A 101055-nucleotide genomic window follows, 5' to 3' on the forward strand; every position below is an offset into this window, starting at 1 on the left:
ATGTAGATATGTGAGGAATATATGGTGTATGTGTGAGGTTTGTATGTAGATATGTGAGGAATATATGGTGTATGTGTGAGGTTTGTATGTAGATATGTGAGGAATATATGGTGTATGTGTGAGGTTTGTATGTAGATATGTGAGGAATATATGGTGTATGTGTGAGGTTTGTATGTAGATGTGTGCGGAATATATGGTGTATGTGTGAGGTTTGTATGTAGATGCTTGAGGAAAGAGCATTTTTTGATATATGATCTAGGGGGCGGCCTCATATTGTCAAAACTTTAGGCCTCGACTGTATGTAAAAAATAGGGTTGCTGCCGCCTTGTGGTCGGACATGTAATTTGTATAAAAACAAGTTCCTCCATCATGATTTAATGTGTTATAACGCTGGGTGCGTTACAATTCACTCTTCATTTCATCTCGAGCAACCTTAATTATCTTATTTACAATAAAAATCCATTTTTAGTGTAGTCAAATTAAATCAGTTAGGTATTCATGGCAATCGTATTAATATTTTATCATCTTATATAGTATGTTGTTTTAGACTCGGTTTAGCACAAGTGAAAGATGAAGGAGTGTAACGCAGCGCGTCATCGGAAGTAAAATGGCATCCAGCCCGCGTCGGTCCATCACGCCCTCCATCCCGCTCTCCCCTCCTCTCCTTCCCTCTGTTCATGCGCTTTACCGCAGTGCATCATCATCATCATCATCATCACCACCACCGTCACCGAGCCGCCAGACCCCGCCGGCTGTCCCGCTTTCCGTCGCCATTCGTTTAAAAAGCCGGGATGGAGCTGCAGCCTGCGTGATCGGGGGCGGACGGGAAGCGCCTGGAGGACGTTCGCGGTTCGGACGCGTTGGTCTGGCGATGTGAGGGCGACGAATGCACGGAGGCCGGAGGGAATTACGGGCGTTCTCTCGGGGTAAAACCGAATGAAAATGCATGTATATAAATATTAATATCCGGACCTAATCGCGTTTGAGGGCCTGAACTCGACCTGTCCGAACGGAGCCGCGAACGCGAGGCGTCGTGCTTCCACCTCCACCGTCTTTTCCCCTCCCCCACTTGAATTAATATAATTGGGGAAGAATCCCAGAAGGTCCCAGGATGCGATCTGGGAAGGCCATGCCTCCGGTACCTGTCCTCCTCATCCTCCTCCTCGTCTGTGCTGCGCACGGTGAGTAAACTGCTGCTTTTAATACTTATCATATCCACCTTTCTGTTGTTTCATTTGATCTGCTACCCGCTGACCATTTCTTTTAAACCGGACGTGTCCTTTGTCATCTTGGGGTCCCCTGTGGCCACCATGTCCTTTGAACACAGTCCCCCTGACGGACGCGGCGTGTTCAGAAGTGGACTCGGACACGGAGGCGGTGGCCGGCAAGGGCTTCACCATGAGATGCATCTCCTGCAAGCGGAGGCTGGAGGTGGAAGCCACCGCCACGGTGGACTGGCACTTCAGGGCCAGGGGCGAGCGGAACTTCGTGCACGTAAGTGGCGTCTTCGGTGTAACCTGCACGGAGGGTTTCGGGACGTGCCGCCCGGTGCTGACCAACTTTCTGGCCTTTGCTCCAACTGTCTTTTTTTTTTTAAACGTCAGGCACTTCAAAGATTATTGCAGATTTGACAGATTTATTGATAGTCTGGATTTCCGTAAAGCGCCATTCGTGCCACCGGGAATGTGGGGAGCACACAGGCAAAAAGCCTTAAAAAAATAGCACCAAATTTACAAAAAGTCAGCAGAATTGTGTTGAATTCGCGGATATACGAGTTATGCTCTGATGCGTTTATAGTGGACATTTTCTGTGGAAAACACCATTTTATCAAGAGTTTTTGGACACAGTTTCACGTGAAGGTTAGATGTTGCTGGAAGAACCTCCCAGCAACGCTTCCTTCCTTCCTTTCTGGTTATGTATAAAATGACAAGGTATATTAATACTTTCACTGAAAACGTTGGTGTTGCATTCTGCAAGGCATATTTTGCTTTACGTAAAACATAAAACCCGCAATAAAATGTGCAAACGATGACCAAAAAAAGTAGCTGAATCCCTTCCGCTGACGAAAGTACCGACCATGTCGTGACGGCCGCGCCTCCGAAACGTGCTGCTTAAGTACAGTTTTAAAATAGGAACGCGCTGACCGCACCTCATTAGAAAACTACCAGCGCGACAAACCCGCGCAAAAACCGTACGCTATTTTGAGGACGCAGGTGCGTGGCGAGAGAACGGGCGTCTAAATGCCTTAGATGATCAAAAATGTAAAAATGGCAGCATTTCTTTTTCACCCTCGGTTTTATCTACCTCGCCTGGCCGTTCGTTTCTTCCACTTTGGTCTATGTCGCCCTCAGATATACAATTATGACGGCGAAAACGAGTTAATCAAGGACGAGCGCTTCGAAGATCGGCTGGAGTGGAGCGGCAGCAAGAACACGCTGGACCTCCAGGACGCGTCGCTCCACATTAACAACGTCACCTTCAACGACAGCGGCATCTACCGCTGCCTCTTCAACCGCGTCCTCAGTTACGAATACTACGAGTACCAGACGGAAGCCAGCAAGCTGATCCACCTTAACGTGCTAGCTAAAGGTGAGTTTCCGCCGCCCTTGCGCGCGCCTATCCGCCGCCTTGCCCCGGCTGAGACGTGTTCCGCGTGTGTATATGTCCACGCAGCGACCAGGGGCACAGCCTCCATCGTGTCTGAAGTGATGATGTACGTGTCCATCATCGGCCTGCAGCTCTGGCTCCTGGTGGAGATGATCTACTGTTACCGGAAGATTTCGGCCGCTGGCGATGAGGCGCTGAGAGCGAGCGCGTAAGTAACTCCGCTTTCATGTGCACATATTTCAGGCTTCGCTGGAATCGGGGAATTTACCAGAAAAGGCATTTACCACACAAGGAGTGTCAGGGAATTTGTTCATTTGGGTGCAGAGTCAGGGAATAATCAGGACATTTTGTTAATAACATAGTGCAGTAGCCAAAATCGAATGTACCTTTACGTGCCTTCAGTGCTCTAAACCTCCCCTGCGCTGCAAAATCTTTGCAAAGTATGTGTCAACATACAGTACAGACCAAAAGCTTGGACACACCTTCTCATTCAATGTGTTTTCTTTATTCTCATGACCATTTACGTTGGTAGATTCTCACTGAAGGCATCAAAACTATGAATGAACACATGTGGAGTTATGTACGCAACAAAAAGTGGAGACCTGACCTCCACAGTCACCGGACCTGAACCCAATCCAGATGGTTTGGGGTGAGCTGGACCAACAAGTGCTAAACACCTCTGGGAACTCCTTCAAGACTGTTGGAGAAGCATTTCAGGTGACGACCTCTTGAAGCTCATGGAGAGAATGCCAAGAGTGTGCAAAGCAGTAATCAGAGCAAAGAAACTAGAATATAAAACATGTTTTCCGCTATTTCACCTTTTTTTTGTTAAATACATAACTCCACATGTGTTCATTCATAGTTTTGATGCCTTCAGTGAGAATCTACCAACGTAAATGGTCATGAAAATAAAGACAACACATTGAATGAGAAGGTGTGTCCAAACTTTTGGCCTATTCTGTATGTCTTTACACTTGCTTACTTACCAAACATGCCAGACAAGGTATTTGGCTTGAAAATTAAGAATTTAAGAACTGGCTGAAGTGATTTTTTGGTCAGGGAATGTCATGTTAAAGTCTGGGAATTTTAAGTCTGACTTAGAGTGGGAACCATTCTTTAATCAAATATCTTGTTCTTCCAGTCCTGGGCTACATATTACTATATAACCGTTCTTAGACATTGCAAGTGTGGTTGGACTGATATATCCAGCATATAGGATCATCAAAAACAAATTTTGGTTCATGCATAAAAAATATTTTAATATTAGGCTTCAACAGATTCACTAGAGGTGAAAGTCTAAATTCACCATTGAAGACACATAGAAGGTTCACCATTTTGCCCCTGTTTCTCCCTGGGAGAAGCTGGTTCAGATAAGTGACTTTGGATTTGGTGAATACACACATAATACCTGACAGGGTTTCCTTAAAAAGGAAACCCTGGATCCTTAAAAAGACTTAAGTTGGAGTTGAAAGGTCTTAAAAAGACTGCAGACCCAATAAATCAAAAGAAACAAGCCTTCGGTCTGTCAGTAACCTGCGGTCACTCCGGGTTTACTAAGCGCAGCGTGCGCATGAGTGGTAGTAGCCTAGTGGGTAACACACTCGCCTATGAACCAGAAGACCCAGGTTCAAATCCCACTTACTACCATCGTGTCCCTGAGCAAGACACTTAACCCTAAGTCACTCCAGGGGGGGGGACTGTCCCTGTAACTACGGATTGTAATTTGTAATTTGCAAATTCATTTGAATAATAAACTGGACTGGACTCATAAAACAAATGCTCTCTACAAAAAAGGGCAGAGCAGGCTGTACCTGCTGCGGAGGCTCAGGTCTTTTGGGGTACAGGGGCCGCTCCTAAAGACTTTTTATAACTCTGTAGTGGCATCAGCCATCTTTTACGGTGTGGTCTGATGGGGCAGCAGCATCTCCGCTGGGGACAGGAAGAGGCTGAACAGGCTGATCCGGAGTGACAGGAGAATGGTGGCTAAGCTGTCATCCCTGTTGGACAACATCTCCCACCCCATGCAGGAAACTCTGGCAGCACTGAGCAGCTCCTTCAGTGGCAGGCTACTGCACCCACGATGTGGGAAGGAGAGGTTCAGAAGGTCTTTTCTTCCAACCACTGTCAGACTCTATAACAAAGACCTCACAGTTGACCACACACACACACACTTCAGATACATCATGGTAATAACCAACTGTACAGGTTTACCCTTTGCATTTTACCCATTCTTTTACCCATTGCACATGTGTAGATCTCAATTGTACATTTGTAGAAATATACATATTTATTTTTTTGCTGCACTTTTATCTCTGTTTTTGCTGCTATTACTTCTGTTTCTATCCACTTTCTGCCGTAACAAATGCAATTTAAAGGTTGATCTTATCTTATCTTCTTATCTTAAATCTCTGTGGCCAGGTAATGCATTTTTAATTATTACCAGAGAGATGTGAAAATGGATACTGATGTGGTGAAATGAAGGCTAGCCTCTGGCGATTTATGTTGTAAACCTGCTCATTTCCCCGCACATTTCGTTTCCCTCTTAGTCTAGTGCTGAGAGCATGTGCAAAGAAAGCCGGGCTTTTATCAGCTGTACTTGTTGGGTCAGTCTACCTCACGTGAGTTCTACCTCACGTTTGTCAATGACCAATCGTGTGGCTAATTTAAGCCATTGCTCCTCCATTCATTTCTTTGATAATGTCTTAATTTGGGTTGTCCTGTACATGCCCTTTTATTTTGCTGTTAGATACTCAATTTAGATAGGCGAAAATGATTAATCAAGGACGAGCACATTTGTCCATCTCAAGGCAGCATGTGAGCTATCTTGTTATACACAGCATCTCGCCATAGTTTTAAAAAAATCTGTCAGATTTTTCTTTTGTATTTACATTCTATCATTTATTTAATAGCAACGTGTTTTGAATAAACTGTAGTATTTTAGTGTCCTTTAGTCAGTGGCTACTAATCAAGTGGCTACTAATAGTTTACTTTGGAGTACTATAATTGCCACCTACTGACCTTTCTTGGTATGGCTGTAGTATCTCAGTCTCAGTGTGTTATACAAGCAATAGGTTGGGCTGACAAGTGACTAGTTAAAAGCAGGGATGGATTACTGAACATGCACACCAGGCTCTTTTTTTATTTTTTTTTAGAATCAGAATCGCGTTTACTTTCCTAGTATGTGAGTGAACACATCCAAGGAATTTCATTCTGGCCAGTGGTGTCTCTCAAGTGGTATAAACAATATACAATATTTAAAAAATCCAAAAACAAAACATGTCTGATTGTTGTTACAGTTATTGCGACAAATTTCACCAGAATTTATCATTTAGGTGTCTACTTTAAAAAGAAATTCTCACAGGGGTGCATACCCATGGACCCCATTATAATAACCCCAGAGTCATTATATATCAGGCTGTTTATATATCTGGGCCCAGGGGCCAACAAGTACTGTGTTAAAAATGTTCAGGCTCAGGATTTATTTTACTCTCAGCCCTGAAAAAATTTGAAAAAAAAATGTTTGTGCCGATGCCCATGATGCCGCCTCCATGATGCCATCCTAGGCAACGGCCCCTGTCACCCATATCAAAAACCACCAGAAATGGCTCACAAATAACAAAAATATTGCAGTTGTCCATTATTGACTTTCAGCAGTACAGGTAACATTGACAAAGACTAAAAATAACAGAATAGTATATTTGTATATATTAATAATATATTAATAATATATAAAATGATTTAGTATTTTAGAAGAGTCTGCCGAGCAAAACTTTGGCCCTTGGACAAATGTGGTTGACGACCTCGATGAAAGGGCTTAAATTTGATGAAAGTGGCCTTAAGAAGGTCTTGGTGGTAGCCTAGTGGGTAACACACTCTCCTATGAACCAGAAGACCCAGGTTCAAATCCCACTTACTACCATCGTGTCTCTGAGCAAGACACTTAACCCTGAGTGTCTCCAGGGGGGGACTGTCCCTGTAACTACTGATTGTAAGTCGCTCTGGATAAGGGCGTCTGATAAGTGCTGTAAATGTAATGTCTTAAAAGTATTACATTTGGCTTCCTTACACCTGCCTGAAAAATACATAAAGATATCCGTTTCATTTTTATTCAGCTTCATATAACTAATTATAAAGCAGTTGTTCTTATCATGAACTTTGTTATCACATACTGGCAGGCACTCTGCTGTAGCATAGGATTCAGCTAAAAGCATTCTGACTAATGGAGCTAAAGCTCACATGTACGTCCATTTGTTCCCAAAACAAAGCTCCATAAATGTTTTTATGTATTCTTTTTTTTTGTTAAATTGGAGGACCAGTTTGACCTGTTATTGGACCCAAACAATTTTTTTATGCCACTACAGAATCGTAGAGAACACGTTTATGACTATTTCAATATTTTGTATAGCATTTGGATAATGTGCCAGATTGTACACTACATTTTCAAGATGCCATAATTGTGGTAAAAATGTTTAATTGAATGAAAGCTAACCATAATGCTTTTGGGACATCAGTTACACATCAGTTTTCAGCAAATACTGGATAAAAAATTAATTACAGAGCAACACTCCATTGGCGTCTTTCATGGCTGCCCAGTGCTCACCAAGGTGCCTTTTCCGGTGTAAATTTTGGAACCATTTTAAATGACCTTTTTAGTATGGCCAAGTTGCTGAGTGGACGTTGTAGTTTGACAGTAAATATTGTGAGGAGTGCTTCTTTAACTAAACTTAATTTCTATTCACAGGGCAGAGTATCTAGCAATAGCGTCGGAGAGCAAAGATAACTGTGCAGGAGTGCAAGTAGCGGAATAAAGCAGGTAGGTGTCCTGCCATCTCCACTGAATACATTTACATGAACACTTATGACACACACACTTTATGTCCAGTCATATCTAATGGCTCAAAGGACCACAATACACACAGTTGTCAGCAGTGTGTGTGGCCTCCACCTGCCTGTATGTCTTCCCTGCAACACCTGGCTGTGCTCCTGGTGAGGTGGTGGATGATCTCTTGAGAGATCTCCTCCCAGGTTTTTACTAAAGAAATGCCACCCCACACCATTACTGACCCACTGCCAAACCGGTCATGCCAGAGGATGTCATGAAGAGCTGTCATGTCCCCATATCTAGGAGTTGGAGACCGCGACAAAACAGCTTGAGCCCACTAACACTTATAAATGCCACGAAGAGAGGTTTAGCGCTCACTAAGGTCATTGGAGGTCATTGAGCAGGGCTCTAAAAGTATAGGAAATGAGAAGTGGTCTGTAGTTATTGCTAATTGCCACTGGTTGTCTATTCCATTTGTAAAATCTGAAAATGAAGTTGCTGATTTCAGTTGTGTTTTATTGGGTGACCACATTAAACGTTGACCGCAACATAGAGCGAACAATTCTGATTCAGAACCTGAAGCCAAACCTTGCTTTGCTCACTGCAGCTTCATCAGAATCACCCATCATATGATCTTGACGAGAGAGTGCACACCTCATAGACGTATGACCAATGTACCAGTAAAATCTGGTGTAGCCTAAAGATCATTTGCTTAATAATGTCTTTGGCCAGGCACCATCACTTGGAATACCGTTACCAAGAATGGAAGAGAGGAATATGGAATAGTAGACAGAATTCCAAAGAGTTTTACAGCCATAGCCATGAACAAGTGACCACCCATCATGGGATCTCCAGCCAATCAGCATTCACTGAAGCACGACAGCTGGTGTGGTGGAGCCGCATCAAAGACGTTCAGCCATTCTCAATCTCCCAAAAATGGTCCTCTCAGACAGAGCTGTCTGCTATCTTTTTTAAACCGCCTGGATTTTGCTTCTTGACTTTTGAAAAGAGAGAACAGCAGTCAACAACAGCAGACTAGAAGATCACAAGGTTACAAAGGTTATCAGCCAAATGATGACAGTATTAGTTGGATTGGGTATAGGTAACACGGTGGTGGTCCATGAAACCAATCATTAAGTTAAATTGTTGTCTGTAATATGTGTGTGCACCACATCCTCCGTCATCCTCTGTAATTTCATGTTTTGCTAAGACAAAAAAATGTCTTCAGGTATTTTAAGCTTACTACACCGACAGAGCTACTTGTAGTATCTGCAGTGCCAATGTTTTAAGGCGTGGCTGCAACAGTGCAAGGTGGAATACATCCAGGAAAATCATGCCGAGGAACACCAGGAGTTTGGGGTGTATAGATAAATTTGTGCCAATATTCAGTCGATAAGAACATTAATAATTAAATAATAAAATGTGTCATGAATTGTTTCAAATGGGAAATAAAAACATCATTATTTAATTCAACCTGTCATATCGAAATATTTCAAATGATGGGTCTGAATGTGCCCAAATTAAATTTATTATGAGAAATAATTAATTAATTCATTTTATTCCCTGTATTTTATCATTTATGTCTGGTTGACTGAATTAATGATGTTTTCATTTCCCACTTTAAATAATTAATGGCACATTTTGTTATTTTAATTATTGATATATTTATCTCCATATGTAAGTTGTCTTGGTATTGGTATCTGATCTGAGAGAGCTGGATTGGGGCATCTCTTGTGCGAAGCCAAACAAATAATGTATTAAACAAAGTAGAGGTTTTGTGGCCTGGAAATGAATGTATGACTAAGAATGTTGTAATAATTTATTCTAACAGCAGCATGTAACTGTAATGGTGCATTGCTGATTTGTGAAAGTGAAGTGAATGTCATTGTGAAACACTGCAGCACAGCACACAGCGACGCAACAAAATGTGTCCTCTGTATTTAACCATCACACACAAAAGGCCGTTTTAAGTACCTTCTACAAAATGCATTATGTTAATGAACTTAAAGCCCCACAAAAAAACGGATGCAGAAATTTGGCTGAATCAGCTCCCATGAAAGACAGGCCAATACCATAAAAAATATGCATTTATAACTGTTAGAAATAAAGTGTTTATGTCTGAGAAAGAATACCAGTTGCCTAAAAACCTCAGCATTTTGCAATTTACAGAATACCTGAGGTTGATTTTCTGTCTGAGCTAGAACACTGAAAGGTTCAGCACCCTGAAACGCTTCAAATAATTTGATCTTTTCATTGTCTTTACAGGTCCATCACTGTGCTCCCTCACCAACTGGATTTCTGTCTTCCTGCCTTTCTCTGTGATATAAACTTTGAATGCTTGACAAGACACATCACACAATCTGATTTTGCATGATATGAATGCATTAAGCATGATTAAAATCTCTTTTGAACCCGACTTTGATGATGAATGCGAAAGGGAGAATTGGTCATGTGCCGTTTTACTGTAATAACATTTGAAAGCAATGCGAGACAGCAACTTTTGATCCATAACATTTCAGCTTTAAAGGGTATATTTAGGTAAATAAGTGGCAATAAACTGTACTACGGATTGTGTAGCTTTTTTGGAAAAATACCATGCTAATATGCTACCATGCTCAAAACCACTGTATGTAAATGGAGCATTTAGTTACAAAAAAACAAAAGGATTGCTAATGTTTAGAATTATTGACAAAAGTCGAACAGTCTTATGCACATGTTTTCTGCATATATGGTTTGATTAGATCCAGATCTTTTATGATGTAATTATAAAATATATACGGAACTGTAACTGTGTACTTTGGAAATGTATGTTACTGGATTGATTGTAAGATACCCTCCATACATATAAAGCACTTTAGCACTTGGTTTCAGTAATATATGCATGCAGAACCACGCAGAATCACATTGCATATTCTTATATTTATTCGTTATTTGGTTCCGACAGCAACAGCAGGAGATATTTAATGTCTTCCAGAAACCCATCGGTATGTGGGGGTATTGCGCTGCTCTGGGGAAACCGCAGGATGGGAAATCTGCTTTATTGGGAGAGTTTTTTTTTTTTTTTTTTTTTTTTTTTTTTTTTGATGCTTCTGAGCCAAGCTACATACTGGTTCAGAATCTGCATTTCTCACCTCCATGCCAGTTCTGATTTATTCTGTCTTGTTGAATTCTAGAGAAGTCCTCTACCAAATCTCAGCAGTATTACATTTACAGCATTTTTGCTGTAAAATGTATTAAAGGATAAGCATCGATGAGAATGTGTTTCCTTGAAATTCTCAGATGGAGATATTGTCTTGATTCCCTGTGGTTTTTGGGGAGGAATATTTGGCTGTAACCTGTAATACAAATGCCCCTGTCGTATAATTACACGTTTAATAAATCAGTATTAAACAGTGTAATTCATCCTCAAGAGCTGGCATTGCTATTCATTAAAAATTGTTTCAAATATTGGAGTGTTGTGTTAAAAATGCATCGCATCCATGTGCACTGACATTAGTTGGCTCCCGGCTCCCGGTAGCTGCTCGCATTGAGTTCAAATCCTTGATGCTGCCTACAGGGCTGTAAATGGAACTGCGCCCTCCTACATCAACACAATACTACCTAGATACACTCCTGCACGCTCTCTCAGATCGGCAAACGAAAGGAGACTAAAAATTCCTTCTTCACGGGGTCTCCGATTCCAATCATCTCTGTTCTCCGTTGTTGTCCCTGGCTGGTGGAACAACCTGCCCTCCTCCACACGACTAGCCGAGACTATCACCACTTTTAAGAAGAAGGTGAAAACCCTCTTATTCCAAAAATATTACAGACAAATTTAACACATACACATGCATACACATTTAACAAACAAATACAAAATGTATAAATACATTATAATTTTTCTTAGTCTAGCACCCAACACTCTCCGAGCATGTTCTTCAATGACAAGTCTAAGCCTTATCAGGGCTCTTAGTTTGTATACTTGATATTCTATAGAAATCGAACGAGAATTGCTGGTGTCTTCCCATTGTAAGTCGCTTTGGATAAAAGCGTCTGCCAAATAAAGTAAAGTAAAGTAAAGTAAAGTAAAGTAGTTGTACAATTTCAACCCGTCTTAGATGGCGTTTATACCGGGGACCACCTCACCATTAGCTGAATGTGATACTTCAAAGTGTCATATTTAAATAAAATAATGAAAAAAATTAATTAATTAATAATGATAAATAATTTTTTTTTATTATTCTGGTCAAATTTGATACTTCAAAGTGTCATATTGAAATAAAATTATGAAAAAATTATTAACAATGAAAATAGATTAATTAATTATTTTTATTTTCAGTGATACTGGTGAAATGTGATAGTTCGACGGTAAAAAAAAAAATCCTCCAGATTACGGTAATAAACGTAGACTTTTTTTTTTTTTTTAATTGATGAACGTTAAACATTCCGATAGGGGGCGACAGACGCCTGCAGCGTGCGCATCTAGCGGAAGTGAAAAGGAGAGCGCTTCCGGTCAGCACGCCGGTTCAACGATGGCGGCAGGGCCCATTTCGGAGCGGAATCAAGGTACGCGTTTTAAAACGAGCGCGGTTTGGGGCGCAGAACTCGCGTGTGAATACCAACACGCGTGGTTCCCGCGGAGCGCGGCGCCCGGACTCCCCGCGTTCTCGCTCTTCTTCGCCGCGACCCTGCACCGGTGCGCTCGCTGTGCAGCGCCGGACGGGCCGCGTTCGCTGCTTTCCTCTTACTTTTTACACTGTACACTGTACTGGTGAGCAGCTTGGTGAGAGTTGACCGCCGCGTATTCAGGCATGGGGCCTGTTTTACCTGCTCGAGTAAAAGTTGCGTAATTAAATATAATACAATAAAAGGAGAGTAAGACTAGTAAAGCTAGTCAGATAAAAAGCAAGATATCTTGTTCAATGAGAACGTGAGACTTGGTTACGGTGGGTGGTGGATGTGTATTCTGCCAGATCGCGACCAGTGGAACAGTAGCGGGTTGCAGTGAACGTTCAGATGGTCGTGGGGGGTGTGGGTAGAAAGTCCTCCCGAGTCTCCCAGTCCCGGCCATGGTGCGTCGGAGTCTTTTGTCCTTTATTACCTCGATGGCCCGGATGTCAATGCAGAGATGGAAGAGGTGACCTGCAGCAGCCGTTCCGCCGCACGGATCCACAGCTGTGACCAGACCACGAACCTGAAGTCCCACTGATGTCGAGGGGCTTGTAGTCCGGTCACCGTCCCCCGCAGAAGTCCACCTCAAGCTCCTTGGTCCAGCTGACGTTCAGCTGGAGGTGGTTGTCATGACACCGCGATGCGAGTTATACTGGTTGCTGGTGCAGCGATCAGCACTCATTCGGAGGAGCAGTTGTGTAGTTTAAAGTACTCGTCTGTAAATAGTCATAATAGCAGTAAACTCTTCATGGTACCTTGTGTCTTGATTGGTGGGGTTTAATTTGGTGGTTGTGTTACGTGTCTTTCTCTGTATCTTGTTTATTTTAGATGCCACCGTGTACGTGGGCGGCCTGGACGAGAAGGTGTCCGAGCCGCTGTTGTGGGAGCTCTTTCTGCAAGCTGGGCCTGTGGTGAACACGCACATGCCCAAAGACCGGGTCACCGGGCAGCACCAGGGTAAGTTCGTCCCGTTCATCTGCGCTTACACTGTCAGTCTGTTGATGCGTCTCCCCAGTGGACATGGACTCTGTCCCCCGCACGCTGAACCAGCATGTCACAGATTTAAATATCTGTATTAATCAAAGTGCTGTTAATACAGAAATGATAGTTGTTGTTTTTTTTTGTATTTTCTCATGGATAACTACTGCAAGCGAGCTACACAGAGCAAGTTTTCCATTGTGAAACACTGCAGCACAGCACACGGTGACGCAACGAAATGTGTCCTATGCATTTAACCATCACCCTTGGTGAGCAGCGGGCAGCCAGGACAGGCGCCCGGGGAGCAGCGTGTGGGGACGGTACAGAAATGTAGATCTTTTATTTCACACATTTAAGACCGAGCAGTGTTAGGACTGTCCAGTCAGATGAATTGGAAGGGGCAGTGGTGGCCTAGCGGGTATGGAAACGGCCCCGTAATCGCAAGGTTGTCAGTTCGCCACACACCGCTCCACGGACGCCTTTCGTGCCTTTTCGCTACTCACCAAGGACTGTGTCACCTTGTGCTGCTCTGCTGTGCTTCACAATGACAGTCACTGCTAAATGATTGTGATTACATATGCCTACTACTGTATGCTGACCACAATGCCAGTGATGTCACAGGACTGTTTATTCCATGATCTTCAGTACTGCTGTCCATGTACATTCAAAATGTTTATGTAACTGAAGAGATGAATATAAACTTGTCAATCTTTTAATTTCTCTTTCTGCTACAAAATCAGATTCAGTCGAGAGTCATTTTCAGTTTTGGTTATGCTTGTTCCCTCTCCGTAAGGATATGGCTTTGTGGAGTTCCTCAGTGAGGAAGATGCCGACTACGCTATAAAGATCATGAACATGATAAAGCTTTACGGTAAACCCATTCGAGTCAACAAAGCTTCAGCTCACAACAAGAACCTCGACGTGGGCGCCAACATTTTCATCGGGAACCTGGATCCGGAGATTGACGAAAAGCTGCTGTATGACACGTTCAGCGCCTTTGGGGTCATTCTGCAGACGCCCAAGATCATGCGCGACCCAGACACTGGCAATTCCAAGGGCTACGCCTTCATCAACTTTGCCAGCTTCGATGCCTCGGACGCCGCCATCGAGGCCATGAACGGCCAGTACTTGTGCAACAGGCCAATCACGGTGTCCTACGCCTTCAAGAAGGACTCCAAAGGAGAGAGACACGGCTCCGCCGCCGAGCGCCTGCTGGCCGCTCAGAACCCCCTGTCCCAGGCCGACCGGCCGCACCAGCTGTTTGCCGACGCTCCGCCCCCTCCCTCGGCGGCTAGTGTCATGTCCTCACTTGGGGCTGGTATTCCAATGCCAGGTGAGTTAATTTTGAGACGCCCTTGTCCAGAGCAGTGACCGGGACAGTCTCCCAGGAGACACTTCTGGTTGATAGGCGAGGGTCTGATTTGGCATGTACGGTGTGAAGCATGGTTGTAAGAGTTAATACAAGTAGCGGCGGCTCCGTGCGATTTCAGGCATGCCACCGCCTGGCGCGTTCCCTCCTGTGCCTCCACCGGGATCCATGCCTCACGGGATGCCACCTGGCATGGCGATCCCACCCGCTCCCGGGGCTGCTGCGCAGGGGGCGGGGGCGGGGCACCTGGCGGGACACCCTCCTTTCCCTTCCGGCCTGCAGCCTCCAGGTATTCTTTCATTTTTTTTCTGCGTAGATTTTATACATTTAAACCTCTGCAGTGTCGTATGAATTAGTTGTGCATGTGCAACATTTTATGTGACAGGGATGCCACAGATGCCCATGATCCCTCCTGGACCACCAGGCATGGTTCCACCCCCACCTGGACCCCCGGGGGCTAACCAGCATCGTGCACCACCACCACCAGGGATGCCTCCTCACCCTATGGGCATGCCTCCCAGAGGACACTTCGGCCCTCCCATGGGTGAGTAGCCAGTGTTTTTCAATTATTCATCTACATTTGGTATCCAATCAGATTTTTTATATCATATTCAGGGTTTCTGTGGTAGTTTAAAAAAAAAAAAAGTGAACTTTCCAGGAGTTTATATTCCTGTTCCATGTAATATAATTCATTATCGTATTCTATCCCAGGACCACCCATGCACCCCGGTATGAGGGGACCCCCGCCAATGCCACCACCAGGCTATGGTGCCGGCACCCCTCCCCGGCCACCTCCTTTTGGGTTCCAGAGAGGTCCGCCAATGCCACCCCGTCCCCCAGCACCACCTAGGGGACCCATGAGGGGTCCAATGCCTCCTTAGATCTAGGGAGTTTGTTTTGTGAAGTATGTTTTAATTTTTTTTTTCTTTAACTTTTGTATGCCTACTGTCTTGACTTGAGATCTGGGTCCACAAGAAATAAACCTGTTTTTATAATTGGAGTTGTTCTGTTTTGCATGGTCTAGTAGGTTATAGGCAATATTTTACTACTAAAGGTAATAGTGCAACTTTGTGGAACAGTGAGCCCATGAAGTGCTTCTAGTTTCCCCCTAACCTTGTGTGAATTGTCTGCAACACTGATTTTCCTTTTTGAAATTCAAATGGGGGATTTGACATTAAAAACTGGTCAGATGTGTTGTGTGCAAGACCTGGCCAACATGATGGATGAGGTCAGGATTTTTTTTTTTTTTTTTATATAAGAAACAATATATAACGCGGATTCCAGTCATTTCCTTTGGAAAAACTATGCCTACAAACAAGATCCTCACACACTGTTGAATGTGAGAATAAAATGGGCTTTAGTACAGGCTGCATATTATGACACTGGTGTAAAAAAAATTATTTACTGCCTACCCTTTCAAGCCATTCAAAAACATGGACCAAAATCAATTTTGGGCAAAAGTATTCTTTATTAAAACATGACTATGGATGATTCTGAATACAGGGTATTTTGCACATTAATGAAGGGGGTTAACATGCCTTGACACCAGCGATTCAAAGACAAAACTAAAATACATTTCAGTCTTATAACGCTGAAACCAATAATTCATATTTTTTATTGTAATGGCTGAACTACGGTTCAGATATAGAAAAGAACATTTGAAAGGAAGTTACGTTTACTGCAGATGTCCCATCTACTCAGTACCAGTAGGTCTTACGAGCTCTTCTGTCTTCCCCAATACCCATTTTCTCCATGACTTCTTCCTCTAGCGTTTTCAAACTGGGCATGTATGTCTTTTTCAACGTGTCTTCAGGGGACGTATCTTTGGGGCCATCTGGCAGAGGTTCATGGGGGAAAAAGTTCATCAGACAAGATCAGATTAAAACGTACACCAAACATTAAACCATTCAATAGTTTAATTCCCTTGCATGTCATCAATCAGATGTTTCCTCCATAGGTGCTTTCTTGTAGAACGCCAATTACCAATAAAGCTTCTTTAGCTGAAAGTTATGGTTCATCTGGCTGCATATTTCCCCTCGCCTGACATCTTTCCAGGACGCACAAACACAGAGAATCTCGCCTCTTCTTCTACGAACTACAGCCACTGGAGAGCCATCTCACCCTTCCACTGCTGCGGGATGATGCCATCTCTGCGCGTCGGCTCCGGCTTGGGGATGATGCGGCCAGTCCGGACAGAAACGCGCACCTTCTCCCCCTCTTCTGTAAACTTCCAGTCCACAGCTGTAGGTTTCCTACAGCACATTCATTCAATTTAGCCATTTTACAACAAGACTTATTTTATCTACTGGGATTGATTTAAAATCCATTCATTAATAAATCAATTTGAACATTTTTACAAACATATAATGAACATACAGCATTTTTTTCGTTTTTCACTCAAGGTCGATGGCACTGCCTGACTATGAAACAAGCTATCAAGCAATATAGGAAACTCTGCCTACAGGACCAACCAAATCCTATTTAGATATTATAATCCTTTTTTTATTTTATTTTTTTTACACTTTTCATCATAAATTATAAAAAGACATTAAAAGAATCACTTTCTTAAAAATGCTCACCTGTCTGAGGGGTCAATTAGTGAAACACTCCGGAGCAGTAGAGGAGCCTCGCTGGCAATGTAGGTACCCCGGTAATCTCCGGATTTACCAATGTACCTGTGATGCTGTAGGTGAAATTCAATCGTTAATGTTTGAGGCACGAATCATTTTAACTTTCCAAGAGGCTTCCCTGAGGAGCAGGTTTCCACCCCACCTTAATGAAGTGATTATCATTGTGAAGCACAGCACATGGTGACACGACGGAATGTGTCCTCTGCATTTAACAATCACCCTTGGTGAGCAGTGGGCAGCCATGACAGGCGCCCGGGGAGCAGTGTGTGGGGACGGTGCTTTGCTCAGTGGCACCTTGGTGGATCAGGATTCGAACCGACAACCTTCTGATCACGGGTCCGTTTCCTTTCCTGTTATGCCACCACATTAGTGTCACCAGACTGCCTTGTAATGGATAAAATGGGTGGTCAGCAAAGGGGTACGATAAAAACGGTTCTAGGTGCTCCAGGACGATAACGGGCATAAAGATGAAGTGATGAACCGGTTGTTTAAGAGAAGAAATAAAAGATCATGACTTACTGTATTGAGACCTTCCACAATGAGCCAATTTCGATGCCTGAACACCTGGACAACTTTTCCCTGCTTTCCTTTATCCTTCCCGTCCAATATTTCCACCTGAAAAAGCGGTAAAGGGGCAGAATGAAGGTAATGTCTCACAGTGCAGACAAGTCTTTCCCTGATCAAAAAGCAGGATTTCCATGACCTCCCATATGTAAAAATGAGAAGAAAAGGCGTTTAAAGTGGTTAGAGGGGTTTTATGCAGCTCGGCACTTCAGCCAGTCCTTAAATTTGCCATTTTCAAGCCAAATACGTTGAAAAGTACACTTGGCTGGCATGTCTGGTTAAGACGTACATCGGCTTTGCAAAGATTCTGTGTCCTAGAATGTTGCACATTTTTACAACAGGAGTGATTTCGTGCAAAACTAAAACCCTGCTGAATTCCCGGATTGTTCCCTGTGTGGAACACTCGCCTATGAACCAGAGGACCCAGGTTCGAATCCCACTTACTACCATTGTGTCCCTGAGCAAGACACTTAACTCTGAGTGTCTCCGGGGGGGACTGTCCCTGTAACTACTGACTGTATGTCGCTCTGGATAAGGGCGTCTGGTAAAGGCTGTAAATGTAATTCCCAGATCGTTCCCTGAGTCCGTTTTACCGTGTCTCCCCGGAAGACCCGCCAATCGTCGTGAGCGACGGGCTCCACGAACACCTTCCTCCTCATCTTCCCCGGCGGGTTCAGCCTCCTCGCCGCCACGGTCCACGGTCTGCTGGTGCCGAACCGGACCGTCGCCGACAGCAACAGCTCGGAGAGCCTCATGGTTCTGCCGCCGTCTTATTTTAAGGCAGAAAAACGGCCCACTGTACTGACAAATGATGATTATTATTATTTTAAAGAAAATAATTATGTACAGGATTTGTTCGGGAGGTTCAGCGTTAGCAACCAGAATCGAGAGGTAAAAGAAAAGTTGATCAAACGGAACAGACCCGGCGTGGAACTCGCCGCGCTGGGCTATTTCTTATTTCAATGTCATGTGTTGTTCTTCTTCTTCTGTTAAAGCGCTGCGTACGCGGACGTTTCATCGCGTTATGCCGCCACCTGCAGAAACGGAGGTCAAACTGCGAATGGAAATTAATTTTAAGATTTTAAGATTTCTGTACACATTAGATTTACATCTAAAAGGTGCCGTTACTGTTTTTTTTAAATATAATTTAGTATACGGACCACATAAAAAATAAACATATTGGTATCATATAATTAAATATTACATAAAAAATATTATTTTGGACAAATATCAAGAAATTACCTCATTGGACAAATTGTATGTAATGTCAACCCCCTGCTCTTTAATCTCATAACAAGCACACAAAGTATTTCTGTTGTCATCATACGAATAAATATTTTATGCTAATTGCTTACAACTTATTATAACCCAAATTATTCAAAAGGATTACTGTAAAGCACATGTGTCAAACTGTGCCACGTCTCGCCTGATCACTTTGTATAGATTTTTTTTCACTATTCAATTCAATTCAAAGAACTTTATTCGTCCCCGAGGGGCAATTTAAAACAATTTATTAAACATTAAAATACAATAACATTCAACAACAGCAACAAAATATTATACAGTACTATACTATGGAGGGCAAATAAAATATAAAGAAATAAACAAATGATTCATACAATAAATATTTTAAAGTAAAGTGAAGTGATTGTCACATGTGATACACAGCAGCACAGCACACGGTGCACACAGTGAAATTTGTCCTCTGCATTTAACCCATCACCCTTGGTGAGCAGTGGGCAGCCATGACAGGTGGGGACGGTGCTTTGCTCAGTGGCACCTCAGTGGCACCTTGGCGGATCGGGATTCGAACCGGCAACCTTCTGATCAATACTTTAGCCTTTGAATTATCAAAACAAAATATTGAAAATGTGTATATTTCAGCCTCCTCTCTCCTTTATTGCCACTGAATCAACATTTATGAAAAGGAAATTTAGCTAATAGGTAAATTGCAGGCACTTCTGTCGTTCGGCCCGGCGATCCCATAATGCAGTGCGCACTTTGCTGACAAACTCAGCGCCGGCGCTCTTGTGACTTTGAAGCACGAAAAAAAGAATTTCGAGCTGCTTCACAACCCATTGGCCTACGACTGGGGAACTGCTCCTGTACAGATTCAGCAGCTGCACAAAGATCGCGTTCGGCAATTCGACGGAAGCGCTGCATTATGGGATCTGTAGTTTGTGTTGCTGGCGCGTCGTGCCGCCGGTCCATAATATGGGACGCGGGATGTCATTTTACATTAATGGCATTTGGCAGACGCCCTTATCCAGAGCGACTTATCAATAAAGTAATCAGCTCTGCTTCACTGGGAATCAAACAATGAATACAATCACGTTATTTCCCTCTGTTGTAGTTGTTCTTGTATAACTCCGAATGTAAGAACGTAAGCTAATGTAAGAATTCTCTAAAGACGCCCCTGCCTCGAGTCCTTCGATGGTTTCACCCCCACGCATGTCTGTCTTCTACTTCCGGCTCACGCGTAGCCAGAATGTTTATGTTTACGGCAGCTGAATTTTTCTCGAGTTATTTTTTTACGTGCGCGTAGAGGGTAAAATTGGTATTATGTGATCGCTAAACGTTGTCAGATCTTTCGACCGACCCTTTAAAAAAATACATATTTTCTTCTCGAGCTCGGTTCACCTCCAGATCAACTGTTGCTAACCAGCTGGCTAACCTGCTAGTTAAAAAAAAACCCGCGTTATAAACGTGTTTAAGCTGTCCGCCCGGGGGACCGGTGGCTCGTTAAAAACATGCTTTATGCTGCGTCGCTGACCTGAGACCAGGGAGGCCGCGGAGTCGCAGCTTTAACGATTTTGTCGCTTGCGTTAATTAGCTTCGACGTTAGCTTAGCGCCACTGGCAAATACCCTAACATAGGACGCTTTCTAACCATAAACCAGTTGGTTTTAATAAAAAGCCATCGTTGGCTGGACGTGTCAGTGCGGGGTGGTGCCGTGTGTGTGTATATATATATATATATATATATATTTCATATTCAGCTGCGGCGATGTCTTTGGTAGCCTATGGAAGTAGCGACGACAGTGATTCGGAGGACGCCTCCCTCACGCCTGCGCCACAAAACAAGCCCGGAGCGGGTCTCTTCGCGTCACTGCCGACGCCCAGGAACGCCGGCCGGGCCCCGGCTCCCGGACCGGCCAAGGCCCGGCGCGCAGGCGAGCCGGTGAAAATCTCCGTTCCCGAGATCCGCCAAGACGACGTGAGCAGCGCAGCGCAGCGCAGCGCGACCTCGACACGCTTCATGTCAAAATCGATGGCGTGCTTGTTCCCCACTCACTGACGCTGATCTTCCCGACAGGACGACTCGGACGATGGAGAGCCGGTGAGGAAGAGGGCGGCGTCTCAGGTAAAGCGGCTCTGTCGTTCCACCCGCGTCCCGGTTTTATAGCAGGGACGAGCGGTACAGAGACAAACGTTCTAGAACATTCTGTGTGCTAACTTACCGAACAAGTGTACATTTCAACACATCTGTCTTGAAAGTGACGTATTTAAGGACGAGGTTTTGTGTTTGAGTATGAAAGTGAAGTGATAGTCATTGTGAACAAGGACGCAAAACGTGTCCTCTGCTTTTAACCATAACCCTTGGTGAGCAGTGTGCAGCAGTGACAGGCGCCCGGGGACCAGTGTGTGGGGACGGTGCCTTGATCAAGGGGACCTCCGGTACTCAAACCAGCAACCTTCTGATTGTGGGTCCGTTTCCTTGCCCGCTAGGCCATAACTGCCCCAAGCTGCCGATATACAACAATAAAATGCAAACACAGTTTAAAAATATCTAACCACTTTAAACGCCCTTTTCTGCTCAGCACCCGAACGTTCCTGCTTTTTGGTCAGGGAAAGCCGTGGAAAAGTCAGGGACTTTAAATCAAATCCCGAACCACCAAGGTGCCACTGAGGTAAAACTGAGCAAAGCACCGTCCCCACACACTGCTCCCCGGGCGCCTGTCATGGCTGCCCACTGCTCACCAAGGGTGATGGATGAATACAGAGGACACATTTCGCTGTGTCACTGTGTGCTATGCTGCAGTGTTTCACAATGACAATCACTTCCATTTTTCCTTTTTTCACGCTTGATTACTGTATGATGTCCTCTGTTTCACCCTCCATTTGCAGCAAAGCGGGCTGTCCTCCTTGCTGCCTCAGCCCAAAAACCTTGTGGTGAAGGAGACCCAGCGTGCACTGGTGCCACACGCCCTGACCAAGCGCCCTGCCTCCGCCACCAGTGCGTCACCCTCTGCTATAAAAGCTGCCGCAAAATCTGCCGCGCTACACCTGGCCCGCCAGATGGCAGCTGAGGACGGGGGAAGCGATGACGAACTCCCTCCCGAGAATTACTTCTCTTTATCGGACGTCCCCCAACCTCCCCCTGTTGTCCCGGTGTTTGACCCATTACAGCCCCCGCCTCCTTCCCTCAGCCGAGAGAATGTCTCGCTGCATTTTGACTCTCAGACCGAAGGCAGTTTGGTTGACAGTTCGAACTATGAAGTTCAGCAACGGGACGGAAGCCAGTTGCAGTATCAGGACGCCTCTGAGGGACCAGTGGTTGAGCCCTCGAATGAGGTGACATTTAATATTAAATTGGTCATTTTTTTATCTCAAGCTAATAAGAAAGCAGTATCTAAGGTGTGTCTTGTCTTGCCAGGGCTTCTACAGTGATGGATTTTGCCCTGACCCTGACGTTGAGCCCACTCAGGCAGAGGAACAGGGGTCTTCTTCACTGTTCGATGATGAAGCAGTAAGGGCCACTGTTATTTCATATAACTTTGGAATTTTAGTTCTGGTGTGGACTAATTATGTATGAAAGTAAAACGTCTCATGTTTTAGATTCTTTAATGCACCGAACTTTTGCTGGGATGGTAACATCTCACTCTTTGCTTCTCTGAACCACCTTAAGTATGATTTTTGAGGCCATGACAGGCGAAGCACATGCTGAACTGATGTTTAATAGGGGTGTGTAGTGGCAAGGATCTCACGATACGGTGCATGTCATGAATCATGGGTCACGGTACGATTAAATCGCAATATATTGTGATACTGTACATATACATATCTAAATTGTTAATACTCTTGACTATCTGTATATTTGGAAAGGTTGGTTGCACTTGGCCAGGCAGATGCCTCTAGCTGAAGTTTAACCTATAGGGGGTGCTGCAATCATTTCGCATCTAATATTACGGAAACGGCATGCCCTGCAAACACGGGCACTTTATGATGCTTTTGTCAAAACACTGCGGCAATTTGTATGTGTGCTTTGCAGTTCAGGAGATTGCAAGGTAAAAGAAATCAAGGCAAAGAGGAGATCAAGTTCCTGGATATCAGGGGGGACGACCAGCTCAGCGGCACTCAGCAGTGGATGACCAAAAATATGACCGAAGAAAAGGAGCAACGCAAGTCGTTCAGCAAGGTGAACTTTCAGTTGTAATTTAAGGTTCCAGGTTCAAATCCCACCTACTACCATTGTGTCCCTGAGCAAGACACTTAACCCTGAGTGTCTCCAGGGGGGGACTGTCCCTGTAACTACTGACCATAATTCGCTCTGGATAAGGGCGTCTGGTAAATGCATACAAAAAAACAGTGGTTCTATTAAATTGTCCACTGCCAGTGCTTGGTAAGAAATGCATAGCATATAAAATAATTAGTCTGCTCCTGTGGACAATATGTTCAAATTTAGAAACAAAATAAATACCAATATTCTTAAGTTGAGATGTGCATTTATTTTATTTTTACTTAAACCTTTGAAATTCCTGCTCATTAGTTACATAGAAAAAGGGCACAATTAGTGAACCAATTCCAGGTGGAATTATTAAGGTTAAATGCGCAGATGTCTCTGCTTTTTTTCTGCAGGAAAATCTGCAGCATGATGCACTGGCATTTATTTGGGCAAGAGAACCTATATTACCAATTAATCAAGGTCCATTTAAGCATTTTTGCCTCTTTCCTGGACTTCTTCACGCTGCTTTATGAGGACATTGTCCATTGTTGAACAAATGTGGGCTGCTGGTGGTCTCATTAGCCTTGTAAATACGATTCCGTCGTAGCCACAATGGAATTCATTATTGTGTGACACAATAAGACCTTTTTATTATTTATTATCCTGATATGTATTGCATAAAGACAATCAACCAGTGGTTCCTTCCATTGTGTGTAACTGATATTTCTTTTTGTGTATAGAGAAAAGGTGGGCAGCCAACAGGCCAGCAACGGCGCAAACATCAAATCACATATCTCATTCACCAGGTGAGCACAATGACGTCCCTACTGTACTCCTTTCATGTCATTTCATTGCACTTTACATTTGCGATTACCTTGTACATGAGAGAACAAAATCATGATGCAGAATTAAAGTTTGGGTTAGCTAGGCAAATGTTTCGAAATGTCCTTTAAACTTAGTGGTCTGTTAATAGCAACACTAACCTGACCCAATTACTGTTCTCTCTGTATTTATGCTATTTAGAGCCAGATATTGCAAATCAGTTGTATAAAGATTAAGTGCACATCACAATATCAGTATAAACATTATAGGGTGGCAGTAGCCTACTGGGTAAGACACTCACCTATGAACCACAAAGTCCCAGGTTCAAAGCCCACTTAGTACCATTAACCCTGAGTATCTCCAGTGGGGACTGTCCCTGTAACTACTGATTGTAAGTCGCTCTGGATAAGGGCGTATTGTTAAACGCTGTAAATGTAAATGTATTATTATATTAGTGTGTATGTTGATTTCCAGATGCATTGGGACAGTATTGTGTTATGAGTAAGCTGGATAATCACAGTCGGTTCCCAATGTTAATGTTTGTCCGTAATATGCAATTACAGAAGGAAGCTGCAAGAACTTGATCTTATGTCCTAGTGATTCTGTAGCACTGTGTCATTATAGAGCAAACGACCCACTAAAGCAAATCTATATTTTATATTGAGGTTCAAAAATTCAGAAATGTTTATTAAATTAATAGCAAGCATATCACCATCCGGTGGATCGTTTACAAACCGAAGATGTGCCCTGTTGCCAGGAGTGGTCACCCTAGACAGATCAGTGAAAGGGTGCTCTGTGGAGTCTCCAAACAAACGACAATGAAGGCGTTTTTTTATTGTTGATGTTGTCATTTTCAAGCTTATTTCGGTGAGCAGGAATTATTGAACAATGACGGTCCTGTTTAATTTTTTAGGCTAAGGAGCGTGAACTGGAGCTGAAGAACAGTTGGGCTGAGAACAAGTTGACCCGTCGCCAAACGCAGGCCAAATATGGCTTCTAATAGGAGTCTTGGTACTTGTGTTGTGTTGAAGAGAATAGTACCCTTTTGTAGGTTAAATGGCTCAAAAATGATTAACTCCACTAAGTGGGGTTTAGGGTAGTCCTGCAGAGGCATGCACTACTTGTAAGTAACAAGTTTTAGGGTAGTTCTGTCCGTTTTTGAATTTAATGCATTGACCGTTTGAACCTAAATATGTATTTTATTCAACAATTATGTTAACTACTATCCACACATCATAAACATCTCATCATTTTTGTTTACTGTGAATAAATGACTTTTTTTTTTTTTTTTCCTGCATTCACCAAATTGGAAATAAAGGGCTGTCTGCCCATAGATGTTACATACAGTTGTATTTGTGTTTTGATTATTATTATTATTATTATTTGTAGTTTCTGCACTTCAGTTGCACAAAATAAATGCAACATTTTTTAAATGTTGATTGATATTGACATCTTTCTCGTCTATTGTGAGAAGATGTTCCTTCTCTGCTCTGTATCTCTTGTTTTAAGAAATGTGCCTCTCTTTAAAATTTTACTTCATATGAGCTTTTCTGAGATTTTAGTTAAATTTTTTCTTTCCAAACTTATTTATTTCTGTTTCACCATGTGCTATTTTGAGGGATGATGAAAGTGCACATTGAGTCTGTAATGAAACAATTACTGCAAAAGTCTTTCAGTATCGGTGAAAAGAGAGGACAGTTGACATCAAACGAACTACACGTAAATCTTGGCCCTATATGAAATAAGCAGTTCCCGTAGCCTTCCTGGCACCCACCCTCGCCTAACTATGACACCCATGGCCTGGTCATGGTGAGCACAAGTATTTCTAACATGTTATTAAGCTTCGATCCTCGCCCAGCAGTTTACATTTCAATTGTACCATTGCCTTAAAACATTTACCTGTTATACATCACCGAAATTCACGTTTCTTATTTCCTTGTGTTGGCCCACTCCTTTTTAAAACCTGGCTTCAGTTCAGATTTCAGAACAACTAAGAAATTGTCAGAGAACAGAGTCTCTATACGCAGGAACGACGTCCCTTCCCTGCCTCGTCCCTGACCCCCTGTCAGAGCTGTGAAGTTCCACTTGAAATCAACTTTAATAGTGATTGCACGATGACAAAAACATGATGAGCAACATGGAGGTGAGTGGTAGTGGCCTAGTGGGTAAGACACTCGCCTATGAACCAGAGAACCACAAAGTCCCAGGTTCAAACCTCACTTACTAGGACTATCAGGACACTTAACCCTGACTGTCTCCTGGGGGACTGACCCTATAGCTCTGTCAAAATGCTGTCATTATAATGTGACAAACTGTTATGCACTGTGAGTTTGAACTGTATTGTTTCACTGGGTAAGTGGGTAACACAGGAGACGCAGGTTCAAATCCCACTTATTACCATTGTGCCCCTGAGCAAGACACTTAACCCTAAGTTTCTTCGGGGGGGAACTGTCCCTGTAACTACTGATTGTAAGTCACTCTGGATAAGGGCTTCTGTGAAATGCTGTAAATGTAAATGGGTGGTAGTAGCCTAGTGGGTAACACACTCGCCTTGGTGACCAGTGGGCAGACATGAAAGGTGCAGAACTTCAACATAACATCAGTGTTTTGGCTTACCGCTGAGTCCGTTCTAAAAAATAAATTCCACAAATGCCAAAATAAGCACCTATATATCTGTATCCCATGTTTTTGTATAAGTAATACATAATTGTGTCGGATAACAAACAGTCTGGTAGCAGTTATCATAAGTAAATGTCATGATATTCATGCAATAATAAAAGACATGAACATCAAGCACAGAAGAGCCTTGCGATTGCTACCGAGGTCTACTTCATCCTCCGTGCAGTTGTTGCAGGAAGTAAAAGTGGAAATGATGCAAATAAGCAGGAAGTAGGCAAGAGAAGCCATGTTCAGAAGACCCGTTCATGTCCTTCAATATTTCATTCATGTTCAGGACAGTTTATGTTCAGAAGAACCCATTGAACTTTTGAGAAGGTCAGATTTTATTTTGTGGAATACCTGGTATTCCAGCCAATTTGAGTTTGAGACCCCTGATATGTAATGTGAGAGCTGTCAATCATCTTTTTTTATAAAACATTGTGAATGGGGTAACAGAAATAATTTCCTACCGACAACAAAGGTAGTTTTTCCTCTAATCACACAGGAATTTGTTTGCACACTCAACTCACTTGGTGTTCAAAAAGTCTACACAGTCGGACTTAGGACGTTGTGGGCCACGCAGAACTTTGGTATGAGGCGTTTGTGGTTCTCTGTTGTGTTGGTGCTGCAAATGCCTTGCATTTTCTGGCCCGTGTTGCTCATTCAGAAGCTCCTTTGCAAACCAGCTTTGCTATGTTGCAGTGCTCTTTTCTGTTTGACCTTGGGCTGAACCTGCAAGAACACCCCCTCTTGTACATTTGACATATCTATTTGTGAGCTTTCCTTCTCATTTTAAAATTATGAACGATTTGACCTTTTCTGGATATGAGCATAAAACTCTTTTCTGCTTGGTGAGTAGGACGCATTTTAAGAAATCAATGCCTGATCATTGTCAGGGTCACACCATGACATTGAATGTTGTAGTCTTGCCTGCTCACAAGTCTGCCACAATAAACAACTAAATCTATTGCTCTTTAACACCAAATTGAAACAATGTCATGCATATTGTCTTAACAATGCATATTGTTAAGCCCTGGGAAGTAGATATTTGCAGCATTGTGGGTTCCGCACCGCTATAGCTTATGGTGAGAGGATCTGCATACAATGTGGGTGTGCTGGTTATGGACCACATGCCTCTCATAAATTCAGGGCTCTGAGCCATGTCTCAGTCCCACACCCTTTTACCATGGTTGGCTTTGTTTTCACAGAACCGCCCCATTGGATGATATCGGCCAACAAAGCCTGATATATCTGGAGTATAAAGGTTCGAGCAGTGTGACCTGCCCACTCCGAATTCTTGCTCGGTGTCTTTGTGGATCTCGTGGGTGCTTTTCAATGAGCTGCTGCGGGATTTGTTCATGATTCTGTGCATGTGGCAGGTCCGCAACAAATTTTTTACATTCTTTATATTAATGTTAGAAAATAGTGTTTCAAGGCTCAATAAAGAATATTTGACTGATGTGGCCAATTTAGGTGCAGTTCAGTCTATGATTCAGATTATGACTACCTACATTCTGTAGCCAAGATAAATACTTCTGAAACTACCATGGACAAAACACTACACAAGTAGTCGAACAACAGTGGCATTATTCCTCAAATAATTCCTCTATATGAGAACAAAACAACTACACAAAACAAACAAGTGCAATTCAATCTATTTATTTATGAATAATGTATGAATTAATCATCACCATGCAAAAATTTTGTTTGCATGCACATGCAAATATACAAATGCAACAGTTTTTCTGCTGCTATTATGTTCATAATAAAAACACATTGAATAACGATAACAACCCATATAAAAAAACAATGTGCAGCGGGTGCCCTCACAAGATCTTCGCCACCATCTTATGTAAATGACAGCATTTCCAACTCTACAGATGTTGAGTATCAGGTGTTATACTTGCACAAAATGGCTAAAATGACCTACATCTAGTTAACCAATATTTTAATATGACCCCTGTGTAAGTCATATCAGAATGTAATAAATGGGAATCATCACAACAATGATTGCTTTGTGATGCACGCTTTGCGCTGTGACCGGGGCTTCACTCATAGACAGGCTGTTTTTTGTTTTTGAAGCTGATGCACATCGTGAACAATGGCTGGCCCTCATAGAGAGGACAGCAGTGACTGACTCTGAGGGTCACAGGCACTGGGGGCTCCAAGGCCGCCTGGAATAGGGCCACAGCCACTGACGCACCATGCTGTTACAGCCCATTGTGCTTTGAGGCTAAAGAGAGGTGGGGGTGGTGACATACCTTCAAAGACCACCCCGCCCTGGGCAATCCTAAGGCTGCCAGAGAGCACAGCAAGGCGTTAAGGTAGACTTAGAGCGGAGAACGTTCTCAGGGCACCCAGTCACTCCTGAAGATCTCTTGAACCCACCAAACCAACAAAACCCTCAAAATGGCCTCTACAAGCACCTCTGGTCAAAGTCCATTTGGGTTTGGCAGAAAGAAAAAGGCTCCTGGGCTCCTGGACCAAATTGGCAAATTCTTTGGAGTTGACAGGAGGAGGAGAGGCAAGGTGAGATTTGTACATTTTATAATGCTGCAGAGGATGCTTAAGCACATTCCCAGCTGCTTTCATGACATACATGTAATGCACAAGGTAATAAGATGCAAATGAATTCATATGCCTTCCTAATAAATGTAATTAGCTGGTATCAAATAGCATTAGAGATAATTGTTATCTGGTGCAGATTGTTATTATTATTTATTAATAATGTGTAATCTGTATGTATGAATACCAAGTATGAATACATATATTTTTGTAAATATAAAAATGTAAAAAGACAGAAGATTTTATTTTTCATTTTTGCTTTTAATCCATTCTCAGCTCTGTTGTCAGCAAAAACAAATAAATACACAATTTACCACAAATAATCTGTCCCCATAAACTTCACCATAAACTAACTAAATGAACTGTATGTAGTGTATTTTGTTAATTTGAAATGTGAAACATTGACGTTTGACAATTTAGAAATTCTCTCTTACACAATCACATACTTTGATGTACTGTTTAAAATATAATAAGGTTAAAAAAACAAGAGAGAAAAATAATAATACTAATCATGAAAATCAGCAAATAATATGAGCAAGCTGTCAATTTTTTCCTGCATTGAGTTCTAAAAGAAAAAGAAAAGGGAAAGAAAAATCAGCAGGTTTATTACAGCAAATATTGTGTTTTAAAAAAAAGTTTTTGCAAACACATTATTTGCATGCCATAATTTGTTTTCCATGCCAGTTTTACAGGTTTTAAAATTTGATTACGAAATTTCATGACTTGTGTGACTATAATATGTAAACATTTCTAAATGATTCTAATATAAAATTTTTGAAACATGAAACATCTCAACCACACACACTCCACATGAATTTACTTAGCCACACACTGTTCAGGACTGGATCTCCAAATGTAATTGGATGAGGCTTGTGGGGAGTCATGTATTTTGTGCATTGTATCTGTCCAAATAAAAATGACAAAAATAAAAAATATCAGATGTTAAGGTGGACAAACTGCTGGTTTAACTGCAAATGCCCTAAACTAGGGCAAACTAGTTTTACATCTACATTGGAATATATTTGGTGTGCAGCTATAACTAAGTCTATGCATAACAAATGTGGTGCTTTATCTCGACACATGCAGCTGTTGATTGTGCAGAGGCAACATGTAAGAAAGAATATAGAATAAAGCAATCTACTTAATTGTGGTTATGGCAATTTATATACCAGATGACCACTGATCGGACCACTAATTGTTGGACAATCTGAAAGTGGCAAACATCTGAGAATGTGAAGCAATCTGATGTGATTGTGAACTGGTCTTGAAAATTGGAGGACACTGGATGAGAATGTAATGGCCTGAGGTTTCTGGTGGCATGGATTTCTGGATAGATAATGAAAGAGATCTGTTTTGGCAATGCCGAAAAAAGATTAATGTGGAAAGAGAGATAAGTTCATATCAGTTGCACTGATATGATGAATCACAAAATAAAAATTCAAAGGACCAATCACTGGGCCTTGTGACAGTGACCTGATCTCTACATTTCTCTACCTGAGGTAAAAGTGTGAAAAATGTGAGAATTTCATTCATGAAGTATCTTCCCATCTGTTAAGAATGGACAAAAATTTTGCTCCTGGGAGAGATAGGCATCTGTTGAATCATGACTGTTGCAGATCAATCAGATTAGCCGGATGTTGTTTGATGAAGACGGTATTTTCCAAAGAGGCAATGACTTATTCAGGTGAAGAATGACCATCTGGAAAAAAAGAGTTTTGTTGAAAGGGATACAGATGAACCGATCCACTTCTTGTGATCCAGTAACATGAGTAGCTTGTGTATGAAAGCAAAGGAGTCAAGAGGGGTAGATAGAAAATTGGTTTATAGTTTGTGTCAAAGTAACTTGCCAACATTGCAATTTAAATAATGTATTCTGGGACATATTAACAAAGCTGTGATTTCATACATAATTGCATTATCGGTTTATTCTCAAGCATAAGAATGGATCGAATGGGTGTGGCTTTCTAGAGCTCAGTGTTTGGCATTTCAAAGCAGAGGAAATAAAAAAAGGCAGTAAGAGTATTTCAAGTGCCTTATTATTTAAAATAGATTTTCTTATAGGGATCTTTCAGAGGTCACTTATCATCCTCAGCCCAGAGACCTTTGCATTCCTCAACTCGTCGTCGTGGGGATGACAACTTGATAGTACATTTCTTCAGGAGCTTTGTGAGTGCCTTTAAAAGTTTTGATTAGGTTAAATACATTTATAAATACTATATATACAATAGTTTCACAGCCAAAAATTAAGGGCTAATAAAATTTGTTCCAACATCTGGATCATTTATTAAGATTATGAATTATCTGTCAGCTATAACTGTCAAGTACACCATTATGACTTTGACAATTTATGCCAACTTTCGCACACTGTTGAAATATGTTTTGTCCACAAGATACGTACCTGAAAGCAAATCGTCTTGTGAAAGCATACTTCGTTTTTTGTCCAGTGTATTGTATGAGAACTCCAAGATGATTTGCCCAACAAAAAAAAAATTTGTGCATAAGAAGAAAATATTTGCTGCTTCCTCCTGATCCCACAGTACAGTCCTGACCACAAGCTTCATCCAACCAAATGCTTAAAATACTAGGACACTAGGCCAAACATCTAAACAGTGTGCAAAGCTGGTATATACAGTCATGGCCAAAGGTTTTGAGAATGACACAAATACTGGTTTTCGCTGCTTCAGTGTTTTTAGATATTTTTGTCAGTTGTTTCTGTGGTGTATTAAAGTATAATTCGAAGGCTTTTATTGACAATTATATCAAGTTTATACAAAGAGTCAATATTTGCAGTGTTAGCCCTTTTTTTTCCAAGACTTCTGCAATTCGCCCCATCATGCTGTCTATCAACTTCTGGGCCAAATCCTGGCTCATGGCGACCCATTCCTTCTTAATCAGTGCTTGGAGTTTGTCAGAATTTGTGGGTTTTGTTTGGCAACCTGCCTGGATTGACCACAAGTTCTCAATTGGATTGTCAATGTTTTGTAACCTGTGCCAGTTAGGCACAGGCCATCATGCGGGAAATGGCATTGTTCTTCACCAAACTGTTCTTGGATTGTTGTGAGAAAAATATCTAAAACACAGAAGCAAACTTTCTGAAAAGCAGTATTTTTGTCATTGTCAAAACATTTGGCCATGGCTTTACAGTGCATCCGAAAAATATTCACGGTGAATCACTTTTTCACATTTTGTTACAGCCTTACAGCCTTTTTTCACATTATGTTACAGCCTTATTACAAAAATGATTAAATTAATTGAATTCTTCACACAACACCCCATAATGACAACATGAAAAATATCTGAAAAATAAAAAACATGAGAAATCACATGTACATAAGTATTCACTTATGTACAGGTGGAAAGGCACACACCTGTCTCTATAAGGTCCCACAACTGACGGTTCGTGTCAGGGCACAAACCAAGCATGAAGTCGAATAATCTTCTGTAGACCTCCGAGACAGGAATGTCTCCGGTCACCTAAACTGAGCGATTGGGGGAAAAGGGCCAATCAGGCCTGTATGGTAGAGTGGCCAGACAGAAACCAATCCTTAATAAAAGGCACATGGAGTTTGCCATGAAAAACAAAATTATGTGGTCTGATGAAGGCCGGGGGTCACGTTTGGAGGGAACCAGGAACTGCAGCATATGGTGGCTGTTTTCAGCTGCAGGAACTGGGAGACTAGGCAGGATTTAGGGAAAGATGACTGCAGCAATGTACAGACACATCCTGGATGAAAACCTGCTCCAGAGCACTCTTGAACTCAGACTGGGGCGAGGGTTCATCATTCAGCAGGACAACGACCCTAAGCACACATTGGGTGGCCCAGCCAGGGGTGGCCCAGCCAGAGCCCAGACCTGAATCTTAAAATGTCTGCACTGACGCTTCTCCTCCAACCTGCTGGAGCTTGAGAGGTTCTGCAAAGGGGAATGGGAGAAACTGGCCAAGGATAGGTGTGCCAAGCGTGTGGCATCATATTCAAAAAGACCTGAGTCTGTAATTGCTGCCAAAGGTGCATCGATTTGCCAAAACCTCAAGTGTACTTTTTTCACTTTGTTATTATGGGGTGTTGTGTATAGAATTCTGAAGAAATAGGGATGTGCTGTGAATACTTTCCGGATGCACTGTACAATGATTATTGCAGCAGAAGGTGTATAAATGTGTAGAAGTAAATTTCTTTTCTGACATGAATTATATTTTATTCATTTCTATTTTTATTTGGCATCAACCTTGCCTAAAATTTCCATTTTCAACTTTTAAAACCCCCACGGCCCCCGGCCCCTGCCCCAAGAAGACCACAGAAACAAACACCATCTTGGAAATCTGAGGTGATGCTTTTTGAGATAACCAGGCAATACAGCCAGAGTAGGATACATGTTCTAATTTTGTGTTCTTAACAACATGTTGCATTGTGGGAAGGACTGATATAAAGTTAACATAAATTTTTTTGTTATTCTAGGTGTCTTCTCCCCGTCCTAAGTCAAGGGTAAGTTGTATTTTCCTTACGGTCAATACAGACAGTACTATTTCTAGTACTGTCTTTTTAACCTTATCACTCAGATACTTACATTTTTTTTCTTAATAGATCATAAATTTTGAGGGACTGATGCAGTTTTTTTTAATAGTGAGACTTCTGACCATGCCAGTCTTAATTTAACATATAGGGCACTATTTTTCAACAAATGGCATAAGCTTTAATGACTATCAATTATGTAATAATAAATTATACTATTGTCAATGGGTGATCAATCAGCTATGCAACGGTTTCTAGCAAAGCAATGCTAAGCTAACTACTCTATACTAAACCTTAATTACCTTTATATTCATTACATTTTATATTGTGCAGAGAGAAATGACAATTAACAGAAACCTAAACTTTCCATTTCCTTTTTAAATGCAGTGTGTTGAAAAAGTATTCACACAAGTAAAAATCCCAATTAAGTTTTAGTATGTGGATGTGATGACAAATTGAAAAGTCATCATAAAGGCAACCTATGTATATAAAATAAGACAGGAACTGTACCAATTACCACTATGCTATAACATAATCAGTTTAATCTGCAAGAGAATGTCTTATGTGACCCCAAACATTTCTCAATTTCCCCTCACTTTCAGTGGGAGTCATTCACAGGATGACAAGAGTAGTATTTTTATGATCTAACTTCAATTTTTTCTATTTGCTTTTTTTGTCCAGTGGAGAGAACTCTTGGGCTTGGTAGGTTGCGTGCAATTGTACCAATTAGATGTCATCAGTCATGCTTTTGCTAATTCTTTTGTCTGTAATTGCATTTTCTTTGTCCTTAAGGGCATATTCTGAATAATATTTGAGTGTTTAAAATGTAACCAATTGTTCATAACAGAAAACATGGCATGCCCAAACTACTTTTTGAGTATTGTGTCTTTAAACTATTTAGTTCTTGTCTATTAATAGATGATCTGCCAAGGCTCAAAAACAATCAAATGTTCACTGTTCTATGAAGCATTTCAACCTATTGGGAGGACAATCTTACAACATGCAGTCATTTTAGTTTTAAATGTTTTACTACTGTTTATCCACTGATTTATCCTTTTTGTGAGAATATTTGTTGTCTGTGCCTGTTGTTCTATGTTAGTAATTGGTTAGTAACTGCATGCCTAAAACCTAGCATTAAGCATGGGTTGAGAACCAAAGGGATGACATTTCATCAAATTTGCATGAGAACCTAGACAAGAAATGACCTTATTTAGCCTTGAATTGGTGTTCTAAATGTGAAAATGTAAAATAAAAATTATGTGTCACGCAAATTGCCCTCCTGGTTCTCAGCCACTTGATAATCCATTTTATCTCCTGAGTGTCATGATTGATTGTTAGTTTTCCTGTTTTTTGTGTTGCTTACATTGACGCCCTTATCCAGAGCGACTTACAATCATTAGTTACAGCGTCATCCCCCTGAAGACACTCAGGGTTAAGTGTCTTGCTCAGGGACACAATGGTAGTAAGTAGGGTTTGAACCTGGGACACTGTGGCTAGGCTATGCTACTAGGCATCTACACTGTAAAAAGTGAACACTGGCTAAACAGGTTATTCAATATTTTTAGGTTTAGCCATTGTTCAGTTTTTACAGTGTACCGCCACATCTGATTGTTTCCTTCCTTGGAAATGTGCAGTCAGGAATTGGACAAATGCACATTTCCTTCGTTTAAAAGCAAGGAAACATTTGTGAAACCAATTTGTAACCGTGGGCAATACTTTCAAACTAGCACTATGCACTAAGCATGGAGCCTGTTCACTTGTGTAAGGTCAAATCATCCTCATAATTCCTCGAAAGAGAAAAAACAGGAGGAACTGCTTGGTAGGTATATGTAACTTGTATCTGTATTCTGTTGATGCGTTATTATATATTTCAGCAGGAAATTTCAGCATGATCTATGATTATGTTTTTATGAAGGAGATTGACAGCTCATATGCGCTACTTCCTCTATCAACACATCACAGGAACTTCACTAAAAAATCATATATATTTTTTAACAATTAATTTATGAAAATCCCGTAGACAGTACTGACCTTACGCAAGCGAGCAAGCCCCATGGGACTGTATGTCAAGAATGGACAACAGATTTCCATGTTAACATGCGGTTTTCAGGATTAACAGCAACACAGAGATATAAAATGCAGTTTATGCCCTTCAAATATTCATAACCCTGTTGTTTCTTCATATAGTAAGAGAGGAGAACTGTTTGTGAATTACAGCCATGCCTCCACTCATTTACACACACTGCCTCAACACTGATGAACGACTGTTTCCCCAGGGAGACTCAAAGTCTGCTGCACGTGAGACTGCCAGGTCACCTCGCAGACGATGCAAAGAACAGAACACCCTTTCACGAATTTTCAACCGGGTGAGGCTCATGATCTCTCCCATTTAGGACACAGACTGGCGGGCTCATCATTTATTTTCTCTCATTATTTTCATTCTCATCCTGAAGCATGGGCATGAATGTACGCTGCTTTTATGAGCCGTAGTTCTGCTCTGAACACTAGGGGCAGAGTTTATTGAAAAAAGCCAAACACAAAAAAAAAACCACACACACAAAACAAATTTGAAGTAACCTATAACACGTCAATGCAAAAAATTTAGATTTTTAAAAATAGATTTTTGGATTCTATAAAGCTCATGTCATATGCAAGATAAAACTTGTTTGGCCAAAAACATTCCAGGAGACCAATGCTGCAAACCTCCAACCAACTCTGAACAAGCAAAGAAAATTACTCGGTCTTGTTTTATTTCCAAAGATCCCTAAAGCGCTGTTGATAATGAAGGTTTGATCCTAGATACACGACACCATACCTGAATCTCATTTAAATATACGGATCTGCTGTCAATTGGACCGTATTTTTCACAGTTCAAAAACTGTTGTCTGCTGAAATGGAAATGGCTAAGGTAAAAAAAAAAAATCAGTTCAATATCAGTTGACATTTCGGATGTTACACTCATTACAGCACTTTTCAACCAAATATAGCAATTCTTATTTGGTTTTATTTCATCTACTTTTATGTAAGGTGTTAATTAAAGTTGTTTAAGCGGAAGGTTAGCTTTTTATATTTTTGTAATGCAACTATTGTCTCAGGGCTGTATTTCCTATCAGACTGATGGAAAATAAAAAATTAAACCGAGAATGATTTTTGAATCAAATCATGAGCTCAAGAATTGAAATCAAATTGAATTGTGAGGTTTTCTGGATCTTGCACCACTGTTGAACACAATTAGTTGTGTGGCCTCACACCTTCCAAGGATGTGAGCTCGTACCTCTGCTCGGGTCTTGTCTCTGCGGAGTTTGTGTGTTCTCCCCTAGAGCTGTAAATGTTGGCACGAGCCCAACTGTTCAGGTCAGAACTTTATTTCTATAATTTTAGTCGGGTGGGGTCAAGTTGGGTCCAGATCGCATGGTAAATGAATGGAAAGCAAAATCCTTTCCGTGTGTTTCGCTGCTTGTGAATTTGTTTTGTGGTGATTGGTAAAAGCGTTTCACATGTTGCAAAAACTTTTTTGGGGGGAATACACCTTCTTTATTAGACCTTCACATATGACAATCTCCAGAGGCTCCTGAGAAGTGAAATGAAACAGAATTTTGCATTTTATATATTGTATTTTAAATCAATGGCAGGGTATGTGCATACTGTGTTTATACATGCACAATAGAAATTTAAGCAAAGCTATCAGAATTCACTGCGATCCTATGTTTCATTTCATCAAGAATCTTCACTTTCTTTGTGTTGAACCCTACCTCAGATAAAGACAATACAATCATACTAACATTTTTTATTAATGTGCACAGACTGAGAGACCTAAATAATCCTCACCAATAATCCTCAGCTTCTTTTATTAGGCCATAATTCCACTGAAGAAGGACCCTGTATTATACTGCAGTACATATGGACATGCATACTAGTTTTCAGTGTTGATGCTTAAATACATATACAGCAATTGCAATTTGTTACTGCATAAAAGAATGAATATAGTGCTTTTTTAACAGGGAGAAGGACGATCTCGCTCACCCCCCAAACGCTGGAGTACAATTTTCTGAACACAGATGGAAACACATACAGAGAAGAAGAGTTGACTGGCTCTAAAAAGGATCTCTCAGAGATTGATAACAGACTAATATCTGAAACATTATATTTGTTAAACAGTCTTATGGTTTCATGCGCAATGTTAGTCTGAAAACCAAATGACAGCTTATTGTTCAGAGTTGGCACTGCTTTATACTTTATATAGTATTTGGAAATATTACTAGTATTTGGACACATGCATACATATTTTGTCGTTGAACCATACTTTTTTTATTATTGTATAAACATTTTACTTAGTAACAAGGACCAAATGTGAGAAAAGGGTTTCAGGGTTTCATTTTAGACGCATGCAGTGACCACTGTGAGATATAGAGCATACTACGCAACTACTGTTGGTTTCAACCTCATTATTTAAATATATTCAAATATATTCATTATTTAAGTATCTTCACACCTTTTTTTCTCCCATTAAAATATTATTAAAACTAGCACAAGATATTATTTTACATTAGTTTATCCTGTAGTTCTCACATATCTAAAAAAAATCTCTCTGCCACTGTTTTAGTTTTCATGATATGGATTTTAGATTGTAAGTGCTTATGTAATCTATGGTTGGCATAACTCTAGACAGCAAAAGGCTGCATTAAATATTTATTATTAGTGATATAACAGCAACTTTTTATGTTAATTCAATAAGTTATTTATATTACTATTTTACTCACTTAAGTGTGATGTAAATTATTAGCCCTTTTAATGTACAATTTAGAGTTTAGATTACAACTTTATATTTTGCTGATATACAACAATTTCCTCAATAAACCAAAAAAATACAATTGATAACAGAGGCTCCTATGTCATTTGAATATTACATATTGTCTACATGTTGACTCGGTTCAGGGCAGTGGAATTTTTGTAAGTCAGTTTTGACCTGATTGTATTTCTGTAAGGTGGTAGCATAGCATTATGGGCTACATTTGGATACGCTATGCAACTGCTGTAGGATGGAGATCCAGTTTTGAATGGGGTCCAATAATATAAGACTATTGAGTGTTGAACTGAAAAAATTTATTTGAATCAGTTAAATCAACCCAAATTAGAGTATGGCTAGTTATTCTGCTATAAAACACTGTCATATTATACAAATCATTGTAAAAATACCTGTAAAAATGAAAAACATTTGCCTAAGGATTATAAAGATGTCTGACTGGTAAAGAGGCATGTCATCAAATTTGAACTGTCATTGTCATTTGCTCTGTCTTCTTTCTCTCTGTTACTTTGATAGTTTTTTCCCGACAGCTGTAACTAGAGTTTCCGGATGTAGCCCTGGACATGGGGAAAAGAGATGAAATGGAAATGAAACAAAAGAGATGAGAAGATATTGGAATGGAGAGTCTGAACATGTTTATTACTGTAAATCGTTTATTGGTGCTTGAAGTTATTTTTTATAATAAGTATTTGTTTTGTGTCACAAAATGAACCTTTTACACTAAAAACCTAATGTCTGACTTAAATAAAAGAAAATAAAAGATTTACGCTGTTGTATAATTTATTGTTTACATTTCTTTTGCAACATTTGTGGGTGATGAATTTAGTTTAGTAAATTAGTAATTTATTTTCTACATTTCTTTCTACATCCTACTAGTGAAGTGGATATTTTTATGTATGCTATTAATGGGTGTATTACTTTAAGTAAAAATAACAGTGTTTTGAGTACTTACAAAATGTAACATGAATTGAAACAATTGTTTTGATTTCTGAAAACGTTTCACCATAGCTCAGCACAATTCTACTGTGCAGCTCTCTTACTGATATTACTGCTCATCCAAGAACAAAATCAACAACGTTTAAGATATTGAGTCCTATTTTCAAAGCGATATAATAGTGGTAGTAGCCTAGTGGGTAACACACTCGCCTATTGTTCAATACAAAAATGTATAAATACATTCTAATTTTTCTTCGTCTAGCACCTAACAATCTCCGAGCATGCTCTTCACTGACAAGTCTGAGCCTTATCAGGGCTCTTAGTTTGTAAACTCAATATTCTATAGAAATCGAACAAGAATTGCTGGTGTCTTCCTCTTGTAAGTCGCTTTGGATAAAAGCGTCTGCTTAATACAGTAAAGTAATGAAGTCCCAGGTTCAAATCCCATTTACTACCATTGTGTCCCTGAGCAAGAATGTCTTCAGGAAATAAATAGAGAAAGCTCTGCTTGCTAGTTATCTGCATCACTGTGTGGTTTGGAGCCTGCAATGCGTCCTGCCAAAAAACTCTCCAACGCATAGTCAGAGCAGCTGAGAGAATCATCGGTGTCCCTCTCCCCTCCCTCCAAGACATCTACAGTACACGCCTCACCAAGAAAGCCCTCGGCATAGCAGCTGATCCCACCCACCCAATGCAAACCTTCTTCAGCCTGCTGCCATCAGGGAGGAGACTGCGGAGTCTCCAGGCCAGGACCAGCAGACTGAAGGACAGCTTCACCCATCAGGCGGTCAGGAAACTCAACTCCCTCCCGGCTCTGCCCCCACTCCCCTCACTCCCCTCTTCTGCTCCACAAACTTTCTGAACTCTAAATCACACAAACTGACCATGCACCAGTCACTCTGTGCAGCTCTGGTCTGCCATCTACCTCACTTTCACTTCGTCACTTTAAACTTAAAACTCTGTTGCACTATTGGTTTTTGCACTCTCCTGATGTTGCACTCTCCACCATGTGCCCTTATTTGTATATGGTGTTTTTAAAATTGTATATTGTGCCTTTCTTTTTAAATTGTATTTATACTCTGTATTCGTTACTGTTTTTGTATTTAATGTTACTTGTATGGGTCAGAGAGTAACGTAATTTCAATTCTCTGCATGTCCTGTACATGTGGCAGAATTGACAATAAAGTTGACTTGACTTGACTTGACTTGACTTGACTTGACTTGACAAGACACTTAACCCTGAGTTGCTCCAGGGGGGGGACTGTCCCTGTAACTACTGATTGTAAGTCGCTCTGGATAAGGGCGCCTGGTAAATGCTGTAAATGTAATAGTACTCAAAGTATAATGTAGACACTTGTATATGTGTCACATGAAGAATGTCTTCAGGAAATAAATAGAGAAAGGTCTGCTTGCTAGTTATCTGTAGCTTATATTTAATGATGGTTACAATTAATGATGGTTTTATGAGAAGAGCCCATTGTGACGGTTTACAAATTTCATGCTCATTCTTCCTAGATTATTTAACCACCCTCTTGTCAATAAGTCAATCATACAAAGTATGCATCTACTTAAGAGAAATGTATTCTATATATATTTTCCCACAGTTCAAACCTACCCAACCTGGCAACATGGAGGATAAGATCATGCCACTTCCATTCTCATGTATTTATTGCAGTTTGCAGTCTTTGCTCATAATGCCAGTGCTGTCTACAGTGCTGTCAATGGACATCAGACACACAGTCCCTGTTATAGTCACCACTATCAAACCAAACATGCAGCCATGTACAGAAACAACAAAAGACCATAGGGTCTTGGTATCCAAAACTGTTTTTTTCTTTCTCAGACAACACAGGAGGTGAATCTCCCGCTTATTTAGTTCAATAGACACAAACAGCACAGGTCAGGCGTGGGACTCCAGTTAGCACAAAGAATTCAAATCAATCTTGTCTATCCATCTGTGGTTTTCTCTGTGTACAAAGATCACATAAGCAAATCTGCCTTCAACTTCCAACTTCCTTCATTCTAAATATGTTTGCTCATCTTTATCAGTAGGCAAATGGAAATTTTCATAAATATTTTCCTTCAAGTCAGTGATAAGCTTTGGAAGGAATTTGTGGACAGATGGTATTAAGCTAACAAACTGTTGATGCTGATTCATAACACATGGTCCAATGGATCCACTGAGTAATGTCAGGTGAATTTGGAAATGTGTACATTTGACAACCTTTGTATATATATTTTATTAAAATAGTATTTCACCATAGATCTATATCTTAAATGTACACAAACGGGCCACTGGTCAGCATTGCTCAATATCACTGCAATACAATAAACAGACATCACTGACATGACATCTCTGCTTCTCCTCACATTCTTATAGTTTGCTTATAGTTTAGCACCGGGGTGGTAGTAGCCTAGTGGGTAACACTTAACCCTGAGTTGCTCCAGGGGGGGACTGTCCCCGTAACTGCTGATTGTAAGTCGCTCTGGACAAGGGCGTCTGGTTAATGCTGTTTAAAAAGTCCTTTTGCGACTCCCTGCCACTAGTGGGCGCTATTGAGACATATAGATCCACCTGTGCCTCCCCATTATCTTCTCCAGACTCACCTGTGTCTTATTTGGCCTTCACCCTTAATATAGTGCCTTGGTTTTCATAGTCCTTTCTCCACGTCATCCTTAGTGTATGTGAAGATGCCGAATTCTAAAGGTACTGTTAAAAAATTGCAGTTTTAAAGATTTTATTTAAAATGAAGATAATTAATTGTACCTATCTGATGTTAAATTAAATAACATCACATCTTCTTCTTGTCCATTTTTAATATTACTTAGAGGAATTTACTTTTGACTAAATAAATGAGCAAAATTCATGACAATAGACACAAATGAAGTGTAGTGTTATATATGTGTGTCCTTGGGTACTTGTATTCGTAACTTGCTTTAACCAAACTGCCAGTTGGGTTTCAAGTGCAAGAGGACATTTATTAACTTGAAAATAACAAATAGCAGTGAAAACCAGGAAAAGAGACCTCAGTATACACTCAAAACATACAAAGAGATCTTTTATCCTAGGAAGGAAGAAAAGGGGAGACAGAACATGGCTCCAATAGGCAGTAGCTCATATACAAAATTGATAAATCTGTCATCCAAAATGCAACATTTATCAGTGTATCAGATCAGATGAAAAATGCTGTTGAGTTTTGCCACATGAAATGAAATTGCAAAACCAACTGCAGTAGAGAGTAGGAGAGGACAGGTTCATGAATTAATGAACTCTGTGGACTCTGTGGGAGAGTTCTGGTTGAAGGTGTCTGACTATTTTGCATCAGAGGAGTTGGCAGAAAGGAGTTGGCAGAAAGGCATGGGTTTCATATGAAATATTTTTTTGCAATGAAAAATATTTATATCTGGTTAACTTCAATTGGTAGTACAAGTTTGTACTGAGTATTCACTGGGAGTATTTCCTCTAGGCTCATCTGCACAACTGGGTCTAGGTCAGTTCAATCTGACCTAGAAAGGAACTTCTGTTTTTGTTATTTTAATACATCATGGAATACGTTTCCATAAGTAAATGCTTAACGTCAATGTACAGTAAACAATATGTGCTAAAATATAGTCATCTTGTCCAAACATAACTGTGCCAGTTCACAGTGAAAGTTCATGAATGAAAGTTCAGTTAATTCTAAATAGTTATCATTTTTAATGTAAAATGTACACCCATTGGCCCAACAATGGAATCCATTTTGGCAGTGAAGTTTGGAGATATTATTGACTCCATTATTTATGTATTCAACTCTTGTTATATTACCTAGAAATACAGAGGCATGGCACAATAGAAGTTACAGATTACAAATTAACAGTTTCTCATTTACAGTATTAACACTGATAGATTTCTATTGCAGTTAGATGGAAATATTGTATGTAAAAATGGTACCAATGTTAGAGAAAAACCAAAAATTAAAACCCTTAACCCAGTCAGGGTTAAGTGTCTTGCTCAGGGACACAATGCTAGTAAGTGGGGTTTGAACCTGGGTCTTTTGGTTCATAGGCGAATCTGTTACCCGCTAGGCTACTACCACCTTCCTGATATCAGAAAATGTAGTGCCCCCCCACAAGACTCTCCCTTTTCTGCATTTCAGGCCATTGGTTGTCATTTTGACCTCCTGGTGATTTTTCTTGTTTGTGAGATGGGTGCACAATTTGGAGATAGCGTGGGGACTAAATTAACACATGATAAGTGATGACCAGGAATTTCAGTACCAATTTTAACTTGTTCAAGTTTGTGTTTCCCTTTTAAAAATAACTAAATGAATACCTAAAAAAAATCTACCCGATACTGGTTCAGATGAAGAAACTTCATGACACATTTAAAATTGAAATGAGGTGTGGGGCCTGAGGGGTTTCTGATTGTGTTGTGGCTACAGATTCCAGATCCCATTTGCGACATAGGAAACCGAAGCCTCTCTTCATTGGCATTTCCTTTCCGTAAGTTGTCCAGATTCTTTCTGTGCACCTCAGAAGACTGTTGCTGGTGGTAGTAGCCTAGAGGGTAACACTATGAACCAGAAGACCCAGGTTCAAATCCCACTTACTACCATTGTGTCCCTGAGCGAGACACTTAACCCTGGGTGTCTCCAGGGTGGGGGCTGTCTCTGTAACTACTGATTGTAATTCGCTCTGGATAAGGGCGTCTGATAAATGCTGTAAATGTAAATGTCCCTGCAGAATCTGCAGCGTTTTTTGCAAATGAGTGAAAATATGGTAGATGTGGGTAGTGCATAATTAAATCCACCAGAAGAACAGTCTGTCTTTTGGATGCTAACATACGGTTATGTTGAAACGCCTGGAATGTTGTTTTCTTTTTTTTTTTTTTTTTTTCACCTTCACAGTCATGCCGCACCTCTGTTTGGATATGGTCACGTGATTCTCTGGCCACACCCATGCTGGACAGTTTGCACAGGAAGGCAGCCAGTCAGATCAGTCAGTGACTCAGTGGTATCTGCCACTACGCAGGCTGTTTGATGATTAACCCACCGTGGACAAGTGTGAATCGGAGCTGACGCAGGGTCCGTCCCTGAAAGGGATTCCGAATCTGCTCTCATTGCCATTCAGACCACCGAGGCAGCCAGCACAGGCGAGGAGGTTCTTCAGTTCTTCTGGCAGCGTTCAGGACACCTGGGATGTCTACCGGATGAACTTCTGGATTCCAGGGATTGCACAATTCTGAAAGAGTGTTTCCTTTGACCTATTATGGTGTTCAAAAGTTCTGTTGTAGAATTCCCCATCCTCCCATTTCAGGCCATTTTGGATTTACTTGTACAAGAGATAGAAAGGAGGAGGTAACCCATTACCCGTTGGTTTTATTGACATGGATCAGGGGAAAGAAGAATCAGAAGAAAAAAACTGGCAAGATCTGGAACCAAGTCATGGAGTGAAAGTATTCCTTACAGTGTTATACAGCCTCATCCTTTTGCTGGGAATTGTGGGTAACAGCATAACCATCAGGGTGACTCAGATGTTGCAGCGAAATGGCTACCTCCAGAAGAACGTTACGGACCACATGGTGAGCCTGGCATGTTCAGATCTGCTGGTTCTGCTGATCGGCATGCCTGTGGAGCTCTACAGTGCCACTTGGTTCCCCTTCTCATCCGCTTCAGGTGACATCTCCTGTAAGATCTACAACTTCCTGTTTGAGGCCTGCAGCTACGCCACACTTCTCAACGTGGCCACGCTCAGCTTTGAACGCTACATGGCCATCTGCCATCCTTTTCGCTACAAATCTCTGTCCAGCAAACGCACAGTTCATCTCATTCTCTTTGCATGGCTGACCTCGGTGCTGGTGGCCCTGCCTTTGCTCGTTGCCACTGGAACCGAGGGCCATGTCGTAGAGAAGGGCGGACTTCCAGACCAGAACCTTACCTTCTGCACCAACCTTGTGGAGCACTGGACCATGTACAGGTCCAGCATCTTTGTGGCTTTTATAGTGTACATTGTGGTGCTGGCTGTTGTAGCTTTCATGTGCAGGAACATGATAATGGTGTTGCAAAAAAGTAACGTTGCAAAGACTGAGAGTGACAAGGTCAAAACGGCAAGAAAGCAGACCATCATCTTTATCGGTATGTATACCTATTCCTCTTTTATAAGCATTGCCAACATTTGACTGCTAGTGTGTTTCAGAAAATGAATTGAAAATGTTAAAGCATCAACCCATCAGCTCGATGACCGTATTCCATTATTGACCGTATAAACGGACATGGGTGGATGTAAACAAAGACAGCGTTCGCTGTCGTGATTCTCAGAAGCTTGGTGAAGACATTCAAATGATATCAGCTAATGATATAACTAATTTTTATTCATAACCATTGTCTAAATGTAAATTGCATTATTTTGTCTTATTCAAGTTACAAATTCTTTTTTTTTTGTGTGTGTGTATTGCTCTTTTGGTTCACATTAGTTTATGTGTTTCTTTTTTCAATGAATTGGACTTCACTCGCTGAACCTTGCCATAAAGTAGCTTTGTCCCTGATGTGCAAGGGTCCACAAACTATGCTCTGAGGCTGGCCCTACAATAATGTTATCCTTTAGGTTGTTACCTTTATGGCCCAATATTGCTTGCGAAATTCAGTTTGCTTAGCAAAATGCACTCTCTGCTAAGCAAATGGCAAATAATGTTATGTTCCAGAAACAAATTTTTTGTGCAAAATTTATGTTACAGGTAGGAACAGTTTCATTTTAGCAAAACACAGCAGTCAACTTTCAGAGAGAAGCTGGGTTTCATCAGAACCATACAAATTGCTTTTATCATCTAAGTCAAATCAATGAAAGCTCTTTCCTTTTATAAGTGCTCCTTTCAATCTCCATGGCAGATAAAGGCAAAGTCCGAAAAAAATGGGTAGCTTGTGTTCATTACAAAGGTTTGGGTTTGAATGAAAGACTATACTGTACTGAGCAATAAAATATCACATTCATGAACATTCCGTTCATCATCATTTTGAACATTATGAAAGTGAAGTGATTGTCACATGTGATACACAGCAGCACAGCACACGGTGCACACAGTGGAATTTGTCCTCTGCATTTAACCCATGAGTGAGCAGTGTGTGGGGACGGTGCTTTGCTCAGTTGCACCTCAGTGGCACCTTGGTGGATCAGGATTCGAACTGGCAACCTTCTGATTACGGGGCCGCTTCCTCAACCACTAGGCCACCACTGCCCCATTATGTTCACACTAACAGTTCAGTTCATGTACATTTTTCAGTAATTAACAGTTACAATGCATATCATTAACTATGTCAATCCCCCACAACTGAAGCAATTTGTTCATCACAACAGAAAAACCTAAAGTCTTTCGTCACATGAATTAAGTACATGGTATAAAAAGCATGTCGCCTAGCCCTTTTCAATAAGGTGCCATTCGTCTGTGCTGCCTACTTAGACCCTTTGTTCTCTCTTTATCACAACCTGACAGGACTGATAGTTGGAGCTCTTGTCACCTGCTGGATCCCCAACCAGGTGCGCCGCCTCATGACAGCCGCCGTGCCCAAATCGGCATGGGACCTCAGCTATTTGAAGAGCTACATAACCCTTCACCCGGTGGCTGACACGTTCTTCTACCTGAGCTCAGTCATTAACCCTTTCCTGTACAACCTGTCCTCACGCCAGTTCCGACAGGCCTTTGTTCAGGTTCTACAGTGCAACCACAAAATGGAGCATGCCAACAGGAGAACGCTGGCCAAGAGCAAAGATCCAAAGTCCTTCGCCAGTTCTGCCCGTTCTCTGCGTCCCCTTTTGTCAAAGACTGGTAATTCTTTACATGGAGGTCAAGCACGGGATTTAAATGTCATCATGCTACAGAGCGATGGTAACACAGAGCCAGGTGCAGCAGGGCAGAAGACCAAACCATCAGAGACAGAGATATGAACAGAAGAGCCAAAAAAATGAACTTTATTTCTGAATTTACATTCTCTCTGTGTGCAGTCCATTAAAAAATTAACTGAACAGTTGATGAACATATCTCACTTTCACCCAAATTCTGGTTTTCATGCCTGAATTTTTAATGTGCACGCAACAAATAAACATGAGTCCATTTGTTTAAAAGTATGTTTATTAATCATATTATGACTCAGTATTTACAAAAAAACAGACATACAAGTAATTGCACTGTACCCAGATACTCATTTATTTATTACAAATAGTCACTACATTAATAAAATGTAGTTACTGAAACAAGAGGAGATTCTTATGGTGCTTTTGAGGGTATTATTGTTAATTCAAAAAATTCATTGTACTTTATGATGGACAAAGAAAGAAATTTGCAATGTTTTAAAAATGGCTTCTGCTGTTGTGAGGCCACAGAATGGTGTGTAACATAGTGCATTTGACTAGAAGAGAAGTGAAAAATAGTAACAAGAAGAGTAATATAAAAAAGTATATTTAAAAAAAAAATATCAGTATGCCAAGCCTGTTCCAAACCGCACCAAAGTCTTGACTGAAAAGCATTTTTAGAAACACCACTTTCAATGTCACTAAAATCACTGTAAAGGTCACACTGCGTACCTTTCTGACTCACCCGGACAACTGTTCTCATCCGAAAGAACGGGACAGGACTCTCAGAACACAGAAAAAAAACAAGTTTTTGTACATTGATCAGACCAAATCATGCAAAAAAAAAAAAAAAGCATATTTTCCCGTTCCCCTGTGGCCTGCAGTGTCATTGGCTGTACCTTGTCGTTGACTTAAACAGATATTTTGCATGCTAGATATTTGTTCGCAGCCTGCAACGAGTCAGCCATGTCAGACCTGGATCAACCTGAAGCTGGATTTTTATCTGCGACATCAAATTCAGCTAAAATGCGCACGTTCTGAATTACTCATGCAAAAAAAAAAAAATAGCCTTTCTCATTAATAGATGATCCCCTCTGGTTCCAATAGCATATAGTTCTTCAGTGCCTGTGGAATTGGTAGTTTGGGGAGGAGGATGTGGCAATGCTTTCCAAACTGCTTCCTCAACACAGACCTACACAGATGCTGTAGACTTCGTGGTCTGTGCTCCAGTGCAAACAGAGACTCGTAAAATAACTGGTGCTTCTAAGGAAAGACCATATCATAAATTAGGGCTTGTGACAATGTGTGTGTGTGCATATTCAATGAAGCATGAAAAGGTCAGGAACACACCTGGAATATTTCTTCGGGAATTGCCCGTTCCCACTTGTAAGTAACGGGTACCATGGAGTATGAGTTGAACATGATCTCCACACTTTTAGGTGCTGCTGCACAAGCCACTAACACCTGCAGACAGACACAGACACAAATACTGTATTGATGGACAGACAGCTATGTATTAGGCCAAAAAGAAAATAAAATGTTGGGTCTGAAAATGGTATCTGGCAACAAACACGCAACAAAACACCTACTTTGTGTGTGTTGCTATAACTGCTATAACCCGCCTTGTTGGTAATGCACCTGCACTTCTGTTCTGTACGGTCGGGCGTTGCAAAAAGCATTTCACTGCACGTCCTATTCTTTTATGACAGTGAATGTGACAAATGAAATCTGAATCTGAGATGCTGTCAACTATCAACATGAGCTTCTGATTTTAAACAGAAATAACAACACCAAAAGAGTAGTTAGTATATGTCCTTTAACATTCAGAACATACATTTAATGTAAATTTGTGTAAATCCTGAGAAAATACTTGGCATGCCATTAGCAAACAGGCCACACAGGCTTGAAAACAGGGCTAATGGTCTTCAGTGGTACTTCGGCCATTTGTCATTTTCTGCAAATAATAGTTTAGTCAGAAAATGTAAATTCAGATGGATGTTACAAAATTAGATTGAGGAGGTCAAGAAATTGGGAGAAATTTGTGGGAACATTGGAAGTAAGTGTGTTGGTGGATATCCCACCTTCATCAAAGCCTGAGGCCAGACCTGGATGGAGCCCCAGTTGAGCAGCATCTGGACCACACGGTGCGGCTGGCGCTCCTGGCGCACCACAGCACTCTGAAGAACGTTGGACAGTGGGGAACAGCCGTTGTAGTCCAGCACGTTTATCACCGCGCCGCGCTCCAGGAGTAGCTTCACCAAGTCGTGCTGCACATTGCGGGCGGCCTTGTGAAGGGGGCTACGCTGTTCTCGGTCGACCACGTTTACATCAGCGCCATAGTCCAGTAGGAGGGTGCACAACTTCAGGAATCCTTCCTGCTGGTCGTCGTCGTCCTTATCTTGAGCTTCATTGCAGGCCGCCCCCAAAGGCGTCTCCCCGTTGCAGCTTTGGCAGTTGACTTGTGCACCGTAACGCAGGTAGAGCTGGGCATGTTGAAACAGGCCATGCTTAGCGGCGACATGAAGGGGCGTTTCCTCCTCCTCCTCCTCGCTGTGCAGATTGACTTTGGCGCCATAACGCATTAGAGCATTGGCACATCTGTGGTAAAAGAAATAACTATTATTGTATAGAGTGGCTAATAGTCAGGTTTACTGTTAACTAGCTAACTTACAACTTAGGCGTGAACCCCGCCAACACACTGGCCCCTATAATTATACCTTCAATTCCTTCCTCCAGTTCCCTTGCATGAATTTATTTCCTTGGTCTCCTCTGCTAACCCTTTATCCTTTACCTCAACATTTATCCTTGACCCACTACCTGCTAAATGCATTGAGGAGCTAATACCTGATTCATTATGTTCCTCAACATAATGAAATCTTTCCTTGCCTTTAATTATTTCCCTTTATCCCTTAACTGCTGTCTTTAAACCACTACTCAAGAAACCAAATCTTAATCCTGCAATCTTATCAAAACTCCAGATCCATTTCTAACTTCCGATTTATATCTAAAATGCTTCCCTGATATGTTCAGTCAGGCTTTAGACAAAACCACAGCAGAAAAACTGCTACTGACCTGCAGAAACAGTACTAAACAACCTCCACAGAGACTGATCTGATCTCAAGACTATGGCTCTCGTTACTTGTGCTCCTAGAACAAAAGTGACTAGAAAATGCAGTTACTATGTGGGTCTGCCATCTCCTGGTTCAGATCCAACTTCTCCGACTGCTTTCATTTTCTCCAATTAAGCAATGATTACTTAGCAAAAACCGGAGTGAAGAGTCCCACAGAGTTCAGTTCTTGGCCCTATTGTTTATGCTGGTGCTAAGAACTGTACTGAAGTCAGCCCACAGTCCAGACTTGTTTAGTCATGGTTTGAATATGTATATATATATATTCTTTGGCTGTAAAACAGTGTTAACACAGCTGAATTCTATTCATTAATGTTGTTACTGCCTTTTCTCCATCCTTGTTCATCTGAGTCATGATCCGGACCGGCAGGGGTTACTCCGGATCCGGGGTCCGGACCGGAGTTTCATGTTCGTCTCGTGTAATGTTCCCTGGTGTAGTGTTCACCTGGTGTATATTTATATAATTGTATAAAGCTATCCTGTTCGTGTCTGTTCACCGTCGGGTCATTGTGGTGTAGATGTTCCCCTGTCTTGTGAAGTCTGTATTAAACCCCTGTCCTGTGATCGTGCGAATGCGTCCTCCTTCATGCCATGTCCAGCCCACCCGTGACAATCTGGGTACCAGTGCTTGTCATCAGATCCTTCTTCCTAGTTTGAAAGCTTAAAGATAAACGAATGTGTTTGACTGGGAAATTTGCTCAAAAGTAGTATACTGACAAAAATGTATGATTTCTCCTACTAGCTGGTTAGTCCAGTAGTCTAAATTATTAGAAGGTAAGTGTGAATGGAGGCTCAGCAATTATGTTCATTTATCTAACTCCGATTTAATAAATGGGAATAGACCAGAAGAAAGAAAAAAAATGACTATTGAGAAAAAGAAAGTTATATACATATATAACTACATCCACTGTCTTGACATCAGTTAACTTTTACATTACATGTTGTGTAAAGTCTATGTGATAATGCTGTAATTAGTTTTTTTTTTTACGATTCTCACAATGTATTACTCGACGGAGTACAGTCTGGGGGTTGTTCTTTATTTTCCCCCTCCTCTTTCTGACCCCCCCCCCCCCCCCCCAATCAATCAATTAATCAATTTAAGTGTGCGGATGTGTGTAGAGAACTGACAAACAGACAACCATTTATTTAAACAATTATATTAATAGAAATGACATTATTCATATTCAATCATATTAAAGGTCAACCCTTCTATTACCACATTAAATCGATTGCAGAAATATTGCACAATTTTGTGTTGCAGTGACCAGAGCACTGACCGTATTGAATGCGGCGTCTTGCACAAGTGCAGGGCTGAGAAGCCGTCTTCAGTCAGCTGGTTGGGGTTGGCGCCATGCTGCAGCAGGAGCTCGGTGCAGTCAGCGTTGCTGTTGATGCAAGCCTCATGCAGCGCTGCTCGGCCACCAGCAGTTAGGTTGGGGTGCGCGCCGTGCTGCAGCAGGTAGTGCAGGCAGTCGGTGTAGCCCTGAGCTGCGGCGATGCACAGCGGGCTGGTCAGCTCTCGCTTGTACTCCAGCGTCCATAGCCCTATAGAACCGAAATAAAAGAACACCAGGGGTTTGTAGCCTAGTGGGAAACAAGCATGACTGTCCACCAGCCAACATGTACATTTACAGGTTCAAATGCTGTGAGGACACCATTTCACATTCGTCTCATTCTCTCAATGGGTGTGGTTTTCCAACAGGGCTTATTGGCTTTTAATTCAGCCATGTTAATGATAATCTTAATGATTGTGAAGTGTGAATGATTCATGAAGGAGCTGATGCAGGTGGTCTAGCCAGTGTATTCCAGCCAAATTCAAATTTTCTTTGTCAGGTACACAGTCATACACGGTATGATATGCAGTGAAATGCTTTAGCGACTGCTATAGAACACAATATTGGAAATATTGCAAGTATACAGTGAACCAATATGCAAATATTGCAAACATAACCAAATATTACACTTTTATGTTTTTAACATAAATTATGTGTAACAGGTAGGGTGAAGGTGTGCAAATGAGTAAAGTGAATGTAAAGAAAAAAAAGGCAGCCAAGACTGTCTTCCCAATTATCAGCTTACCATCTCACAATAGACTATAAATAATGGTCATAAATGATAACATAACGATAAGCGGCATAAAACTAATTTTTGTTCAAACATAAAGGGAAGGGTGATGCTAAAACCTGAACTGCAGTCAGCTAGCAGGCTAGACCTGTTTAGTGATTGTTTATTACTAAGAAAATGTTTAGAATATTTAATGTGATTAAATCAAAGTAAATTAAAGTAAAATAGTCAAATAAATTGGGTAAGTTAAGGTATGAATTATAGTGTCATGTGGATATCAGTCCAATATATAACTGTGGCATAATTCAGGTTAATAATATTCTTCATACGAGCAGCATTCAGAAACTGTAAGACGCCACAATTTGCACGGAACATGTCCGACCAGTTTTAAGCAACGAGTATTTATGCAAAAACATGTTCTACAATGCAGGTGTGCTGCTGGGTTAACACGGGTGTTTGGGAGAATAATAAGATAAAAAGATGGGAAGAAAATGGAGGGATAGGGGCTACAGTGTAGTATTTGGCTCATTTATATTAGAATTAGTGAATAACAATTCTGAATGAATGTTTGCGAAGGAGATTCAAAGGATATGGTGAAGCCTTTCCATCGTGCACAATACCTGGCTTCACCTGATTGTACTACAGGACTTTGTGTCTGCTTCACAACTTTGCTTAATGAAGTCAAGCCATTAACTTCCCTCAGACTGTGTCAGTCCCTTGATAAATCCCACCACTGGTACTAATCATTTGAATGCGTATCTGACAAATATAATCAAATAATATTTGTCTCATGGGAGTATAAACCAGGCTTGAGAAAGAGCACTGAGGAATCCTGTGGTGTGTGGCAATCTGTTGAAAGATGGTTTACATGAAAGCTGTCAAGACAGAACTCGGGATTCAAAGAAACAAACTGTGTTGGGTTTAACTCCATGCAGCCCACGAGAAGCAGACAGTGTTAACCCTGCAACAGCTGATGTAGGAAAGCGTCCTGCAGCGCGAAGGGAGAGGTCCTGCTGCCAACAGTATCTGTCTGGAATGTCCTGGCAATGTCTGAGTCTCCCAAAGCTGCAGCGATAGCTGCAGAGATTAAGAGTAAGCTTGCTCTTACACTGCTATGGAAAAACAAGACAAACAAGGCAGGGCACTTTTTACATTCTGTGCTGTTAGAAGGCAGGAGGCAATTTTGAAGGTATGATATGAGCATCATCTTTAAGATCATTTAAATTCTGAATTGAGAGTTAAAAATGTATGCATAATTTGGTGTCTGTGTGTTGCGGTTTATTGTGAAATACAATGAATAGTAACTCCAAAAGTATTTGATTAATACATATTATTATAATTTTGATTATTACATATTACACATATATGTAGTTTCCATTATGATGTCCATTAAAAAGTATATGACTTTTTAATATATATATGTATATAACTATTTATATTCTTAATATGAATGTTAATCTCTACTGATTACCACCCACTAAGAATACTACAGTAAATATACAGCAAGTGAGCATATTATCTGCAGTACGCTGAAGATATTAACAATAATACCTAATATTTAACACAGCTGCGGGTGCAGATTAACAATATTTGCTCTAAATGAAGCTCCAGAACCAAGGCTTTAACAGAGCTTTTTCAGTACTATTATTGCGTATTGAACCTAAAATCTCTTAAATCTCTTAAACAATGATCTTTTAATGTGGGTTAACATAGACTAACCCAGTCTTTCCTAACCCTGGTCCTAGTGGACCTTCTGCCGAAAAGTTTTTCTTGTTATGGTTCACAACCTACCACACTCATTATTAGGCCATTAAGAAACATCTGATCCTTATTAAGGTGGACTTGGAGTGAAGACTTTTTGGCAGATGTTCCACCAGGATCAAAGGTGGGGAAACACTAGACTATCCAAAACAACAAAGAACTGACCAGCACTGGAGACAAGGCAGGAGCTCCTAATGGCAGCAAGATAATCATATATACATAAGGGCAATCAGGCAGACAAGCCAAGGGTAGGGCGTGGCCTGGTAGTGTTTCAAATGCAAGCCATTTACAACATTTCTCATGTTTTTGTTCGGTGAAGCCATTGGCACCATTTACGTAAAATAAGGAATTCAGACTAAGATGTGCATATTTACTTGTGATGGCAAACCAAAGCCAAATTCTAAACTATGACGTACTATGCCATGCTTAACTAGACTAGACTGAACAAGACCACACCACGCACACTTTACCATTCTATACTGCTTATTATTCTGTATATGGTGTATATGTTATATTACATACATATTGTGTTTGAACAGCATAGAAATCGGTTAATCGGATTTACATAAGGCACATTGCTACTTTCAACCTTTATTGAGAGCAGCTTTACCTGACGGACCAAAAGTGGTTTCTGGGCTGGCTTGCCACTCCAGCTCTTCACGGCTCACGTTATAAAAGACATCAACGTCCACATAGTTCTTTCGAAGGATCCTACGAAGCGCTGAGGCATCCCCTGCCACTACTGCCTGATAGAGGTGCAGAGAGGTCTTGTAGCTGCGACCCTCTGGGATGACCTGCCAGCCATCCAGCTGCACAGTGGAGCACAGGCTCTGCAGTCGCAGTGTCCTCAGCATCTCCCCTTGGCCGCCAAATGGCCACAGAGTTCAGGGGAATATGAATATATATATATACATATATACATGCGCAGTTTGTCCCACGTTTCCCTCTGAGAGCTCAGTTCTGTATTGTTTGTACCTATTAATAGCTTGATGAGTTAACATGAGTTAACCTAGACTCGCTGGCTTTATATTTAGGTAACATGTTTAAAAGAATGCCAACAAGAATCTGTCCTAATCGGAGATCAAGCAGGCTCTGCAGCAGTCAGTTGGTATTCACATGAGCACTCAAAACCACTCAATACAGTTCATTTTAAAATAGAATATGAAACAAATCCTTGAAATATCCTATAATACTACTGCAAATATCAATAATAAGAACAGAGTGCTTTCAAAATAATATTTTTAAGGAAAAAGCTATATTAAAACCTGCTCATTATATGCTTATTTTTAAAGTTAATTACTGGGACAGGACTATTTGTTAAATAATTTGAGTGATATATTCCAAAAGGAGAATATATATATATATATTTACCTGGTTTTAACCCATTTCTACCACATTGGCCTACTGAGGGTTAATTGTTGTGAAACTCAAGCCCATTGTGATAAAGTTATTTTTGGATTGCATTGGCATTTATAGAATCTCACCATCAGCTTTGGTTTGGAACCCGTTTTTTTGGTCAGAGACTGAGGAGACAATCTGGCCGTCTAGTGCAGTATTAACATGAATAAAGAATATGCTTTAGTTTTTTTTCTACAACAATCTAAATTTGTAATAGTTTTTTAATAGTTTAATAGTTTCCAAATGCCTGCAGAGATAACGTCAAGGTTGCAAATTTCTGCACAGACGACCTTGTGTTAGAAACAATGCTTCCACCCAGCAGTTAACACATCACAGCAATTCTGCCATTTCAAATTCCAAATTTCCACCCCTACAAAGCCCGGTCTGACGCCTGGTCTGAACTTGAACCCACCACGCTTCTCTGCGGTCCAGCGAAGCTCATCACTCTGAAACTCAAGGATCTGGTTCAGCCCCAGCTTGCAGGAGAAGCCATCTTGCAGGTCTTTCCAGTGTTGCGTAAGCAGGTCTTCCAGGGCCGGGGGGCAAAGAAAGTCTTTCCCCGGCTGCTTGATCCTGGCCTTCTCGTTCTCAGCGGTCTGCCTGCCTCTGCCCTGGCCCGTGTAACATGTGACCTGCTGAAACTGGGGGACTGATCCGCAGCTGAACATGGTTGACGCTATTGTCACCGCCTGAACCCTAAACTCTGCGTGTGAGTGTGTATGTCTCTCTGTTTCCCTTGCTGTCCCCGCTTTACCTGCTGGCCTATTTATACCCGCTGTGTTGCTTTTACACATTAATCGTTTATGTATTTATAGTGAAATGGAATGGGATTTCAGGAGGGCACATCAGAAAAGTCTGGCGCGTGACAGTGATTCTTCCACCTAGGTGACATACCTCTGAGGACACATGGAGGTTGGTGCTGTAAAACACATCAGATGTGGCATAAAGCGGGAATGAATCTGGGGTGATATCATGTAAACACTGAGACGTAAATAGCCCACAATGGAGCAGCTGTACGTGGCAATAAATAAACATGCCTGACCACACAGACGCCCTAGATGCTTCCATTAAATCCCAAAAGATAGCTGTCATGCTGTTGTGCGAGGACTCTCTTAATGGCACGCAAAGGTCGGGATGAAAAGGGAAAGGGCACCTCTGTGTAATGCAGCCAATGCACCAAAAAAAACCCCGAACAAATCAACATATTATTAAACCAATACGCGACTCAAATGAAATTAAAAAAATGAAATAACTTACCCCCAAACATGATTGATGTTAAATCAGTGACATGCAGAAGCACTTGCAGTCATGAAACAGGTTTATAATTATGGATGTTTATGAATAATGTATTTCGAATGAAAGTCTAACATTTCAAAAACAGGCAAATAACTGCCCTCAAACAGGTCAAATCATGATTGTAATCATTAAACATGATTCATGTATATAATGACATAATTACATAATTAAGCAAAATTAAGAAAATGCCATGATTTTGTTAATTATGTTCATTTTGTGTTAATTAAATAATTAATCAATCAGAGACTATTTAGGTCACTTGGTATAAAGTAGACTTCAGTCCACAATTAATATTAATATTAACAGTAAAATATATGAACTATTATTATGCTTTATTTTACTAGAAGTCCATTACTGACATCTAGAGGCAGGGGCTGGAATTGTCACAATGACAATCAGAAAAATACAAACCGAAAAATAATACAAATTCCTTTACATTGGAGTGATTCTCGGGATGGAGGATGGGTGTTGATACTGGAGTGCAAAATTAACACCGATGGGAGATGGACAAGAAAAGCATGAAGCCCTGTATATGTTTACCTGGTTAAATTCAGTATGATTTCGACAACATGTTTGACAAAAAAATATGTTAATAGATAATTATTCATATGTTTTATGTTTCTGTGTGTGTGTATACGTGATGGTGGGGGGGGGGGGGGGTATCTGTATACGTTTAAGAATACAATTGTCATGAAAACTTCCATCATTGTTTCCTTAATTCCAAACATTTGACTGGTACTCAAATTGAGTACTGACCCCTCCCTTTCCAGGAGCGACTTCCATCTGGATTCCTGTTTGCCTGGATGTTTGTGTTACCGTAGCAACGTGGCCATATAAAAGTGTTCCCTAACCAGGCATGAAGGGCTCCACACGTATTAAAAGATGTAGAAAATGCACAGGCTACTGACCTGTACTGCACTCTAGAGGGATGGTGGGTAGCACACTCGCCTGTGAACCGGAAGACCCAGGTTCAAACCCCACTTACCACCATCCCTGAGCAAGACACTTAACCCTGAGTGTCTCCAGGGAGACTGTCCTGTAACTACTGATTGCAAGCTGCTCTGGATAAGGACGTCTGATAAATGCTGTAAATGTAAATGTAAATGGATGCCGCACGGGGAACTTTAACCAATCTTGACTCATCTTGACTCACCCACCAGGACAGCAGGGGGGAGCTGAACAGCCGGGTCTTTCATCCAGTCGTCGTTGTCCATTTCGATGGCGGCGTTGGGCTCCCCCAGTGCCAGGCTCCTGAGAATGGCTCCCAGTTTTTCACGGTCTCCTCCTGCCACAGCCTCTTTCAGCCGTCGAACCAGGTTGGACTGAAGCGGATAGTCTGGTCTAACATCGCTGCACATTCTTAGTTCACCGTTACTTTCGGGATATTTCTTGCCGTTATTGAAGTTGTCGGTTAAAGACCCGAAGGCTCTGACCAAGATTTTTTCTGTCGTTGTTGACCGGGAGATGGATCTTAATATAGAGCAGGGCAGCGTGAACCCAAATTCTTAAAATAGATCTGATTGCAGATTTGCTTTAGTTCTTCATTCATAACACAATCTGTTCCAAGAAGGCATTCCAAATTCACACAACAGTGTTGTTAAAATGCACAATGCAAATCCCAACCCAGAGAAAAGGAAAAAAGTCAAGGTTCATGTGCGAGACCAAACTGGATCTTGGAAAATGTGATGCAGCTGGTTGTGTCAGGGGGAGCTTAATCTCTCCCAGAGCAGAGCCAGAATTCACGGTCGAGGAAGTGACCTCATGTCTTCGTGTTTCGTGTTTCCAGAAGGGCTTTTAAAGACGATTATATAGACAACATGCAAATGTGAGGTGGTTCAAATAGTTCTTTCTGTCTTGTCTAACACAAATCACACGCATCGCTGCTTTTTGTTTCAACTTTCAACTTTTTTTCAACTTGAAAGTTAAACCTTTACACTATAATAAATCATACAAGTAACCATATTTACATTTTTTACTTTTACAGCATTTACCGAACGCCCTTATCCAGAGCGACTTTAATCAGTAGTTACAGGGACAGTCCCCCCTCCCTGGAGCAACTTAGGTTTAAGTGGGGTTTGAACCTGTGTTACCCACTAGGCTACTGCCACCCTTATTTAGTTTTTTTGCATGTATTTATGAGGAGACATCTTTCATGTCCCTTTGCACTGTGGTGGTGTCCCGTATTGTGGTGGTGGTGTCCCAGCAATGTCCTCTGTCCTACTGCACAGTCTCATCTTTTACGTGGTAAAATAAAAATGCCTGTATGAACGTGCAAAATCAACAACAACTTTTTCAACGACAATAATAAATAACGGCAAAACTTCCACTGATAATGACAATAATAATGACGACTAATATTCTTATTAATGTAACAAACAACAATAAGACATAAATATGATAAGTTGTTGTGTTTATATACAGATCACTTGTAATTATACAAGATCTGTGTAATTATAAGTCATGCAAATATGTGAAGGGCTCCATATTTTTAGTATCTGCATCACCTGAGACAGTTGAGGAAGTTTGGGGGACTTTCTACACTGGTGCTGTGCAGAGCACTCCAACACAGAACATCACATCTTGGTGTGGGACTAGCCACGTTCTCGACCGGAAAGCCCACCAGAGAGTGATCTGCTCATGCGGGACCTTTACACCAGGAGGTGTTGGACTGAAGCTAGCCGGATGGTAAAGGACCTTGTCACATCCCAGTAACTGTCTGTTTCAGCTTCTGCACTCATGCAGAAGGTTTCGGACCATCATGGTTAAAAAAAAAAAAGGAGTTTTTATCCTCAGGGCATTCCACTCCTCAATGAGAACATGCCACCCTCCATTTCGTAATTTTCTGTTTGCACCTCATCTGCTACTTGCAAAGTTCAGCACCAGGTGTAAGTTCACCTGCTATAATGGTGTGCACAATACACATAATCACAAACCTGTTTTTATTTACTTATTATACATTTTTATTTTGAATTTTTAGATGTGTAAGCTTCTTTTGGATACAATATGATATATAAACAGTACAGGCCAAAGGTTTGGACACACCTTCTCATTCAATGTGTTTTCTTTATTTCATGACCATTTACGTAGGTAGATTCTCACTGAAGGCATCAAAACTATGAATGAACACATGTGGAGTTATGCACTTAACAAAAAAAGGTGAAATAACTGAAAACATGTTTTATATTCTAGTTTCTTTGCTCTGATTACTGCATTCTCTCGATGAGCTTCATGAGGTCGTCACCTGAAATGCTTCTCCAACAGTCTTGAATGAGTTCCCAGAGGTGTTTAGCACTTGTTGGCCCCTTTGCCTTCACTCTGCGGTCCAGCTCACCCCAAACTATCTCGGTTGGGTTCAGGTCCGGTGATCATTCATAGTTTTGATGCCTTCAGTGAGAATCTACCCATGTAAATGGTCATGAAAATAAAGACATTGAATGAGAAGTTGTGTCCAAACGTTTGGCCTGTACTGTATATATACACACAGACACACATTATTTCTTTCCCTTAAGATACAGTCTGTATAGGTGCGGTTCGGGATACTTTTCACTGCATGTTACAAGTGTACATCACGTGTCAAATAAAAACTTTACTTATATAAAGACAAATACTGTAGTTTTTATCTTCGCGCTATAGCACTCCAGCACAGCAGGGGGCGCCAGGCGCCTCCAAGTGTCTGAGCGTAACCCACGACTACGTACACGGCTGCGGCGAGTCGACGCTGTAAACTGTGAACATGCCATCAGTGGTAATGACGGCAGAAAACTTTGATAAACTACTGGAACAGTGCGAGACGCAGGAGTTGGAGGTAGGCGGCGGCCGCAGCGCGCCTGTTTGTAGTGTAGTGAGTGGGCTGGGGGCGGGCCCTGCTAAACCGCTGTTGTTTGCTAACGTTAGCATGTAGCGCCGTTGATGCGCAGGTGTGTGTGTGTGTGTGTGTGTGTGAGAGAGAGAGACTTGAACGCTCTTATTTTGCCATTTTGCGCGGCTGTGAATGTGCCGATCGTAAAATCGGCTCGTTAATTAGTTGTAATGTCACATGGGCATTGCAGAAATTACATTTACAGCATTTGTCAGACGCCCTTACCCAGAGCGATTTACAATCAGTAGTTACAGGGACAGTCCTCCCTGGAGCAGTTTAGGGTTAAGTGTCTTGCTCAGGGACACAATGGCAGTAAGTGGGATTTGAACCTGGGTCTTCTGGTTCATAGGCGAGTGTGTTACCCGCTAGGCTGCTACCACCCATGACAGAACGGGTTCTCTGTTCAAAATGAACGGCGATTGGTGTGGAGATGGAGGGTTAGCAGGAGTTTATGAGTGAAGATGAAGAAATCAGACCATCAGTGGCATTTATTAATAAATCCTCAAGATCAAGGTCATTTTCTTAAGCCATAGAATAGAAAGTCTTTCTTGTCATTTCACGGTTGTACACTGGCACACTGAATATGCAACCAAGAAACTACTCCACACTTTCTGAAGTCAATTATTATATATCAATAACAGAAATAAGTTATTGATGTATATATGATATATGAAACATTTAACTAAAGTCTGCAAAAGATGCTGATATGCTGCTGAATTATATTGGAAATAAGCTCTGTGTTCTGACATCTCAGCATTCCAATTCCTAAAATGTCAATGACTTGACTGTGTGTGATGAACTGGGCGTTGATGTAAGGACGCCGTGCCCGATGATGGACTGATTTGTCTTTGCTGTCGTTGATATTCAGGCTCCGGGTGGAATTGCGACCCCGCAAGTGTATTCTCAGCTGCTTGCCCTATATCTGCTTCATAATGACATGTGAGTCTAAACAAGCTCTTCGTATTACTGAGTGAACGATCAGTGTTGTGTTCTAACGTGTCCCACTGTCTGTGCAGGAACAATGCCAGATATCTTTGGAAACGGATACCCCAGGCTATTAAAACAGTAGGTTGATTGTAATAAGTAAATGGTGCAGCACCATTTGTAAGTTATTAAATATTGATCAACTCAGTGTATGTAATCAGTGAGCATGAATACAATCACGTACTCATGCTTTTATTTTTCCCAACGTGTCAACAGGCAAACCCAGAACTTGCAGCTGTTTGGACCGTGGGTCAGCACATTTGGCAGAGAGACTTCCCAGGCATTTACAGCGCCATCACAGCTCATCAGTGGTCTGAAAATATCCTGCCAATCATGGACGCACTGCAAGGTACGTTTCAAGAAATGGTCTCGGAATCATTGGTTTTCATTCAAATTTTATTTATTATATTTAGTTGTATAGTTGTCCACAGTGACCTGTCAGACTGGACAGTCTCACCTGAGTTTCGTGGCATTATTATATGTTGCGGATAATAACTGTACTGAGAATTTAACATTACTCAAAGTAATCTATAGTATAGTCATGTGCAATATAAGAACAATAACAATGACACATAACAATGCAAAAATTTGACAATTTCTTTAGCATATAGGCTTTTGATGTCAGGCTCTGTCAAAACAAGAATATAATATCGGGTGAAAGAATTCTATATAAAATATTATGGGAAAAACACCAAATAATGTTTACCACTGGTGCAACAGTAAAAAGCGCTGGCAGAGGCACGCTGTTTACCAGGAACGTTGGTGACAGGCTGTTCTCGTGCCTCGTCATGTGGATTCTGTTTATCGCTCCTCCAGCCTCTCAGAATACCCCCCCGATGGACAGCGGGCAGCGGCGTCCTGCCCTGTGAGTGTCGCGGCACATGCGCGACACGGCTGCAGAAGTGGCGAATGGGGCGGGGCGTGCTTTCCAAAAAGAGGCCTGGAAGACGAGCCGAGAGGAATGTGCGCCTTGATTGGTCAGTGTGACGGGGCGTCACTGGACCCAAGGGTGGTGCTATAAAGATCACGGACACTCTGGCCGCAGAAGAGCAGCAGCCATTGGAGTAGAGGGCGAACGAGCACACTGGTTAATTTTATTAGCCATTTTGCTAATGTCTTGTCGCTAATTGCGAGTCTGCTTTTAAACCAATCGATTAATCGAGCCCGATTAATCGAACTTAATTAAGTTCGAAGTTCTAGTTTGTTCGGTTTGCTGACATGGAGATTCAACGGACAGGCTCATTAGTGGGAAGTCCAAACTCCATGGAGAGTCTGGAGAAGCAGCTGAGCTGTCCCATCTGCCTGGACATGTTCACCAAGCCCGTGGTCATCCTGCCCTGCCAGCACAACCTCTGCCGCAGCTGCGCCAGCGACCTCTACGACTCGCGCAACCCATACCGCTTCTCGGGGGGCGTCTTCCGATGCCCCACCTGCCGCTTCGAGGTCGTGCTGGACCGCCACGGCGTCCACGGCCTGCAGCGCAACCTCTTGGTGGAGAACATCATCGACATCTACAAGCAACAGCAGGAGGGCGGTGGCGGCGAGAGGAGCGGCATCCAGGAGACCCCGGCAGTGTCCGCGGGCAGCAAGGAGGTGATGTGTACCGAGCACGAAGACGAGAAGATCAACATCTACTGCGTCACCTGCCAGGTGCCCACGTGCTCCATGTGCAAGGTCTTCGGCCAGCATAAAGACTGCGAGGTGTCGCCGCTCGCCAGCGTCTACCAGGCCCAGAAGGCGGAGCTGAGCAACGCCATCGACACCCTGGTGGCCGGCAACGGGCGCCTGCAGGCCCTGCTGAACCAGATGGAGGAGGCGTGCACCGCGGTCCAGGACAACGCCCAGCGCGCCAAGCAGAGCCTCGCCGAGCGCTTCGACGGCCTCTACGCTATCCTAGAGGACCGAAAAGCGGCCCTCCTGGACCGGATCAGCAAGGAGCAGGACGAGAAGGTGGTGGCCCTTCGGGGCCTGGCGCGGCGTTACGGCGACCGGCTCCAGGCCAGCTCCGAGCTGACGGACTCTGCCGTCCAGGCCCTGGAGCAGATCGGGGCCGCCGAGTTCCTCCAGACGTCCAAGGGCCTCATCGCACAGACGAAAGACGCCGCCAAGGGGTCGCTGGCCGAGGAGCGTCCCGAGCCGGGGTTCGAGCGGATGGACCACTTCGCGCTGAGCACCGAGCACGCCGAGGCTCTGTTAGGCAAGATGGACTTTGGCGTGGCTGATGAAGAGTTCGAAGATGCCGAGGGGGAGGAGTGAAGTCAGAAGTTTTCAGTAGAACTCGTTCAAGGTCAACCAGGCGGAATCGAACTGTTGAATGTGGGAGGAAGAGCCTTTTTGTACTTTTTTTATTCCCTCCGGTGCTTCGGAACGTGTGTACTGGACTGGAACTGTATAAATATTGGGTACCGTTGGGGCACGAGCGTAGTTTTTTCTCTCTCTAGGACGGCGAGCCCTCGTGTACTTATTTATTTCAGTTAAATGGGGCACAATTGCTCAAGGCCTCGACTAGATAGTCACATGACTTTTGTTTTTTGCAAACAGAAATCAACTTAATCTAGACGCTGTGTCACCATTTCAGTTTTGATGACTTTGATTATTATGATAAATGAGAACTTTCTTATAGGGTTCACTTACATGGACATGAACATGACTTGTTAATTGCTGCTTGCTCATTAAAACATTTCCACGTCCGGTTTTAACGCAGCCTGTGGTTGTTGTTTAGTAAACGGGGTGGGGGGGGGGGGGGGGGGGGGGGGGGGGGAACGGCACGGCGAGGAGCTCAGAATAGAAACGGGCTGTGAATGTCTGCCGGGGAGTCCAGTTTCCGCCTCCCTCCCCCCACGTGCCTCGCGCAGCAGCCAAAAGAAGGCCTGCATGTGGGACTCGTCTTTTTTACCCTCTCGCTTACCTCGACTCATGCCTAAACAATCTTAAAGAATGTTCCTGTAGAGCCCTTTGGAGTGACCTTCTTTCCGTGGCAGGCTGTTTAAATTCTTCTAGTCCCAAGCAAGGCAAGAAGAACTGACACCAACCGAATTCGCACCCACCGGAACCAAAATAGCTTCCGAAGGAACGTGATCACATGCATACACAGAAGCTGAGCAATATTAGACAATTGCAGAATTCGTGAATTATGTGTTATGTGAGTAGTGCATTTTAAATTCCGCTTTATTCCGCCCGGTTTTCACCGCTACACGTGAAGTTGTAGCAACCAAGCGAGTTTTTGTCAACACTCGCTGTCTCCATGTTGTTCACTGCAGGAGTCTTGGGTCATTAGAACAGTCAGCAGATGCAGACAGCGCGTCTGTCTAACATATGGGGGGTGGGGGGGCAGCAGATGGTAAAAATCGAGACAAACGTAAACGGGTAGACGGCTAATTATGACACGTCACTGTCCTTGTATTTTTGCGGGCATATTTAGGCCTTTGGAGCAAAGGTGAAGGCGGGTAAGTTCAGGTCTATGAAGGCTGATCATGCCCAGCATGGAGACGGTCTCTTCAAAGCTCTGGTCGTTTTGAAATGATCCGTGTCGGGAAGAATGTCAGTTGGCTTTTTTTGTTTAATGACATGTCTAATTAACTTTAGGAAACGTTCTGAAATATAATATTACAGAGACTTGTGCGTACAAGGCGTCAACCGAGGCCCTTAAAATGTGTGGTGTTTTTATGTGTGCGCGTGTTACAGAATCCACCCGTAGGAGAGCCTACGGCCTGGTGGCGCAGGCCTACACATCGATTATGGCGGACGACTTTGCCGCCTTTGTGGGGTATCCTGTGGAAGAAGCAGTGAAGGGTGAGTCCAATTTCCTTCCCACTCCCCACCCAGTGAAGCAGTAAAGCAGCAATCCATAAAAAATGCAATAAATCTGAATCTTTAAAATATTTGCGTGTGCAGCTGTGTTTATTTTGCATTTGTAGACCGAATTCTGCAAATTTGTGTTCAGTTCTGAATCATTAAAAAGCACATTTTGGACTTATGGATAATTATATACTCTAGCAATGTTCATTATGCTATTGTATATAGGACTGTAAATAAGTACAGTATGTTGCAAATACTATACACTGCTAAATGAAATCTTAAGACTGTTTGAGTTGAAGATTTCATTAAATTGAACCTCTCCGTTTTTTTAGTCTTCTGCACCTCCGGCCAGCGTGAGATCTTAATATTGCCTTCAGGATTGTATATTTCTGTAAATGGTTTACTTTGTACACACGCATATAAATGATATGGGGGGAAAAAATCTAAAAGTTCTAAAAGTTATATGTAAAAAGAAGACGACGACACATGATCAGCATGGAATGTATTTGTCATTTGTTTTACATCATCCTCTTGGAGCAGGGAGTGTTTTTCTGGTTTCAGTCGTGAGATTGAGGGTTTCAGTGGAAAATCAGCACTGCAGAGGTCCAAAAATATGTCTGTCTTTGTTTATCGGGAGGGTTGACAACTTGTGGAAGGCCGCAACCCCTGCATAGCTCCGAAGGTTTTCTTGGTAAACACCGTATTTCAGACCTTCAGCTAATTAGCTTCTCTTCAGCGGAATGTGTCAAACGACGCGCTAAAAAAACTGTTGCGGCGTTCCTCTCCGCTTTTCATATGTTTTTCCCATGTTTTTGTCCTTGCCAAGCTCTCCAGTCACTCAAACACTTTTTTATTTTTTCTTCCCTCTCTCTCTCCCCCCACCTTCTTCCCCTTCTCTATAGGCGTGGTTGGCCAGGGCTGGCAGGCAGACCCCAACACCAGGATGGTGATGCCACAAAAGCCAGGTAGGGGGCGCTGTTGCACCACTCACCCACCCCGTCATTGCTCGCCTCCAAGCTGCCCTTTCTTGTACATCCTGCCCCTCCGTGTTTCGTAACGCTCACATGGAAACAGTTGTCCGCAGCTGTGAAGGATAACCCCCCCCCCTCCCCGCCCGACACCCCCAGATGGGCTCGGCGCTGTCCTCTCCGCTGCTGCCCCTTCATTCTTGCGTGCTCTGCTTTCCCTCTCTTGCACTCGTTCATCTAACCCACTGCTCATATGAGTTCCAAATGTGCGACCGTGCACGCACCCCCACAAACACGCAGGGAGAGAGACCCACAAAATGTTGTCTCACACGGTCCCGTCCACTGTGCAGCCTTCCCAGAATGTGACCAAAATACTTTTTTTTTATATATTATGGTTTAAATCTTTAGAACTTTTATTGTCCTTGATGAACTTGAGTGTGCTGTGTGGTGGTCTGTTCCTCATCATCCCTGCAGATTACAGCCATCTGTAGCACTCGTGAGCATGAGAACTCCTGACTTCATCATCTCTGTCCTGTCCCGTTTTTACCGAGTAACAGCAGTGTAAACGTATCGATTTCTGGCCAAACCAGATGAATAAATTATCGATTTTGTTTCAGGGTGGTTATTAGATCTTTAAGTTTGGTCTCTGTTCGTCAGAAAAGATTCCCACTAATTTAGATTTTTCTCTCATCTTTAGATCCACCTCCTGTCTCGCTGGTTCCAAATGAACAGCAGCTGGCCAGACTCACTGACTACGTGGCTTTCCTTGAGAACTGATGACCCCCCCTTTCCCATCCATCCATCCATCCATCCATCCCCTTGGCCCCGTCTGCCTCTGTGAGGACAACGCTGCAGTTCTCTTTCCCATCAGGCTCAGATGGACTGCTCTCCCCCCCACCACCTCCTATCTACACAGCTTGCGCGTCCATCTGTGCAGGCGCTCGGCCCAGAACCCCCCCCCCGCCCGCCACACACACCTACACAGCAATCAGCTACAAAAGTTGTAAAATATTGGACCGATAAATACAGTCACAGAAGAGGTGATGAAAGGTGAGTCCCTCTGTCCAAACACAATTTGCACCTTCTGCATATTGGAGTCTGTGTTATGGATTATTATTTACATCAGCGCCCTGGCCACCATCTCATCATTTACACAAGTCATTGTACAGCGTAAACTCTGGGACGTTTTCTCTTATTCAACAGTAGATTTGTCTGGACGTGTAATATTTGCAATAAAGTCTTAACAAATGAATGTGCTGTTTGTGATTTTTTTTTTTTTTTTTTTTTTTTTTTTTTTTTTTTTTTATAACTATGCTGCAGTTATTGATGATGAAAGTCATATTTCCTTTGGAACAGGTGCTGCTTACCTTGCTGAGCTGGTTGAGGTTTAATATTCCTTAAACCGGCAGAAGTATTATACTACTGTTTTAGAACACCTTTATAGTGGGAACCAGCAGGGTGGAAAAAAAAGAATGAATGATAAAAATGAAAGATATTTCTAGTAGAAATTTTTTTCATTGCATTGGGGTGAATTTGGGCTTTTTTTTTTTTTTTTTTGTATTTTAATCAAATTAAACCAGCTACCACACAATACCTGATGTGGACTATAATAGCCTGGTCGAGTAATTGATGGTTCTCAAGCCCAGGGATGATTTTGAAGGAGGACGGAGGGGAATTAAAATAATAAATTCTCCCAGCTGAGTGGGTGGTATACAGTACACAACAGATGACGAGCATCTCCACCCATCATTACATGTCTCTCTCTCTCTCTCTCTCTTGTTTTCCCCCCTTCTTTCTTCAATTATAAAGGACTGTTCTCGTTTGATCCGTGTGGCGCATGCTAACAATTAGACGTTACCAGTGGCAAGCGTAGCAGAAGCAGAGTTCTGCTAGTCTCCTCCCTGACTGCCACCTTTGTCCTGTAGAGATGTTCTCTCCGGCTGTCTATATGTGAAGATCCTTTTTCACTTTTAAATTTGGAGGTGTCATGCACGTGGACACTTTATTATTTGGACACTTATTTTTAATGAATTAAACTACTAAAATTATTATTTAGACCTTTTTGTAATGGAAGGCGCTTCACAGTTCAATGCAAACAATCATCACAAGAGCTATATTGTATTTTGTACAATAATTCTTTTTTTTTTTTTTTTTTTCTGCATTCATGTCTGTGTTGGAGGAGCTGCTTTTAACTTCATAGTACATGCGCACAGTGACAATAAAAAGGCGTTCTATTCTACTCATTCTGTTCTATATGGCTGGAAGAGCAACAAAAGGTCAGACAATTATGATGATAACTCGGGGGGGGGTGGGGAGCATTTGAACATATTTTCCCATGAAGTAAAACAGAGATGAAAGCTCCGGGCCTCTGTTTACACTGTGTTTACTGCTCCAAGTCTGCAGATCTTTATACAAGGACGGCTGATTTACTTTGTGGAACAGTTTCTTTTTTTGTGTGTTGGCAGGGAATCTACAATAGTGGGTGATAGGAGCTGGGAGGTAGGAAAGAAATTTTACTGTGTACCATGGCAGGAATAATAATAGGTTTGACCATAGTAACACATTCAATCCAATACTTACGGCACTGTTGAAAAGTTAAGGGTCATTTTGAAATGTCCTTGTTTTTCCCATGCGGGAAGAAAACATGGAAAGGGTTTGAATGGTGATGTTTCAAATAACAATGTACAGTCGTGGCCAAAAGTTTTGAAAACGAGGCAAATACTTGTTAAGTTTGCTTGTTTGCCATAATCAGAAGGTTGCCGGTTCGAATCCCGATCTGCCAAGGTGCCACTGAGCAAAAGCACCGTCCCCACACACTGCTCCCCGGGCGCCTGTCAAAAAAAAAAAAAAAAGTGGAAGTGATTGTCACACGTGATACACAGCAGCACAGTGCACAGTGCACACAGTGAAATTTGTCCTCTGCATTTAACCCATCACCCTGAGTGAGCAGTGGGCAGCCATGACAGGCGCCCGGGGAGCAGTGTGTGGGGACGGTGCTTTGCTCAGCGGCACCTCAGTGACACCTTGGCGGATCGGCATTCGAACCGGCAATCTTCTGATTACGGGGCCGTTTCCTTAACCACTAGGCCACCACTGCCCCACGTCCTGTGTCCCAGGATATGTTCCAGCAGCCTCAAATCAGGACAAAGTGGTTATGAAAGTGAAAGAAAGTGAAGTGATTGACATGGCTGCCCACTGCTCACCAAGGGTGATGGGTTAAATGCAGAGTACAAATTTCACTGTGAGCACCGTGTGCTGTGCTGCTGTGTATCACAAGTGACAATCACTTCACTTTCTTTCACTTTCATAACTACTTTGTCCTGTTACTCAGATTTGAGGCTGCTGGAGCATATCCTGGGACACAGGACGTGGGGTGGAGACTCTCTCAGGGCGGGGCCCCAGCACCCAGTACTCATGCCAAAACTAAGTAAAAAGGCCACTCAGTTTTTGCATGATATAGTTACTCTTTTGAATAAAATGAAATATTATTGTCAAAGAACTGCTCCTTTTTTTGCCTGTACGTGACGTGGTAGTAAAACCCTCCTTGGAAGCATGTCTGTGAGATGTCTTGCCAACAGTTATTAAAGATCTGTGGATTCATTTAGAGAAAGGCCTTGTTTGACCTCATAGGTCAATAGCTTCTTGTTAACCAACAGTCCTCAAAAAACGTTAATGTTCGTTTCACTTCTCTTATTCTTAATCTTATTTCCTTATGCCACAGCCAGTCATATACAATTATGACACACATATTACTTGCATTGAAGTGCATGCATCCAGTGCAAGGTTGCCGTTACTTCCAGCTCACTCTAATTTCACCCTCTGTTTGGGTGGCCCTGGGACTAGATATATAAAGCTGTCAGTCCGGCAGGAGCGCAGGGCAAAATAGTGGGATCCATGTGCTACAATCTACATGTCACAAGAAGTGACTGAACATGCAACACGTAACACACACCTCCTTTCTCAAAATGAGAGTTTGAAAATGTGAAGTAAATGATTGTGTAAATACATCTTATAATGTAAAGCCTGGTGGAAGGGAATTGTCCGTCTGAGGCAGTCGTCTGCATCTGGAACACTTCATAGGTCATGCAGCCATCTGGGGGAAATCTTTGAATTGTGGTCAGTGATACAGCACCTTCGCACATCTGGTGAGCATCTGCTCTTCTGTGAGAAGCCTTTTAATAATAGCATGTAGGCAGCCAGTTCAGATGGATGAAATTACAATGCTCTCTTTCACCAATCTTAATCTTATCCTGTAATGACACTGCTTTTTTTCTTATTTTTATTTTATATAATGAATTGTGAAAGCTAATGTGATGCCTTTCAATTAAAAAATGACAGGCCAAGATCCTGGTTATAGGAACATAGGCATGCCTTGATGAGATTCATTTTTGTTTATTGCAAAAATTATCCCCAAAATCTTGTAAACTAAACCAACTTGTCCACCCAGGCCCAAATTATTATTGAATTATAATTAAATGAAACTGGGCTGACTTCAGCATGAATTAAGGATAAATAAAAAAAAAACACCCAAAAGAACATCAAACATGATTCTGGACATTGCTCCCGTTTATTTTGGAGCAGCTGAGTGGAGTTTGGGTACTTCCAGTATTTAAAAAATGGGATTTTTTTGCTTATTTCATTCATTTGAAATGTTATTTATTTAGCTTTAAAAAGTATTTCTGTTTACATGGACTTGAAGTATCCCTTTCTGCACTTCCCATGGGTAAACTGGGCCAAATTATTAGCGAAAAAGAGTTCTGGGTCCAAATCAGTTGTTTTTGGGCACGATTGCTGTTTGGGGCAGTCCAGTTCAATGCAGCGACTGTTTTGAGAGCCCCCACTTCCCTCGCATAATCGTTCACATTCAGCATTTCTGTACTTCATGTACAAATGTTTCCAGTTGTTGGCGCGTAAATGTGCACTGCAGGAGACAGCCCATTAAAAGAACGAAAAAAACAGACTATGCCTCCAGTCTTGGACAAGCAGAGTTTGATGTTACAGGCATGCTGTAATGCTGTAGGATACTCAGTAAAGCAACTTGCAACCCTGAGACACTTGAAATGGAGATTGAGGGGGCTGACAGAGTAAAAAAAGACAAAATGTGTTATTCATAGCACGTGAGATGATCAACACAGCTTCACCGACGTAAAATACATTTCAGCATCAGTCAAGTAAAGTGGTGCTAGCATTTCAAACCCATCCTAATCAAACAAATATCTGCATACAAACCTTCCGCGGCCGATGATAACATTTTTCCATGCGGCTCGGACGGGGGCTGTGAAAGATGGGTTGAAAACGGGAAAGTTTAGGATAGATTAAGTCTGGGCTTCACGTATAAATCAGGAAGGATTTGGATGGTCCAAAGGAACTTCTTGTGCTGGCTGGACGACAGATGGTGTGGAGCTGCGCGCCATCTTTTGAAGTTTTATAATTAACCACTGCAAGATGGCGCCGTATAACATTGTTTTGATTTGAACAATATGCCGTCTCCTGCTTTGAAATTTTGCCCCAAATAAATACGGAAAATAAATGCTGCTTGTCGTATTATTTTGACAGAAAAGCCATACTGCGCTGTCAGAGGTCGCAGCTGTGTAGTTCAGAGTCAGATTTGACCCAGCTGGCTTATTTTCTTTATGAATCCGTTTATTGTATCACTGATTCGGGGATTCACTAATTAATATTTTCATAAACATCTTTAAGACAGGAACATTTGCTGCCAAGACGACCCCTTTTTTTTTAACCAGAACCCAATTGGCTATTGAGCAAATGTGCACGCTCTGAAATAAGCCGATTTACTATGTTGTGTTAACATGGAGATCAGAAACATTTTATTGTCTGAGAAATGAGAAATAAAAAAAAAAAGATGAACATTTTTAATGCTACTGTTGCTTTTAAATGAAATGCTTTCAGCGTCAGGGAAGGTGAGGTGAGGAGCATCAAATTTCAGCTTTCATGCCAAACTCCCATTGGAGTAGAATAATGTGTAAGGTGTGAGTTGTGCTTGTGCCTGCTTGGATGGATTAAACTTAATATAAGAGGCAACATTTAGGCTCTTGGTTTTATCTACTTCTGTGTGTAGCGCCTTGTTTTGTGCAATTTCTATGGGCCCTATTGTAACAGTGAACTGTATATTGTGTGTATTTTATTCATTTAATCAAAATCACTCATGATCTGTGCTGATCTGATCTAATTAATCAGGCAAATTAAAACTTCCAATCAAAATGTACAAACTGTCAGAATAAAGGAACAACAGACAAACTGACTGTCATCTGCATAGTGCAGATTCTAGGACAGAAGTAACTATGGCACTTTTACCGTAATAAATAATGTGTGGGCCATCCAATGAACATCTGCAAATTAAATCTTGTAATGCTCCTTTATAATTTGATTAATAGTATCAAAGTTCTTTTGTAGTCATGCGGTATAAAAAAGAAGCATGTGTTTTGTTTCAGGACTTTCTCTTCATGAGACTCCATTGTTCACCACTTGGCCTGCATCATGCCTTCGAAGGACAGAGGCAAAAAAAAACTCACCCAAACTACACAACAGCTGCCTTTGCTTTCTGGTGCCAGCTTTGCAGCGCAGTGGAAACTATGGCTAATTAACGCTCACAAAATACGCTTAATTGCAGAAAATTACGTGGAAGGACTTCTTTGTGAGCATTTAGCTTTAGGATGATTTCTGATAAATATCAATATGCTTGTACTTAAATATATTCATACTAGATAATGTCAAATTAAAAATACTAGTACATGTTATTTATCTTTTCATAATATAGTTAATATAGTACCTCTTTTGGGCTGTCATGCCAGGGGTTTGGTGAAAGACAAAGACGCAGAAACCGGACATTGTGGACAAAGGGATTTTACTCCAAATATAACAGAAATGGCACGAGGGCCAAAAACAAGAAGTAAGGAGCAAGCAAGAACTAACCTGCAGGCGTGTGCCAATGGCCATGAGATGGGCTTCAAAATATGTGTATTTGTTACAAAACGTGTATTGAATTCACTGTATTCGCTGTTCAGTTGGGTCATACACAACATACAAAAAATATATATATATATATACACACACACACACAAAATTCACACAAAATTATAATAAGAGATGAGTGTGAAGCAGAAATTCCAATGAAAAGAAACATCTTAATAAAGAGGTTTTAGAATAAATATTTTTACTCATTAGATTTTGTATAATTTGAATAAACAGTAGATAGACCAGAAGTTAATGGAATGCTTCCTCTGGTTTCATGACTCTTTGCTGAATGTCTAAATAACGACGAGCCATGCAGGGTCTAAGAAAAGCTAAGTGCAGAAAAACCCAGTCTGTTTCTAAATGTTTCTAAAGTCGCTGTTTTAAAATGTCTAACCTGCTAGCATTTATTGGGTGTAAAAAATCTGTCTTCACAAGGGTCAAAGATGTCCTCCTTGCAGTGTGCTCCCCTGGAGAAATTTCAGATCCCAACGCGGAAGTGATGCTGCAGAATGTAATTGTAAAATGGCTATGAGGAATTTCCTTATGATGAATATAGAAGAAAAAATAGTAGAAAAATAACTAAACTAAGATTATATATTGGCACACCTCCTAAATGTGTACAGAGGAACAGTCCTTGGTTAATTTTTCTCATTTTTTGTTTTGACTTCTCATACTTGTATTGATCTCGTTCTCCCAATCAGTGATAAGACTATTTTACATATCTTTTGTGTAATCAATTAGTACATAGTATATACATATATCCAATTTTCTGTGTATGGATACCTGAAAAGTGTTAAACGTGAAGGAGCCAGAGAATGCTGGGCTGACAGGATGGGAGGAGACAACAGATAAATGCTGAGTGTTTTCCATTTGGACTCAGAGCACAGATAAATAACCCTCTTTATGGTGAAGCCTTCTCAATGTGAAATCCATTACTGGGCTGTGCTTTTACGGTTTTTGCAAAGAGCCAAAAACACCAAACCGTTGAGTCATCGTTTTAGTCGCCTAACGTAGATGTTTTGAGATTCCCATCTTGTTCTTATTGCGATAATAGTTAACAGAAACACATACATTCCACCAGTAGAAAAAAAATGCTGGTAAAAAGCTCAGGACATTATGACATTTAGGAGTCATAACAGTAACTGCAACATTACATCTCAATAGCCGCCTTTAAATGTCTTCTTTTCCATGTTATTTTTCTAATGGTAACTCTGGAAGAATACACTCGTCCAGTTACGGTCATGGACATGGCTGAATTTGGCTGCGAGATGTTTTCGGTGGCCTGGCTTCTAAGCATAGGCCGTAGTCCAGTAGAGTTGAGGTCATTCCAAAAGCTCAATGTTAGCGTTCTTCATCCATCCCACAGCCAGTTTTAGTTTGTGTTTGAGCTCACCAAACTATCTTCTGTTGAGGTGATGTTGAAGAAACTGGAGGATTCCTGTCTTGTTCCTGTACATCAAAACCAATTTCCTCTCAGCTGAGAGTGAGTGGCGGGAGGAGACGTACGGAGGACGCCAGGTTTTTCATCGTGTGAACTGTTTAATATTAAGAAATATCTCTCACCAAATGAACATCACAGCGGAGAAAGTAGAGAGGATAAATAGAGAGAGGAGATCTCAGGTTTTCTACCAGTAGGCTAGGTTAAGATGACTAAGGCTTTTATGACTTTACACTACGGACAGAATCACAATCCACTGAAGGGAATTTATAATCTAATCTAAATCTTTGTTGCTTGGTTTTTAAGCATTCTATTTATTGTGAGCACAGCATAGACAGATTTTTGTATTTAAACTTGTCTATAAATTAATTCAGTTTTATTGCAAGAGAAATTTGGCTACTCTTGGTTTGCATGAATTTGCAGTTTTTGTGCGTTTTTTCTTCTCTCCATCCAAAGGCAAGTGAATTGGTGACTCTGAATCGTAGTGTGTGAGTGAGAAGTGTGTGTATGGCCTCGTCCTGAATAAGTCTCACCCTGTGCCCAATGTCCCAGGATGGACTCTGGCAACTGCAACCATGAGTAGGACCAAGTGGTTATGGAAATTGAGTTGGGTGTCTCAGATATAAGTGAAATTAATAGGTACGTTAACCCTATACTCCATAAATAGGAAATCAGGATAGATTGCAACTAAAGCAAATTAAATGTCAATAGTTATGAATCCATCTGCATAGCATGATAATAGATAATATTCCCAAACATTATTATTAATGGCAAAAAGGAAATAAATTGGAAATGTGTTACCTCATTGCAACAAATGCTAACATCTAATTCAGTCTCTTACTCAATCAGTGAAGGCTGCTGAAACGAGATTAAAGCATTTGAACTAGTACACATGGGAAGGGGAAGAATTGGCCGTTAAATAAACATTCTTGACCAGGACTTTTGCTGAGCCAAGGCCATCAATTTTTCCTACCTCCTCATCACTGCGTCTCGTCACTGTTTCATAAACAGATTGAAAAATTGCAACAATTCAGCAGTATATACATGGTCCTAACGTAAATATTATATTCATGCAGGATTGTTTACTGTTGCTAAATATGGAACCCGGGTCCAAGGCAGCTACATTTTTATGGACATTGGTTTTGAGATGGATTATGTTTGCCCACTGAACATTTTTTTAATAATACGAAACACTTAATTAATCCTGTCTCTTCCACACACCATTGTTTTTCCAATTTAATCCTACTAAACACCTCCCTAAAAATTTTATACTAGGTCAATAATCTCAGGGCCAAGCATGAACAGAAGGCCATTTAGTCTTGGGTGGGGTATCTCTTGGGAGAGTTCACTTCCAGCAAAATAAACCATGGTCAGCATAAAGTACACTCACAAAAAGTACACTCACCTGAATAACCCTCCATTCAGGGCTCATATCTTAACAATTATTGTCATTGTTGTTTGATGTGCAATTATTGCCTTCGACAACCTATGCGTCACATGAAATGCAAAGTTACTATGAAGTGACCTGTCATCTTTATTTTATTTGATTAGACAGATATAATTGTGTGACTTCTGCATAGAACAACAGAATTTGATGTCATTGTCAGTCATTGCGTGGTGCAAGAATGTTCCTTTTATTTCAGGAAGGTTTTCTGAACGTTCTAGGAACATAATTTTTTTCTGTAATATGGTTCATTAAATGTTTGTGGTAAAATAAACAGTTTGCAAAAAAAATATTTAAAAATACATGGAGGCTGCACAGTGAGGTGGTGGAATGTGCCATGACCTCACACCTCCAAGGTCGTGAATTTGACTCTATAGTATGTGTGAGTGGATTATGTGTGTGTGTGACCTACGGTAGGCTATGACCCCCTTAACTTTTGAATTTAGCTGCACGACATTTCAAAGTCAGCTTACTTTTTACTGCACCACATAAGGTTTCTTTTTGTCATGGCCTGACTTCAGAGGGGTGCCCCGATCCGGCATTCTGAGTTTTGAGTTGTCATGTGTATACTTTGTTGGGTCGTTGTATGCAAATGGTTGTGTTATGGCCTGTATTTCGTGCTTTTGTTTCAGGTCGAGGGTGGTAGTAGCGGGTAGTGGGTAACACATTCGCCTATGAACCAGAAGACCCAGGTTCAAATCCCACTTACTACCATTGTGTCCCTGAGCAAGACACTTAACCCTAAGTTGCTCCTGGGGGGACTGTCCCTGTAACTACTGACTGTAAGTCGCTCTGGATAAGGGCGTCTGATAAATGCTGTAAATGTAAATGTAAGTAAAATTCCCTGTCTTGTGAGTAGTCTTGCAAATGCCTCCTTGCTTCTCTGTCCTGTTACTGATGCTGCCATTTCGATTTTTTTAGTTTAGAGTTTGTATGTGGTAACATACATGCGTTACTAATCTTCTGAAGACCCAGACACCTCAATAATGCATCTATGTTGCATTCTATGTCAACATGTTGTTCACAGCTTTTTTTCCCCCTAAGAATTCTATACACAACACCCCATAATGACAATGTGAAAAACTTGAGGTTTGGGCAAATGTATTACAAGTAAAAAAAAAAGAGAAATCCCATTGCTCAATACTTTGTTAACGCACCTTTGGCAACAATTACAGCCTCAAGTCTTTGTGAATATGATGCCACAAGCTTGGCATGCCCGTGGCCAGTTATGCCCATTCCTCTTTGCAACACCTCTCAAGCTCCAGCAGGTTGGATGGGAAGCTTCGGTGCAGCCATTTTAAGATATCTGCAGAGATGTTCAATCGGATTCAAGTCTGGGCTCTAACTGGGCCACTCAATGAAATTCACAGAGTCGTCCTGAAGCCACTCCTTTGATATCTTGGCTGTGTGTTTAGGGTCGTTGTCCAGTCTGAGTTCAAGAGCGCTCTGGAGCAGGTTTTCATCCAGGATGTGTCTGTCTATGGCTGCAGTCATCTTTCCCTAAATCCTGCCTAGTCTCCCACTTCCTTCAGCTGGATAACATCCCCACACCGTGATGCTGCTAACACCACGCCTCCCTGTAGGAATTGGCCTGGTGATGAGCGGCGCCAAGTTTCTTCTAAATGTGACACCTGGCATTCATACCAGAGAGGTCAATGTTTCTCTCATCAGACCAGAGAATTTTGTTTTTCATGGCCTGAGAGTCTTTCAGGTGCTTTTTTGGCAAACTCAATGCCGTGTGCCTTTTACCAAAAGCTTTCTTCTGGCCACTCTACCATACAGGCCTGATTAGTGGATTGCTGCATAGATGATTGTCTTTCTAGAAGGTTCTCTTCTGTCCACAGAGGACCTCTGGAGCGCTGACAGAGTGACCATTGGGTTCTTGGTCACCTCCCTGACTAAAGCATTTCTCTCTTGATTGCTCAGTGTAGATGATGGGCCAGCTCTAGGAGGAGTCCTGGTGATTTTGAACTTAATCCACTTATGGATGATGGAGGACACATTTCATTGTTTCACTGTGTGCTGTGCTGCAGACGGCATCCCGGGGCGCGTACTTAGAGCATGTGCAGAGCAGCTCGCTGGCGTATTCACGGACATTTTTAACATGTCTCTCGCCCAAGCAGCTGTTCCAACATGCCTCAAATCCACCTCCATTGTACCAGTGCCGAAACATTCTAGTCCAACATGCCTGAATGACTACCGCCCTGTAGCACTCACACCCATAATCATGAAGTGCTTCGAGCGGTTAGTCCTGGCACATCTGAGGGACTTCCTCCCACCAACTCTGGACCCACACCAGTTTGCGTACCGTAGCAATAGGAGCACAGAGGATGCAGTCTCCATAGCGCTGCACTCTGTACTCACACACCTGGACAAGCAAAACACATATGCACGGATGCTGTTTGTTGATTTCAGCTCAGCATTTAACACTGTCATCCCCTCTAAGCTAATCTCTAAACTTAGAGCCCTGGACATCAACACCTCACTTTGCAACTGGATTATGGACTTTCTGACCAGCAGACCACAGCATGTAAGGTCAGGCCACATCCGCTCCACTACTGTCACGCTCAACACTGGTGTACCACAGGGCTGTGTGCTGAGCCCCTTCCTCTACTCCCTCTTCACCCATGACTGCCGACCTATGTATGGATCAAACTCCGTTATTAAGTTTGCAGATGACACCACGGTGATAGGTCTCATCGACAACAACGATGAGACTGCCTACAGGGAGGAGGTCCAGCATCTGGCCACTTGGTGCACAGAAAATAACCTTCTTTTAAACACCACCAAGACCAAGGAGCTCATTGTGGACTTCAGGAGGGAGAGAAGAGGCTCGCATGATCCCATCCACATCAATGGGATGACTGTGCAGCCTGTTACATCCTTCAAGTTCCTGGGGACCCACATCTCAGAGGACCTGTCCTGGAGCATTAACACCTCCAGCCTGGTCAAGAAGGCTCACCAGCGCCTCTTCTTCTTGAGAACATTAAAAAAGAACCAGCTACCCACTACCATCCTGTTGAACTTTTACCGCTCTACAATAGAGAGCATCCTTACCAGCTGTCTCACAGTGTGGTATGGAAGCTGCACTGTTGCTGAGCGTAAGGCGATGCAGCGGGTGGTGAAAACTGCCCAGCGCATCACAGGGACTCCACTTCCATCCATTGAGGAAATCCAGAGGAAGCACTGTCTGCGTCGAGCTCGCAGTATTCTTAAGGACTCCTCCCACCCGGCCCACGAACTGTTCTCTCTCCTGCCTTCAGGCAGACGGTTCAGGCTACCACGGACAAGAACCAGCAGACTTAGGAACAGCTTTTTTCCCAGAGCTGTTTCCTTGCTGAACTCCTCTGCCCCCCCCCATTCACTCTTGATAATCACTGCACTGCACATATCACTTTGTACTGCACATATCACTTTGTACTGCACATATCACTTTGTACTGCACATATCACCTTATGTATAGCACATATCACTTTATGTATATATATATAACTTAACTTATTTGAACTGTATCCTGCACTTGCTGCTTATTGCACTTCTGGTTAGACCTAAACTACATTTCGTTGCCCTGTACTTGTACATGTGTAATGACAATAAAGTTGAATCTAATCTAATCTAATCAAAATGACAATCACTTCACTTTTACTTGGACTTTCAAAGCAGCGGACATTTGTCTGTGACCTTCCCCAGATTTGTGCCTGGAGACAATACTGTATAGGTCTACAGATAATTCCTTTGACTTCATGCATGGTTTGTGCTCTGAACTGTTAGCTGTGGGACGTGATATAGCTAGGGGTTTGCCTTTCCAATCTACTGATTTTTTCCACTGGTGGACTCCAATTAAGCTGCAGAAACATCTCATGGACAATCTGGGGAAACAAGAGGCACCTGAGCTCAATTTTGAGCTTCATAGCAAATGCTGTGAATACTTATATACATGTGCTTTGTCAGTTTTCTTATTTTTAATAAATTAAACCATTTTCATGTTGTCATTATGGGGTGTTGCACGTGGAATTCTCAAGAAAAAAATGCATTTAAATCCATTTTGGAATAAGGCTGTAACATAACAAAAATGTGGAAAATTGAGCACCCCACATATTCACTGCAACAGGATATGAAAGATATCCCCACTGTTTCACCCATCTGCCCATCATGCCGTCACCTATATCCTGCTTCAGCTCACATGAGTGACATTTGCCAGCACCTGTCTCCTCCAATCAGCACCATCCTGCATCAACATAATATATAAGAGCTTGCTTCCAAACACATTGTCAGAATGTCAATTTGAGTGATGTTGTGGCTTTTGCTTTTCATAATCAATCATTTTAATTTGAAAAGCTTGCACTTGTGTCCTTTGTCTCCTCAGTGTGAAGAAAGAATCAGCCTTATGATGAACCCATTAAGTTTCCATGATCTGTATCTGATCACCGTCGCGATCACTAGAAGCCTGACTGGTCTTTCCTGTGGCGCAGTTGGCAGAACAAGTCACTGCGCTGCAACATGTAGGCACGTCCCCAACAACGTTATGGCTGACACTCCTTCCATCATCCTAAGGTTTCCCTGCAAGCACAACTTCCTAGAACCTGGAGGAGACAGGAGGGCAGGTTCAAGACCCGAGACCCAAGGAGGGAACCAGCGTGAGACCCAAGGAGGACTTCTGTGTTCCAAAGCTCCCCTGGTCACTCCCAGTCTGTGGAGAAGGACCACGACAACATCAGGGCTTGTTCTGTAGGGGGTTCTTTCATTCAACCGTCACTGTGTTGGTTTGCCTTCAATGATTTATAATAATTTTAATGAATGTCAGATATTTACAGTATGGCATTTAGCAGACAATATGTGGGGTCTGAAACTGTGACCACATATGGTATAGCTACTTTATCTCAAACACATAGCTTGCATACTTCCACCAGTTCTGTCAGTGACAGGGCACAGAAACACATACTATCTTTACTAATGAGAAAAAAAAAATCCATGTGTAATAAATAACGCGAGAAAAGTTGTGATTTCTGTCCAATGTGACCTTGAGAGAACTTTCAGGGAACTTTTGTCATTGTTGACAGTGTTGACCTTTGTATTTCTCTTCATTAAAATGTCAACTCAAGAACATTGAAGAGCTTTTAAGGAACTCTCGGTCCACCGTATCCTAAAATTTGGAATAACATAAATGTGCGATCCAAATGAGCTGCAAGATTCCGTGTTTAAAGTATGCTGGCAACTCTATAGTCAAACCCTTTTATTCCATCCGTTAAACAGTGTCAGCTTTCCAAAACATAAAGACATTCTTTCCATCGTCACTCAATCTGGAAGTGGAGAAATTAGGACCATGTGCACCTGCAGTAACTGGGCTCCTTCTCACGTTTGACTTTAATTAGGCTAGTGTAATATATATATATATATATATATATATATATATACACACACACACACACACACACACACACACACACACACACACACACCAGCCCGATTTCCAGGGAAGTTTTTAGGGTATATCCATGTCAGGGAGTGTCAAAGAATTTAGTTTGGTTTTTGCAGTACACAGTGACCTCTGCTTGCCTTGGCCTGTCAATCCTATAGATGACAGTAAAGTTCAAAACTGATGAAGCATAGACAATACTAGAAATAAACAGAACTAGAACAAATCATAATCCATATTAATAGAAAGTTATTACTAACGAGAATAATATGTTACTGTTGCCAATTTGCATACGTTAAGGAGAAGTCAGCATTTGTCCTTGTCGCAGGTCAGCTTTCTCTGCATGCTCTTCAAGTTAACAGTTTCTTTCAAAAGGTTCACAAACTGAGGTACCACCAGCCAGCACCTTAAAAGGACATTCCCCTCCAAATGAGTCACCGCGACCCCTGTGGCAATGTAAATTCACTGAGGCCAGAGATGATGACTGAAATCTTATACCAACGTGACAAAACGAATGACAAAGCAACAAAACATCAGTCTTTTTTTTATGTTGAAGTTTTATTCCATAATCCCATTTTCCCTAAAAATACAAAGGAGAGACAAACTCCCAAAACAGCTAGACAAGTACATTCCATTATCCAAAACCCGAACGTGAAGTGTTTGGGGCAGTGGTTCCAGAAGTGCATTTATATAAAGACTATAAATTTGTTATGAGCACAGTCAGATTACGGTGTCTGAGCATAGGTGAGTGTTTTGACTGTAGAAAACTTGAACTACAATCAAGCTTGTTGTCTGAATATCTCCATTTTACTTCATGAGTTGAAACTGTTAGGACAGGGAAAAAAAATTGTTCTCTTTGACCAAGATATTCACATAAAAACAATGACTGTCAGTGTCCTGCAATTTTACATTTTGACAGTGGATGTCAAAAAATAACTACAAAAACAAAAGTACAAAAAAAAACAACAACACATAATTACAATTATGTAGCACCAGTACAAAACCATGCAGCAATGACTATGGCTTTTAACTCTGGAAAAAATCATTTCAAGAATTCTTTGGCAGCATCCAGTGCAGGCTCCTTTACTTTGGCAGAGCGTCTTGTTTTTCAGAGCTTCTTGTTTGTTGCATTTTTTTAGGAAGCTCTTCATATTGTAGGCTGAGGGAGAAATGGTTCCTTCATCTTATGTTCTCACTGCTGCAATGACTCCTTGGTGCTCGATTGGTGCTGCTGCTAAAGGGGAGGAGTTACATTTTAGATTATTTTAGTGCTATCAGAGTACATGAAAAAAAAAAAAGATAAATATAACAGAAATATATTTGAGTTTATGTGATATATAAGAGTAAATGTTTATATGACTATATGAGAACTATAGACATTTATCGCATAACTGCATATGGCTGCACACTACATATTTCTTTATGTGTTGATTTAAATAGTTACATTTGGACCCTTGTTAATTATTGACTTTATTAACTTTATTATTGCTTATTAACTTCCTTTTCTTTCCACATATCTTCCAAATGAAAACCTGTGTTTTTGCCAACAGCACAGTCATTTATTTATTTAGCGACAGTTCCGCTGAAAAACTGGTTGTGTGCTAAGTTCCCACTGTCCGGGATATGAGATGAACATGTAATACTCAAATGCTCGCAACAGTGTAAACTGCAAACTGAGGTGTGAAACCGTTTACACCTACCTGGTTTTCCACAGGCCTTCTCACACTCCTCTTGTGTATTAAAGCGGTTCAGGTTTCCGCCGCAGCCTCCATACCAGAAGCGTGTGCAGGTCTTGCTGAGGGCATCATGGTACCACTTTAGCACAAACTTGGCACATGTGCCCTCCTCCTTGGGCATCTTACAGATGTCTGATGTGGAAACCACTGTAAAACCAAGAGAACAAGACCGCCACAAAATAATGTTAACATATGTTATGGGGCGGTAGTAGCTATCTATAAACCAGCCGGAGACAGTCCCCAGGGGGACTGTCCATGTCACTACTGATTGTAAGTCGCTCTGGATAAGGGTGTCTGATAAATGTTGTAAATGTAAATGTAATATAAATAATATGTGAAAGGGCTCGTTCATCTGTTTGCTTGCGTGACTTGCAACACAAGCATATGACATAAGCCTGTGTGTTTCACTGCCAGGGATTTTCATTCCTCCAAATCTCATTAAAGACACCTTCGGGGCAGAAAAGAAAGAGCTCATTGTTTCTAAAGAAAACACAATTTATCATGCCATCTGAGCACTGAATGGCATTTCGGAGAACTTGTCATTCAAGGCAGTTTTTGGTTGTTAAATAAAGCAATTCAGCTACACAATATATATAAAATATTTTTTTTTTCCTGATCACAAAAAAAAGTGTGACCACTTCTGTATGACTATCCAACAATAATAAAATGGGAATTAAATAATATTGTCTTAAATATTATATGTCTTAAAGTTATTATGGCCACTCGTTTCTCTTCAGTTAGTTGATTGGTTCTTGCCATAATGTGAATTTTAACAGTTGGGCTGTTGGCTGTGTTTCATATATTACTATGTGTTAGGAGTTAACTAAAGTGTACTTGCTTTTTGTGGTACTTACTAGAGTCCAGGGGATCTTGCGTGTCCGCTGTCCTCATAAACCTACCAGGAACAGGGCCAGGTTCAGAACGCACTGCATCTGCATTCGTGTCAGGCTCTGTGGAATTCAGCAGACATTTTTATAGTGGCTAACATTTGACAAATCAAACAATTGCCTCCATCAGAAACCCCAGATTAACAGGAAACAATAAGACAAGCATGGGTTTTTTTATATTTGCTTCTCATCATTTCCTTAAAAGAAGCAAATAGAGCATCTGTCATCCACATCTTCTAACTGTGGAAGGAAATCCGCAGAGTGCTTGGAGAAACCCCACAGAAAACAGGAAGAACATGGAAACTCCACCCACATGGCATTCAGACTGAGTATGCATGAAGTGCATGGAAAGAGGTACTTTCCTTTTTTTTTTAGATTGCATGCAATGTTGATTGCTGTTAGAGCTGACAGGACCTCAGGAACACCACATGAAAGATATTCCACAGACCACATATGCTCGCCTTACAGCCAGAAAGGCCAGAGTTTATTAATGTTTACAAAAAGCTGTGGTCAGACCATATTGTGACACATAATTTGCTGTTAGTCACTGGCCCGCTTCTGCGGCCCCTGTCACCACCACCGTGTCGCCACTGTCCTGTTTGTCATGGTTTGGCCTTCAGTAAGCTAGAACTCATGATCAGAGTAACTTTTTCAAATATAAAAAAAAAAGATATTAATTTGCAGCATCTTTGAAGTTTACAACCCATAAAACATAGGCTTTGTTACATAACATTTTTATATTATCACATTTTTAGTAGTTTTATTTGAGGGATTTTTCCTCCAAAGTCATGTTGTACCCCACTCCCCAGACAGGAAGGATCTTCCTGATTGGCTGAAAGTGGATGATCTCAATGACTAACTATGCACTTTTTTTCCACTGCAAGAAAAAGAGGAGAAAACTGTTCCATAAACCCAGAGGACTATTATAGTCTTTAGCTCCCCTTCCCTGGGAAGTGATCACAAACATATGGCACAAATTCTGGCTAATTTAACACAATAAGTCATGTTATTGTTCATTAAATTCATCAAATTAATTAAACAAGAGGCAAATAAGAAGTATTTATATTCCTGCTGTAGTTCTTGCTCCCTGTTAGTCCTGCACTACAATTATTACTATTGTGATTATCAGAAGTAAAGCAACATGGTATTTAGCAAAATCTACTGATCACAAAATTGTTTTCAATTTTTTTCAACAGATCATGAAATATTTCAGGAAGCGATATTTCATGAAATGTAATCAGAAAATAATCAGAGCGCATTTTGCATGTAAGAAAACCCACTAATGCATAAAAACTGCAGCTCACCAATTTTAGGTTTGTTAAGAGGGGCTGTAGATACAACAGCATTTAGTGGAACACCCACTGAAATCTTTGGTTCTGCCACATCTGCACAAATAGAGACAAATCAGTCATAAGCAAAGAATATTAGGCACAAAACACACACAATATGATGCAAACCTGTAAGTCACATCATGTTTAAATTAAAAACTGCCATGCAACAATAAAAATATGGAACCAGTGAACATAATGTCATTAAAATGTTATAATTCCACTAACCCATCTTTGCTTTTATGACAGGGGATGTAGATACTACAGCAGTTAGTGGAACAGCAACTGAAATCTTTGGTTGTGACACTTCTGTGACATAAAAAACAATGAGTAAACCATCAATTATTTGCTGCATTTAAACAGTTTTCTCTAGAATTCATTTTGAAGAAAAATTGAAGGAAAAATATTGTTACACACCCATCTTTGCTTGGATGACAGGTGATGTAGACACAATAGCAGATAAAGGAACAGCAGCTGGCATCTTGGGTTCTGACACATCTGTATGAATGGAAAAAAAGAGTAATGGACGTTGATTACATCATCAACCTAGTCAACAAGCCAAATGTGAAGTGGGACTCGTTTATATACGTGTTATAAACAGTATATTTAGGGCCACGTGAAGTAAAAGAGGAAGCAGAGATGGTCAACTCACCAATCTCAGGTTTGCTGAGAGGGGGGGTAGAAACACTTCCTGAGCGTAAAAGTCCTGCTGAAATATGTGGTTCTGCAACTTCTGCAAAAAAAAAAAATAATTATAACATCTTTGTACACATTGCTCCCACAATTTAATCTAATATTAGTTTGTTGTTATTCTTGTAAGATTGAATCTATGAACATCTTGAGGAAGCATTTTAAAGAAGAAAGGTCAAGGCTGAAATATGGCTGAAATATATATTTTATAATTAATTATTTGAACTCTGAAACAACATAAAAAATGTATATGCATACAGGGAGTGCAGAATTATTAGGCAAATGAGTATTTTGTCCACATCATCCTCTTCATGCATGTTGTCTTACTCCAAGCTGTATAGGCTCGAAAGCCTACTACCAATTAATGATGTGCATCTCTGTAATGAGAAGGGGTGTGGTCTAATTACATCAACACCCTATATCAGGTGTGCATAATTATTAGGCAACTTCCTTTCCTTTGGCAAAATGGGTCAAAAGAAGGACTTGACAGGCTCAGAAAAGTCAAAAATAGTGAGATATCTTGCAGAGGGGTGCAGAACTCTTAAAATTGCGTGATCATCGAACAATCAAGCGTTTCATTCAAAATAGTCAACAGGGTCGCAAGAAGCGTGTGGAAAAACCAAGGCGCAAAATAACTGCCCATGAACTGAGAAAAGTCAAGCGTGCAGCTGCCAAGATGCCACTTGCAACCAGTTTGGCCATATTTCAGAGCTGCAACATCACTGGAGTGCCCAAAAGCACAAGGTGTGCAATACTCAGAGACATGGCCAAGGTAAGAAAGGCTGAAAGACGACCACCACTGAACAAGACACACAAGCTGAAACGTCAAGACTGGGCCAAGAAATATCTCAAGACTGATTTTTCTAAGATTTTATGGACTGATGAAATGAGAGTGAGTCTTGATGGACCAGATGGATGGGCCCGTGGCTGGATTGGTAAAAGGGCAGACAGCTCCAGTCCGACTCAGACGGCAGCAAGGTGGAGGTGGAGTACTGGTTTGGGCTGGTATCATCAAAGATGAGCTTGTGGGGCCTTTTCGGGTTGAGGATGGAGTCAAGCTCAACTCCCAGTCCTACTACCAGTTTCTGGAAGACACCTTCTTCAAGCAGTGGTACAGGAAGAAAGTCAGCATCCTTCAAGAAAAACATGATTTTCATGCAGGACAATGCTCCATCACATGCGTCCAAGTACTCCACAGCGTGGCTGGCAAGAAAGGGTATAAAAGAAGAAAAACTAATGACATGGCCTCCTTGTTCACCTGATCTGAACCCCATTGAGAACCTGTGGTCCATCAAATCTGAGATTTACAAGGAGGGAAAACAGTACACCTCTCTGAACAGTGTCTGGGAGGCTGTGGTCGCTGCTGCACGCAATGTTGATGGTGAACAGATCAAAACACTGACAGAATCCATGGATGGCAGGCTTTTGAGTGTCCTTGCAAAGAAAGGTGGCTATATTGGTCGCTGATTTGTTTTTGTTTTGTTTTTGAATGTCAGAAATGTATATTTGTGAATGTGGAGATGTTATATTGGTTTCACTGGTAAAAATAAATAATTGAAATGGGTATATATTTGTTTTTTGTTAAGTTGCCTAATAATTATGCACAGTAATAGTCACCTGCACACACAGATATCCCCCTAAAATTGCTAAAAATAAAAACAAACTAAAAAACTACTTCCAAAAACATTCAGCTTTGATATTAAAGAGTTTTTTGGGTTCATTGAGAACATGGTTGTTGTTCAATAATAAAATTATTCCTCAAAAATTCAACTTGCCTAATAATTCTGCACTCCCTGTATGTTTATATTAAATTGAATTAATATATAATTTTTAATTAATAATTTTAACAGTTGTCAATAATGAAATAACATCAGAATATTCCAAATGATTTACAAATGAGAAGTAACGTGATCATACATTGATCACTGATTCAGCCAACTGTTTCTTATACTTACTAGTAGTGAAGATGCCTTTGTGTGTGCCAGTAACCTGGCCACCTTGGGTACGAGATGTAACCACCACATGGTATGTCTGGTTGGCATCCAGGATGTCCAAGCTGATGTGGTTTTCCGTTATGGTTCGACGAAGAACTAGGCGATGGTCCTTCAAGTGTGTCACAATAACCTCAAAAAGTGTGGTTTCCTCAGGTTCCAGATTAGACCAGCGTAGAGTCAAGCTGTTTGATGTAACATTAGCCACATGCAGCTCCTCTGCATCTACTTCTGAAAACACATATCATTAATTAAGGTTTATTCATACAGCACTATGGAATTCTGCAGGATACTGGCATTTCTCTCATGCCCAATACCTGTATGTTTTCTCTCATGGTGTCTGGAGCGGTGTTTCCTGTTGACGTAGCAGATTGTGAGACATGAATTAAGTTTTGAACATGGCGTGCTGGCCAACATCCGAAACAATGCGAATGCCTGGATTGCAAACATTGTTGATTTTCCCCTGAAGTCTCTGTAGCCTCATGTTAAATCATCACGGTCTCGAACCACATACCACGACGTCCAGATGTTCAGTGTATGAGGTTCAGCATGGTCCCTTCTGACCAAAATGTTTTATTTCATCTTAAATTTTACTGACAAATTCTCGTGTGAGTTTTTGTGCTATATAATTTATGCATATGTGAGTGCTTAGTGCAGTCATTCCTTTGAAATATTGCAGATTAACAGTTGATATATGTAAAGAATAAAGGCGTTGGAAATGAATGGGAATGAATGCACTTACACATGTGTGGTAGGCATTTTAAGGGGCTCTTCATTCTGGTACCAGTGGCAATTTTTGGAGATCTCAGGGGACATGTAGAAGGCGTTGTCAACTGCACAGATGCAAAATCAGACACGTTTTCAAATCTGACACCACCAAATCCAAAGTCAATGGACTTTCACGACGGAACCAACAAGCAACTGATTAATAGAAACCAATGAATCGTTGTATTACTAGCAATGCTGACAATTCTCAAATTTACAATATAAAAATTGTGCAAACCCCTGTTAAAAATTATTTCCAAAATGTTCCCACCTTCTTCAGATCTGTTATATCAACCGTACGACAGTATATTACGCTAATGCAGAGATCATTAATAAGATCATTTTCAGCATTTGAGGTATTTGAAGAATTTCACTCACAGCTGAGATATTTTGGCAGCAAACGTGCGAAGGTCTGAATGTAATCATCATAGAAGCCTGCGTTCTTGTCCACCCTCTTGAAGAAGATGTCTGATGGTTCGCTTACCACGCGGGCTAAGACTCGGGCATCGCCAGCTCCAACCTGGTCACCCACGCCTAAAACCACCAAGAAGTACCCCTTGCACTTGGCCTCAGTAGCGGCCCGCACCAACCTCTCCTCATCAGCCTCCACAGGACCCGTCACTAAGAGGACCAGCACTTTTAGGCGGCGGGGGTGAGGTGCTGTCTCAAACACATGCTCCACGGTGCCCTCCAGTGCTGCAGCCAGGTCACGCCCACCCTCTAGCTGCTGCATCTTATCCACGAGGAAGGCACGGACGTCGGCGGCAGACCTATGCTCTGTCAAACCAAAGGCAATCTGGATGGGAAGGCCACTTCGGTTGTTGACAAACTCATACGGAGCCTGCTGGACCACCGCCACTCGTGCATGATGGAGGGTCATGGCAGGGTTTGGTGACAGCTCTAGGTGTTCCACCATGTGTGCCATGTAGTGCTTCATCTCAGTGAAGACTGAGGGCCACGTGCTCTCCGAGCTGTCCATCAAAAAGGCCATGTCGATATCCAAGTCTGTAGTGGAGGATCTCTTATCCCTGTCACCCCTTGGTGGTTCGGATTCAGTGTCACAAGCCTGGTCTGGTGCACAGAAGTCTGAATTGGAAACAAGACAGAGATGTTTATTTACGATATAAGAAAAGAAACCAAAACCAGACAATTCACATGTTAATTCATTTTTATGACACTATTCTTCACTGCTGTCAGCTGATCATGTTGCAACAAGACATTCTGACTTATATCCCCAAGAGCGATGTTTCGCAAGCCACCTTCAGAAGATACAAGAGCTGCTTCCTTCCACACATATTGAGATGGATTTTTTCAACTTGTGGTCTGTCAGGTATCAGCAACATTGATATAATCAACACATTTGACACCAACACCCATGCGATCTGCTTCGATAGACAGCGTTATTAAATACCAGAAGAGCTGCCATCTTACCGTAGCAGATGTAGCAGCTCATGATCTTTCCAAGGAAGGATCTGTACTCTGAACTTCCTGAAGACTGAACAACCACCACCTTGGCCAGGACGGTGTTATTAACCTAACACAAAATGTGAAATAAGAGAATGACATTTCACATGAAAATGAAAAAATATAAATAATGATACATTGAGAAAATCAGTAATCACAACCAATTGTATTTATGGGGAAATGTTCTTTATTGTGTTTTGTCAGTTTCCCGTGGTACCAGGGGGGTGGTGAGGCCTTCAAGATAACTGCCTTACCTGCAGGGCCCGGGTAAGCTGTGGGTCATCGCGGCTCAGCAACAGCACAGTGGAAATGCCGGAGTCGTAGAGGCGCAGTGCAGCAGCACTGAAAGCTGGCGTCACTCTAATATTGCCGCTGACGAAGAACACAGCCACCTTTCGTACCAGGAATCCGCTTCGCACCCGCTTGAAGGTGTTTTGGGCCAGAAAGTTCATTGCGGTCTCCAGGCTTTTTGGCTTGCGCGTTTGGAGCAACTGCAGACCCTCGATGCGTTCCAGGAGTGCTCTCTTCCTCAGGGCGTCGGGCGAAACGCACCCTCAGTGGTCACCTCATTGCTGTACAGTGTCAGGGCCACGCGAGCCCCACGGGGACAATTGCTCTCGGCGATAGTGATGTTCTCCACCAGGCTGCGCACGGTGCTTCGCATGTTGTCGAAATCTTGCCTTGTCACGCCCTGAGATGCGTCCATCACAACGCAAGCTCTGTAGGATAAAGTGGGCATTCCTGGGTACCTGAAACCATGGATAAAATAATACATATGCAATTAACGATCATAAAACTTGTTGATATTAATATGTTCTATTAATGGTCTTAAACACTTACCATAGCAGCAGGCTGTGGAAAAAAAAAATAATAATTACATTATTCAACAATATAAATATAAATAATACAATATATAATATAATATGGAAATTCTGATTATTCATTTCTCTAATGTCTCAATATTCCAGTGCTTCATACTCACGGCAGTTATCCCGTATTTTCTTGACCAGGTCACATTGCTGCGGGGGATGAGAGTTTTTTTTTATCTTCAGTCTGCATTTGTTCAGTGCGTTGCTGGATAATAAATAGTGTTTGACCTTACCACCACTCCAGGTCCTCTGGGTCCTGTCTGTCCCTGTGTTAAATTAATTTGAGAAAATCTCAGTCTAACTGTAAACACTGGTAGAGGGAAGGACTGCGGTGGGAAGTTTGTGAAGGGAAACAGTTTAGTCTAAGAACTTCCTCTTCCATATAAAGTGTAAGAAACTGGATACAGAAGGTTTACAAGATTATTACACTTTGGGTCTCTAACTAGTCCTAGAGGAAATTAAATATTTAATATGGCGGGGTACGTGTATTTATTAGCACCCAGTACATTTCACAGCGCAACATTTTTTGAAAATCACAATCAAATCGAATGTAAATGTGATCTTGGGCTGTCAAGATTTCATATTCATTATTTGACAGCCAAACTCATATTCATTATTTGACAGCCAAACTCCTATTTTACACATTTGTTATCTAGTGACAATATATTGTTGATGTTAATGTGAAGAAAAAAAGACTTTGCTTGTACTATTCAACCTATATTTCACATTATTAATACCATTGTAATGAATCATTTAAAAGTATTTAAACTGAAATGAATAAGATAGAGGAACTCACATAAGGTCCAGGGAATCCAATCTCTCCTTTCTGACCTGGCCCACCGGCACCTCCTGCAACACCCTAAAACACATGACCAGTCTGTAAGATGGAGACCTAAAGATGATTACCTAAATACATGAAATCAATTTCAATATTAAAGGGCCTTACCCGCTGTCCACGGTTTCCTCTGCGACCTGGTCCACCCTTGGTTCCTGGCTCACCAGCAGATCCCTTTGTGAAAATTGAAAATGTGGGTTTACATGTCGTGACACTACCACTTTTTAATCCATGAAATACTTCTAAGGTGAAAAGAATTTCATGGCAAGCAAGACACCACAAAGCTGCAAGCTGCACAATATTTCTTTATAACCAGTGTGCATATGTACCTTTGGTCCTGGAAATCCTGGAAAACCTTCATCCCCCTTTAACAAAATTGTATTTGATTTAAAAGAAATAGTCATAATGCAAATAAATAATTTAATGTCTTAATTTGATTTATTTACCTTTCTTCCTTTAGGTCCAAGTATACCAAAACCATCACGACCATCTTCACCCTGCAAGAAAAGATTGGGAAATTTAATAGGGTCTGAGAAATGTGATTAAACAAATAAATTTAATATGTCATGAAAAGATGTAACATCATAAATCTGTTGCAGTGTCCAAGTCATTTGAGAGTTTTCATTACACTTTTCCAGTGACAGTCATGTGCATTCCTCTGAATCACTTTCTCTGAAACACTTACTGGTTCTCCTCGAGGCCCCAGGGGTCCAGGAGCCCCTTTAGGTCCTGTCTCCCCAGGTTCACCCTAGACAAGAGAGAGGGAGCGGTTCAATGTAAAGCATGTGGCACCATGGCATGTATTATACTTCTATATAGTACACTTGGGCTGCACAGCATTATATACTATCACATAACATGACATAACACAACAATTGCTCTGAAAAGTGCTCATTTTCATTCATACAGCTGTCCTGTACTAGTACTGTCCTGTTATGAGCTTCAATGAAATACTGCATGTCAAAACGTTGTGGCACTGCCTCCACTAATCCTTTCACAATAGAGAAGAATGTTGTTCTAAGTAGGGCCATTCAAAATGTGATCTCATCAGCCAATTTTACTTGTCTGGTGCACATATCCGAAACAGTCTTCATTATAAAAACACCACATTTGTGACATTTGACAAGTATGACACGCAACATGATGAAGAAAACAAGCAGAATGTGAAAAAAAACATGTGAAGAATACCCCTTATTTATTCATAGCAATACATACCTTACGTCCAATGGCTCCTCTTCTGCCCTTCTCTCCAGGAGACCCCAGACCTCCCCCTGTACCCTTAAATGAGTAATAAGAAAAGCAATCAGAACAAATTCAACTTAATGTGTTCAATTCTGACTGAATGTCATTTCATGGACCACATTTGTTAAATTGGTATGTTGGTTTACATTCATTTTAAAATCCAAGTTACCAGTATGGTGAAAGCTGCTCATCTAGTAATCAATTATTTCACACTTTTATTATATTTTATATTTACGGAGGAAAAAGACAAGATGTCACAGAAGATATCTTGAAGTGGTTCTTTGTGTTCTCCAAGCCATTCCATAGACTTTTCCATCCATAGACTTTGATTACATGAAATGTGTTTTGAGAGACTACAAAAACTTTCTGGTATGTGATTTCCACTTTTATAAAGCCCTTTTCTGAACACAACTCTCAATAATTATTACCAACATTTAAACATTTTCATATTACTGACCAACATGGACCTTAATAAACTCAGACAAGAACTTTACCCTGGGTCCAGGATTACCATCCTCTCCTCTGGTCCCAGGGGTCCCAGATGGTCCAGCAGAACCCTGCAAAATATACATATAGGTTAATCTTCCAATAAATTACATTGGTTACGTATGTATTAATGTACTAAATGTGTGATAACCTGCTCTGCACACAGTGAGAATGGAGAATAAAAAAAGTCTACAAGCCAAGCCAACGGTGGTAGTAGCCTAGTGGCTAACACGCTCATCTATGAACCTAGAGGCCACAAAGTCACCACTTACCCTGAGCAAGACACTTACGTGTCTCTATGGAGGACTGTCTCTGTCACTACTGTCCCTGTAAGTTGCTATGGATAGGGGGTGTCTGCTAAATACCATAAATGTAATTGTAAGTTGGTAACTAAATTTAATTTCAGATATTCAGTGGGAAATAGTGTGCATATTTTGTTTTTAAAAATATATACATTTTCATGCAAAAGAGCATGTTCAATCCAATTGATTTCAACTCAGTTCAATTAAAAGCTACAAAAAATATTACACAAGGGTATTGCATATTGCAATACCCTGTGCATACAACTTGCATACAACTGAAATTAGGATAGAAATAATGGAAGTGAATAGCACAGCAAAAAGCACCATGGTATGATTGCCTTTATTCTGATTCATTTATCACTTACTCGGGAACCTCCAACACCAGCTTCACCCGGTAGCCCATCAGTTCCAGGCCTTCCAGGAGCTCCTAGAAAATCAAAACTATGAGCAGTTGTATGAAGCAAATGTCTTTTCTCCTAGACAAACATTTCACTCAAAGAGCTGTACAGATATTTCTGAGGAAGAAGTCAACACAATAGTCATGGTTGTTGCTCAAAAGAAGATTTGTGTTTGGCAGTGAGCCGCAATTTTACATCTGTTGTATTTGTTTTAGGCTGCAGAAACACAATTTGACTGAACTGTTGTCTGTTGTGAGACAACATATTTCTGGAAATTCATTACTTGTCACAGATTTGGAGCATGTTCATTTCCTCTGCATCTTGTCATGATGTCACATGACCATTTTTTTTAAAAACATGCTGGAATGGTCCTGTAACAAAAATTGAAATTTCCATTTCTATCACTGGATAGAAAACATTAATATTTACAGCTTGTCCAGGCGCCCCCCTTCTTCCATCCGGACCCTAATGGGAAATGGGTGAAACAATGCATAATTATTAATAAAAATTTATATGAGAATAATAATAATATTAATGCAACTGGAGCAGTTTCAGTGCTTACCCTTCTTCCTGGTTCACCTGCACCCCCTATTTTGCCATCCTCTCCTTGCTCCCCCTTGAAAACATTAAAAGTTATTCTTGGGATAAAGGATTTAAGTCATATTTTGAGGAAATACATAAAAATAAAAAGAAAATCATACTGGTGTCCAGCATCTCCTGCATCACCCTTTGGTCCTGCGCTGAGCATTGTCCTTTCCTGTAGTTCCCTGAAGGAAAAAAATATAAAATTAGACTATTAGTAAAATCATGTGAATAATTTCATTCTTTTGGAAACAGCACATTTTGAATATGTGATCATGAACATCCTAACATATACTCACAGGATCGCCTCGGATGCCAGTTTGTCCAATGTCTCCTGCTTGGCCTTTTGCACCTTTGGGACCCTGGAGATCAAATGAATGAATGGAGGAGTCAATCAACAACCCAATCAATTAGTTCATTAATTAATGACAACACTCACCCTTCTCCCAGGATTGCCTTGTTCTCCAGATGGGCCTGCCACTCCACTTATGCCCTGTATATAAAATGAAAAACATTAAATAAAAAAAACCCTTTGCTCTTAGGTCTATATTTATTTAGTGTACATCTAAATAAGGAATTATTACCTCTTCACCATTAATTCCATCCAGCCCAATCTCTCCAGATTCTCCCTGTTTCAAGGAAATAAAACTTGACAATCAGTATAAATATACAACAGAAAAAATTCTTTAATCAGACAGAATAATCGATGAATACATGAATAAGCAAAACACCAAAAAACCCTTGCCTTTTCTCCAGAGTATCCTCGAGAACCCTAAAAAGTTAAGCAAAAAAAAAAATTAAGACTACTTTTCACTCCTTATCTGCTGATAACTTTGAATGCTTCAGAAAAAAAAAAGCCAATATTTATTCTATTTGTTGGATTTAAACACTTACTTTAACACCCCTCTGTCCAGGGCAACCCTGGAAACCCTGTGTTCCGTTCACTCCTGGGGGACCTCGTTCACCCTTTAATTAGTAGGTAGCAAGATGTAAATAATAGGCATTGCACATCTTTCCCATAATATTTTTTAAAGCGTTCAAATCAAACTATAGGACTCACTGGTCCTCCCTCATCACCAGGATGCCCGCTGTAGCCTTGACCACCTGGAACACCCTGTACAAACAAATTCAACTAGTTAGTTTCAATGTCCACTACATTTCTGGCAATGGCAGTATAAGCAGTAGGATAAGGAATGGCCTAGTAACCTTAGATCCAGGGAGTCCAACAGAACCTCGATCGCCTCGCTGACCAACGCACTTGCAAGGTACTGAGCAGCACTCCCTTTCAGCAATGTTGTCCTTTAAAGTATGACACAATAAAACATGAGTCTGGCAGCTAGGCAAATTGGCATGTTAACTATATGAGACTGCTTCACTCACCAGTTCCTCCAGGAGTTCGTAGTCCAGATCCAAGAGGTTGACACGCAGTGGACGAGTGTATCTAAATCCCCGGCCAAATTCCAACTGCACTGCCTCCTCAAACTGTGGCACCCTTTCCAGGCCAATTATGATCAGGCTATTTACACCTGTCAACCAATGGAAATATCATTAGAAAATATCATGAGAAAGGGCTCCCAATGTCCCAGTTAAGGCTAGTTGAAAAATTCTTATTGTTTTGTGACAAAATACCTGACTTTCGCATAACATCTACTTGTGCCTTCATAGCACCATATGGCCCATCAATGCCATCTGTCAGGTGGATCACAACCTATGCATGAAAAATGTATACTAATTAATCTCTTATAAAAAGCGGTCAGTGGTCACCAGTGATTAAAATAATGGCACTAAAGCGTATGTTACTATTTTTATTTTTTAAATTTTATTTTTAAGTGAAGTGATTGTCACATGTGATACACAGCAGCACAGCACACAGTGCACTCAGTGAAATTTGTCCTCTGCAGTGGCACCTCAGTGGCACCTTGGCGGACCGGGATTCGAACCGGCAACCTTCTGATTACGGGGCCGCTTCCTTAACCGCTAGGCCACCACTGCCTTTTCAATAATGGGTAATCTGAACAATTACTGTCCCCATTTTTACAGTGTCATGAGGCACGGTTCTCTAATTAAACTGGTTTTATCTAAGCAGGCTCTCAGCCACAGGAGCGGCAAAGCTTTTTTCTTTTCTTTGGTGAGGTTGCAACGGGAGGGTCATGAGAACCGCATGCTCATGATGATTGGCTAAGGTTAAGTTGAACTTCATGATAAGCCAACCAGAGTCAGAGTCAGAGTAGACAGTAAGACAATCACCTTGATCGTTTGAGGGTCACGGGTTTTGAATCGTGCAGTGTAGGCATCAATAGTCCTTCTGTTGAATACAAATGGTCCCTTGTTGCTCTGAGCCCTAAAAGCATCAAGAAGCTCAGAGAAGTTGTCAGTGAACTCGAGCTGCAATGGCTCAGAGGCAGAGTCCATGGCTAGAATGCCTATTTGTATGGATGGAGCTGAAGATGCAGTGCAGCTGATTGGGCGCAGTTTGCTGATTCGCTGGAGAATGGCTGCCATCTTGGACTCCAGGTTTCTCTGTGCTGAGAAGATGTTCTGCGAGGAAACATCAAATCCAACCAGAACCTCTAGACGGCAGGCTACCAGGCAACAGAGTAAGAAAGTAGTTAGAGACATCTGTATGATCTTAGTGTATAACAGATCAATATCTGTCATATTATTATTCCTATTATTAGTAGATTTTGACTGCTATTTCTTTGTTAGTGTTGTTTTAAGCAGACCTCAAATACATATACGTACTCTTTTCCATTACAGCATTTTACTTTGAAAGTACTGTAATTACTAAATATATATACGGGTGCGAGAGAAGGAAAATAGGAGGAGCACTGTAAAAAACATTTTTTATCGACCTGAGATTTCCAAGAAAATAATCATTTTAACAATTAAATGAAAATAACTGAATGTCAAACTATTTCCTTTTTTCCCACTTTGAGACACATGCATAAATAACTGCCTGCCATGTCCTGTGTTGTACAGGGTGTACCATTTATATGGATACACCTTAATACAATGGGAATGGTTAGTGACATTAACGTCCTATTTGTGGCACATTAGTATATGTGAGGTGGCAAACTTTTCAAGATGGGTGGTGACCATAGTGGACATTTTGAAGTCGGCCATTGGATCCAACTTTTGTTTTTCAATAGGAAGAGGGTCATGTGACACATCAAATTTACTGGTAATTTCACAAGTAAAACAATGGTGTGCTTGGTAACTTTATTCTTTCATGAGTTATTTACAAGTTTCTGACCACTTATAAAATGTGTTCAATGTCACCAACCATTCACATTTTATTAAGGTGTATCCATATAAATGGCCCACCCTGTATAATGTTCTTCTGTGATCCATGTAATGTTCACGTAGAACATTTTCGAAAAAAGTACTCACCAGATTCAGCCTTGTCTGTGCACACTTGCTTCTGCATCTCATCCTCAAGTGTAATCAGAAGTGGCTCAGTCAACTCTGACAGCCCCTGGACGTTCCTAGTCCGATGCGCTGTTACTGGTTCACTTGCCAGTTTGTTCAGCTCAGCCTCATTAATCTTATTACCAAGACCAATAGTGTAGATCCGCACTCCACTATTCTTCAGCCCAAGGGCAGCAGTCTCACCGTCATCTGAAGACACTCCTCCAGTCACAATCATCAATATTTGTGGGATGCCCTCATCCTTTCTACTGCCTTTTTCCTTCACGAAATGTCTCTGCTGGACATGGCGGATCGCAGCGCCAGTGTTAATTCGATTACCACCCTTGTACTCAGTCTGGACAATAGCTTGTCCAATGTCCTCCCTGTTTTTGTATGTGTTGAGGAAGAAGGCGTCAGTCACATCAGTAGTAAACTGTGCCAGACCAATACGTAGGTCATCCGTGTCACTACCAAAGTCTTCAAGGAGGGTCTTAATAAATTCCATCACTTCATGGAAGTTGGCTTTGCCCAAATTGAAAGAGCCATCCACCAAAAACACTATGTCAGCAATCTTTCTTTTTGAGCCGGATGCTGAAGACACATGGAAGGAAATGGGTTGAGTTTATTGTGCGTTTCTGAGTAAATCAGGTGGCTTATAAGTGGATATAGGAAGGAATATATGAATGACGGTTAACTTACGTGGTTCTGTGGTTTCCACGATTATTGTGCCATTGAGCCTAGCAATGAATCTCTCCTGGATAGTTGTCAAGCCTGGCAAATTGGTTACCCGAAAGACGTCATCAGAACTAGTAGCAATTTGATTGAGCTGGGTCATGTCAGCAGACTCAGCACCAACACCAATGCAGTTCACGTTTGAGGTTTTGAGTATGTTCCCAAACCGAGATACATCTGTGGTTGACCTTCCACCAGTAAGCACTACCAAGTGATGTGAGGCCTCATCAGGCCGAAATCCAGCAGATGGTTTCATCTCATTCCGGATGACATGATCAATGGCTTGTGCCAGATCTGTACCACGTCCACCTATCTGACGTAGCCTCTTGATTGCTGAAGTCAATGCTGGTTTGTTGGTGTAGGTGTCGAGGGAGAACTCGGTGTGTACTCGGTCTGCATACTGAACCACCCCCACGCGCACCTGGTCAGGCTGGATGTTAAGCTGCTGGACAACTTTCAGGATGAAGTCACGAATGTGAGCAAGTCCTTCAGGGCCAACTCTGTCGGAGCCATCGATGAGAAAAACAATGTCCTTTTTCCCAATTTTTAATATGACTGTCAAAACAAAAAAGATTATTTTTTTAAATACCTGCTAACACTTTTTATGTTTTTAATGATCATAACTGTAATATATCTACGTAACGTAGAAACTTCTACACTAATTTAAGCCACATGCTTAAAAAGTGATTTAGTGTAAGAGAATAATTACCTGTACTCTCTTTAACTGCATCTGTAATATCAGTAACTGTCAGGGTATTCACAGAATTCATAAGCCGCTGCTCCACTGTAGACAGCTGCTGAAAGTCTCTAACCCTAAAAGCAAACTCTGGCTTTAGGGAGATCACTCTCAACTCCTCTTCATCTGCATTCCTTGCTCCTACTGCTAATGGGGCCACCATGTTCCTCTTCAGTTGACCAGCTGGCCCAGACACATCATCTGAGGATCTGCCACCAGTAACCAGGATGAGAAATTGGGGCACGTTCTCTTCAACGCGACTGCCAGCTGACCGCTGGTAGATATTCTTTGCAACCCATTCAAGAGCATATCCAGTGTTAAGGCGGCTGCCACCCTTGCTTCTGACTCTTTGTATAGCTTGGAGAACCTCGTCTTTGGTTGAATGTTCATTGAGGAGAAACTCTACCTTTGCATCCTCACTGTATTGCACAACAGACACCCTTACACGGTCCAACCCCACATCTAATTTCCTCACCACCCTAGAAATCATGTCAAGGATGGCTGGGAATTCACTGCTCACAGAAGTTGTTCCATCAATAAGGAAAACCACATCTCTCTTATCCCCTGGGACTTGCACAGTTGGAACACCTGTAAAGGAAACGTGAATTGTAAACCGTCCAAGTTGGTCTTACGAAAATATTTTAAACAAAAATATATAAATTATAAAGTTGATTGATGCAAGTTAATGAATTTACACACAAAACACCATTACTATATTTCCTGTTCATTACAACATTTCAGAATATGAGGCAAAATCGATAGCATTACAATTCAAAAAGATCTGTTACCTGAAACATCAGGGAACACAGGACGCAACCGGGCAATCTCTTCATCAGACAGTTCAGTCAGGGTGGATATTAGTTTCTCTTGTACGGTGTAAAGATCAGGGAAGTCAT

General features: G+C 41.4%; 10 protein-coding genes across 15 annotated transcripts; 7 read left to right on the plus strand and 3 right to left on the minus strand.

Moving 5' to 3' along the window:
• The first annotated feature begins 595 nt into the window (after window positions 1-595).
• scn1bb (sodium channel, voltage-gated, type I, beta b) lies at window positions 596-9845 on the plus strand. Its single transcript, XM_028964593.1, has 6 exons — window positions 596-1181; window positions 1328-1494; window positions 2352-2589; window positions 2674-2815; window positions 7349-7420; window positions 9695-9845. Exons 1-5 carry the CDS (start codon window positions 1112-1114, stop codon window positions 7413-7415), a joined length of 684 nt encoding a protein of 227 aa, XP_028820426.1. The 5' UTR covers window positions 596-1111; the 3' UTR covers window positions 7416-7420; window positions 9695-9845.
• A 2041-nt stretch (window positions 9846-11886) lies between these two features.
• sf3b4 (splicing factor 3b, subunit 4) lies at window positions 11887-15421 on the plus strand. The gene is made up of 6 exons (XM_028964582.1): window positions 11887-11974; window positions 12908-13036; window positions 13851-14390; window positions 14548-14715; window positions 14812-14970; window positions 15138-15421. Exons 1-6 carry the CDS (start codon window positions 11941-11943, stop codon window positions 15305-15307), a joined length of 1200 nt encoding a protein of 399 aa, XP_028820415.1. The 5' UTR covers window positions 11887-11940; the 3' UTR covers window positions 15308-15421.
• Window positions 15422-15874: 453 nt separating this feature from the next.
• Window positions 15875-18632, minus strand: mrpl24 (mitochondrial ribosomal protein L24). Its single transcript, XM_028964594.1, has 6 exons — window positions 18543-18632; window positions 18214-18416; window positions 17576-17671; window positions 17006-17109; window positions 16548-16678; window positions 15875-16260 (listed from the first exon to the last, which is right to left on the minus strand). The coding sequence occupies exons 2-6, from the start codon at window positions 18373-18375 to the stop codon at window positions 16124-16126; spliced, it is 630 nt and encodes a 209-aa protein (XP_028820427.1). The 5' UTR covers window positions 18376-18416; window positions 18543-18632; the 3' UTR covers window positions 15875-16123.
• A 1441-nt stretch (window positions 18633-20073) lies between these two features.
• On the plus strand, window positions 20074-25167 carry prcc (proline rich mitotic checkpoint control factor). The gene is made up of 7 exons (XM_028964587.1): window positions 20074-20836; window positions 20936-20983; window positions 21748-22194; window positions 22277-22369; window positions 22892-23038; window positions 23806-23871; window positions 24801-25167. Exons 1-7 carry the CDS (start codon window positions 20627-20629, stop codon window positions 24885-24887), a joined length of 1098 nt encoding a protein of 365 aa, XP_028820420.1. The 5' UTR covers window positions 20074-20626; the 3' UTR covers window positions 24888-25167.
• Window positions 25168-28739: 3572 nt separating this feature from the next.
• LOC114770564 (myelin basic protein-like) lies at window positions 28740-39198 on the plus strand. 4 transcript variants are annotated; one of them, XM_028964597.1, is made up of 6 exons: window positions 28743-29074; window positions 31172-31276; window positions 33565-33591; window positions 34300-34320; window positions 35895-35984; window positions 37620-39198. In XM_028964597.1, the coding sequence occupies exons 1-6, from the start codon at window positions 28955-28957 to the stop codon at window positions 37668-37670; spliced, it is 414 nt and encodes a 137-aa protein (XP_028820430.1). In that variant the 5' UTR covers window positions 28743-28954; the 3' UTR covers window positions 37671-39198. The 4 variants fall into 4 exon arrangements, 2 of the variants coding, with proteins under 2 accessions (XP_028820431.1, XP_028820430.1); XM_028964598.1 differs by lacking the exon at window positions 34300-34320 and having other exon boundaries at window positions 28740-29074; XR_003743362.1 differs by lacking the exons at window positions 31172-31276; window positions 35895-35984 and having other exon boundaries at window positions 28939-29074.
• Window positions 39199-44311: 5113 nt separating this feature from the next.
• gpr39 (G protein-coupled receptor 39) lies at window positions 44312-47452 on the plus strand. The gene is made up of 2 exons (XM_028964583.1): window positions 44312-45471; window positions 46824-47452. The coding sequence occupies exons 1-2, from the start codon at window positions 44724-44726 to the stop codon at window positions 47273-47275; spliced, it is 1200 nt and encodes a 399-aa protein (XP_028820416.1). The 5' UTR covers window positions 44312-44723; the 3' UTR covers window positions 47276-47452.
• A 35-nt stretch (window positions 47453-47487) lies between these two features.
• asb18 (ankyrin repeat and SOCS box containing 18) lies at window positions 47488-58487 on the minus strand. Of its 3 annotated transcripts, XM_028964580.1 has the most exons (6): window positions 57984-58082; window positions 55943-56449; window positions 51585-51852; window positions 49261-49777; window positions 48530-48643; window positions 47488-48442 (listed from the first exon to the last, which is right to left on the minus strand). In XM_028964580.1, exons 2-6 carry the CDS (start codon window positions 56322-56324, stop codon window positions 48257-48259), a joined length of 1467 nt encoding a protein of 488 aa, XP_028820413.1. In that variant the 5' UTR covers window positions 56325-56449; window positions 57984-58082; the 3' UTR covers window positions 47488-48256. The 3 variants fall into 3 exon arrangements, with proteins under 3 accessions (XP_028820413.1, XP_028820411.1, XP_028820414.1); XM_028964578.1 differs by lacking the exon at window positions 57984-58082 and having other exon boundaries at window positions 55943-57775; XM_028964581.1 differs by lacking the exon at window positions 55943-56449 and having other exon boundaries at window positions 47491-48442; window positions 57980-58487.
• A 2011-nt stretch (window positions 58488-60498) lies between these two features.
• Window positions 60499-67687, plus strand: cops8 (COP9 signalosome subunit 8). The gene is made up of 7 exons (XM_028964596.1): window positions 60499-60631; window positions 61554-61624; window positions 61702-61750; window positions 61886-62018; window positions 65354-65461; window positions 66370-66432; window positions 67133-67687. Exons 1-7 carry the CDS (start codon window positions 60560-60562, stop codon window positions 67210-67212), a joined length of 576 nt encoding a protein of 191 aa, XP_028820429.1. The 5' UTR covers window positions 60499-60559; the 3' UTR covers window positions 67213-67687.
• On the plus strand, window positions 61885-64368 carry LOC114770559 (tripartite motif-containing protein 54). Its single transcript, XM_074933610.1, has 2 exons — window positions 61885-62018; window positions 62486-64368. Exon 2 carries the CDS (start codon window positions 62888-62890, stop codon window positions 63923-63925), a length of 1038 nt encoding a protein of 345 aa, XP_074789711.1. The 5' UTR covers window positions 61885-62018; window positions 62486-62887; the 3' UTR covers window positions 63926-64368.
• A 14558-nt stretch (window positions 67688-82245) lies between the features above and the next one.
• Window positions 82246-101049, minus strand: LOC114770629 (collagen alpha-3(VI) chain-like). Its single transcript, XM_028964672.1, is given in 43 exon segments — window positions 82246-82942; window positions 83409-83600; window positions 84299-84394; window positions 85636-85716; window positions 85888-85968; window positions 86077-86157; window positions 86312-86392; window positions 88305-88571; window positions 88658-88695; window positions 89083-89173; window positions 89484-90191; window positions 90537-90639; window positions 90824-91111; window positions 91114-91280; window positions 91283-91318; window positions 91410-91421; window positions 91552-91588; window positions 91672-91704; window positions 92235-92297; window positions 92385-92447; window positions 92603-92638; window positions 92720-92770; window positions 92959-93021; window positions 93489-93551; window positions 94010-94072; window positions 94669-94731; window positions 95131-95166; window positions 95264-95339; window positions 95428-95468; window positions 95583-95645; window positions 95723-95776; window positions 95868-95912; window positions 96029-96055; window positions 96178-96249; window positions 96344-96397; window positions 96490-96582; window positions 96664-96809; window positions 96913-96991; window positions 97531-97865; window positions 98674-99282; window positions 99391-99978; window positions 100133-100747; window positions 100948-101049. Coding segments are annotated over 42 exon segments (5742 nt in total). The 5' UTR covers window positions 100650-100747; window positions 100948-101049; the 3' UTR covers window positions 82246-82892.
• Window positions 101050-101055: the final 6 nt, after the last annotated feature.

The sequence above is a fragment of the Denticeps clupeoides genome, chromosome 20 (assembly GCF_900700375.1).
Source record: "Denticeps clupeoides chromosome 20, fDenClu1.1, whole genome shotgun sequence".
Classification (NCBI taxonomy): Eukaryota; Metazoa; Chordata; class Actinopteri; order Clupeiformes; family Denticipitidae; genus Denticeps; species Denticeps clupeoides.

What these genes read in the sequence shown, in the direction of transcription:
- gpr39 (XM_028964583.1), top strand. Translation starts at nt 44,724, where the DNA reads ATGGATCAGGGGAAAGAAGAATCAGAAGAAAAAAACTGGCAAGATCTG. An exon ending in GCAGACCATCATCTTTATCG is followed by an intron (nt 45,472 to 46,823) that starts GTATGTATACCT and finishes ACAACCTGACAG; the next exon opens with GACTGATAGTTGGAGCTCTT.
- LOC114770564 (XM_028964597.1), top strand. Translation starts at nt 28,955, where the DNA reads ATGGCCTCTACAAGCACCTCTGGTCAAAGTCCATTTGGGTTTGGCAGA. An exon ending in ACAGGAGGAGGAGAGGCAAG is followed by an intron (nt 29,075 to 31,171) that starts GTGAGATTTGTA and finishes ATTTTCTTATAG; the next exon opens with GGATCTTTCAGAGGTCACTT. An exon ending in GGAGAGAACTCTTGGGCTTG is followed by an intron (nt 34,321 to 35,894) that starts GTAGGTTGCGTG and finishes CTGTTTCCCCAG; the next exon opens with GGAGACTCAAAGTCTGCTGC.
- scn1bb (XM_028964593.1), top strand. Translation starts at nt 1,112, where the DNA reads ATGCGATCTGGGAAGGCCATGCCTCCGGTACCTGTCCTCCTCATCCTC. An exon ending in CCTTAACGTGCTAGCTAAAG is followed by an intron (nt 2,590 to 2,673) that starts GTGAGTTTCCGC and finishes ATGTCCACGCAG; the next exon opens with CGACCAGGGGCACAGCCTCC. An exon ending in GAGGCGCTGAGAGCGAGCGC is followed by an intron (nt 2,816 to 7,348) that starts GTAAGTAACTCC and finishes TTCTATTCACAG; the next exon opens with GGCAGAGTATCTAGCAATAG.
- prcc (XM_028964587.1), top strand. Translation starts at nt 20,627, where the DNA reads ATGTCTTTGGTAGCCTATGGAAGTAGCGACGACAGTGATTCGGAGGAC. An exon ending in TGGTTGAGCCCTCGAATGAG is followed by an intron (nt 22,195 to 22,276) that starts GTGACATTTAAT and finishes TTGTCTTGCCAG; the next exon opens with GGCTTCTACAGTGATGGATT. An exon ending in AACGCAAGTCGTTCAGCAAG is followed by an intron (nt 23,039 to 23,805) that starts GTGAACTTTCAG and finishes TTTTGTGTATAG; the next exon opens with AGAAAAGGTGGGCAGCCAAC.
- cops8 (XM_028964596.1), top strand. Translation starts at nt 60,560, where the DNA reads ATGCCATCAGTGGTAATGACGGCAGAAAACTTTGATAAACTACTGGAA. An exon ending in TACCCCAGGCTATTAAAACA is followed by an intron (nt 61,751 to 61,885) that starts GTAGGTTGATTG and finishes ACGTGTCAACAG; the next exon opens with GCAAACCCAGAACTTGCAGC. An exon ending in AATCATGGACGCACTGCAAG is followed by an intron (nt 62,019 to 65,353) that starts GTACGTTTCAAG and finishes CGCGTGTTACAG; the next exon opens with AATCCACCCGTAGGAGAGCC.
- asb18 (XM_028964580.1), bottom strand. Translation starts at nt 56,324, where the DNA reads ATGTGTAAAAGCAACACAGCGGGTATAAATAGGCCAGCAGGTAAAGCG. An exon ending in AAGACGCCGCATTCAATACG is followed by an intron (nt 49,778 to 51,584) that starts GTCAGTGCTCTG and finishes CTTTTACCACAG; the next exon opens with ATGTGCCAATGCTCTAATGC. An exon ending in GGCCTCAGGCTTTGATGAAG is followed by an intron (nt 48,644 to 49,260) that starts GTGGGATATCCA and finishes GTCTGTCTGCAG; the next exon opens with GTGTTAGTGGCTTGTGCAGC.
- mrpl24 (XM_028964594.1), bottom strand. Translation starts at nt 18,375, where the DNA reads ATGAGGCTCTCCGAGCTGTTGCTGTCGGCGACGGTCCGGTTCGGCACC. An exon ending in CTAATTGACCCCTCAGACAG is followed by an intron (nt 16,679 to 17,005) that starts GTGAGCATTTTT and finishes AATGTGCTGTAG; the next exon opens with GAAACCTACAGCTGTGGACT. An exon ending in CATCCCGCAGCAGTGGAAGG is followed by an intron (nt 16,261 to 16,547) that starts GTGAGATGGCTC and finishes AACCTCTGCCAG; the next exon opens with ATGGCCCCAAAGATACGTCC.
- LOC114770559 (XM_074933610.1), top strand. Translation starts at nt 62,888, where the DNA reads ATGGAGATTCAACGGACAGGCTCATTAGTGGGAAGTCCAAACTCCATG.
- sf3b4 (XM_028964582.1), top strand. Translation starts at nt 11,941, where the DNA reads ATGGCGGCAGGGCCCATTTCGGAGCGGAATCAAG. An exon ending in GGTCACCGGGCAGCACCAGG is followed by an intron (nt 13,037 to 13,850) that starts GTAAGTTCGTCC and finishes CCTCTCCGTAAG; the next exon opens with GATATGGCTTTGTGGAGTTC. An exon ending in TTCCGGCCTGCAGCCTCCAG is followed by an intron (nt 14,716 to 14,811) that starts GTATTCTTTCAT and finishes TTTATGTGACAG; the next exon opens with GGATGCCACAGATGCCCATG.